This window comes from Bacillus rossius, chromosome 3, assembly GCF_032445375.1.
Source record: "Bacillus rossius redtenbacheri isolate Brsri chromosome 3, Brsri_v3, whole genome shotgun sequence".
Classification (NCBI taxonomy): Eukaryota; Metazoa; Arthropoda; class Insecta; order Phasmatodea; family Bacillidae; genus Bacillus; species Bacillus rossius.
In genome coordinates, this window is record NC_086332.1 from 104,317,434 (window position 1) to 104,446,530 (window position 129,097).

General features: G+C 38.7%; 1 protein-coding gene across 2 annotated transcripts; it reads right to left on the bottom strand.

Moving 5' to 3' along the window:
- Nucleotides 1–28,088: 28,088 nt before the first annotated feature.
- LOC134531096 (transcription factor AP-4) lies at nt 28,089–119,470 on the bottom strand. 2 transcript variants are annotated; one of them, XM_063366636.1, is made up of 7 exons: nt 118,545–118,635; nt 116,290–116,404; nt 106,782–106,947; nt 60,680–60,839; nt 57,824–58,080; nt 53,186–53,508; nt 28,089–37,833 (listed from the first exon to the last, which is right to left on the bottom strand). In XM_063366636.1, exons 3-7 carry the CDS (start codon nt 106,911–106,913, stop codon nt 37,566–37,568), a joined length of 1,140 nt encoding a protein of 379 aa, XP_063222706.1. In that variant the 5' UTR covers nt 106,914–106,947; nt 116,290–116,404; nt 118,545–118,635; the 3' UTR covers nt 28,089–37,565. The 2 variants fall into 2 exon arrangements, with proteins under 2 accessions (XP_063222706.1, XP_063222705.1); XM_063366635.1 differs by lacking the exon at nt 116,290–116,404 and having other exon boundaries at nt 118,545–119,470.
- Nucleotides 119,471–129,097: the final 9,627 nt, after the last annotated feature.

Genomic DNA, 129,097 nt, shown 5'->3' on the forward strand with positions numbered 1-129,097 from the left:
TCAAACAGTCTTCTTGTTGTATGGTACTACAATTGTGTATTACATAATCCCGTAATTTCAAGTTTTTGATCTTCTCACAGTACATGCAGTCGGGTGATAGAACACCGCTGGATGCTCCTTCATCAATGCCACTGGAACTGTTGACAACCATTGTAACACTGCTGACATGTTAACTTCTGAAGCCTTTGAGGTCTGCTCTGCGGAAGATGTTGCACGCGTCGAAATCTCCTACTGTGCTGAGAGAGCAGGTGTAGCTGTAGACGTCGTTGTCATCGTGCTCTGCACTGATGATGGTAGACCTTCGATCCAGGTTGGTATATATAGTGGTAATGATGCCATCGAGTTCTCAAGAATAGCTAGATACCGGTCTATTATGTTATACAAGTCTAACTATCCGATCCGTTCATTACCGCAGCCAGAGACGGACTGAAGTCCATATCACCAGGGTCTCACTTATATAGACTCATCAGTCGGTACAACACATGAGTCAAAACAAGAACCATGTTCATTATACTCACACTTAACTTTCTCGGAGCATTTTTTATAATGAAGATGTAAGCTATCAAGACGTGAAATTAGTTTTTTGCACTTATTGCACTGAAATTGTATTCTTTTAACATTATTAGAACAACTGCTTCTTTCATGTCTGCGAGCATTTGAGGTGATAGTAAATGATGCGTCACAGTATTTGCACTGACGCAATGTACGCTCTTCATTAGTTGAAGAATCCATTGCTGACGATGAAACTTCGGATGATGGTGGTATCACGTCTGTTGAAATCTCCTCCAATGTTGACATCGTCGGTGCACACGGGATCTGCTCCTTATCCGTCGTAGCTGTCGTCAAGGTTCCCGTAGACGATGGTACAACCTCCGAGTTCGACGTTAAAGACGGTAAAGATGCCATCGAGGTCTCAAGAACAGCTAATTGACACGACTTATGCACCAGAAGAAACAAACTAGGTGATCCTTACACCGCCGACGTCAGTAACAAACTGAGCGTCCTGCTGTCTAGGACTCGCTTATATACATGCACCGTATGGAATAATACGCTAGTCAAATCAAGAATCATTTACAATAATACTAGAGTCAAATCTACAAATTAAAAAAGAGGATCATTTGATCGAAAAAAAAAATCGATCTCTCCAATATACGCCAGGCTCCAAGAGCTACAATTCACGTCATCAGATCCATCTACATTTTGCTCCTATGCTTCAATTGACCATTAGCTGCAAGTGCTCCAACAGCTCCATCAGCTCCAACACGTAATGTACGCAATCTACGCGCAATACATAAAATTTACACGCAATAAATGTAATGATTACACAGTACACACAGGAAACGGAACGTACACACAGTACACACACACAGGAAATGGAACGTACACACAGTACACACAGGAAACTAAACGGACACACAGTACACACAGGAAACTGAACGTACACACAGTACACACAGGAAACTGAACGTACACACAGTACACACAGGAAACTGAACGTACACACAGTACACACAGGAAACTAAACGTACACACAGTACACACAGGAAACTGAACGTACACACAGTACACATAGGAAACGGAACGTACACACAGTACACACAGGAAACGGAACGTACACACAGTACACACAGGAAACGGAACGTACACACAGTACACACAGGAAACGTAATGATCACACATACAGTAGCGGAAACACACACAGGCTTAGTTGGAAATCAGAATACAAGAAATAAAAACATTAAATTTTTACTTTCAATATTTTATTACTTCTCAACATTACACAAATACAAGTAAAAGATACTAGAACTCTATCTTTGCTCAACAATGATAAGTTCACAAGCTAGCAGAATGTTTGAATTTTTTTTTTCGTTTTTATTTTTAATTTTTTATTAATTTTATTTGTATTTTAATGATATCAAAGAAAACTTGTGGCGGTTTTCTCCGTGTGCTCCTGATTATTCTTGCCAATATTATGATGGTTTTCTCCGTGTTCTCCTGATTATTCTTATCAATATTTTGATGGTTAATCTGTGTGCTTGCGATCATTCCTGCGGTTTTGGTCAAAGGTCAAGGTCACACCCATCCAAGATGGACGCCGTGACGTCGTAATCCAAGATGGCGGACCGTGAGAAATCTGAGAAGCACTAGCAGGAAGGACGAACTTTTTTCTCCTTGGATACTATCGAAGCCAACCTCCCTTTGCGATCGATAGTGAGCGTTCCGCATCCCACATTATGAAATATATATTATTTACCTGCAAGCAACACGTGGCGCCATCTGTTGACGACAGCCGGAACTACTTGCATCAATTTGCTTTGCATTAGATAACTTAACTCTCGCTGATGTAATATTTCAAAAACTCTATTTAAGAAATGGTTCCAATTGGAGAAATCTGACAGTTTGTATCTAACATTAGTCACAGAAGCTACCATGGATCGTGGTTTGTTATCTATAGCTGAATCGGAAGGAAGCCGCTGTAGATACTGTGGCAAGGATTTTGTCATGAGAAGGAATGCTAGACGTCATGAGAAGAATGATTGTGCTAGAAACCCACTACGCAACATATTAAGCTGTAATCGTTGTAGCAGGTTGTTAACACGAATTGACAGCTTAAAAAGACATGGTAGAACATGTAAAGTCAAGACTACTTACGGCATAGAGGACACCGATGGATCCACTAGACTAAAGAAGAGTGATCTGCATTATGACAATAATTTTCCTTGTCCTGAGCGAGATGGTATTAGCTCACCCGATCGTGAGGAAGAACATAAATTGAAGGATGCTAATGGCTTCGGGAAGACTGAAACTAATGGAAGTATCAACACCGTGAAAAGTGAGAATACATTCAAGCCTATATTCAGTAGATCCTCCATTCTTTGTAAAAATGATGGACTCCTAAAAAGGAAGCATGAAGACGATGAAGACACTTCGACATCATCGATAGCGAATTCATACGGTAATCTGGGTGAAGAGGATGTCTTCTACAGTGATTGTTACAGTGACTCTGAGGCTGTTGACAAAGGCATAGACTGTGATGAAGCACCTAGAGCTGACAAGATCGAAGAATGTGACGATGTCCTGAGACCGAAACGATGGAAACGTCGTGTTATAATAAATAAATCTGATAATGCTTATTATGATCACTGGGACGATTGTGATATTAAAAGTATTTATAATAAACAAGCAAGTAAGATGGTGGTAGAAGAGATTGATTACACATCATGGAAAGATCCAAACATATTGGTTGACCGGCTAAGACTTCTACATGGCTCGCTTTGTGCAGGAAACTATCCGTGCATCAAAGAAATATCCTTCATACTCAAAGAACTGAGGAAAGCTGGCTACATACAATAATGGCTTCTTTTACTTGTATTTGTGTAATGTTGAGAAGTAATAAAATATTGAAAGTAAAAATTTAATGTTTTTATTTCTTGTATTCTGATTTCCAACTAAGCCTGTGTGTGTTTCCGCTACTGTATGTGTGATCATTACGTTTCCTGTGTGTACTGTGTGTACGTTCCGTTTCCTGTGTGTACTGTGTGTACGTTCCGTTTCCTGTGTGTACTGTGTGTACGTTCCGTTTTCTGTGTGTACTGTGTGTACGTTCCGTTTCCTGTGTGTACAGTGTGTGCGTTCCGTTTCCTGTGTGTACTGTGTGTACGTTCCGTTTCCTGTTTGTACTGTGTGTACGTTCCGTTTCCTGTGTGTACTGTGTGTACGTTCAGTTTCCTGTGTGTACTGTGTGTACGTTCCGTTTCCTGTGTGTACTGTGTGTACGTTCCGTTTCCTGTGTGTACTGTGTGTACGTTCCGTTTCCTGTGTGTACTGTGTGTACGTTCCGTTTCCTGTGTGTACTGTGTGTACGTTCCGTTTCCTGTGTGTACTGTGTGTACGTTCAGTTTCCTGTGTGTACTGTGTGTACGTTCCATTTCCTGTGTGTACTGTGTGTACGTTTAGTTTCCTGTGTGTACTGTGTGTACGTTTAGTTTCCTGTGTGTACTGTGTGTACGTTCAGTTTCCTGTGTGTACTGTGTGTCCGTTTAGTTTCCTGTGTGTACTGTGTGTACGTTCCATTTCCTGTGTGTGTGTACTGTGTGTACGTTCCGTTTCCTGTGTGTACTGTGTAATCATTACATTTATTGCGTGTAAATTGCATGTATTGCGCGTAGATTGCGTACATTACGTGTTGGAGCTGATGGAGCTGTTGGAGCACTTGCAGCTAATGGTCAATTGAAGCATAGGAGCAAAATGTAGATGGATCTGATGACGTGAATTGTAGCTCTTAGAGCCTGGCGTATATTGGAGAGATCGATTTTTTTTTCCGATCAAATGATCCTCTTTTTTAATTTGTAGATTTGACTCTAGTATTATTGTAAATGATTCTTGATTTGACTAGCGTATTATTCCATACGGTGCATGTATATAAGCGAGTCCTAGACAGCAGGACGCTCAGTATGTTACTGACGTCGGCGGTGTAAGGATCACCTAGTTTGTTTCTTCTGGTGCATAAGTCGTGTCAATTAGCTGTTCTTGAGACCTCGATGGCATCTTTACCGTCTTTAACGTCGAACTCGGAGGTTGTACCATCGTCTACGGGAACCTTGACGACAGCTACGACGGAGAAGGAGCAGATCCCGTGTGCACCGACGATGTCAACATTGGAGGAGATTTCAACAGACGTGATACCACCATCATCCGAAGTTTCATCGTCAGCAATGGATTCTTCAACTAATGAAGAGCGTACATTGCGTCAGTGCAAATACTGTGACGCATCATTTACTATCACCTCAAATGCTCGCAGACATGAAAGAAGCAGTTGTTCTAATAATGTTAAAAGAATACAATTTCAGTGCAATAAGTGCAAAAAACTAATTTCACGTCTTGATAGCTTACATCTTCATTATAAAAAATGCCCCGAGAAAGTTAAGTGTGAGTATAATGAACATGGTTCTTGTTTTGACTCATGTGTTGTACCGACTGATGAGTCTATATAAGTGAGACCCTGGTGATATGGACTTCAGTCCGTCTCTGGCTGCGGTAATGAACGGATCGGATAGTTAGACTTGTATAACATAATAGACCGTTATCTAGCTATTCTTGAGAACTCGATGGCATCATTACCACTATATATACCAACCTGGATCGAAGGTCTACCATCATCAGTGCAGAGCACGATGACAACGACGTCTACAGCTACACCTGCTCTCTCAGCACAGTAGGAGATTTCGACGCGTGCAACATCTTCCGCAGAGCAGACCTCAAAGGCTTCAGAAGTTAACATGTCAGCAGTGTTACAATGGTTGTCAACAGTTCCAGTGGCATTGATGAAGGAGCATCCAGCGGTGTTCCATCACCCGACTGCATGTACTGTGAGAAGATCAAAAACTTGAAATTACGGGATTATGTAATACACAATTGTAGTACCATAAAACAAGAAGACTGTTTGAATCGAGAAATCCACAAAACTTTAGTAATTTGTCTGTGTATTTTTTTTGTACTTGTAGTAGTGTAGTATGTATGTATTAAAAGTTTTTTTAAAAGAACTTGCGGTGTTTTTATTTTCTCAAACCTGTCACTTTTGTGGTACTTTTTTAAAATATTAAAGTTGTTTTTTTTATCGGCCAGGGATCGAACCAAGAACCTTTGTCGATCTATTTAATCAGTATATTTATTGTCAATTTATTTAATGAATTTTGAACTTTTTCCCGCATCTCTAGCATAAAATTTACGAATTTCCAATATGGTGGTCTTGATGTCTGATAGGATGATGGTCATAGAGGATATAGAGACTCTTTACGAATGTTGAACATGGTATATTGAAATTATTATTTTTTACATAAAATTAAACATTATTGCATCGATCGGGTATCGAACCAAGGACAGGAGCGGATCGAATCAATATGTAAATTAATGAGCTATTTATTTAATGAATTTTGGAACTTTTCCCGAATTTCTAGCTAAATAATTATGGATTTTCAAGATGGCGTCCAAATTTCAAGATGGCGGGTGTCACAGTAATAAATGATTACTGCACTCTAGCGGATAAGAACTAAACTAACATGGCGTCAGCGCACTCTAGTCGACGATGCAATGATGATGGCTTCCAGCATCGCAGACAAGATGGCGGTCATGACGTCATACTAGATGATGTTATATATGCTTTGAAAAAAAGTGGTGGGAGTCAGTCTGCCAGCACCCACCACGGGGGGAAGGATCGGTCGTCATTTTTAATTTTTTTTTTGCACTCGTCGGGTTCGAACCGAGGACTCCGAGCTCCGTGTCGTAAATGTTTGTTTTTTAAATATTTTTTATTAAATTTTTATTAATTGAATTTTTTTATAAATTTAAAATAAATTCATTAAAATCGAATAATAAATAAAGATTTTAAAGATGGCGACCGTAACGGAAATTGCAACGGTGACGTCATCATCCAATATGGCTGTCATGGCATACTAGTTTTGAAGGTCATGACCTCGGCGGCTTAGAGCGGCTAGCTCTTAGGAGTTTTAAGCCGCTTTTAGGAATTTGGGTTCTTTCTAGGGCAAAACGACTTTTGAGGATTTTTCGAAATTCTAATTTTTGGATTGTGGAATTTTTTGAGAATTTTTGGCGGAATTTTTTTCACTGAAATGTAAATTTTGACGAATTTTGAGGAATTTTGGGTAATTTTTGCCCAATTTTGGCGAATTTTGAGGGTCAAAGGTCAAGGTCAAACTTGTCCCGTTACGCTACGTCCCGTTACACTCCTCCAAGATGGCCGCCGTGACGTTACAATCCAATATGGCGGACACCGGCTCAGGCTCCACGCGCCAGCGCCAGTCCCCGGACATACATTCGTATACTACTCACGTATTTAGTGTAATACGATATATATTATTCTGTTTATTAAAACATTACTATCGATAACTCTATTTTAGATTTATCTGTCTATGTTATATTTCAAATTGATTCTTTTTCTTCGGCTTATGACAGCAGCAAATTTTGTTTTATCGCATATGTAATGTTTTTATGTTTTGCATATTATAATTAATGAGTTAGTATTGTTGGCGGGTGAGGCTTTTTCACAAATGGACGCGTTCTTGGCAGCTAGCAGGTAGGACGCGTGTATAACGCAGGCTGGATAGGGAAGTACGACTGCGGGCGAGCTCCATGATAGAAGCAACGGGAGTAGTAGCACTCGGCTATTTGTATAGGTTGGGATAGCTGTGCGAATGGTAGAACAGACCACGGGACTATGGTGAGGAAAAAGGTCCCAAGCTCGACATCCCGACGATGAGACCGTTTACGAACTGTCGATGGATCATCAGGAAAGTTAACAACTTCTTCAGTAACTTGAGTCCCTCTTTCAAAATTCAGTTTAATACCTGGAGATGACTATATTCGGTGTTCTACCAAGCGAAGCATACTCTTAATTCATTACTAGTTGATGTTTAATATTTTGACGCAAAATAAAATTGTGAATCAGCTTACTTTGCTCATGCCAGGTTTTACAAGTTTTGTCAAAGTTAATTAAATGAATAAAAATTGTGTCCCTTTGTTGCTGGCTACCCGCAAGTAATTATCATGGTGAATAATAATAATTTTAAGTCGACATGTAATATTATGATTTTTATGGGATTGTGTTTTGGTAATGGTGTGTGTAACTGTCTTGTGTATTTTATTACATTCACTTCACGTAACGAATTGTATGAACGTAATGTTATTGTTTGTTTGTTTTAATATTTCGTTTTATTGAACAAAGATACATTGTTTGCCACTTCGAACGACTACAGAAATGACAATACAATTAGTTTACAGTGTTCCAAACATTTTAGTTTCCTCTACTGTACATGGGGCGAATATTTTTTATGTTATGTTTACTGAAACCATTTTACGCGCTAAGTGAGATGTTGCGATTGAGTAGAAGGGAAAATATGTCTTCAAACCCTGCGTAATGTTATGAATTCCATTCATTCGTTTACTCTGTGATCCGGAGGGTCTAATGTTAAGACTGAATACATGTGCACTTCCTCTATGTAGAGTGGCTTAATTGAGATGAAAGCAAAGCTCACGTTGATGAAATACTTATTAATTAAAAAATTAAAATGTTGTTTTATGCTTCAATTTCTGTTAGTGTCGTACACAGATTAAAAATGTAATTCAGAGTTCCTCAGTTTTATGTATAATGAAATTTGCTCATGTGTAGAGTAGTTATTAAAAGCATAAAAAACATATATGACGAATTGTTGTGTATTATTTCCATTAGGCGTGACCATGAAAATAGATAAGATTTTATCATTATGTGAAATCTACATTTTAAATATTGGCATTTAAATATTTATGAAAGCGTGTGATCTTAAAGCACTATTTATCTATTTAGGAAGTAGGTAGTTTCTTTGATTTTAGAAGGGTTTTTTAAACAAACAACTAAATTAATTCAAAAATTTGAACTACTGCAAGCATAAAATACTTTATTCCATTTTTATTTTAAAATTAGCCATTGTATTCTACCTTGCTTACACTCTTATTATCGAAAAATATTTTTTTTGACAGAGATGAATACCGTAAATTAATACACAAAACATACATGTTTTCGTGTGATACAATAATAGCTAGTGACAGTGACGAAACCAAAATTATTTTGATAGTTTGTATAGAAAATCCCCAACAGTAGTGGTGGTATATTTAGGGATTTCTTTGTAGATGGGTACTATTCCACAATAAAAAGGAGTTATCGTCAATTATCAAAGCAGCCATATTTCGTATCTTCTTTGACAGCCTAAATACAGCACCAAATGACGTACTTGGCTAAAAATTAATTCCAGCTGCATGCGTAGATTCCGAGAGGAGGGGAGAATCTCAGGGTGGCCCAAACCTCCCTGAAATAAAAAGGTCTGTCTGAGGGGGCCCGCTTGCATTTGCAAAATCTTCACGTTATCCCGTGGGCCTCATGGGAATTCTACAAATTTTCGCCCGTGATTCCAGCTATACATTTCACTGACACCTTGAGCACAACAGTCAGTGCACACTGAGTTCTTCCATACCACCCGCACTTGTTTTCGATAAAATCTGAACTCAGGTGGATTCAGCGTGACTGACTAAGCCTGCAGTCTGAATCCACCTGTAGGCCGCTGTTGCAACAGCTAAGAAATTTACACTGCTCGTAGTGAACAGTCTGTATGTAACTCGAAACGGGATTCCAGTTCATTCGTGTATACTTATTCATCATATTATGCAACGTTAAAGTCATTAAAAAAATATGCAAAAATAAAATAAAATGCTAAACATGTAATAAGAGCCAGAAAATAATAATATGCAGTAATATTTAGTGTAACTAAATACGACGTGAACCCTAGAATACAAAGTTGACGATGTGTCGTTGGTGGGAACACTTGTTTGTTCCTGACATTTTTTTTCTTTACAGAATTTAAAAGTAAGTTTGACATGCACTTTTTATTCAGGAAGTAAGTTAAAAATTTATTTGTCTTTATTGCGATTTAAAAAGTTGATTTGTGTCTAAGAGTAAAAATAATTAATATTATTTTCATCATTTTATTCCCAGTTTTATTACTCAATTATTAGTAGGACGTGATTTCTCGTCGCGGTGCGGAATACTTTTATGAATGAAAGCATAACTGTTCGTGCAAAACCATTCATCACACAAATGTCAGTTCGAAAGTATAATGTTGGAAAATTTTTTAATGATATAATTTTTGCATTTCCCCCCCCCCCCCCCCCCCCTGAAAACACAAGCTAACACATCGATTGTTGGTGACAGTATTTTTTGTAATGTATGTAAATCTCTTAATTATGTAGAACGTTAATTAAAAAATAAAAATACATGTTTTAAACAGAATTGACGATTGTTTGCATTTCATGGATATGGACTGGATCGCAACACTAATTTAATGTTTCAAGTTAATAAACACTGTCAGGAAGCAAGCAAGGCAATGCGAGAACATTGTCCTTTTGATTGAATGTAGCGAAAGGGAAAAACAGCCACCTTCCTTGCCACGATCTTGTTCGCAGATAACGCAGGTATAAGTAGTAAATGGACTCCACACAATGACAACCCTCCCATTTTTCCGCCCCCCTCGCTGAAACGCCCTCTCCCCCCTCCACCCCGGCGCAGGCGACAGGCTCAGGTATATCGCCCCGCCCAACCACTGGCAGTAGCACGTGGCCAGTGGCCCACCGCGCTAAAAAATTTTTACTAGGGAGGCCCCTTAAGTAGGAGTGGCAGGCTATTACTGGACCAATGTAAACATTGAAATATAAACATTGCGCCAGTACCAGTCTGGGGGCCGCCATCTTGTTTCATGGGGGCCGCCATTGTTGTTGACATTGGTTACCAGGGCGCGCCACCGTCGCCGTCACTGGGGGCCGCCATCTTGTTTACGTATGCTGGAGGCCGCCATATTAGTTCAGCCTTTAGTTACCGGAGCGTGCCACCGTCGCTCCGAAGGCAGGAATTGTATACAAAAAATCCTGGGCGGCGTGGGGATTGTATGTGGTGTTGTAATAATAAAATTAGTTTAAATAACAACTGTAGTCCAGATGTAAGAAATTTTTAATTCTTGAACTTCATGTTTGCTGTAATTAACTGGTCTAATGGGAGCCTAAAATTTGAATTGAATTGTTAATGTTGTTCATTTTCTGTGAGGAATACATGCTGTGCATTGAAGTAGCAGACACATTTAATTTTGCAGACTTTCCAGGGAATTATTTGATTACAGCCATCGTATATTCTGTGTTCGTTATGGCTGGTGTTTCATGTATCCAAGTTTATCCCTGGATTCTGAAAGCTTAATCCTAATGGCATGATCTTGTTGGAATGATCCTGTGATACATGATTCTTGCTGTTTTAATTCAGTACGTCAAAATATCCTGATGGCGTGATCCTGTTGACTTAATCCTGTGGTACATGATGCTTGCTATTTTAGTTCAGTATGTCGGATGATCCTGGACATAAAATAAATTGTGAAATAAGAAAGAATTATAATTATAGGTTAAAAAACATCTTTATTCAACTTATGATCATAATTCATTATATTGTCGCAGTTCGAAATTTTGCAGGGTTTTGAAATTAAATCTGGGGACTTTACTGATGGGACTCTGGGCTGGCTGCTCTGTTCACTCGTCAGCGCAAGTGGCGTGACCAAGTAATTGGGGCACCAGGCCGGCGCGGCGCGCTGCTGGCTGGCAGATTGCACATTTGTTTTGTTTTTTTTGTTTGTTCGGATGGCACTGGCGCAGCCACGGGCCGCAGTTACTGGGGCGCGCTGTCGTAACAGGCTGGGGTTTTCTCGGGGTATCTCCTATTTACCCTAAGGATTGTGCCGTACCTCGAAAAACCCCACAAAGCGATTTGTGTTGAGGAAGGTAGTGAGCCTCTTTTGTGGTCGGACAATACCCCCCCTCAATGTGGGCCGAAGGGTGGCAACGCTCTGAGGCAATAACCCGGCAGGTCCTTGGCATTTCTTCCTGGACCGAGGAAGCATTCCTAGCTTCGCCGCCATAAGCACCTCAGACGGCTAAGAGGGCATAGGCCGCGTGGGATACTAATCCCCCCGCCGGGAGGCGGAGGCCTAAATAAATAAAGGAGATAATTGGCACGACTGAAGGGAATCAAGAAGCTAAGATGGCGACTAGTAAGGGAATGTGGTATGAGGACCTCATAGAGGCACCCACCAACCCAATCGAAGGAGACTGGAGCGAGCGACAGGCGGCGCTCGGACGTATTCTAAACGAAAGGAGTTTGGAATTGAGCAAGATGCTCTACTAGATTGACAAATTACTTGACCCCAAGACAAACTGGGGAAGCCTGCCAGCTCCCAACCTGGCAGAAAAGAGATGGATAATGGCCATTTATCCTGTGGTTTTCGGACAGGACATGGCAATAACTAAGATGGTTATAACAGATCTCATGGCTAAAAAGGAAAAAACCCAAACAGAGAAAAATGATGGTAATGATGATGTCTCGGAAATGGTAATCTTAAGCAAGGCGGAAATCCTGCTAAGGGAAATAACCACATATACCACCGAGGACATTTCCAAAGTGAATAAATCAGCGGCAAACTTCATCCTGCTGAGAATTGTACAATTGAAGGGCCTGCTTGACAGGTGCCTTCTGGAAAATGCTGGTCTCAGAGGCCAACTCGAGACTAAAGAAAAGAAGACACCAGCTGTGACTCAATTGCAGCCCTCCTTTGCGGCTGTACTGAAAAAAGGAGCGGATGTAACCTCACAAGAACAATGGAAAACAGTTCGGCCTCGGAAACAACTGATAATTGCGTACCCTGTGGATGAGGCGCAGAACAGTGAGGAAACGAAATCCAAGCTGATGAAAAATGTAGATCCCATCAAGGACCAACTCCACGTGAAGGGACTACGGAAAATCGCAAAAGGAGGTGTTGTAATTGAGGCGGAAGATGCTGGCTCAATTGAAAAGATAAAAAATGCAGAGAGATTGAAAGCCCTGGGTCTCAGGTTTGAAACCCCGAAGGGCAGAGGACCAAAGGTAATCATATATGATGTCCCTAGAGACCTGGACAGGGACGATCTGATTGAGTCAATACACGCGCAGAACTTTAAGGAGGCCGAGATAAGTAAGGAAATGTTTATCCGTGAGTCGACCATCAGACTCAGAAAAGGGCCTAAAGATAACAAAGAAAAGGTCCACATTGTCCTAGAGGTGAATTCCAAAATAAGGAATCTACTCATGGACAAAGAAAGGATTTACATTGGATTTTCATCTTGTAGAGTGAAGGACTACATTGTGGCAACAAGGTGTTATAAATGTCAAGCATACGGCCACACAGCAGCCAAGTGCCGTGGACAATTAGTCTGCTCTGCATGTGGAAATCCTGGGCATAAATTTGCTGAGTGCAAGGAGAAGGATAAAGGAGAAATGTGCGCTAACTGCAAAAAGGCCAAAAGGGAGCATAACCATCGTGTTGACTCATTTGACTGCCCTGAGTACCAGAAAGCCCTGTCCAGGGAACTCGACAGGACCAATTATGAGTAATGTGTGCATTTTGCTCAAAGTTGGACAAATCAACCTCCAGAGGTCTGCTGTCGCCTCTACTGAACTTGTCAGGTATGCAAAAGAAAAGGAACTTGACATTGTGTTCATCCAGGAGCCTTATACGGTAAGAGGGAAAGTGCTGGAAATACCTCCAAGGCTCTATGCGGTTGGGGACTCCCCACAAGCAGCAATATGGGTAAGAAATCCAAAATTGGATATCTTACTGCTACCAAAAATAAGTAATGAACATCATATCTGCCTAAAAGTAGAAATGAAGCCATGGAATATGATACTCGTGTCCTCGTACTTTCAGTTCTCAGACGATACGGAGATACATCTGAGGCACTGGGATAACATCCTTGAATTCGCAAGTAATGAAAGGAAAATCATAGGCGCTGATGAAACGCAAAGTCAGAAATGTGGGGATCATATTTTAATGACAATAAAGGAGATCTTGTATCGCAATACATAACAGCCAAAGATCTCTGGACAGTTAATGTCCCAGGTACAATGACAACATACATCTCGCCTGCATGTAATAGCGAATCATTCCTGGATGTCACAGTAACTGATCACAAAACGAGAGATCATATTGTGAACTGGACTGTACTGGACGAAATCATGAGCGATCACAGATTAATAACATACGAGATACATGGCAGAAAAGAACCGCAAGTAATTAACATGGAAAATGTTCGTTACGGCTGCAAAAGAGTAAATTGGAAGAGGTTCGATGAAGATCTATTGACTCTGCTGGATGAATACAATGTTCAGAAAACAGGTAACCCTGAACAAGATTCAGTTAAAATAAGAGAACTGATAATTAAAATATGTGACAAACACATGGAGAAACTGAATAATAAAGTAAGGGGAGGACATGGTTGGTGGAACGGAGAGCTCGAAGGTATGAGGAAAAATATTAAAGGACTAAGGAAGAAAATGAAGGCACAGAGAGATCCTGTATCAAGAATGGAATACCTTCTCGAATACTGCCAAAAAAGTAAAATGTATACTAAAGCAGTAAAAAGAGCAAAACGTTGTTCATGGCAACGCTTAGTCAGTGAAAAAGGAAACACTGACCCATGGGGCCTGGTGTATAAAATGTGTGTGGTAAGATTAAAAGTCCGATTGAGCTACCAGGACTTATTATAAATGGCGTACAAACAGCCTCCATTCAAGAGAATTTGGAAATCATAGTCAATGGGCTACTGCCCGATGACGACCCGTTGCAAGACACCTTTGAGCAACAAAACACAAAAAAAGAGGCAGAAGAACTACCAGACACATTGGATACACCACAATTCACAATTGAAGAACTAAAGTGGATTGTTAAACAACTGAAGCCCAAAAAGGCCCCAGGCCATGATCAAATCACGACTGAGATAATTTGGCGAGTATTTGACAGATTAAAAATAGTTCTTCTTGAACTATACAATAATGCATTGGAAAGGGGCATCTTTCCAAAAGAATGGAAAACAGGAATATTGAAAATACTTTACAAAGGAAATGGCAAAGATCCAGGAGAATTGAGCTCTTACCGACCGCTGACCATGCTCCCAATTTTGGGCAAAATGTATGAAAAATTACTGTACATTAGATTGAATGATTACCTGATGACCGTCCACGGTATCAGTGAACACCAATATGGATTTAGAAAAAGAAAGAGCACGGAACTTGCAATACTGGACGTAATAAGGGAAGTCAATAGCAGTGACGCACAATATGTACTCGCAGTCACAATCGATATCGCTGGTGCGTTTGACAATGCTTGGTGGCCTCAAGTCCTGTGGCGACTTAAAGAGCTTGGTTGTCCAAGAAATATCTATAAAGCTATAAAGGCATTCTTCGCTGATCGTACCTGTCGATGTATCATCAGACAAAACAGCTATGAGAAGGTGTTAACAAAAGGGTGTCCCCAGGGATCGGTTCTAGGACCGCTACTATGGAACATCCTTTTTGATGAAATACTCAATACAAAAATGCCAGAAGGATGTCACGTTTACGGGTACGCTGACGATGGACTGCTATTAATACCAGGCAACTCAAGAAGGACTCTAGAAGAGAAGGCAGAGGAGGCATTAAGCATTGTTAGTATGTGGACAAGCAAATGTAAACTTAAAATTGCACCACATAAAATGGAGGCCATAATGTTGAAAGGCTCCCTAAGTACGGCAAGACCACCAGTCGTAAGATACCAAGGTAGACCAGTTAAAGCAGTTACGGCACTCAAATATCTTGGTGTTCACATAGATACACGTGGACGGTATACAACGCACATAAAAAAGACAAGCGACAAGGCCATGTAGCTATTCCATAAACTGCATGCTGTAGCACCTGCCAATTGGGGCCTTATATTTGAAACTCTGAGAACGATCTACGCTGGAGTATTCCTAGGAGTAGTTTGCTACGCTGCAGCTACATGGTATTATGAGGCAGAACTTGCACATAGAAGAAGGGTACTAGAAGGGGCACAAAGAGCAGCCCTACTAACAATGACCAAGGCTTATCGTACCACTTCTACGGAAGCATTGCAAGTTGTTGCAGGAATAATACCTATAGATCTCAAAGTAAAAGAAAGAGGACAACTGGCTCTACTAGCTGCAAGAGAAGTAATAACAAAAGAAGACAAATGGATAGCCAGACAACTAATGCTAGATGAATGGAAGCTACGATGGGATCGCTCTAGCAAAGGACGTTTTACATATGTCTTCTTCCCTGATGTCAGAGAAAGATTAAAGAAGAAGTGGATATCACCTGACCATTACACGGTGCAGTTCCTCACTGGACATGGGAATTTTAAGGCAAAACTCTGGGAGAGGAATCTGGTAACAAGCAACCAGTGTGTCACATGTGAAGTGCAGGATACTGCAGCTCATATATTGTATGAGTGTAGAAAAATAGATGACATCAGGGAGAGGTACAGAAGACAGGCAGAAGAACTGTCATTAAGGCTCGAAGATATGGCAGGAATGCTGCAGTGCGAGGAAGGATATAAAGTTTGGAATAACTACATACATGAAGTGTGCAAAAGTTTAGAGTACTTTGATAAATGGTTAGATGCAGAAGGTGCTCTACAAAACCAAAATGGGTAGTAAATCAAAATGGCCATGCACATGGAGGCCTATGTGCTTTGTTCGTGAAGGCAGAGAAATTGACTCCATTGATAAAATTATACGAGATCAGACAAGAAAAGCCACGCACAATTACAACAGACAGATATCAGCTCTAAATGCGAGTGTACCACAGGAAAAAGAACTTATAACTCATCTGCAGATTCAAAAGGACATTGCTGAATACGCAAATGGAACAGTACCTTCCATACAACTTGAAGAGGAGTTACCTGAGGTGCATTCGCATGTTGGAGCTGGACAAGACCCTTCCATGATCTACTCGAAGTTCGAGTATGACATGAGATTGGCCAGACTGGACGAACCAAAGATCCAACAGGCAGCAATAGCTGTGTTGGTGCGCAGTATGGATGGAGGGAGGATGATAAACTTTCCTAATATGGAAATTGTGGATCGGCATCTTCTCGCAAGGAATAACATCCCCTTGGATTTGGACGAGCTGAGATCCCTACTGCGCACCAACTTTGAAAGACTCGGAATTCCCATCGATTTCGAGGAAATTAAAAAGCAAGCTGCAATGACCTATGGTCGTTTCGTGTTCGACCACACAAAGCCTTTTCATGAATATAAATTGGTTAAAAGACAATAAGGCATGCAGCAGACCAGCTTACCACAAACACGAACATGGACGTGACCAGTATAACCAAGGAGAGACAAAGAAGAAGAAAAACAGAGGAGACGGATATTTTAAGATTGGACACCATTTTAAAAGAATTTTAGATCAAAACGAAAATATTGGATTTTTTAAGCAAAGACTTGAGATATTTTTTAGGATGCTCATCAAGATCCAGAGGATTCTTATATCTCAGACCAAAATTTTTATAATGGACAAAATTTTAACTGAACTGACAAAAGAAGAAGGAACAAGAACGAACAGAAAGGGAACAAGGAAGCAGGTGATGGAGTGGGCTGAAGAATCAGCAAGAAGGAGAAGAGTGGCAAAGGACAGCAGTCATAGAAGGCAAAGAAAGAAAACCCAGAAAGGCAGTGGGATCAGTGCCCTTGCATGTTCATTGCCCCGGGTACTGGCAACCGTCCCGGAGCAATGGCATACAAGAGATCCCACGCGGAATGACTGAAGAGTTTTAACATCAGCCGTCGTGTTTTAAAATCTGCATGGATGCATCTGACAAAGTATATTATAAAATTGACAAAGCTATATTCTGGCTGCAGGCACGGCGGCTCAAACAGAATGGATAAGTTGTTTCTGGTTGAGGCAAACGAATGGTGTTTAACCATTCAAAAACATGGCATATGAACATCTGAGGCCAAACATCCTGATGCCATTAAGACCAGGTGACATCAGGATGGAAAGAAGAAAAGTTAGTGCTCCTGGAATACCCTCACGGGTTCAGTCCTAGGAGGTTGAGGTGGTGAGGCTAGGCCGGGCTTCGGCCCGAAACAACTTGTCGTAACAGGCTGCTGGCTTAAGGGTCTTGCGTCCCACAGGGTTTCCCGTCAACCGTGTGGGATGAAGAGCGGACCTATGAAGTGTCGGAGTTGTAGTCGGCTCTAGTATCTGAGTGAAGCTCTCAGCAAGATCCAAAAATGGCGTGCGATGCGAATATATAGCCTCTCCCGCTTACGGCAACCCATAGTCTTCTCGTGGCACCAGTGTTTAAACAAATATGGGAAATGCCGGGGGTGCCCACTCCTCAGACTTCCTCGGTATGTCAGAACGGGAATTCTGGTGGATTAGTAAGCTGTGGGCAGGTGACTACGACTTGCTCCTGCAGAAAGTCCATCGGGGGGTTTTGGACCCCCAAACCCTACGTGGTGTCTCAAAGCATTGGATTCAATGTGAAGAATCCAGGATGTATATGGAATAGCGAAGGGTGGTAGTGTGGCAGGGTATCGCTCCCTGTCCGGGCACCCGGGCTCTGGCAAAGCTGTAACCTTCGGGCGGTGGATAGTCTAAGGGATGGTAATTAAGGCAATCCTTGGTTTGGTGTTACCATACCTACCCGGGCTCTGGCAAAGCTGTAACCTTCGGGCGGGGGATATGCTGATATTGATGTACCCAAGGACATCCATGTCCGGATCAGGGGGTGCTCTCTGGCTATGAGGCTGCTTGGTAAAGCACTATACCTGAAGATGAAGGGTGCCATGGGACTGATTCTTTACTGTGATATTTCCCTGCTGAGATTTCCTCTAATGGCTCAGGATCAGGATTGGAGTAGGAAACGTGGTGGTAGTGGTCCTCCTATGCTTGGAGAACACTCCGAAGGGTCCCCGCCCTGTTGACGAGTGGAAGTGTTGAGCTACTTAAGCTCGGGTACTAGCCTGCTGAGCTAGTAGAGGTTGGATAGGCCTCAGCTGGATCACGAGTAACTGGGTGACCGAGGGGTCCCAGGGATGTGAGAGGTATGGTTCCGTGTCGTTGCTACTCAGATCCCTCAGAGGGGGCTGGCTCTGTTGGAGGTTTGGGGGTGGACGGCGGAGCTGGGGGTGTTTCGGTGGGGCCGAAGTTGGGATGGGTCTCCTCAACCTCTCGACCTAGCCGGGCGCTCTCCAGTAACATGCCGCGATTGGAAATGGCGAATCTATTTCCCGGTTCTAGGAACCCATGTTAGGCTCTGGTAACAGTGTCTGGCATGTAAAAGATCCATCTTTCCAGCACCCGTGTCAACCAAAAACTGTACCTCTGTGCCCTTGTCCGAGATGAAGAGGCGGCTGCCTGAAGTCGGGGTTGGATCACTGGCCACCATCAGCGAGTCCCCTGCATGTTTCCCGAGCTGTATTCGCAGGGCTGAACACACTTTCGCGCCCCATCGCCAAAACAACGATGGTACCAGCAGATCCCCTGAAAACTCCTGCTGCGGGAGCGTTGCTGGCGTGATGTAGATGGGGAGTGGTCGCGGCGACTGTCGTGCCGGCCAAGATGAGTAGGGAATGCTACAGCTGCGATCTCCTGTCGCAGTGTTGTGGCCATCTCTCCTATTTTGGCAGTCATGAGGATTGACATTTCCTCGAACATGGATTCCAATGAGGCTGCTTCTGTCATCTGTGGTCTCGGATTTGTATCCGCGATAGCATCTGCAAACTCGGCTAATGAGTCTAACGAATAATTTGTCTGTGTCGCCAAGATCGCTTGCGTTGGTGGTGGTAAACGACCCAGCCACAATGATTTGAGGTCATCTGGGACGACTGTTCCTGCCAAACTGCGGAGGTGCCGTATAAACTGCGAAGGCCTTCGGTCACCGACTTCCTCGTGCTCCAGTAGTTGTTTCGTCTTCCGTTCCTGTGAAGCACTTTATAAGTTCTGATTTGAGTCGGCCATACTTGTCCTCAGTCAGGGGATAGACAAGTATATCGCGCACTTCGGTCGCGTACTTACAGTCCAAATTACCTGCCACATAGTTGAAATTGGTTTCGTCGGATTAGACACCTGCTAGGGCAAACTGGTTTTCCACTTGAACGAACCACATTTCCGGGTCCGTAGCCCAGAAGGGTGGAATGCGTACTACAACACGCTCGATGGTGACGATTGATGATGGGGGTTCAGCCATAACTGCGGAAGTGTTATAGAGTGATAATGACACACTAAAAAAAAACGAGGTGCTATTATGTGCTGGAGCACGATGCAACTGCCTGGACTGTGTCACCGAACATCCACATAACTCCTACTTGCGTGTCACAGCGAGTCTCGGAAGTCCGAAGTATGTGCTGGAAGTGTAACAGAACTCGTTCATTTCTTCTACTTCCGCGGCAGTGCGGATGACGAGCAGCGCGGGTGATGTGCGACGCGGATAACGTGCGGTGCGGATGACGCGTGGCGCGGACGACTTGCGGCGCGGGTGATGTGCGACACGGATGACGTGCGACGCGGATGACTTGCGGCGCGGGAGATGTGCGACGCATATGACGTGCGACGCGGATGACGTGCGACGCGGATGACGTGCGACGCGGATGACGTGCGACGTGGACGACGTGCAACGCGGATGACGTACGCCGCGAGCGATGTGCCTTGCGGGTGACGTGCGACGCGCGTAACGTGCGGTGCGAAAGGTTGCTTATATTACGCAAAACATGAATATCGCGTGACACTTATTTCGGAACGCATACTAGCCTTGCCCCTATCACGTCGGGGTCACCACTGTAGCCGTAAGGATACTGATTATTTGTGAGGGGCAGGTAGGCAATGCTTGAATAAACAATAGGTTTACTGTTGCACACTATTTATTTACGCTGTCGAGCATGCTAAACAATTTACATATTTCTACAGTGCACAACAGCCTACTCGTGATAAGAGGCAGACTGGAACTGTTCCTTCTTTCCTGCTCGCCAGCCTGCTAGCCAGCACGGAGGAGGGGTGATAATCCCCTTGGCATCCGGGCTAACGGGACTCCTGGAGGGTGCGCGCAGCCTTCTGCCGCAGGGGTGTACAAACACCGACGGGACAGCCGGTGCTGATACCCGCATGGTTGGCGCAGCGCGATAGATGTCTGCGCGATGTACTGCCACACAAATTATCTTTGTTTTACTTTTAATTATAAATTATGGTGTAATGTATTCGGAAGGATTAGGGAAGAGCTTAGTGAAGTTCTCTCTCTCTTGTAGGGTCGTTGAGTCGTCAAGTACTGAAGAGATTGTTATTGTTATAATTTTTAATCACTATATGAAAATGCTCTTTAAGACTGATTTTGCTTCTTTAAGTTAAACAAATAAAATCATTTTAATTTAGTATTAAGTTATTTTTCAAAATCTCCTTTAGTTCTTTCTCTCACCAGACATCCTGTACGGGATGACGAACCTATTCACTTCGATCCTAGGTACATTGAAGTATTTTATTAAGTTAAGAGGAATTGGGACTAATGTCTTTCGCAAATTATAAGTATTAAGCCAAGCGAGTGTGTTAAAAGAGTTAAGATTCTACCCCCCCCCCCCTCCTCATGAAGTTTAAGAAACCTCCATATAGTTTTCGATGGATTAATTTGACATTTGATTTGATTGGTTTAAATTGGAATATTTATTAAACTTTTTTTATTTTATTGTTTAAGATTTGTAAACGAACGTGACAATTTGGTGTAGTCACCGGGTAGGCGCTTGCAACAATATGATAATAGTTTATGTACACAGGGTGGCCACAGAAATGTAGAACTGAAATTCCCTGACTTTTCAAGGTTTTCCCTGACTGAAAAAAAAAAATTCCTTTACTACAATTTTTTTTAAATTTACACAACCATGATTGCGATTTTATAAATATATTTTAAAACGAGAAATATAGGATCTCTCTTGTTAGCAGTTTTGTTACGATTCTTCGGCATAAAAATTTCAACAGTAATAAAAACAATAAAAAGTTAATAAGACCATGCAGTATCTAAAAGAATTAAACATTTGAAAAGTACAAATTGTTACAACCAAGCAATGCAAATATTTAGGCCTGATATCACTCACTCATTGTCTTCTTAAAGACTGTATTTCCTCACTAGCTGCAATACCCGACGTTGCTCGGGCTGAACACAGGGTGTCAGCGTCGGACTGGCCATATAGTCGAGGTGGTATTTGCCAGCCGGGCCCCAGCCTGCGCGGGCCCCCCACGGGCCTGGCTTGCGGGGCTTGCGGCAACCGTAGGATAGGCTGGGTCCCAGCTCTTGCGACCTAAGTGTAAAACTAGATCAGTAAGTTTGTTCATACAATTAGAGAGAAATGAAATAGAAAATTTCGAAAAATGGTTGAACCTGAGCAAGCCACCCCCTGAAACTAGTTTTGAATTTTTTTCAGAACGGCAATAACTTTTGATCGAATCAACTTATTTAGACGTAGGTATGTCATTATAGCGTAATGAATTACATTTTACATTGTTTCATAGATATTTGAAAAACGAAATTTAAACTTTAGATGTTCTTAAAAACTCTATAGATTCGGTACTGCAACATTTATAAATAGGTAACAATTAACGAACGTAACGTATTTAATCACTCTCATCTCATATTTCTGATGAAACGGAACGCATTACGCAAGTAAAGAATCTTGTGGTTGGGGAATCCCCGATGCGCGCTCCTGGCTCCTGGCATCGTATTCCATTGTTTTGTCGGTTTGTATTGCCGTTATCACCGATACTCTAGTTAATGCAAGTTCATAATATTTCGTTTTTTTTTTTTAAATTTATTGATGGTTTTATGTTTTGATGTGTGATGCGTGTAGTTTGTTTTAACTCTCCTTATATTATGTTAAACACTTAATACATCAAAATACCGAATTGTCCATTACAATGGAAAAGGTAAGTTGCATTTTATTTTAATTGCCTTCTGAAAAAAAGTTACTTTGGAGCCTTTATACGTGTCTAATATTAAATATGTATTACTTATTCAAATTGATATACTTAATGGTTTCAGTCACATTCAGCGGCATATAAACACAAATCTGGTTCCGAGAAACAGAAAAATAAAAGAAAGATCGAATTACAAACAGCGGCTTCGAATCCAAAGCAATCCAGGCTTTCCTTCACGTCTACATTTCAAGAGCTTGAAGATCCTCAAAATCGGAGTGAAACGCAACCAGGTTGATAGTTGTTTTCTTTTATAATTTAATAAGTATTTACATATTTGCTAGTTTTACCTGTAGTTTCACTTTTTAATTCCTTTTTTATATTCTAAAATCTGTCAAAATTACCTGTTTCAAGCCAAAGTTACGTCATTTTATATAATTTTTCAGTTGTATGAATTTTAAGCAACAGAAGGTACGGAATATTTTAGAGAATGCTCAATTTTTAGAAATCTTAATGTATTATATACAAAAGTCTTGGCTGATTAACTCATTAATGCTCAGCCCAAACCCTCGGACCTAGATAGCTGAACTTTTGTAATGAGGCTCCCTTTACTCTTATTGTTGTAGAGGAAAAAAGGCGGATGTTTATTGATTTTCCGAAACCATGCAACTGATTTCAATGAATTTTTGTGAATGTGTATAGCTATCAAATATGTATATACAATTTTTTATAGGACCCTCATCATCATCATTAATATTTGAATCAGACGAAAAATTGGATTCAGTTTCGCATGCAAGTAGTTCAGAACAAAGCATGGCAGCGGCGGCGGCTGTACCGATACTAATCACGCAGGACATAGCATCATAAGTAACAAATGCATGCATTTCTAATCTTAAAGAGACAATTACTTCAATTTCTAGCGATACTTCAGCTAGTGCAAATATCGATAGCGTTGCGCTAAAGCCACTTACATTTACAGACAATGATTACAATGAAATTCACAAACTTTCTGAATTTGCTCCGCCAAGAAAAAATGCTACGACTGCTGAGAAATTAAGTTTCATATCTGTTCACCCTATCCAACCTTCGGGTGATAAAAACCGTTTGCCTTTTGATGGAAATCGAGTTTACTACCGAAAGTTACCAACATGAACTTTAATTCGACGAGGATCTGTCTCTTATTCCCTTGAATTAAATAAGCTATTTCTTACTGCCTGCATGTGTTTTGAATCTGACGACACAAAAAAAAAAAGGAGGAGTGTGCTGGGGATCTTTCAGGTTTCACAATGTTATTAGAAATGAACAGAAACAAGGCGTGATTCCGTCTGAATATAATTACGTCAAATTTATTATAGGAAAATTTATAACAGATATCAAAATATATAGACATACAATATCAATTACTTAATTAATTAGCTCTCAGATATATTTAAAGAGAAATATGGGCTAGCCCTAAATTAAATTATAAAAAAAGATTTCATTAAAAAAATACATAAACCAATAAAAAAAAATACAAATACGTTTAAACTATCCCAGTATTCTCAAAGTCCAGATGTGGCGTTTATCTGATGAACTTCGTCTAACGGCGTAGTTTAAGAAAGTTCAGAAAAGGTTAAAAGATACAGAAGCACCGGAGGTCGGCGCTTCGCTTCCCGGAGATCCATCGGGAAAATGATGCCAGGGCGCCTGTGTGTTGTAGAGGAAGGTTGATGAAAATGCAAATTCGGCGTCCGGCTATCAGACCCTGTCTGCGAACAGTCCAAATCAAAACTGATCAGAACTTGTACACAGACAGTATACGGGGCAGAAAATGCCCGGAAAAGTTAAGGGGAGGTTGAGGATAGTCGCGGATCGTCACTCACCAGACAGGGAAGTTGGCTTCTATTTACCGATGCATCGCCAGCCAGGAACTGGATCCCGCGAATGCGCGGCTGGGCGCAGATGTTTTCATTATTTCAAAAAAAGATATTTAAAAGAAAAATAACTATTACTCTTTGTACTAAGCAGACGGACTAAACTACTTGAAGAAGGTTATAGGGATAGCATCCCTTATTTAAGCGACTACATCGTCGGTTGAGCGCGGATGGAATTCTTGCAGTGTCTCGACGACTCGCCGATAATCGCAAATGGTCCGTCTGCAGTTGCGACGCGGAGTGTCACGCGAAGAACCGCGTCTCGTAATTAAAAGTAAATGTTCTATCAAAAGTGGGGGGAGGGACTGGGACGTCCGGACCGAAAGGTTCCGAAGTTCCCCGAGTGGGCGTCATAAAAAACTCTGACTTTGATGTCTCGAAGTTGGTAGCACTGGCCGACTTTAGCGCTAACTGTTGAGGGGTGTCTGAAATAAAAAATAATCGACTCGCTCAAGACGTCTGCTTTTACCTAGGGCTAAAGGGCGCAGTCAGGAGCTGCACTCCAGTGGCCAAGATAATAAGTTACTGTTTCTGCCGCTAGATGTCATGGGGTAGTCCATCTTGGCACACACATTTTTTATGCCAGTCGCCCTTGGAGACGGTCGCTGTCTGCTGGGGTTTATGACCGGTCATTGGTCTTAGGCAAATTCTTAGAACCGAGAGAGGAGGGGGGTGAACAAAAGTGCAACGACGCTGGGAACGAGCGTCTATGACGTGACTCTCAAGGAGTGAACCTAAGACGTTTGCGTGACGGTAAAGGCTATGGTCAGCTCGTCTCTGAGAAATGGTAACAACTCGTCCAGAGCTGTTGTGTGCAGTTTTAGTCATGAAGTGAAGTAACGTTACAGGCCTGGGACGTGCCTGTAAGCGAGGTAAATTTCAAACGGGCAGCAAACAAAGTCTTAGATCTGCAAAATATCAGATACGTCTCTGGGAAAGGTGCTTCTGTCTACTGGCACAAAGTTTAACTAAGGGGAGTACACCAGCATAACAAAGAGTAAATTGCCCTTTAGTAACCAAATTATAAAGAAAAATAAAATTTCCAAAAATAATTTAAAATAATAAAAATTTAAAAAAAAAACATGCCGAAATTCCTAATTTCCGGCACAGGAGAAAGAAGTCCATTTATTGATGGTGTTACTCCATCCAAAAAATATATTTATGAGCAACTCGTCAAACACGAGGAAAGTCACTGTCATCAGTTAGCCGTGGTCGCCTTGCTTACAGCAAAAAAGGGGAAATGTGGAACATCATCTCACGCGAAAGAATATGCAAGAGATTTCCAATAGGCGTCTGGTCCTAAAAAGAATAATTGATATAATACTTTATATCCAAATAAGGCATTGCTTATAGTGGAAAAAGTGAGGCCTTGTACTCATTAACGGATAACCACAACCACGATAACCAGAAAAATAATTACGGAAACTTGTTTAATTTAGTTGTCCTATTGTCGAAGTTGGTTCCAGTTCTTAAGGCTCACATATCCGAGGCAATTACTGAAAGTTAAAAAAGAAAAGACTCAGGAAAAGGTAAGGGTCAAGGTTGGCTTGTTACCTTTTTGTCAAAAACCACTATAAATAAATTAATAAATATATGTGCACGTCAAGTTAAACAAGAAATCGTTATAGAAATCCAGGTGGCGAAATCTTTTAGCCTCAATGTGGATTCTTGTCAGGAAGTTGGCGTTGTTGACCAGGCTGCAATTTGCGTACGCTATGTTAAGAATGGAATCCCACAAGAACGGATGCTCAGCATGGTCCCTGTCCGGAAATCAACAGGAGAAGATAACAGAGTCTTGTAAGCAATGAAGTAGCCCAGTTAGACTTAGATTTGCAAGATCTTATTAACATGTCATTTGATGTCGCCGGAAATATGGCAGGCAGGTATAGTGGTCTTCAAGCAAAACTGAAGGAAGAAGTGCCAAAATTAATTTTCACATGTTGTTATGCACATGTTTTAAACTTAGTGGTAGGAGGTACGACGTCAACCTGTACTGAAGCAAAGAATTTGTTTGGGCTCTTGGAGTCTACCAGGTATTCATTCATTAATCATTTAAGCGCACATCTCTATGGGTGGACAAAATTTCAGAATTAACAGCTGGACAAGACAAATTGAGACAATTACAGAATACTGGAAAAACAAGATGGTAGGCTAAAGACAAAGCCTTGATCACTATTATGGAGAAAACTCGATACTTCACGTTAATAAAAACTTAAGTGCCATATCTTCGAGCACGGAGTTTGAGCCAAAGGTTTTGTTCCAAGCAAAGGCATTGATGGATTCCTTTTTGAAATTTGAAACTATCCTGACAGCCTTCACATTCAAGAAAATGTTTAACATAATATAAGCATAACAGTGTACATTTTATTGCAATTTGGTTTTGTTTTCAGAAAATGCTGCCTAAGAGGAAATATGGTAATAGTTACATTAAATTTGGATTTACTTCGATAGAATAAAAATAAAACCACAATGTGTTATATGCGCAACTGTTCTTGCGAACGATGCCTTGAAGCCAGCAAAATTAAAACGTCACATAGAAACGATTCATTCAAATTTTTCTGACCGACCACTAGAGTTCTTTAAGGAAAATTGGAGAATTTAAAAAAAAAAAAATGAAACTCGGGCCTAGTGGTACAAGATATGCATCATCTGAAAAAACATTAGTAGCGTCGCTTGAGATATCGAAATTAATAGCACAATCCAAAAAGCCTCACACAATAGAAGAAACTCTTGTGAAACCTTGTTTGATCAAAGCCGTCGAAGAAGTTTTAGGGTTAGAAGCAAAAAAAAAATACAAGAGATACCTCTGTCGGACAACACGGTGAAAGTTAGAATTGAACTCATGTCAAATTATATTGAGGAGCAACTTGTTTCAAGAATTAAAATGTCGCCATTCTTCGCTTTGCAGTGCGATGAATCCACTGAGTTTTCTAATTGTGCTCAGTTACTTGTTTTTGTCCGCTTTTTAGACGACAATATAATCAAAGAACTGTTGTTTTCTCAGGAACTGGAAATGACATCAAGAGGTATCGACATCATGAATATAATAACTGGATATTTCCAGAAATATGGCATTATGTGGGAAAAGCTAGTCGGTTTCTGTACGGATGGTGCTCCTGCCATGTTAGGATCACATTCCGGTCTAGCAACGTTAATCAAAGAGAGGAATCCGTCAAGATTAACATCGCATTGTATCCTTCATCGCCAGGCTTTAGCTTCTATGACTCTTCCTAAATGCCTTAATGATACAATGAAATTGGCCATAAAAGTAGTAAGTAAATGTCATTAAAAGCAGTGCCTTAAATTCACGCCTTAAAAAACTGTGCACTGAAATGGACTCCAACCATGAGAACCTCCTCTTTCACACAGAGGTTCGTTCGTTGTCGAAAGGCAATATGCTGGAAAGATTATACGATCTGAGAGGAGGGATTGATTTGTTTCTAGGTGAGAAAAAAATTGAAAACTTACTAGTACAGTTTTCTGATTTGACATCCCAGATGCATTTGGCATATCTTGTGGATATTTTTACACACTTTAATAAGTTGAACTTGCAAATGCAAGGTTCAGGAAACAGACAATTAGAAGGCGTTGCAAATATTTTTGATTTTGAATATAAACTTCGTGCTTTTATTTGCAAACTTAAGTTATGGATTAGTCAAGTTGGCGAGGGCAATTATAGTGCGTTTGCAACATTGAAGGCACTCCTTGACGACAAAAAGTATGTCATGTTTAGGGAAAGCATACAAAAAAACAGCAAATGTCGCTTGATGAATTCCCAAAATATAACAATACAAGCTAATGTGAACCAAATACTGATACACAACCCTTTTGGCACTAACGCTAGAGAAGTTGCAGAAGAAATCCAAGAATAACTTATTGAATTACAAAATGACAGGAACTGTAAGGACACTTTAAAGCAGGGCTGCCACCACTTTGAAAACAATATCCTTGATTGAAATGTGAAATATCCTGTAATATCCTTGTTTTCAATACAAAATATCCTGTAAAATCCTGTACATTAAAAAATACAAAAAAAATATGCAATTTTTATGAAAATTACTCAACCATAATGTACGTGAATTCTGCCATATTCTTCCTAGAAGAGATATACAACAAAGCATTTAGCATTGGCAATTCAAGATATGACCTGTGCCCTGTCTTGATAAGGTTGAGCTTACTAAATATCCTTTCCACCCCTGCATTGCTGTGTGGAAGGCTAAGTATTGCTTGCCTTTGCAAGTTTACAAAGCAGTGGAAAACATGTTTTCCCATTAATTTCATACTGTGACACTTAATGCCAGGCCTGCCACCAAATTAGGTTCCTAAACCCTCTTTATAACATTTAAAAATCCTGTAAAATTTATAGCCGTAATTGACATAATTTATTTTTCGCAGTAATTTTAAATATACATTGCATTCCAAAACATAAATTAAAAAAAAAAATCAAATGAATGTAAAAAATGTTTAAGATTTGCCACTTACATTACAAAACTGGTAAATATTTACAATCGCGGTAGATGCCAAAAAAAATGCTAAAAATCCGAAAATACTTTTATTCTATGCTCTTTCACTTCCTCTTTTCAAATCAACCGGTGGAGATAAGAAATTCCAAATACTTTAGGAGATATAGATTTTTAAATTTTGAACATGTAGAGTAGCGGTATTTGCGAAAAATAATTCTAAAAATCTGAAATTACTTTTATTTTATGCTCTTTCACTTCCTCTTTACATTAAATCCGGCGGAGATAAGAAATTCCAAATACTTTAGGAGATATCAAATTTTTAGATTTTCATCACAATACCTGTGAATTCAGGCGGCCACCATTGTTTCTTGTTTACGAGACGAGTATGATTTTTTTCCGCGTAGATGAACCGACCATTGTTGCTTGTTTACGTTTATGATTTTTTATTTTCGCGACGTAGGTAGAACGACTACATCATTTTCTACTAATGTATCCGCCTCTAACGTATCTGAGTTTTTAACGTTTCAAATTTTAATGTTTTATTTGTTGCGCAAGTAATAAGTAAAAAAATTACGTGAGTTCCTACCGTTCATCCTTTGTCCCGGTTTGTTAGGTCAGCTACATTATAAATACTTTAAAACTAAACAACCATTAAAATTAATTTATATTATTTTTAATGTCTGCTTAGTTTGAAAGTATTAATAATGTAACTGACCTGACCTAATCGACCATTTTAATTAATTAGGCATTCACGAACGGTAAATCAAGACGCACATAAAGTTCTGCCATTCCCGATTACACCCGAACCATTTACCTTCGGCCAACCTCGGTTTTATTTATTAATATTTATATTTATCTGCTTATTTTAATGTAGCTATACTAACCTAACTAACCGTCCATAGTGTTTTAAAGTGTTTTAATGTAGCTAACCTAACATAACATAACTATAATAAAAGTATTTTCAGATTTTAATAGATACTCCTAAACAAGCAACAATGTAGTCGTTCACCTACGTCGCGGAAAAAAAAATCATACTCGTCTCGTAAACAAGAAACAATGGTGGCCGCCTGAATTCACAGGTATTGTGATGAAAATTTAAAAATTCGATATCTCCTAAAGTATTTGGAATTTCTTACCTCCGCCGGTTGATTTGAAAAGAGGAAGTAAAAGAGCACAGAATCAAAGTATTTTCAGATTTTTAGCATTTTTTTTGGCATCTACCGCAACTCTACATATGATGAAATTAAAAAATTCGATATCTCCTAAAGTATTTGGAATTTCTTACCTCCGCCGGTTGTTTTGAAAAGAGGAAGTGAAAGGGCACAGAATAAAAGTATTTTCAGATTTTTAGCATTTTTTTTGGCATCTACCGCGATTGTAAATATTTACCCTTTTATTTACAAACTATAAATACATCCATACAACTGCAGTTATTTACAAGTTAAAAAAACAAATGTATTTCACATCATTAACTAGCTACTTTTTCATGTTCTGTGCTCTTTTCCGCATCTCGTCAGTGGACTTGAACGCCAGACCTGCAGATGTTCTCATTGTGCAATGCAATAGCGCATTTAACATTGGTGATTCCATTTATTATCTGTGAACAGTTTTAACCATCTTGAGATTGCTGAAAACCCTTTCCACAGCAAATTTTCTCCAGTTGCAGCACCACTCAAAGCCATTACTTTGTACAGATGAGTTTCAACAATCTCAGATAGAAAGAACCTTCCTAACACTACAACCTGCCTAGTGACTGTCAGTTGATTCATCAATCATCAGTGTGAAAAATTGTTTTCATTGCATAGGTAACATAATCTGCAGCTGATGTACCCAAAGATTGAATAATTATCTGGCTAGTTTTATTGCGAGAACAATGAAAGTTTCTTGCGATTTCACTATCTGGAAACATTTGCGGGACAAGTTTCGTGAAATTATCACTGAGTTTCACAGATAAATTGTTTTCACAAACGAAGTTCGCCCATAACAGTTACGCATCAATGATTTTGTTTGGTTTGGTTACAAAACTCGTCAAAGAATAACTCTGATCAGCAGCTCGTTGGTTTTTCGCATGAACGTACGTCTTCAAGCCGCCCTTTGTCACGTTCAGTTCCGAGTTGCAAGTCGAACAAACGGCGGAAAATTCCGTTTTGCCACGCCTAAACCATTTCAATTCTTGCTCCCATTATAAAGTGACCTGTCCGGCGAAGCCTTTCACTTTTTCTCCATCACAATCAGCTAAGACCAAAACAACTACTTAAATCGTTTGTAAACAAATGCCGCACCTAAAACATTGTAATGGCAAAAAATACTAATGTTTACTGACGCCATGACACTTCTTAGCGTTTAACTCAACAAACAAAAAACATTTCCCCCGAAACCATAGATATTGTACTTCATGAAACGATATGTGGGAGTATATGTTTTTGGTTTGTGGTTAAACGATTTGAAGTTCCATGGCGCTACACCTAATGTGAATGTTTGCTTTACTGTTGGATGCTTGTATGGTTTGACAACTTAAAATAGGTAGTTGAATGTAAATATTTACACGAACGAAATTCAAATATGAAAATATCGGCGAAGCGTCGTAAATATCCGTGAATGTCGCCGTTTATCCGTTAGTCCGTTTAAAGCTTCAAATATCCGTGAAAACGGATAAAATCCGTGAAAACGGCAGGCCTGCTTTAAAGTAAGAAAGCAATTTCATATACATACTAAAATTCGAGAAATCGCTTTGCGCTATCTTATGCTTTTCTCAACAACTTACGTATGCGAACAAGGATTTTCTTCATTACTGATCATTAAAAACAAATCCAGGAATCGACTGAAAGTAAGTGATGATATGCGTGTAGCTTTGAGCAAAAATATTACCCCAAGAATTCAAGATCTTGTACAGAAGATGCAAGCTCAAAAATCTCATTGATGCAAACTGAATTGTGTACTAAAAATATATGTTTTCAATCATAACACTGTTAATTAAAGTTTATTTTGGTATTTTAGATTGCTTATGTTAAACGTTTCAATTAACATTGAACGTTTAGGCTTAAAGTTTTTTTTAGATTGATACAGATTATTTTTTTAACCTTGTGGTCCCTGCTAATAATAATGAAATTAAAGTGGTCCCAGATCAAAAAAAGGTTGGGAACCACTGTGCTAAACAAAGCGATACATGATCGCAGGTACACAATGATTGGCGGCAGCAGTGTGAAAACACAGATATTGTAATGTAAGTTTAAACTGTTATTTTTCACAAACCAGTAGGAATTAAGAAACCATGTTTTCAGAGTAAATTTAGGGACATCTCGAGTACTTGAAAAACATATTTCCTGTTTTTATTTACTTTTCGTTCCCCAAAGCCGCAATGCTGGTATAGTAATGTAAGCTATAAACTATTATTTTTCACAAACTAGTAGGAATTGAGAAACTATACCTTGGGAGTAAATTTAGGAACGTGTTTAGTGTGTGAAAACTATGTTTTTTATTGATTTCGTTTCTTTTAGTGCTAAAAAGCTGCAACATCCAATAATTACCCTTTTAAAATACAACTATGTATTTGTACAGGTTGTGAAAAAGATTTTTAGAGGGATTCCAATTCTCATTCTAATTGAATTTGATATTAATATTTGGAAATAATTTGTTATTCATATTCAATGAACTAAAAAACTGATATTCACACAGGCCTAGTCGATGGTGACAACTTGATTTCCCTGAACACCTATTTAGTGTCCTCAGCAGTTAAGATTACTATGCAAGCCAAGGAAATTACTATTAAATTACTCTGCTTAGAAATTAGGATAATGGAAGGATAAAAACACAATTTTTACCAAATTTCTAATGTATTTATTTTAATTCAAAAATCACTGATGTGTTCTTTTTACATGCAAAACAACAAATAATTATAAAATATATTGCGACCAAAATAAAAACTGTGTTGTCACCAAAATGCTACACGAGTGTCTTTTTTGTTTTGTACTAGTTGGGTTTCAAACAACTGCGAAACTAAAATAAAAAAGTCCCCAAAACTCTTACTTGCGAGGTTTCTTTTTTTAATTTTTTAAACTTAATACTCTAATTAACCTTCTTGAACAATAACAAGTACCAAACAGTGTACACAATTCATGAACCATGCACAATAAGCAGCCTTGAATGATACGGTGATCTCAAATCCAGATCTCTGAGAGACAAAATCACAAATATACATTTTGCAAACTGATAGGTAAAAGAGAAAATGTAGAACCCTAGAACTTGGTAGTATATTTCTCATAATCAAATTTACCAATTTTTTTTTTGGCAACAGCTGTACAAATATTTGAGAAACATGGTAGATACAAAAAAAAAAGTAACCCTCAATTTGAAGGTCATGTAATGAGGTTCATTTACAATTCAAATGACTAAATACATAAAAACATTTATGTTAAAAATTAAAATGAACCTGGAAATAAGACCTTTATTGTACATAAAAATTTTCTGAGGATTACCAATTGGACTGACTTGTTTCTCAAGAAAAATACAGCAGAATCTGTTTAACAGCATTGTACATAAAAACTGTCCAATACGGTATGAGCGAAGTAGAAAAAACACTATGATCTACAGAGGTTACATGCACTGCATGTACAACCAAGCATCTACTGGTCCAGGCTACAAAAACTGCAGGTGCATTGCTTTCTGCTAGAGTTCAAAATATGACCAACTTCAAGTTCTAGTAAGCAACTCAATAGAGAAGTTGAAATGCAGACATGTATCTAAATACATAAATTTACTGTGCTTTAATAAAAGTACTGAGCTTTCAAAGAGGTCATATAAAAGAATTAATTCCAATGCTAGAATGTATGCACTCATTAAATTGATAAAATACCTAGGATATTATTACTATACAAAATGTACAGTGGTAATTTAAAACATTTTTACCTGGAGCACATCTTAGATTTACCATAATTAAAAAATTAAATAAAAAATTTAAAATAATTACAATTGCCTTTTAGAAAATAATTTTGAAGAATGCCACTCCTCAATTAGTTCAACAAAAGAAAACATCATTCATAGCAGTGCCAACTTGCAAGATGTATTGCCTGCCTGAGAGAAAATAAATAAACATAACACGGAACAAAATCAACTATACAGCAAGAAAAGAACAAACAGAAAAAGGACCTGATATGGAACAGCACACACACTAGAATGTCTGTAACAGCACCACCATCATTACAGCTTGATAACCTTGATGCCACTTAAGGCATGCTGAGTAACTGTTGTTTATGTTACCTATTTTTTCCTGTTGTGGCAATTAATTTGCAACACACACACAATCACACAAACCAATCAAGCAAATTTTAAATCCAAAATATAAGATATTTTAACATGAACAAATCCTTAAAGTGCAATCAACTTACTGAAATAATCTTTGTCTATGTTAATCCCCTTCAGAAGACCAGCAATAATATTTTCAGAAAACACGAGTTATCCATACAACATAATCTGTCAAGACTTAGCATTCCCATAAATTGCATTGAAGCATTGTTTGACTGCTGCCACACATTTCTAAAAAAATTCATAAAATAAAATCACATAATATTACTACTGTAACCTCACATGTGAAGGCTAGGCAACACACATCACATTCCACGCATTGCTAACAAATGCACATGGGCCACACCATAACTTAAGACCAACACTTTACAAAAAAAAAAAAAAAAAAAAAAAAAGAAAAAAAAAAAAAAGCCTCCCAAATGCAAATAACAATGCGACATATCTTTACTTAACTTCTAGTATTAACTGTTGAATCGTATACTTCCTTACACCCTGTGGTAGAAAAGATTGCACTAATTATTATTATTATTACTAATGAATATTTCCCTTTCATTATTTTTATGCAGCAATACCTGATCACAAAGAAACTTAACATTACCAAACATTTAAAAACTTGAAAGAAAAAAAAATTAAAAAAGGCTTCAGTAATGACATGTAAATTATCCCTATGACAGAGCTTGAATCTATGACCTTACCTTTACATTATCTTAATATACATCTACATCATTAATTTTTGTTTCTTTCTGATAAGAATTTTTTTTAGTGAACTAAAAGCAATGTCTAAGTCTTTCATTTTTAAGGACATTTTATTTAATGCAAAGAATTGAAATTACCAATACATCTATGTACCAGAATGTATTTTGTTGTATAATCAACTGTATTAAAGTAAATGACTTAAGAAATCATGATTAAATGTTTTAAATATTTAAATGTAAAGTTAAGGCCATGTAACATGTCTATGAATAATGTATACTTTTGTACAGACTATTTACAAAGTGACAACAAGCTAAGCAATTCCTGTTGTATAATGCATGAAATATCAAATTTTTTCTCAGTTCTATATCTCTAAAATATGTAAAAAGTTTTTCTTCTAAATAAAAAATGATTTTAAAGAAAATCAAATACATCTCGAGTGCTAGATGCACAATGCAGATATCTATATAATTAAAAAAAAATTTGAAAATGTTTTCTGGCTAAACTCGAACATTCACAACCTGTTAATGTGATTGGGAAAACAGTCAACCTGTGCTGTAAACATTAGAATACTGTACTTACTATACTGCTTTTCGGTGACGTGTCCCAAAGGACAGGTACCTCTCTCCCAGCTCACATCAGGGCATTTAGGCCACCAGCACTTTCTCGCGTGCAGGGTAAAAAAGCAACCAGAGCAGAGCACAGGAAACTGTCGCAAGCAAAGTGTGTGTCAGCTGTCGAAAGCGGCCAAATCCCCCCCCCCCTCCTCCGCACTCCTACAGGCACTGCTGATGCACCAACACCCCAGCAGATTAAGCAACCCACAACACAAGAGCTCCAAGAGAACTACAAGCTGAAACTCCCGCCATGTCGATAGTAACCTGCTCTAAAACTACAATAATACAATGTTTACTAAGAATATATTTCTAGACCAATAGAATTGAGCAAAAACTTTTACAAACATTACAATCATAATTAGTGATAAGTTTAGCTAAGGAATAATACATCACAGCAAGTAAAAATGGGGACTCTTCTGTGTGTCGAATGTATGGAATTTAACAATACAACATGCAAGTGAAATAAGCAGTGAACGTATGGGAAACCACATTAATTTAAGTGTAGTTTTACTAGCAATGCTTGAGCACAATTCCGAAAACAACAGCAGTGGACACTGCCGTACATTTTCGTCAGTCACAGATACCTCTCTCAAACTACTCTAAAATAGCATTCTATGACAATTTTCAAGCACTATTTTAATGCACAATTATTAATGCTACATCAGTCAAATTTTGGGCTCTTTTTAGTTAAAAAAAAAATTGGCTAGATACAAACACACCCATCATGTTTCTCTAAAATGAACATGAAGAGAGATTTTCTCATTTAAGTAGAAAAATTTTAATAAAAACTTAAGATGGACCAATATTAACACCTTCAAATAAAGAATTCATTGGCACAAAGCCATGTAGCGTTTAATTTTGTCAACCAGTTAACAAGAAATCCCTTTATATGAACTTTTTTTATTTATAAAACAGTGATTATTCAAAACTTTTCAAGAAGCTTTTGAAATTTGTTGGTAAATCGACACAGAAAGAGATTGAAGTATAATGAAAAACATATGTACATGATGATTGCTGTGAACATTCAGAAAAGTCAGTGCACAACATTGATCCAATTGCAATGATGTGCACACCTCAACCAGTCAATACAGACATAATGTAACAGATACAGTTTTACTCTTGGGGTTTATAGTTATAATATATAAGCAATCAGTACTGCCCCTCACACTGTAGCTGCAACATTACATTACAAAACAATACATGATCACTTACATGCTCAAGGTTTATCACTCACTCTATACACATTTATACAAAAGCTTAATTGTTTACCATCTCGTCACATTCACAAACTAATGAAGAAAATGTCTTTGTCAAATAAACTCCAAAACACAAACAAAGTAATCATACGTATACAGTTCATGCATAGACGAAGAAGCACTCACGCACACACACAATCATTCACACATTCTTATTGAAATGCTTTCCTCCACACACATAAATAATTCAAAATGAACATGAAAATGAATTTTATGTGAAAGGAAGTCACACAATGAAGGGTTATGAACAGAACACATTACTAACAAATAATTATACAGAAAATCAATGCTTAGTCAGCAAGTCTTATAACAAAATAACAACATACTGGCATCTACCATATATTACATTCATTCGCAGTTATAATGAATATTTATGTACAAATAAAAAAATGGACAAACAATTCGAGCAAGATTATCTGTCTAACAAAAACACATGTCGGACACATTGCTTTTAATCCATAAAAAATAAATGTATAAAATTCCTCGGTTCTTGATGAACACTAACCGAACGCATGCCGTTTCGTTCAATTCAGTTCTGTCGTCCTTGCCGCACTGCAGTAAAAAGCGAAGCTGGTATACATGAGATTGGTTTAGGGACCGCGCTGCTACCACCATGCACACACAACACGTGCTGAAGAACACGATACTGACTCCCACAGCCAATATTAGGAAAATAGGAGAACACTCCAATGCACTGCTCAAAACAGAACTCCAATTAAAAATGCCAAAAAATTGTTCCGTTATAGAATCACCCAAATTACCAGTTAACCAACATTCTAACAGGGCCGGTGGTCGTCTTGTCGAACAACCAAAATTGCAGCACACGAAACGCAAAAGTTAACAAAAGTTACCACACACAGTAGGTACCTCGACGATAGTCATGAAACTAAGAGTGCGGCATAGAGCATCAACTCAGCACGGGCGGGCGGGGAGGCAAGCGTGTCGGAGTGGGGTCCCTGTCCCGAGAGCCGGACTCATCACGTGTGCTGCTTCACGACTATGACTCCGGGCCGCTGCTGCTGCAGGGCTGCCACCGCGGCAGGCGTGATCGGCTGTGAATGGAACTGAAGGAAGGGCTCCATCTCCACCTTGACGGCGGTGTTGGCACGGTGTGTGGTGGTGAGCGCCAGCGGCACCTCCTGGGTCGGAGAGGGGTCGTCGGAAAACAGATGGTCGCCCTCAAGGTGCCTGATGGCCTCCACTATCGTCTCCAAGTTCTGGCGAGACGTGCTTGGCAAATACAACCTATAACCACAAACACCAACAAATTATTTTATTAGGTAATTCAAAATCTGAATTTAAAAATTAAGTACATAATTAGTGAAACCTTTTTTTCAATCCAGTCAAAAATGTATTTTATAGGAATTCATCAAATTGACAATTAATTCAGTGCAAAAAATAAAAATTATGAAACAATAAACTTAAAATACAGTATAACCTCGATGATACGTTCCCGTTTCATACATTTTCCCGTGTCATACGCCGATTAATTTTGGTCCCGCCGAAAGTACTATATTTACAATGGTTTACTTTCCCGGAACATACACTTATAAAATAATTAATTTCCCGTTTCATACGTTTTTATGAAGCGGAAAAGTCCTAAAATTCACAATTTTTTTTTGTTATATTCATCCTGATAAACGTTTTAATGTTTTTATTTTGAAAAACGTTCATTGTTTACCTTTGCAAACGTAAGAAAATAACTTTATTGCACCATAGATATGAATAGTACCAGGAAGACTGTGCACTTCGCTAGTAGCATCTTTGGCAAACACCAAGCGAGACTAGTGGCGCAAACTAGCAATGATTATGAAAATGGTGCACGCGCTTTACCAAGGCACGGATCTCATATTTTGTGCATTCATTAATCTTTGAACTGAATATACTCGTTTGTTATTGTTTTCTTACGATCGGATTGTTTTGTATTTTACGTTTCTCAAGTTAAAATCTTATTGTAAATTGTTCTGTTGCATAAAGTTGTTTGTAAAATGAAATAAACAAGCAAAAATTCCTGATTTTCTTTTTACAATAGCCTAATTTTTTTATTTCTAATTTAGGCTTGGTGACTTTTCCCCCCCTCCAAGAAAGGACTTCATAACATTTTGTAAGGCCACTGTTTCTCATGTCAGCTTTACTTGATTATGGACTGTATTTTACATTTCTGGTGGTTTTATATATGTATATATAATGATGAATTCATATCTTTCATTAATATAATGCAATTATTTACACATTATGTATTTAAGTTTAATCTGATACTGTGCTGGTATGCTAGATTGAAAAAAAAAATTATTATTGCCATTCCCTTTTCATACACTTTCCCGCATCATACACCATTTTTGTGCCCTCCGTTGAAAAGTGTATGACAGGGGTTCTACTGTAAATGTAAATGGGATAGCACTTCCGCAGCAAAGGATCATTTCAGGATGTTTAGGGGAGCTTCTAAGCCCAACCTCTCAAATTCAAAAGTTCTAGGAGAGTAATTAATTGAGTTCCATACCAATTATAAGAGACCCCAAAAAATGTATTTGACCAAAATCCCAAAAAACTACCAAATTCAGATTTCTTAAAAATGTTTCCCAAAATTTTTACATTTAAGTGGACGAAATTATTTGGTGCAAAATCTAATTATTTTTACAAGTAGATAAGACACCATTTCTGAAAATATTATACGGTACATCATATATTTGCAACAACAGAAAAAAAAATGTCATTAATTAAGGAATTTTGAAATCTTGAAAGTACAATCATAGAATTTATGAACAGTACAAATGTATGGTCAATGTGTTGTATGTACAACATAAAAATTATTTTTATCTGTTATCTCTTTGGTTATTTCGTGAAATGTAGGATAGTTTGGTTACAAGAGAAACTATTAGTTTTAATATTTATTTGTACCTTATTTTTACATTCCTTTTCTTTTATTGTATGTGACACTAAAATTGCTGTTTTTTGTCAAGTGGAGAATTTTTTTTTATAAAATGTTCAAACTAATAAATAAAAAAGGAATCATTATGATAAATTAAATCTTACACTTTATATTTTATAAATTTTAATTTTAGACCAAGAAATAATTCTTAATTATATAAAAACGCAAAGGGTAATTTTCTAGATTAGATGCAGTGTTTTATCAATTGATCGTCACATCATTATTTTATGGCATCAAAATTTGTATATAAAAAAAAAACCTCTCACAAAAGTTGCATGATGTTTTTGGTCCCGCTGTTAACATTTTGAGCGCTTTATCTATGTGACAGGATAAAGCATGCTGCAACAGCAATCAGTTTCCAAGTTGCTGTCAGATAGTTTGGTAGTTATAATCAGATAATACAGTAATTACAATTACAGTAAAACTCAAGATGTACCTGCACAATGTGATTTCCCATCCAATATAGTCAAATATTTCGGTCCCGCCATTTTCTCAATAAGATATTTTTTTTCCATATAAGATGTAACCTATCAACTTCTTTTCCCATATAAAATGTTTTATTTTTAAGTTGAACTCTATTAATTGTTTGATTATTACCACTTACTTATTTAATTAACAGAAATACGAAGTTGTCTGATGTGTATAAATTTTTTTTAAACAAATTTTCAAACGTTATAACCTTTATTTGTCATCTTGGTCGCCACTGTGTACCAATTATAAAAATGTAGTCAATCCTAGTTGATATCACTCATGTTTGGTTATGTTGATGCCCAAATAGAGTGCATGCACGTAGTCGAATATCGATATCGATAACTATCCGATTGCATGCAACTTGCATGCTCTGTTTAGTGCTGAGTGATAGCCTGCACTCTTTTGTGGTTATTGTGTACTACAATGATAGTTCTGTGTTAGTTCCAACTCACGTTCAGGTCATGGTTTTAATTTTTCTATTTAAACTTGAACAAAATATGTTTTTGTTGAATGACTTATTAATTTAAATTGTTTGATGTGCTTTTGTATACTTTACTTTAAAACGGTACTGAAATATTAAAATAGTTTACCATTTTGAATATTTGATTAGGTTAGGTTAGCTACGTTTAAAATTTGCAAACACATAGTTAGGTTAAGCTAAAACATTTAAATACTTAACTTGGTATTTTTGGGACAAAAACACAATATTCTGAATTTTGATATTTTATTTATGAGTGCCTACTCCAAAATCATAGGTTGAAGAGATGATCACATGTAGATACTTTGGGATGGTTAGAGGAACTTAAAAATGTCCATACAAAATAAAAAATTGCTCAAGGTTTATGAATAGGCTAGAGAAGAAATTTTTCAGTGACTAAAGGATCAAAATGAATGTTTAGTACAAAATTTTAGACCTAACGTAAGTTTTCTACTCAGCTTTCGCCTTATTTTAAAAATGCTTTTATTTTGGTAGTTTTCTGGGGTCCCAACCAATCATCTAGAAAGAACACACATACATACATAAAAATAGGGTATGTAGATATTTGCTGCAAAATAGCTCTGCATGATGTATTTAAGATTTTCGTGACTATTCCCTGCAAGGTGGCTCCTTGAACTGAGGTTACATTAAAGCCTGCTTTATAGGCATTGCAGTAAAATGGCACAATACAATAATATGTATCCAGTATTTAGCTCATTCCCTAAAAGCTAATTATTATACCAGATTTGATTTGTTTGTTAGTTTGTAACTTAATGCTATTTGTGTATTTATTATCTACTAGAAATTTTCATTCAAGGTAGTGTAGTTATATTTTTCCACATGTCAAAGAACAATACCAAGTGCAATGTATAATTTCTGTGAAGTAAATGCAACATGAATTCAGGTAGACCATAACTGCAACATACATACAAACACGAACCTCGTTCTCATTAGTCAAGTTGGAATACTTGAAATGATACATTCATCTTAATGACAATCATAATTCACCACCATGCTTCACATGAACTGTATTTTTCAGGGTAAAGGAGTACCATTTATACATGTGATAATGACCAAATAAATTTTCACACATTAAAATGTATGTAAACTTCAAAACAATTTTAAAAGCCTTGCCTAAAATATACTTTAGTATCTCTTAGTCAGCTGGCCAACTGACAATGTCATGAGCCTATTGTCTTGTATGGATTAAAAACTAAAGATTTGATACCAGTTTCTTGTCAACTGCACACTGACTTACAATTTGCCATCAGAACTGTAAAAATATGACAATGTAAACATTCACACTAGTTTGTTTACAAATGCTACTTGGAACAGTTGGTTAAAATTATTGAATGTAAAGAAGTAATTTGACACAAAATACAAAACATATTGAAAAGTCCAGGTAATGAAATACCTATCAAAGAATAACTCAGTTGAAAATCAGACAAACAAAATGACACTGGATATTATAACTTCAACAACTTACCAGCTGCATTTTACATGACTAGAGATGATGAAAAATAAAATTCAATTTTTTTTTAAATATATTCACATACATTAATATATATTAATATGTATTTGAAAAAATGATATATCTTAATTTGCAGTTGGGTGAGAACCAAATGATGATGTCCAGCCCATTACGTAAAATTAAGATGTTAAAACATTCACCTGAATTCATGTTTATTTAACTGGAGGTAAAAAAATTCATTTCATTTAGGCAAGGTTGGCACAAGTGACATTTGGTGTCTAGGTGTACGGTTGTTCTATATTATTGACATGAAGAATGTTAACTTTTCAAGAAAAATGTTTTCTATAGTTAAATGATGGTAGGCCTTAACGGCTCCCCAATTTTTCAGTTCTAGATTTTATTCCTTCAAAATAACTGAACCGAAACAGACTTTTCCAATCCCGGCTTTGGTTCCGGGTATTTATTTGTACACTTCTGTTACTTCGTGAAAAATATTTTGGAGGGATAGTAACCAAAATATGCCATCTTAATTTTGACAAATTTTTTGGCTATACCGTGTTTTATCGCATAATGGTCACTCGTGCGTAATCGTCGCAACCATATTTTAGGCTGTCAAAATTGGGATAAAAAAACTTCTCGCGTAAACGTCGCATGATGTTTTTGGTCCCGCTAGTAGATGCCGAATGCTTTGTGTAGGTATCTTTTCCGTATAAAACGATGTATTTTAAAGTAGAAATCTAATATTTATTCGGTCATTACCACTTACTTAATAAATTAACGGAAAAATACAACGTCGTTTGGCGTGTAAATTTTCTTATAAAGACGTTTTTAAAAGTTATTTCCTTTATCTGATCGTCTGCAAAACCGCGGTGTAGGTGTAATCTAAAATTTAATTTCGGTCATTACCACTTATTTATTTAATAAACGGAAATACAAAGTTGTCCAATGTGTAAATTTTCTTTTAAAGACGTTTTTAACCGGTATTTCCTTTATCTGATTGTCTGCGTACCGCGGCGTACCGCTTATAAAAATGTAGCCAGCGCATCATTCATGTTTGGTTATGTTGCTTCCCGTATAGAGCGCGCGCACGTAGTCGAATATCGATATCTCGCCGATTGGATGCAACGCCCGCTCTCTGTCAGGTGCCGAGTTAACTACATTTGATAGCCCGCATTCTTTCGTGGCAAGTGTGTACTACGACACGTTAGTTCACATCAGATTCTTGTGGCTTGCGTTCGCGTTAGAGTTTTTAATGTTGAAGAAAGGTTTTTGTTTAAGGAATTATTAATACAGATTGTTATGGCGTGCTCTTATATACTCCGCCTTTTTTTAAATAAACGTATTTTCCATGAACGGGTTTTCTTTTTATGAATAACTTTACCTAACAAAAAAATTTTTTCAGCACAATGGTCGCACCCCTACTTTTGAAACTTGATTTTAGAATAAAATCTGCGACGATTATGCGAGAAAACACGGTAACTAAAACTTTGTTACCTCACGGGGAAAACGATAAATCCACCCAATATTGCAGTAATTCACAATTGTTTAAAGTTGAAAATTAAAATATTTGTTCTTGAGTAAAAATGTGAATGTTGAAGCATCTCAAAATGGCAACCTTTTATTACACAATTCATATTTGTACTTTGTGTACAATCGCGTGTTAACATTTACGGTAATTTATTTTCAGATTTTTAACGGAAATATTTGTACTAAAATATCACAGCTATTTTCAAAACAATTGTTTACGTTTACAAACAGAAAATGTTAAGAACATTTTGGATGTAATGTTTGAAAATTCACGGCTGCCAACTGTCTTTCCATGATATTTCTTTGTTGTAAAACGAACATTGCCGAACACGCACGAAGATGCCATATTACAGGAATTTGGTACGTTGCTTCAAGAGCTATTTTAATAATTTCACAGTAATCCATTCTTTATTTATGTAAAAACCTTTCAAACAACATAATTATCATATATTATTCTTTAAAATTCATAGGACAGAGACCGTCTGTCAGAGAGTAATATGGACAAATATTCGCGGTCTCGTCACCGAAGTTATTCATGGCCGTATGCTTCACCATGGCAGCTAGCCACTTGTTTTGTTCCGGCAAGCTGCATTCTTTGTTTGCTTTGTTACGTTTAACACACTACTAAATAGTAATACGTAGCTTAAGTGAAACGGAAAGATAAATGCTGTATTTTAAGAGTGATTAATAGCCATTGTAAAAATTTTAAATTCGTAGATATAGTAACGAGTAAACTGTGAAAAACGAACAATCACACATTGGTGGAACGCCAGTGAACGAGCTCTAGACAAATAAACAGCTCTGAAGATGACAATGATGCAGCTGCATTAGAGTGAACATACCAAAAAATTTCTAGTGTAATACTTAAAAATGTAAATATTTTCTAATTGTTTTCTTTTGACTTTTAGGGTAGGCCATTCAAACATTTTTAAATAAGTAATGTGATAAATATAAATTAATTGTTATACATAAATGCAAAAAGGATTTATCAACACAAAATGTATGTCTAATGAATTTTCACATTAATTTCTACCAAAATTATTTTTACATTTGTTTGGCCTCCTGAAACTGCAGGTCGCCTTATATTCGGGGTCGCCTTATATTCGGGCCAATACGGTACTTGCAAACGTGTTGATAGCTACGATTTGATTCTGTGGTACCGGTGAGAAACTGTAATATCAACTACAAATATGTGAAGACTTGGATTTAAGATCGATAAATATTTGTTTTCAGCGATGTAAAAGCATGGCTCAAGTGGTTTTAGGGCAATTGTGCGATAATTTGTGTTGCCGAAATTTGCTAGTAAGTTAGCGTTTGGGGCGTCAGTTGCGCACATGATACATATATTGTTTGTTTATATGCGAGGGATTAAGAAATAGAACAAAAGAGTATGTTGAGTTTTTTTTTAAAACAACCTCATGCCACGAGATCGGAGACCAATGACAAGTGTACATCAGCAGAAGCCCCACAATTATCAAACCTTTGTGTTTCTAGTGCTGGATCTGATACTGATAGCCAGAAGAGTGGAAGAAGGAAATTTTTGCAGAAGTGGAAGGATGAGTTTAAATGGTTGGAGTATGACATTGTGACTGGTGTAGCAAAATGTTCAGTGTGTCCACAGTTCAAAGGATTGTGCGATTTATCATCATGAGTTGTAAATGGGTTCAGAGAACCATTTCATCAAGAGACTTTCAAGTTTCATAATGTATCAGCTCCACACAAGAGATGTATGGAAGCATCAGATGTTCAAGGACACACAGAAAAATCTTCACTGGCAAAGTGTCTAAAAAGAATGGACGAAAAATGGTTTTCTCATTTGGAAATGTTGTTCAACATAAGTTATTATATTGCCAAAAACAATAAACCCTTTACAGATATCAGAGGACTTGCAGAGCTTGTTGATAAACTTAATGTGGAAGTACTGGAAGAATATACCAACAATAAACAGTGTAAGGAGTTTATTAATTACATTGCACAATGTGTGAAGGAAGATGTTGTGACTGACATTAAAGCATCAGAATTTGTTTCTATTTTATTGGATGGCTCCACAGACAGGTCTGATGTGGAGGAATGTATTATTTATGCTAGGTATATAAACGCCAGTGGTGTCAAGGAGTCATATTTAGCCATTTCTCCCTTAGCACATGGCACTGCTTCAGGCTATCTTGAAAGCATAGACTAAGTACTCCAAAATGTGAACTTGGATTGGAGAAATAACAAATGTTTAGTTGGCCTAGCTACTGATGGAGCACCTTCTATGATAGGGAGTGCCAATGGTTTGGCAAAAATAAATTGTTGATTGTGCAAATCATATCATAACTGTTCATTGTGTTGCACACAAGCTTCAGTTAAGTGTAAAGCAGTATCGTATATTGATGAAATTGACCAGTTCCTAATTTCTGTTTATAAATTCTACAACAGGTCAAGCAAAAAACAAAAGGAATTATCACAAACAGGAGAAATTTTATACAGTACGTTGGGTAGCCAGTAAACTGGGGACCATCAGAGCTATTATTTAAGACTGGAAATCTCTTGTGATTCTCCTTGAAAATGTGGGCTGCGGAAAAGACAGTGACAGCAACAAAACCAAAGGTATTCTGAAGACCCTTAAAAGGTACAGATTCATTAGAACTTTGCATTTTCTCCATGATTTTTTGTTGCCTTTGAAAAAACTTTCCTTGATTTTTCAGAAGTCTGATTTGCTGATGAATCAAGTGCAGATTCATGTCAGGAACACAATGACCACACTCAAAGAACTGAAAAGTAATCCAGGAACCATGGAGAATGAATTTCTGACTGTTACCTCAGAGACTGGGATGTACAAGAATATCCAGCTTGCTAAATTGTAACTGGACAAACCCATTTTCAGCGTGACAGAAATGCAATCATTGAAAAGGGACATAGAGGGACGATTTTCGAAAACAGCCACAGATGCAGTATTAACATCGTTGTCGATATTTGATACTTTCACATGGCCGGAAACTTCTTCAGAAAGTTTTGGTAAAAAAGAAGTGACAGTACTTGTATCTCATTACAAAGACCTTCTGTATTTACGTTAACGGTATTTACGTTTTCCCGTTATTTACCTCCTTTGTTTTTGGCCCAATTTATTTTCCATAAGGCGGTATATGTCGTTTTCACGCTTGTTACGTCGGAAAAGTTGCTTCATTCCCGTTATTAACGTCTCGTTCAGTGTTTACAAACACCGAAACATGGCCACCATAGAAGAAAGATACATCAAAAGCTGCGTATGTGCATGCGTTCGCGTCGTGAACAGTGCAAGTAACCTTGCACTATTCACAGTACTTCTATTTCCACAGCTTTCCGCTACGAGCGCTGGTAGTATCATTGGCTTTAGCGGTAAATGTATTTGACACATCTTTAACTCTTTGTCGTTATTAATATCTGTGAGAAAATGGAGAAAGTGAAACAACGAAAAACTATTACCGTTGCCGATAAAATTAAAATAATTGCCAAATTCGACGAATATGTTGGATCACGTGTGGACCTTGCGAAAGAACTTTCAATCCCTGTGAGTACTCTTAACACCATCATCAAAAGCCGAGAAACCATCACTGCAAATGCCGCGCAATGTGGGCCAAGTGCTAAAAAACGTAAATATGTGAAGGACTCGAAATTCAAACAGCTGGAAGATATTCTTCTTGAGTGGTTTTCTGGTGCACGTGCCGCAAATTTACCAATAAATGGTACAATACTGAGAAAAAGCACGTGTTATTGCCTCTAGGCTGGGAATTCAAGATTTCTCAGCTTCCAATGGATGGATTGATCAGTTTAAGCAGCGTCACAATATTGTTTACAAGGTGGTTTGTGGCGAAAGCAAAAGTGTGGATGTGGAGACTGTGGAACATTGGAAGGAAAAGCTACAGGAAAAAATTGCTGGGTTCGACCCGAAAAATGTTTTCAATGCCGACGAAACAGGGTTGTTTTTCAATGTTCTACCAGACAAAACCTTTAGTTTTAAAGGGGAAACGTGTCACGGAGGTAAGCTCAGCAAGCAACGGATTACTGTGTTATTGCTTACCAATGCAGATGGAAGTGAAAAATTCCCCCTTTATGTCATTGGCAAAGTGAGGAAACCTCGATGTTTTAAAAACATCAAGTCACTCCCAACAAAGTACGAAGCAAACACCAAAGCCTGGATGACCAATGCTTTGTTTCAGAGCCAGTTGCATGCATTTGATTCAAAAATGGCTTTGCAAAATAGGAAAGTTCTTCTTTTCATAGATCAGTGCTCTGCTCACAAAGCAACCATCCAGCTTCGCAACACTGATATTGTCTTCTTCCCAGCAAACTGCACGAGTGAGCTACAGCCCCTTGACTTGGGTATCATTCAGGCATTCAAGTTTTTGTACCGCAGATACCTAGTTTCAAGGGCAGTAACAATGCTTGATGTTGGAAAAGACCCTTCTTTGATGAAGATAAATCTGCTGACTGCATTGCATTTTAGTGCAAGAGCCTGGAAAGAAGTGAAAACATCAACAATTCAAAACTGCTTTGCAAAAGCTGGATTTGTGTTCCCAGAAAAGCCTTACACTCTCAGTGAAGAAGATTACAGTGACATTGAAGATGTTGAAGGACATGAGAGGGTGTTGCAGGAGAAAATATTTCAAGATTACGTGGATGTGGACAGTCAGGTGATCACTTCGGAAGTGCAATGTATAGAAGATATTGTAGAAAGCCATGTCAGTACTTCTCAACAGGATACTGACGAAGATGATGATGATGATGAAGAAGTGACAACACCCACGAGTAAAGATGCTCTTGCTGCTCTTCAAACTCTGCGAGACTACATTGGAGTATCTGCTGGTGAAAACTGTGATGGTGTTTTTGATAATTTTTATTCTTTAGAGAAGCAGATCATGTGCATGAACACTCAAAGATGCAAGCAAACCAAGATTTCTGATTATTTTACAAAGAAATAGACCTAAGTTAGGCATGAAAGTTTTTGCACATAGGCCTACAAAACTTTTTTATGGTAACATTTTATCATGGCACACATTGCTTCAGTGTTGTATTCACACAATTTTTATAAGTTATATGTTGTAAATTTATTTTGGTTTACATAGGCCTAATGAAGGATTTTTTTTTAAAGATATTTCGTTCACTGTGTCTTTTTTTGATGTCTCTGACTACTGAAGTAAAAGGAGTGCATTAAACCAGGTATGTTATATTTTAAAAATATGTTTCCCTCAATTTACACTTTTTGTCTCTGTTCCCCTGAAAAGTGTAAATAAGGGGTTTCACTGTACAACATGATGACAAAGAAAACATACTTAAAAAAGCCCTGGATGAATGGTATGAATTTAAGGTGTGCGCTAAAGGATTGTCATCAACAGATTTATTGGGGAAGGCAATGTCAAATGGTGATAGGTTTCCTGTACTTTTGAAGCTCCTCAAAGTCGCCTCTGTTCTACCAGTTTCAACAGCTAACTGTGAAAGAGGTTTCAGCCAGATGAATCTGGTGAAAAACAAACTCAGATCCTCTTTAGAGACAGAAAGTTTAGATGAACTTATGATGGTGAATTTTAATGGACCACCAATATCACAATTTATACCTTCTAAGGCTATAGATAAATGGTATTTCAGTGCCAAAACTACCAGTCATGTTCAAGGACACAAACGCCATGCCTCTGAGAGTCCATTTGTTAATAAGAAATAGGATAGTGTGGTACAAAAATTTTAATTAATTTCTTATTGTGTTACATTGTTACACAGAAACAAAACAGACTGGTGCAGTACTATAAATATAATACAGTCAAACCTCTATCTATCGTTTTTCAGGGGACCAACAAAAAAATTCAGTAGATGCGGACATTCAATAGATGTGGACTTCACTCTTAAGAATATTTAAAAAATAATATTTAACCTCAAAATTAGTGTCAGAAATATGTCAGTTACTTGTCATTAAAGTTAAATCAGTTGAAAAATAAATAAAAATGGAAGTATTTTACTTAATTCAATTTACACTTGCAAAAAAAAAACATAAGCACAATAAATCTACATGGAAATTAAAGTCGTTTTCAATATCCTGAAGTCTGAAATATGTTTACTCATGTCATCAAATGTAGAGCTGTCCTGAAGAAGCCAATTTTGCCAATATTTAATTGAATCGGCATTTCTGCCGACTTCCGATACGCTTGTTAATTTTCGGCCGATATTACTGAAAAACGAGAGAGACTGCCATAACCTAAAAATCCACGAGTACCCTTTTCAGTTTTCGTAGTAGTACTGCATTATTTCAGATCGCATTATTTCTTCGCAACATGTGCCAAACGTACATATAAAAATTTAACATCCTTTTTTTCAATAATGTTCTTTAATTTTAATATGTCATAAATAAATACATCACCGTCACGGTAAATAGACATCTCGGTTGTTACGGTAACTAGAGTGCAAATGTGGTAGCTTTCGTGCTTCTGTAGTAATTATGGTATCGACAAAGAATCCTTAGTTCTTTTTATGGTAATTATCTTAGGATAACAATTGGGTTTGTACTGTAATTATGGTACATCATCCATATTTCTTCGTACGTTGTTGTTCATTTGTCTTTTCTTCATATTTACGTGCTCCATTACTTGGCTGCAGATTTAAGGTGATATTTACTACTGTATACTATCATTACTGTTTTTATGACGGTTTCTTTCTAAGAAATGGTTATTTCTGCAAAATCTTTATGGTTAAACGATCATCTATTATAATTTATAGTGACGGGACCACATATTTTGAACGATCAATGAGGACAAAACGATAATTCGAACATCGGTACAAGCGGACTTTTTTAACCTTAGTTGTATGGCAATTTTGCCGGGACCGTAGAAAGTATACGATAAACACGGACAATCGATACATGCGAGTTCGATAGATAGAGGTTTGACTGTATGTAATAATATATAAATAAATGGTATTACAGTATTAGCATAATATTACGATCCATGGTGCTTCTGACTGGTGAACTTTTTGACTGACTGGTGAGCCATCCAAATATTTTTCAAGGCCTGCATATAGTGAAGGAGCCATGGGTACATCTGATTGAAAGTCAATCAAAAATGTCTCTATGGTTGCAGCAAGTGAATGGAAAAAAGTCAATTTCGCTAGCAATAATTTGTCCTTCAATGGTTCAGACACAACTGTAAAGCTACTGCACTGAGGAGATTTCATTTTGGAAATTTCATCAACATATTTTCCAATACTAGGAAATATTGCTACTGCCCTAACTGCCACTTTTGCATTTTATACCCAGCGCACCGGGCAGAACTTCAATGGAAACAAAGTGCAACCTGTCAGTGAAGTATAATCACTTCTTCATGCTGGAACATTTTTAAACAAAAAATATAAAGTCCTCAAAAATTCCACAATTTTCCATCCTGTGGTTTTTATTGCAGTTTTTAAGGCACCATGTAGAGTATGCAGCCCACAACTTCCTATGTCCAAAATCGAAACTTCTCCAGGACCCCTCACTAGTGTCTCTTTTAAATCCCTTAAGAGCTTAACATTCACATTAGGCCCGTCCACTGAAAACTGAATTATCTTATTCACGTTGATTCCAACTAATCCTGTGGTAAGAGCCTTCAACAGATCTCCTGATGTACTATGCCCTAGAAACGCAGAAGAAAAGTATCTTGTGATCACACAGCTATTTTGCTCCTCCCAAATCCTAATAACCACATCCATTTGACCCTTCTGAGTGACTTTATTAAGAGACTCGTCAAATCCAACTACTATATGTGAGGCACTAAAACATATGTTTACTATATCATGATGAAAGTATGGTGCTTAAACCAAATATTAATAGGTACAAAATTTTCGTCCTATGTAACTGTATTTTACTTGCTATGTGTGAGTCTGGGAACATTATCTTAAATACAGTCAAACCTCTATCTATCGTTTTTCAGGGGACCAACAAAAAAATTCAGTAGATGCGGACATTCAATAGATGTGGACTTCACTCTAAGAATTTTTTTAAAAAAATATTTCAACCTCAAAATTAGTGTCAGAAATATATCAGTTACTTGTCATTAAAGTTAAATTACTTGAAAAAAAATAAAAATGGAAGTATTTTACTTAATTCAATTTACACTTGCAAAAAAAAACATACGCACAATAAATCTACATGGAAATTAAAGTCGTTTTCAATATCCTGAAGTCTGAAATATGTTTACTCATGTCATCAAATGTAGAGCTATACTGAAGGAAACCGATTTTGCCAATATTTAGTTGAATCGGCATTTCTGCCGACTTCCGATACGCTTGTTAATTTTCGGCCGATATTACTGAAAAACGAGAGAGACTGCCATAACCTAAAAATCCACGAGTACCTTTTTCACTTTTCGTAGTAGTACTGCATTCTTTCAGATCGCATTATTTCTTCGCAACATGTGCCAACCGTACATATAAAAATTTAACATCCTTTTTTTCAATAATGTTCTTTAATTTTAATATGTCATAAGTAAATACATTACCGTCACGGTAAATATACATCTCGGTTGTTACGGTAACTGTAGTGCAAATGTGGTAGCTATCGTGCTTCTGTAGTAATTATGGTATCAACATGGTATTTTATGGTAATAATCTTAAGATAACAATTGGGTTTGTACTGTAGTTATGGTACATCATCCATATTTCTTCGTACGTTGTTGTTCATTTGTCTTTTCTAAATATTTACGTGCTCCATTACTTGGCTGCAGATTTAAGGTGATTTTTACTACTGTATACTATCGTTACTGTTTTTATGACGGTTTCTTTCTAAGGAATGGTTATTTCTGCAAAATCTTTATGGTTAAACGATCATTTATTATAATTTATAGTGACGGGACCACATATTTTGTACGATCAATGCGGACAAAACGATAATTCGAACATCGGTACAAGCGGACTTTTTTAACCTTAGTTGTATGGCAAATTTGCCGGGACCGTAGAAAGTATACGATAAACACGGACAATCGATACATGCGAGTTCGATAGATAGAGGTTTGACTGTAATGACTCATTTTTTTCGGCACTGCGCAAAGAGTTGTGTGACATAACTGTTGAGGCACACCAAATAATTTCTGCCCGATTGGTGTTGTCATTTAAAAGAAATTGATTCAAGCCACGTAACTCTTTGGTTGTTTCATGCATAATGTGAACTTGTGTAGGATTACTTACAGTTTCTTCAACTGTAAATGTCAAAGGCGTGCTTATGTCAGAAACTTAACTTGTTTAAAACGATTTGTTCTGACCGAAAAACACCTTCAGCGAAGTACCATTTGAAAGTGCTGCTATTACCGCTTGATGTTTTTTCCCCTTCATGTGGCTTCTAACTGCTGTTTTTCCCATATTGCTCAAAGAAAAGACACTTTTACAGACACTGCACTGTGCCGAAAACGGGTTACCAGGATCTTCTTGAAGCCATTCCTTAAATTGACCATCGAGCAGCCATTCTCGCAAAAATGAACACTTTGAATATGAGCTAATTTTAATACAAATTAACAGTGATTATTGGAGCCGCAAAATTAAACACCACGGAGAGACACTCATTACAGTTATGCAAATAATCCTAGCTTTGTCACAAAATGCCTATAGGCACCGAGGCAGCGTGGCACCAAGCAGACACCCGATTCTCGAATCAAAACAAAGCACTAACGGCGTTTTTCACTTGAAATTGGCAGTGAGGAACACAGAACATCTTCTTAGTTTAAAGTTTGATGATGGTAACACCGACCTGCCCTGAGGAGACACGTTGTCCGGAGAGGGCGCAGGGGACGGCAGCCTCTCCACCTCCACCTTGGGCTCGGCCTTGATGGCGGCCTCGAGGGCGGGCGGCAGGCGCTGGGGCTGCTGGGGCGGCGGGGAGGGGGAGCGCGGCGGCGGGGGCAGAGAGGCGGGCGAGGGGTCGGGACCGGGAGACGGGGAGCGGGAGCACGAGGGGACGGTGGTTGTCTGTGCCACGGGTGGCAGAGCTGCTGCCGACACCACCTGCAGCTGGGGTGTCTCCTGCAGCACCAGGCCTGGTGTCGCTGGCGACGGCTGTCCCAGGTGCTCCACCTGCAACAACATGCCTGCTAGTCTGGTGCCCTCTCCAAGCACAGGCTTCTCATCCTGCATGAAGCAACTACGAGTGAACATTTATTAACATGTTTTCAAGAATATGTAACACGAGTCTTACACATCAAGTTTGTTCTAAAAAGCCCTGTTTTAGACATTATAACTAGAGACCCGGAAAATTCTTGGGTGGAAGTAGTACAATTCTTGAGTGCAGATAAACGTTACGGTTCTGAAAAATTACGGGATACTGGAAATTTCTGTTTATTATTTATTATGTATGTAACACAATTACTGACACTTATTATAAACTAAAGTTAAAAAAACTGTAATGCAATGTATGATTAAAACACAACAGTTAACTTAAAACAATCGAAAAGCAATTCAGTTGTTTGCTTTATAAGCATAGGATGACAACAGTTCCAAGTTGGTTAAGCTCAAATTTGTTCTGCGGTTTGTAAGTACACACGAAAATTTTGAGAAGAATCTCTCACAGTCAACAATTGAGACTGGAACCCACAAAGCTTTTAATGCACTGTCCACAAAATACTTATGTTCGCTGTGCATTGATTTCAGTACTTCAAGCACACTCAAATCACTATTCTTTTGCAGCTGCTCCTTGAGATCCATGTATGCATGTACAACTTCATTTAGTGGCACCTTCTTCAAAGATGGCACTTGTGAAAATAACACCTTCAACCTGTCCCCTGAAACTTCTTGGGTCAGTACACTTTGCCTGTTGAAAAAGTCTGCGAGAGACTCAAAAAATTTATGAGCTGGATCCTCTGTGATCAGTTTATCCAATTTCAAAGAAATATGACTTGAAGTGTTCTTCATTACAGCAATTGCTTTGGCTTTGTGCACACACTTCAACTTTTTCAGTCCATTGTTCACATTGTCACTGAAAACCCCACTGCCATTAACGTGCAATCTTCTTTTCAAATGCTGCAGCTTAGGATACAGGTCACCTGCCAATGGTACAGAGTTGGTTTCCAGTGTCATCAATAGAGGTTTTAAACACAGCACTCAGAGACTTGACAAATTCATATTCAACATGTAGTACACTAGCTTCGTCTTCCTTCAAATTATGAAGGAATTTAGAGCCACTGTTGCTTTCATTCTCTTCTTGTGACTGCAGAAACAAAAAAAGAACTTCCCAGTTATCTGCCAACCACTCAACAGCAATTAGGCCTTTTTAACAATAAAAATATTCCGAGGTTTATAGACATTACACTGAAGAAATTTTTAGCTACATAGATTTAAACAATTGTGTGGCTTTAAAATAATTTCACAAAGGAAAACCTGTTAACAATAGGACTAATTCACTTAACAATTCAGTGCACATGCATGTTTCAAAATAAACAAGTTGATCCTACTACATCACAAATATTTACCTATTAAATCTCTAAAATAAATTAAATAGATAATAATTTTCCCAACTGCAAATTATGTAAATTTTACCTTGGCATGTTTAGCATCACTGACTGCTTCAAAAGTAGTTTTTTTGCCTTTTTCCATTGCTTGTAGCTTCAATGTGGCATCTACTTGCAATGCTTTTTAACAGCATCTGATGACTCCCAAGCAACCCTTTTATTACAAATACGGCATGGCAATACATCGCCAGATTTTACCATTCCATCATTTGAAAATTGTTTAGCTCTCTCACTGAGCGATAATTTAGGTGGCATTGTTTACAAGCACAGGATGGTACATGCGAACTTCGAGATACTATCGACGTGCTCGTGAATTTAAAGTCTAGTTGACATGGACGGTGTCCGACTGTTACAACAGGAAAAGGAAAATTTAGAGTGTGAAATTTCCGTTCAAATCGGTGGATATTTGATTGTAGTTTAAACTGTTTACTTATTTATATAACTCTTAAACTGCCAACGCTTTGCCTGTACAGAGTGCACGCACATCGTAGTCTACTATCGGTTTCGATAGCTCGCTGCGTGAGCGCTGATTGTCATGTTTGGTTACGTTAATGCTCGTATAGAGTGCGTGCCCGTCCCATTTATCGACATCGGTAGCTCAGTGAATTTTATAGCACACTGCGCTCAGAAACTTATTTTTTGGCCGATTTCCTTCCAGTTTTAAAATTAAAAAAATAAAAATCTTGGTTTCTTAAAACCAGGTCATTATAGACAGTTAGTCGTCGTAACGGTGTTACTGTATATCTGTTTCTTGCCGTGTGACTGTAGCTGTTGGCCATGCCATTCCAGTGACTTTAAAATGGCGGCAATTGTTGTGGAAAACAAAGACACATTTCATGTTTTGTTACGTTCTGAGAATAGTAAGAACGTGGTGGTGGTACTAATTGTTAGAGCTCGTACAATTGAAATAAAATGTGTGTTTTCATGACCGAAAAAAATACAGATAATTTTTAGTGTAAATTCGAAGTGTGAAAATATTGTGGTGTTAGGGCCGAGTGTTCAACTAACCGCGAAAAGTAAATAAAGCTGAACAATGTGCCAGAAAATTCGTTAGTACTTGTAAGATTTTGTGGGTTCTTTTAAAAAATCGCAAATAGGAGAAATTGTTAAATTTGCGAGTGCATTGTGAATAAAAATAGCTGAAAATGAGTTTTAAACAACAAACCAGCATTTTCCCAGCCACTGTGCACATATTTGTAGAATTTCGTGAATTTGCGAGTCGCAAAATTTCCGGGGCTCTAATTATAACCAACATAAAAACATAAACAAAAAAAAAAAATGAAAATCAGAACTATCATTCAAAGCTCAAGTTTCTAAAATGATTTTTTTTTAAATTGTGCGAATTTTGAAAACCTCCACACCATACAAGATGCGTAAATTAATTTTAAAAAAAATTTTTTTTATTGAAATAAAATTATATTTTAATATTTTCTCCCTCAAAATAACTGCCATGGGAAGACGCACACGCTGGAGACGATTCTTCCAATCCTCACAGCAGCGCTGGAACTCTGATACTGGAATAGCCTTCAGCTGGTCGGTTACAGCCGTTTGAATGTATTCAAGTGTTCCAAAATAATGCAAACATGAAGTACTAACACAATGATTAAATTAATAGTAGTGATCTCCAACTTTGAATAATGAATTTTCAATCTTCGGAAGAGGAAAAAGGCACAAGGACTCAAGTCAGGCGAATAACATGGCTGAGGAGTTACAGGAATGTTTTTACATCGCCAAAAATTTTTTCAATGGAACTGCAGTGTGTCAAGGCACATTGTCATGTTGTTTCACATGCATGACTTTTTTTTAAAGTTTTTACGAAACTCTCGGTAAAAGTGTTGACTGACTGTTTGGCCTTGAGACACTAACTGTTTGTAGAAAATTCCCTGGTTATTAAAAAAACAAATCAGCATGCATTTGATTTTCGACTTGCTCAGTATTGCTTTTTTGGGCATTGGATAAGTTGAAGTATGCCATTCCATGCTCTAGTGCTTGGTTTCCTGGTCGTACTCAAACACATTGATACGAACGGATGCAGAGGTATTAATTCTTAAAAACCACTCATGAAAACAAAGGTTGGCCTGGAGTACCACACCATAAAACATACCTGAGTAAGCTTAAGTAAGTTTAAACATAAATATTCTCAACCATTCATAGAGGGCAATAATTTAAATTCTTACTTCTAACCATGTGTCTTCAGTCACTTTTATTTAATATATTGAAATAATTGTATTTGCAAAAGAAAAAAAGTGTAAACATTGATATATAAGGTTGCAGGGTTACCAATAAACATGAAAAGAATATAGCAAATGAATGATGGTGTGTTTTTTAACTTCCTTATGGCTGTAAGTCCAAAAGCAAAGCAAGTTAAAGAACAAGTTTATATATTTTAGTACAAAAAAAGAAATATCTCTAGACATATTTATTTCTTATGTTTGTGTCCACGCATGAAATTACAAACACAAAGTTGTACACTATGCCTAACAAATAACTGTGAAGCAGCACACCAATATAAGCTCCCAGAGAAGTATGTGCAGATCTGAAAGACGTAGAAAAACTAGCTTCAAAGAGATGAAAGTGATTTAGAAGTAAAGGTGGAATAAGAAAGGTAAATTGATAATTTTTTTGGTGGAGAGAGGAAAAAAACGTAATTTTTACTGCAAAATCAGTGCAGTTTGAAAGAGTTAATATGAGATGAAAGTTGCAGCCAAACATTGACAAAGCATATAATCTGATGAAAAACTGCACGTACCTCAGGACAGACGGCAGCCCTTCTCTCGCCATCTTTATTTTGACACATATCACAAAAGCTTGAACAAGCTTTCTTCGGGAGAGATATTTTTCAAAGGTGGAAACCAAAAGTTCCACACTGAATGTTTGGCACTCACCCCCTGCTGGTACTTGATCTGCAACTGCTGCGTGAGCTCGCGCAGCCGCTCCGGGTAGAACTGCGACTCGAGGGAGCGCAGCTGCTCTTCTGCGTGCATGCGTCGCCTGCGCTCGCGGTCCAGCTGCATGCGCAGCTCGATCATCTCGTGGCCGTGGTCCGCCGCTAGTGCGGCCGCAGTCACCGGCTCCGGCGACATGCTGCCGATGCCCTCGTCCGAGGACTCGCAGGGGACGCTGGTCACCGGCACCACCACGCCTGACAACACACCAGAATGGCACCCTCACGCATCCACCCTCTGCAGCCGTGCGACCCTGGAGCCTAGGAGCGCATTACCCCACTGTGCCATCAACCGACACATCCCGTCCACATCTCCAGCTCGGTGATCAAAAACAATGAGGAGTAACAACATGAGAATATGAGTGACAGAATGAATTAGCAGCAAGAAACATGGGTATCCAAGAATTTCTACCTGCTCACAGCAAGGCCCACCACGTTTTGCATGTGCATTAAATTCGATTTTGATCTCACCAATAGTAATAGAGAGGTTAAGTGATGTGACTACTCTACCACCGTTATTCCTCCCCATCTACAATTGGTGGTTTATACACAAACTAAAAAATGCTAATGGTGAAATTATTGACACAAGTATCAAGTGCTAAATTGCCTATACCAACAAGGCAGTCAGCACTCTGTCTCACATGCCCAGTTGTTATTTATTTTCTTGTCTTTATTATTATTTGAGTACTTTTCCTCTCAATTTATCACAATAACATACATGGTTTGTAGGTTTTATCTCATATTTTTATAGTAAATATTTATTAAGTATTCATAATTATTACTTAGGTGACATTTACCAGCTCAAATATTAAATTTAGAAAATATCTTGTGAAAAAAAATTATGGACCAGCAACAAGTGCAAGAGACCTATCAAAGAGAGCTATCAACATAATTTATGTTAACATCCCTGAATTAATGTAAATGACAAGTAAATTAAATACATAACATAGCATGTCAGACTAGGCCTTATATGGCACGTACATTTTTCTTTGTGATGGGTGCTAGCTACTACAGGACTTTTTACAACATATTCTATACCAGAAATAAATTTACAGGAACATACCTTACATACCATACTACTGCAATAAATATTGTAAAAAGGTGAAAGTTTACACTTTGATGGTGTCAATGAACTGGAAAGTATGTTCCGACAAGATGTGTCAATACATACACATAAAGTAACATTGTTTTAGTACATCAAGTCCAGGTTGAATAATGGAGCCACTATCAACCTACCCTTACTGCTGCACAGATATTTTATGTAATGTAGGGCAGATGTATGAGCCTGAGGCTTGTATCACAGAATGAAGGGTAACATTCTCCCTTCCTCACACATGACCGTGCACTGTGAAACTACCACTTTACATTGCTTAGTAATGAAATTTCAGCCAACATTTGCAGATTCCATCCAGTGCTGGTACGTCCTTTTCCAATTTCATTTACACAGTGCACACTTTTCAAAACAACACTAACCTCAGACCTCAAGAGCAGCTTGCACTAACAGCACAGAGCCCACAACTTCACTCACTTGTGGCCATCAAGAACACAGTAAAATAAAATTAATCTTTCACTTCCTATATAGTTTGCTGTTGGTTTGCAGGCCTATTGACTTACACATAAAAATAATAGAAAATATGAATGGGTTATGCTACCTTAAATCCTTATTGTAATGAACTTAACTAAAAATAATAAACAGCACTCACATACACAAGATTATGGGTTTGGTACTGATTGGTGAGTATATTTATAGTCATGTGGATTGCCTTCCAATCTCAATGACGAAAAATCTATATGTATACTGTGATCCAGTGAGCAACCGAACTGAAAACCGCTATGTTGTTACCAAAGTTCCACAGTCATCATAGTTTAGGATTTCAAATTCAGTGCCATTTAAATTATATTGAAATATTATAAATAATACCACTTTCACAATTGCATAGAAAATTGACTTTTAAAATAGTACTTTTTATTTCACATAGCTGTAATTTTGAGTTGTGGAAGTAGAAGTTCAAGGTTATATGAGCACTTTTTAAACCTTGCTTAGTTCCTCCCTTCTAAGCCGGGAACACAATTTCAAATAATCAGTGCAAAAACGGTTTGCATAATGATTACATTTATATTTCTTTCAATAACTTACTGGCTTGGTAAAATTAACAATATGGTTTTAATTTTAAATTGTATAAATAATTGAGCAATAAATTCTCATTGTATGGCTGTAAAATAAAAAATGCTAAGTTGTACTGAAAGAGAAGTGATGTCTGCCATACAGCAAAATGTACATTGTCATGGAACTTGTGATTTGTACTCACATGAATTTAACAGCTGAAAAATAAAAAGTCGCAATAATGTAATTGGGTTAGGCTTGCATTAGTTTATAACTATAAAAAAATATTAAACTGATGTATTTTCATTGATGCTAATATATGGAGATACTTTTCCCAATCAACTGTCAAACTGTTTGTTGGTGTTTTAGTCAGGGGCAGATCAGAGAAGCAAACTCACCTCTGATCGCAACTTACACTGATGCCGTATGGATCCACATTGGAATTGTTGATGACATCCTTGGAAAAAAAGATCGCATTTAAAAACAATCTAGTTCCTCAGTTATACTACTCTGGGACCCCTCTGGAAAAATATATTTTCTACATCCACGGTCCCACCAATTATTTGAATAAACATTTCAAGGAGCCCTGCATACGATATTTAATCGACTGTATATTCTCCCGCCGAATACTAATACATTTGTGCTGGGGCGAGAGTAGAGGGCAGAGGGCAGAGGGCAGGGAGGGACACTCACTGGAGGGGTCGATCTTCCTCTTCTTGGAGGCGGCCGACGCTTCGTGCTGCCCCTCCTGCTGGTTCAGGAGCCTCTTCAAGTGGCAGTTCTGTGACAGCAGGCTCGTCTTCTCCTGCTCCAGCTGGTAGATGTACTCGGCCGTCTGCTGCAAGATGGCCGCCTGCAACAGGCGCGACCAGACGCTCTCCTCTCTCCTCACTCCCTAATTACCACTCAAGGTGAGGCTAAGAATAGCGCCACCTGTCCCCACCCTACACACAACACACCTCCGGCCACCACTCGCCTCTTCTTGGCAACTGGATGCGTCGCGAGCTTCAACACCCACATGCGGCAACAACACTTAACTTCAAGCCTTTTATTTACAGTCTGCAGTAACTAACAGGAATTGGAACCCCCTACTGCGACTGCATCTACATTAAAACACCAACCCTCACGTGCCCTTAGCTTCATAACACTGTCCTGTGAACCCATAAAATGTAACACAATATTTGTTGCGGTTAAAGGTTAGGGGTGAAAACATCCCACGACTTGATTCTCATTGCTGAACCTCGATTTAGTACTGAGCACATAGAAAGTAAATCTTCGTCGCCATGACGTCACGAATACACTTTGACTTTTCACAAATTATAAAAACCGTTATTTTAGTTTTTAATATTGCTGACGAAAATCATCGCAGTGTAACGCTAACACTCTGTATTTCACTACTCTGCAAAACTAAATTCATACTATTTTTACTGTAGTAGCTTGCTATCTTCCGTCAATCATTGATAGATAAGTTATATTTTTAAACGGTATGAAATAGTTTCATCTTAAAATTCATTAATATAAAAACATGTAACCGAAATAAATAAGGGGGGGGGGGGGGGGACAAAACGTGATGGCAACAAGGATGGGGAAAATTAGACAAACCTCAAAACAAGAAATTTTTTGTTACGAAATGGCCAATAATGAGCTACGGCCGACCGAAATTTCTAAACTTGTAGCTGAAGTGCATGACGTCAGGTGGCTGTGAGATGGGTCTATATAAAACATCATTCCTTTGTTGGGGATTTACATTGATAATGAAAACCGAGATATCTAGTTTCAAAACGGCGTGGTTATCGGGAAAGTTTCACCGCCGTATAAACGCACAGAAAGGTGAATGTATCACGCACGGAGGCGTCCAAGATTGGCACAGAACCCACAACCCACGATGCACAGAACCCTTAACCCTCGCCCCACTATCGTGACGTCTCAGCCATTCCCGCACCAACACGCTGGATAACTTTTAAAATACAACATAAAAAGAAAAATAAAACATTCCTTTGCCAACACGTTTTAAAATTTGTGTTATCTTCAACACGCTAAACTAGATATCGTTGCTAATGTAACTGTATTGTTTGTTTTGACCGTGAATTTAATTTTTTTTTTTCGTATTAAATGAAAAACGTAAATTAAAAACGTGTGACCAATGAAAAAAAAAATTCGCAAATACCATGAGAGACTCTATAGCCTACTCGTCTTGGTGCACGAATTCAGCTCGCGTCACTTTCATGAGATAAATTAAAAATGTTTCAACATTAACAAAAAATAATAATTGTCGAAAATGCGACTTGGGCGCGTGTGAAGATGGCCACCCCTGGCCGGGGCAGCTGCGCCCGAGCCCTGAGGAGGCGGGAGCACCTGGCGTGCCCTCGGAGCGGCCCCTTCGCCGGGCCGCGCTACATCGCTCGTGCAGATACAAGCAGGTCGTCTGCTTACTACCATCTGCCAATACTCGTGCTTGCGTTTACACAAGTTTTAGTGGACATATTAAATGTTAAGGAGTGATTTGACACACAACAGAATCAAACGCACTGGTAATGAGATAATGAACACACCATTGAACTCGTGCATTAGAAGTGCTGAAATTATATCACATGTACAACGCTGCAATAGCGTCCGTATCTGTACTGGCCAAAAAGCTTCTAACTTAATTATCGTACTTCACTCGACGATACAAATTCATGCATAAATCACGACTATGATATGTTATAAGCGCGTGCCACGTGTACGTCCAAACGATCACTCGAAATGAAAATTTCCGTGGTGACGACAATCAGAAAAGTGACGGGAATTGCTCATTTGTGAGAGCACTGTGCCTATTGAAAGAGATTTGAGATAAGTGTATGTTAATAATCCAAATCTTCCTAACAATGTTAAACAAAAAATTTATATTGATAGTGCATTTAGAAAAATTTAATTAAATATTTATTACCCCTTTGAAACTCATATTCTCTCTTGTCTCTTCGACAGCGAAATATCTCTGTTAATGGCCATGTCCAACGATTGCCTGAAGCGATTTCTAGAAACCACGGGACAGTCGGAACTATGTATGTAACGATGAGCCAATCAAACGTTGATCTTCAATTATCTTAACTTTTACATTGTCAGATTACATAATTACATATGTGGTTTTAATTGGGTGCTTTTTACCATAGAAGAAAAAAACAGCTTGTTTCCTGCACTCGAAAAAAATCAACATAAGTTCAAATAACTTTGCCCGTTCCATTTTATTTAAAGATAACAGTAAGATTATATAAATATAAAAATTACATTCCACAAACCAGTAATTTTAGTAGTAAAATTGTAAATAATTTTATATTCAGTACAGCTCCTTGATTGATACCAAGACACCAGAAAACTTTGCCTTCACGCATTTTTGTTCAGTGGTAAACTCTCTCTCTCTCTCTCTCTCTCTCTCTCTCTATATATATATATATATATAAATTTTGGCTCAGTAAAATAGTACTCAAACAATACAATAAGTAAAATTGTAACTAGCATTAATTAGAATAAACAAAGTATAGAATACAATAATAATGACTGTCGAGATACATTTAATTAGTATTCAGTGTTTCAGAACGAAATTAAGAGAATGCAACGCAATGTCCCAAGTATTATCTCTTATCTCCCGTGTTAAAAAATATACAACGAAATTAAAGATCATAGTATTTTTTTCGAACACAATTTAAATTTAAAAAAATTACACGAAACAATTACATTGGACTACATTATGGGGACGGTTTTTAGTATACTTGTTTAGAAGTTTACGTAAGAAATGTTTGAGCAAATAGAGAACCAAATGTCCCTAAAATGCCACAATGGCAATTGAGTGGCGGTAGAAACTACCAATCGTAGCTAAGATCCTATCTCACTATTCCAGGAGCTGCCTACACCTCGCCGGAGAAAACAAAGGAGAGGCGTCGAGGACGGGGCGTTGGGGATTCCGGAGGTGTGGACCGCAGAGCCCACGTGGTCCATTGTGAGTGGTCACGTGCACGGATTGTGTGAGGGGTGGGAGGGGGCCGCTGGTAGACGGAGAGATACGGAAACGCACACGAGATTTTATTCAGGTTTTACATCCATCCCGTTCAACTGACATACAGCACATAAGATATATTTTTCCTTTACAAAAATTAAAATATTTTAAATTTCTAAATGAATTATTACCAAAAAATTTATAAGTGGCTGCCAAGCCACTTAACACTTTAATAATCTACTTAACCTATAAAATATTTATGTAATAATTAACTGGAAAGATAAAAATAAACAAGTATACAATGTAGGTTAGAAATTATAACAAACATTACGACGAAAAACCTTGCGAAGAGTCTTACAGTTGTTTGACTGTACTGTATTTCGCCTCCCTTTACCCTTCTCCAGTATAAGAGCTTTGATGTGAAGTTTTATTCGAAAATAAATTTGACGCAGTAAAAAAGGAAAGAAAAAACGCAACACGAGTGTAATCTTCCGTAGGTACCGACAAAACAAAAAGACGTTAAGTGAACCCGTCCCGAAATTCACCAGCTCTTACACACATTATCATTGTTTGAAGACTCCTTACGCTAAAAAAAAAATTGCTGACTAACAGTATACAAAACTGTAAACAACGCTGAAAAAACCCACACTTTCATGATGTGAGGTAGGCAGCGCTCCTAGCAGATATGCCGGCGCCTGGCGGAGGTGCGACCCCAACACGGGCCCCCCCGACTCCCTGGATGCATCTGCCGCCAGTTCAAGGTCGCCTGCAGCGACTCGCCGCCACGCCGCCACGCCGCCACGCCGCCACGCTTTGTTTACCGCGGTGCCGGGCAGATACACCCTCCAAGGTCATGCACGGCGCTGCCAACCTCCGCTCAGCTGGACCGGACTGAGACCCATGCCAACTGTATGTGCTCCATTCCCATGTCATCGCCTCTAACGACGCTGAGCCATGAACCACTCCATCCGATCAACAAAACTCCTCTTGAGACGCCCTCTGGAAGGGTCGAAGAAAGGATGGACATGAAGCATCATGAGTCCAAGATCCGCCACGCAACAGCGGTGACGTCATCAACCGCGTGGAGCGCGGTATCGGCGGCGCGCACGTAACCCAACCACAGTCGTATATTTAGCCGTGGTGTGGTGTGGCGTGGCGTGCGGAGGTGGTGGCTGGGGAGAGGGGACGGCTAGTGAGTCCACATTCCTGCCGCCGCGGCATTCCAGCGCGCCTGCGCCATTCAGGCTGCGCGCGCACTCGGCCCCGCGGCAGGAAACAGCTGCCTGTCGACCGACCACGCCAGTAGTGTCTCACACTTAGGGATGAAACGATACTCTGGAGGTATCGATACTTTTACTCGATACCATGTCGGGCGTAAAGTATCGATAACTAATCGATATCGTATATCTGGCATTACTGATTACTGGCATCGAATATATCGGTTGTTTTTTCGAACAAAACCATAACAGATTTATATTATGTTTAATGAATTCAAAAAACTAGACTAAGGAAAAACTCTGCTTAAGACATACTCCCCAAGAATAATAATTTTTTGAGGTGTTTTCCTGTTATCGCTACTTTTGGCCCACTGCTAGTTCTTTATGGTGCAACCAAAAGTCGAAATCTCTAGTCAAAGTTTCTTCTTCAGATCCACTAGTTGAAGTTGCCTGCTGTGAATCTTCTTTAACGATGTTTCTTAATTTTTGTATTGCCCTTACACATGCATTTGCATCTGGGAAATGAGTTTTAAAGCGTGGGTAAAAAACTGTAGCTAACGACACAAGCGTATTAAATTCAATGAGACCAAATCTTTTTTTACACTCAGCCAATAGTTTGCTTTGTAAGTGACACATTCTATTTATGAGGAAAATTTATTTAGCTGCGATTTGGAAGAATTTTTTGCAGCTTGCTGTTTTATCTTTTTTTTTGTGAAGTATTGGTACACATTACTCTTTTGAGGCCCCATTTTAAGTCAGGCAATAAATATTACTCACATTAGTATAAAAATCATAATTTATTGTTTCGTAACGTAAAAATAGACAAAGCCAAACAAACAAAGCTGCCAACTGAGTAAAACTAGGAAAGGATGCGTTCATAAATTTAGAAATATACGTAACAAACCTCAGTATAGGATCGTGGATAAAGTAAACACGCTTAGAAAACCAATTGAGAAACCCGAATGTGTACGATTACACGGCAGTTGTATAAAGTATGTTCAACTTAAATATCGTTTGTCTACTGTCATCGAATGAATGCATTGTGGATCATATTTATTTGAGCAAGTGTACATCTGTTATCTAATTACTGTCAACATAAATTTCCAAACAATTAAATATTTACCTGTTGATAGTTTTTGTCGCACTTTATACTTGTCTTATGACCCGACTAAATAAATCTCAGTAGTTGTTGCTGCATACAGACTATCGATTATGTCCGATACCAGTACTTTTGACCGATACCTACTCGGTATTTGATGCCAAGGTATCGATACCTAAAGTACTTGGTATCGAATGGAAAGTATCGAGTAAGTACTCATATTTAATAGTATAGTTTCATCCCTACTCACACTGGGCGGTGTACCCATTGTTTAACTGATAACAACGTCACAATCAAACGACCACAAATCCAGCACAGTTTTCCATTTACAAATGGTACTTTCCAAACAATCACAAATCTCTTTCAAATTTTTTTACAGCCAATAATTATGTTTTTAAATTTGCAAATTACATTCCATCAACTTAGTTTCAGAAAGGTCTAAAATAAAATGCTTGAAAAATAACGGTTATTTTCTTAATAAACAACTAACACGACAAGGGAGGGAGAGGAGAAATGCATGGACAAGGGCAACTTCCGCCACGCTTTGCATAGCGAAGGTCCTGGTTTGACCCAGCCTTATTTCCTGCTCTTTACTATCATACAACGGTGGATTTCTGCCTAATGTTTCATTATAGTCAGCAAAAAAAAAACCATAAGCAACTCTTGACATCAAAAATAATTATCATCTTCACCGTAAAGCAAGCTATTGGATATTGTGATGCGCCACACAGTTGTTGACCGCTAGCCGAAGAAGTGATCGTGGATGTGCCAGGTTATACGCGCAGATGTCTGAAAACCATAATTACTTACTTCGGAATAAAGCGTGCCATCAACTCCAAAAAGGATGTCATAGGCAAGAATTTATTGTCTCGTTTACTATTTTTGAAGTAATACTTCTTTAGGCGTGTTATGAAAAAAATGATGAGTACATATTTATGATTTGCCCGATGTAACGAAATTTTTACATGATAAAAAAAACTAAATACAAGTAAATATTATATATGTGCTTTTAAATCTTATACTTTAGTGATTGCTATTGAATACTGGTTCATATCATTAAAAATATTTTATTGTGAATATTAGTGATAGAAATTATGTTTTTAAACCTTTTGAAGAGTATTTACATAAGTGAGGAACACCGACATGAAGGCACATAGAAAAGGATTAGAGCCATGCCAAGTACTAATGCCACCATCAACAAAGGGGATAACATCAAGGCTATGAAGAAACTGCTGACTGGTAATAAAGGTTCCTATTTACAGAGGACAAGTGTTCAACACATTGAGGCGGCTGCCTTTAGCAAAATAAGAGGCCAATATGATAATAACAAATATTATGAAGGGTGAGGTATTAGAGCACATCAGAAAGTCGTTGGGTATCCCACGTCATTCTGGTAGCAAAAAAAAGTCAAACTAAGGTGCTGTGTGCACTACCGGAAGCTGAATGACATCAAAAATGACAGCTAACCCCTTCAACGTATTGATAACACTTTGAACACACTTTGCTGGCACTAAGTGGTTTTAGACACTGGACTTGAATAGCTGTTACTGACAAGTAGAGCTTCACCGAGAGGAAAAATGAAGAATGCTTTCTCTACAGGAAGATTGTTACAGTTCAAAGTACTGTCATTTGGCTTATGTAATGCCCCTTAAACTTTTAAAACATTGATGGAACTTGTGTTACATGGTTTCAGTTTAAAAACATGCATCGTGTACCTAGATTACATTACTGTGGTTAGAAATGTGGTGAAGGAGCATTTACAAAATCATCACGAAGTTTTTAGAGGTTTCACTGTGCACAACTCAAGTTAAGCTCTAAGAAGTCCTGATTGTTTCAACATGTAACATTCTTAGGTTATGAGGTATCGCAGGATGGAGTTGGAACAGCCCCGCAAAAGATACAGGCTATCAAGGAGTGATCTCTGCCTAAAAATACACATTAGGCAAGAAGTTTATTAGGACTTTGTGCATACTACAGGTGCTTCAAGTCTGTACTGACAGCTACTGCCAGACAACTGCATCAGCTAACAGAAGAAAAGAAACAGTTTTTGTGGACATCCAGGTATGAGGTTGCCTTTCCGAACCATGAGGAGGCACTGTGTTCCAGGCCCAAACTCGCCTACTCCCATCAGCATGGAGAGTATATTCTTGTAACAGATGCAAGCGGAGATGGACTAGATATTGTACTTTCCCAGGTTCGGAATGGAAGCGAACAAGTCATAGGGTATTACAGCAAAGTTTTTCTTAAACCCGAACACAACTATTACGTCACTTCTAGATGTAGTTAAGACCCAGTCGCATTTTCACAAGTACTTGTTCACACCTATCATGATGCACTTAAGTGGAATTTACAGTTCAATTACCTATGGAAAGAGAAAATACAGCAGTATGATTGCCAGATCAAACACAGGAAGGGCCAAACTCACAGCAATGCTGACGACCTCTCTCGCCGACCATGCAATATAGGCTGCAACCATTGCAAAAAGCCAGAGAAACACGAAGTAATCGAAGACATCCGACATACGACTGTCATTAACAGCGAGGATAAAAGAGAAAATGCCAGTCTAAAATGGAATTAGGGCCCATTATAGGGTCGTAAAGGAAAGGGAGTTTCAGGACATCCATCGGGCATGAGATATCCAGTGACCAAAGAACTGTGAAAGATTTCTTGGGCACAATGGGATTCTTTAAGGATTGTGGATGGGTTATTAAAGGCGACATGGGAATACCCAAATGTAAAAGTGGTAACCATGCAGCTACTCCTCCCAAAAAGCCTAGTAAAATAGGGATGAAAAATGCTTAGTTGGATTTCGGGTGGCCATCCTGGAGAAAATAAAATTCTACCAAAAATTCGTTAGTACAACAACTGGTTGAGGTGCCATCAGGATGTAGAGGCTTGGGACACATGTTCAGAAGAAAAAAACAAATTTCTGTGGTTGTAGAAAAATGATATCCTACAATGTTGGTCTGACATGAGAGGATAGCAACTGACATTGTTGGGCCAATCCCTGAGACCGAGGATGGTAACCGGTATACCTTGATGGCAATTGATAATTTCAGTAAGTAGGCAGAGGCTTATGCTCTTCCAAGCCAGAAAGCTACCTCAGTGATGGCTACAATAATCAACAAACTCATTTGCAGAATCATGGTACCGATGGAGTTGAACTCAGACCAAGTCACAATTCTGAATCGACTATATTCCAGGAGTGTCGGTTACTGGGGATAAAGAAAACCACTACAGCCTTACATGCTGGGTCTGATGACAAGATGTAAAAGGTTTAACAGGATCCTAACCTTGCTAAGGTTATGGGCTGACCACAAATAAGACAGATATCTACAAATCAAATTATTCCTAATGGCATACAGAGCCGCCATTCATGACTCGACTGGACAGACACCCACGAGTATTGTGTTTAGACAGGAGTTGAGACTAACCTACCGCCCTCGTCAAGAACCAACTAGCACCACCGACTATGCCAATCATTTCGAAGAGGGTATGACACTCATACACGATCACGCTCGTAAAAATCTTTGATTAGCGACGAACTGGATGAAGACAAGATATGACCTAAAGGCTACATGGACCAGAATTAAGGAAGGCGATTTGGTGTGTCTATACAACCCGCGACGAAAGAAAGGCACATGCCTTAAGCTTCAGGCGGTGTGGGAAGGCCCATTCACCAATACAACTCTACATTACGCCCGTTAGCCGATATAACTAGTAGGGAGCTTCCGTCACCCACCGAACACCAAACGGTAACTTTATCTAGCAATACACAACATTCCAGCGCACGCAAAGGCCTATGTGCCAAATATATCCAACAGAAAACGCACCACGTCCGTTGATCCAAATGATTTGAATGAATGTGTGTTGTGCATCTGAAATAAAATGCACATTGCGAGATATATAAACTTCAGTGTCTAGCCTCGCTGACACTAAATGTCCCGGATGGCAAATAATGGATCGGCGGTGCGAGAACAGTAAAGTGAAGGGCTTCGTGTGCAAAGACTGATGCATCGGGGACAAAAGCAGCCAGGACATTGCTGTGTGCGCGTCGGGTAAGTTAGTAGCGCAAGGCAGTGTGCGATAAAGAGACGATCAGTAGAGAAAGCCACGGTCGAGCCGGATTCTAGTAGGGAAAGTAAATTGAGGACTTAATGAAAGTGTGATTAATTTGTACAGTTAAATTGTTATAACTTAATTAATATGGTAAATACTAGCCAAAAATAAAACTCTAGTTAATTAATTGGTCAATTATTTTCGAACCTATTGTCCCACTCGTTACATTACATACAGACGTTCTTACGACGTGAAGGTATTATCTATAGCTGCAATGCCACCCATGTAACCGCGACACAAAAATACGTCACTGCCTTTCGTTATCAGTGTTGCGATATCGCAGCTTTAAGTCATGACATTAAGTATTCCGGACATCCGCCCTAAAACGAAACGAAATTGGAACTAAAATGGCATAGAAAATATTAGAACACAAATATGAATATTATATTTTCAGAAACTAGATGATGTGAGGCCACTATTGGTCGAAACCAATTTGTGCGTGTTTATCTCAAAATAAATGTTGAAAATGCATTAAACAATGGGCTATAAATTTAAGTAGTAATAACATAATAACAAGTTAACAGCATAACAGTAAGTTAACAGTATTTTACGTATGGTATGTAATTTCAAATATTAAAAGATCTATAAAAGGTATAGGAAAGATTGTCCAACTTAATCCGCGGTAGTTTTATTTTCATAAAGAAATAAATATGGTCGCAGCTTTAATTTAAATACCTATTTATGGAGGTTCAAGTGACGAAGTCACGAGAAGTGCACGATTATACAAGGTTGTTGGGAAGAACAAGTCTACATTCGAGGATGACCAGCGTCAATTACATCGAGTGGGTTTACTATGTACTCGCCTGCGAGTTTATGCTGCAGAGGTCTAGTCGCGGAGCAAGCGACGAGTAGCTAGTGCGCTACACGAGGACACTCAGCCCGGCGGCCGCTGTGAATGGATCAGCTGGGCCGCGGTCCGCCCATGTGACGTCACGCGATACTCCGTCGTGGTAAGGCTCGGTCTCACGCGGATATGCTATTTCCGTCCATTTAAACACGACTGTCCTCTTGTACTTTTTCTCAGTCACAAATACGTCCAACAGATATGTGAATGTTAAAGGTCGCGCAAGTGTTCATTATTATCATCACTTGCGCGACCTAACGACCATTATACAGCATAGGGCAAAATGAGTCAATTGGTTTTGAAAGGGTATTATAAAAACGGAGCAACTTACAGAAATGTTTATTTTATTGGAATCAGTATGCATCCCCGTTTTTTTTTATCAAGTTCTGAAAATCACATCAGGAAGATGGTGGCCATCAGCAAAAATACATTGATGGTGATTTCGGAACTCTTCTATTGCTTTTCTGCACATTTCGAGGAGTGTAGAGGCAATTTCCTCCCAAATTTGCATCTTCAGTTCTTCCAAGGTATGAATACGATGTTTGAAAGCCTTTTCCTTGAGGTTACCCTACAGGAAAAATCTAAAACGCTTAAATCCGGAGCCCGCGCTGACTGGATTTAAGCGTTTGTGACTTCACGAAGTAAATATCAGTTAATATTTTTTTACCGAAAAACCAACGCTATTGTGAGGTATTTACAAAGATAGCCGTTAATAGTAATCAAGAGAATATATAAATATAAGCTGACGTGTGAATCCAAGTGCTGCCCGCGCGTCCTGACACAACGAGGATCCACTACATGTGTCGACACTCGACAGTATACATGACTCAGTGGCGATGCGCGAGAGGCACATCATCCTACTAGGGTCGCTCAACTTAGTCACAACCACAGTTACACATTATCTTACTTAAATAAATGCGAACTACATAAAACACTGCTTTAAAATTTTAAACGTATTTCAAAGCCAACTAAACGATCGCATCACTGCTCTAAGCTGATTCATGATACGCGCAAAATTAACTCTCGTATGTTAAAATAATTGTGACAACGCGTTACACACAATTATTAAAATCACGAATTTGTTACTGAACAACTAATCTCTACAGGTAGATTGTGAACCCCGCACCACATTCAAGAACTTGGATGATGGCGAGAGAAATTTCCGCCGCTTTCTTGTGCAAAGCAGGGGCGCAACAACAGGGAGGGAAGGGTATTTTGCCCCCCCCCCCCCCCCCTCTGAAACCTCGAAGTGGGGGCAAACGGGGGCAAAGAAAGTGCTGTGTAATCAATTTTTAGATAGTAAAACTGCTTAAATAGCACCATTTTCCACCTTGAAATACAAATTTTCCCGGGGGAGGACCCCCGGACCGCTTCAATAGGGGGGATCGATGATTCTTTATAAAAAGGTATATAGCCCCCCCCCCCCCCCTTTTGGAAATTTAGTTGTTGCGCCCCTGGTGCAAAGTAAGGAAAACAACTTGTTCGATAGGATTGGCGGAGCATTGAGGTGGGAATCCTTAGACGCGACTGCGACCGGATACAATAGTTCTTAATGTGACATATTCCTTTGAGACGACTGCGACCGGCGACCCGAGCGCGACCAGCGGCAATGACTGCTCCAGGAAGCAGTCGCCGGTCGCGTCAAAGGAATAGTCTTCCATAAAAACCGTATAAACCTTATAACCTATTTTTTCTTCCATCATTACATATTTCCATGTAAGTTACGGGAACATCACTAATTGTGTAATATCACAAATAAATTGGGAGTTAACTTGCACAGAAGTATTCAAACTACTGACAAATTATCTGTATTTTTTTTACATGCGGTTCAATTGTGGTATAATGTGTTACACTGATTCAGACAATTATATTGTATTGTACATTTTGTAGTCATTAACTAAATCATTGCATTGCAGTACCTTTCTGCATGTTTTAGTCCGTACTTATCCAACGTCTTAGAACCAATAAAATAAAACTGGCGGATTTTTTGTCAGTGGGTGGAAAAAAATAATTTCCAGTTTTATTTGATAGTGGACTCACCAAACAAACAGAATAAAACTCAGACTTTCACCAACCACAGTATTAATTTAATCTTTTAATCTTCTTTTAGCCACATGCGATGCCTTACTACTTACTAACTTATAGATTCTGTGCCCTTATTTTGAGAGGTGTGTTAACGAAGTTTAGGCTGGATTTTGTTATGTTGATATCTCGTTTTTAAACGTAATTGGTGCTTAAGTCATGCAGCAGGTATGCCGCGAAGTGATCATGCTAAGGGAGCGTTCAAGTATTACGTAACGTAATTTTTTGATATTTTTGACCCCCCCCCCCCCCCTATGTAACGCGCCGTAACGTTTTTCTGTACCCCCCTTCCCCCCTAGTAAAAAGTTACGTAACCCCAAGTGACCATTTTTACCTAAAAGTCACAATTATGTGGCGTAACGTACCGGAATAAGTCACTAAAATACCTTTGTTATTGTTATAATCACTTTAATGTTATTTATTAACATTTGAAATTTCTTGTTCTTAAAAGCAAGAGCTTTCTAATCTTTTTTTTTGTCCTGATAAATTTTTACTACTCAATCATACATTTAGCAATCATACATTTAATTACGTCGTTTTCCTGACTTGTCCCTGTCCTTACACACTGTTTGCTTTATCCGCCATTGTTCTTCTCATGCATTCTCCTATTTTAGCGTTTTACTAATAAAGCTATTAAAATCAAATAACAAATTTTATTTCCAATAATTTATTTTTACCTTTGGCAATGCAATTACGAACATAAAACTAACTGAAATAAAATATATTTGTCAAAATATAATCGTATTTAAGAATACGATCGAACGAAAACGAAAACATTTAAAATAAAATCAGCCATAATTAAAATAAGTAGATTGTAAAAAAAAAACAATTCAATTTGAGTTTTACTGCTCCTCTGTCCATGGGTTTGCCAGCCACTCAGATTCTTTCATTACTGGCATCCGGAGAGCAGACGAAGAGGGTTCCGGAATTGTTAACCCGCTTGCATCAACTTCGTCTTCGTCGAGCCAATCGGCATCCTCAGACGATGTTTCACAGCGACGCACAATGCAGAGAAGCTCATTTGCCCTTCTTGCAACAAGTCGCTGTGGCCGTACTCGACTTTCACGAAGGTCTTGGGCAGTCTTGCCATGCATTTAACGATTGTGCATTTGCACACTCTTGTGGGATGTAAAATAAATCCCACAGGTTGAACATACTCGGTTCTTTAGGTCGGATTGTACTGATGGGCAAAATAAATTGTAAGGCATCTGCTTAAACCCTTCTAGAGGAGGTAACAGATCAACAGACAACCTCACAAGAAGTGGCGAAAACTTGCATGATCCTTTTTTATCTGACTAGGTACCACGAGCTTGTTTGTTTTAACTACTTTACTGGAGTGACGAGAAAAACTATCACAGCTGTTGACAAATATATTTTTTTTTTGCTTTACGTTTGGAGTTAAAAAAATATTATTCAGTAATCCTGTAAAGCAAGCAGAAGCAATTTTGTGAAGGTAAAAAAAAAAAAAATCAAGTTATCATTCCATTTGAAATTTTGAGGGGAAAAAAGTTTTAAAAAATGCGTGAAAGAATCTGTCTCTACGCGACCGTTCTGAAGGGTTAAAAAAAAAAAAAACAATGTGACGTAACGCGTAGGTCAAACCCCCCTCCGAACCCTGTAACGCATCGTAACGTTTTACAAGACCCCCCCCTCCCCCCAAAATTCGTTACGTAATACTTGAACGCTCCCTAAGTTAGTGTTCCAAAGATGCTTTTCAGTCTGTGTTTGAAGGTACCCAAGTTTATCTTATTGTCTTGTCACTTGGTACTTTTCATTCCAGAGCCTGCTGCTCGTAACTAAAAGAGGTCCTGAAATTAACAGTTTTTGAATGTACGGGAACTGCTAGCATGGAGTTAGTTGCATGTTGACGATATACCATGGAATTAGTGGCGTTTAGGTAATTTACATTTCTCACAGATAATCCCGGTTGCAGATTAAATTATGCATAGTTAATTTTTGTGCGAGTTTGAACCACTTAAAATGCTGATAGTTTTTGGTTACATGGTTGCGGGATTTAAGCAGAAAATAAATATTTCACAGCAGTATTGCTAAACAATTCAAGCAAAATAGTGCGCAAGTACAGGCATACCGGGGGTTCGAGGCTCGCACGGGCCTAGGGGCGTGTCCCCCCCCCCCCCCCCCCCCCCGGGCAACACACGGGCCGACCTTTGACATTACCCACCGCCCGGGGCACACACAGCTGATCCCCGGCTGGCTTCACACACACCACACGCGACCCTTACAGACCTCTCGCGCTTCTCATCTCTTCTGCAACATTAAACACCGCTTCAATTGTACTATGCGATTATTCTTGCAGTTGCCAGAGTAATTTCATCCTCCCTATCTCTGGTGCTTACCCGCAAGAAATACACTCTACACTTAAAAATTAACGCTATCACAAAACTGAAGGACATCACGTTAAGAGCCATTGTTAATTAGTACACAACTAGCAACAATAGCAAATAGTTAAGGTGATTAAAAAAGCGACATTAACACATGCCTATTTTAAATTTAATAATTTCTTTTCCTCGAGTAACTGTGCCGAAATAAAACTAAAAACTGGTCTAATTAAGTTACGTGAAGATCCTTGCAGTTAATAACATTTCACCGCTAGCCAGGAAATAGTGAAAGTAGAGCCAAAAATCGTCTTATAATAAAACAAAACAGCATTTAAGATAAACATCAATTTCCAGTAACTCGCATATTCTCCTCGATGCAATTAAAAACAAAGAACGTCACTATTATTTGTGCATTATATTTTTATTTACATCTGCAGCAAGAGACGCTGCCATTATAAATAAGTCTGCAGATACTGTCAAAATGGATAAATTAGACGTGAATTTCTTAAAAATGAATGAGCAGTTTAATCTCGTCGGCATGGGTGATGAAAGATGAGATAAGAATGGGCGGGAGCACCCCGAGAACACCCACTGGCTCCCGAAAGGCGAGTGATCTGGCGGGTCCTGGTGGCGGTGATCACCGAGTCGTCACGCTCATGTGTCGAGGATCGTGGGTTCGATCCTAACACCCCAGCAGGACTAAGTTTGCACCCAGTTGTTCGAAGCCCACTAGTCGTGGAGGTCGTCTGCGCTAGCCGTGTGACGTAAAACCCTAACGAAGAGAACAAGCAAACAAGCGGATGAGTCACATGGGTGTAGATCCCGAGGGAATTCAAAAGCCACTGGCATTTAGTTATTCATACGCGTAGGCACCCCTGAATGAGGCCAGCCACCGTAACACACAAATTCGCCGGAAAAATAGCTCATTTAAGCGGAATACGTGTAGCCAAAGAAGGTAGTATCCCAGACATGCCGGGAGGCACTCTCAGCGGAAGCACGAAAAGCCCGCGCGCGCCAAATTTTCCCGCCAGACACGGAGTCAGATAAAAAGAAGGCAGGAAGAAGAAGAGTGAGGGGGCAGACGAGGTCGCCTGTCACGTGAGCGCGCCACGACCCTGGATCGATGTCCGCCGGCGCCCGGAGAAGCCAGCATCCACGAGCCGGCAAGCGTACGGCCGGCCAGATGGCGATCGATACAGCGCACGTCGTCATATTGGCAGCACTGTGCCCTTCCCGCCAGTCGACAAGATGGCGGCGGGCGCACGCTACCGCGCGCAAAAGCGGCTCAAGTCCCAACTTTGCCGATAGCAGGTGACTGCCGAGCTATTCGACCCTTCACATCTCCCTACCACGGGGTATTCACTCAGTGGCCTTAAAATATATATTCAAACATATATTAGTTTCTTCCTTTCATATTCGAACAAAACCATCAAAACGTTTCGAAGATAACTTATTAAAAAATGTTACTAGTTTTTATTACAAGAAGTGTGTAATTTTCTATCACTATAGAAAAAATATTTTTCTAAGTAAAATGCGTATTTAAACCAACTAAATGGTGACTATAGAAATCAATATTATCTCGTAAAAGTAGATTTCGATATTTGGCTTTAATTTTAGCTCAAAATTTAATTTCAATGAAACCCGTAAAGGTTAATTGTTATATTTTAAGAATATTAGACACGTTATAATTAAAATAGTGCGAGATTTTAACCGAGAGACTTGTTTTAATCTATTTATTAAACTAAAAACATTTAAAAATCTGCGTCGACGTGTTGCAACTAGTACGAAACAAGTAAATGATTAATGTAACGTGGTAGCAAACTACCATATCACAAAAACACGAGTTAGCTAAATTCGAACACGGAAATACCTTATTTCCTAAGCCATAAAGAAAGCATGTCGGTGTATCGGAATAAAACCCACGACTTCCGGAATGTGGCAATGAGGTATGTTACTTAACATCCCGTCACGCGGTCGTAAAATAATCTATAACATTTTAAAGTTAGTGACCACGTGCGTTATTACTACGTTGTGTTCTCTGACAACACTGAACAGGTTCAATGATAACGGAAAAAAGTTACTGATCAGAGCCTGCCCCCCCCCCCCCCCCCTTAAAACGCGCCACATTGGCGCGAAGATACTAGTTACGTCATGCGCAGGAGGGACAGCTCAGGCGTTTACGAGCTACCAGCACCTGACGTCACAGGTCACACGCCCCAATCAAACACTGTATCGGCGATAGCAATATAGGGCTCAATTGTGTCAGGGCCGGTACAAATGGGATTTCAAAACGCAAGACTTTAAATTTAAAGCGTAATTAATTTATTTATTTCATATAATCATATTATGTTGTTTAAGTTAACTCAACTGCCGACAAGGTGTTACAAATAACTGTTGAGAGTGTTGAGTTAACCCAGATACACACTAAGCGCAAATAAAATTGCTTGTTGCAGCGTTCAGAATGATTAGAAAATCTGCGACCAAAATGTTTTTAATCGTAGCAACAAGTAATTCTGAAAACAGTTTGAAGTCGCTAGCTAATGTTTTTCTTAATGTATTCTCCCGCTTTACGATTCTTCGACGTGGTATCAGAAATTTACGCATAGTAATTCTTCACTTATAACATTTTTGTTTTAAAAATATAAAGCATAGATCTCCTTAGCTAAAATAAGTATGGTTTGTGCCTGCAAGGCTGTACATAGCGCGTCCTTGACCCAAGCGCGGCGGGCGGTGACGTCACGACACGCCGAGCCTCCCTGGGCGAGGCTAGGCGCGCGCGCATTCCGCGGCGCGGAGTCACGACGCCCCAGACATTCCACTTCGCCCGCCGGCAACAGCTGTGTGCGAGTTGGCAGCCCTGCGTCAGCTGCGACTATTTCCGACCGCTCAATGGGGACTGGCTGGTCGTGGAGGGGAGGGGGAACTGCAGCGGTGTCGAGTTGCCGCTCCTGCCGCACGGCGCCAAACCAGGCCTCGCGCTACGGCGCTTTGGCGCTAGGCCTCGAAGCGCACACGTGTTGTGCTGCATTTGTATGTTCGGCGCGCTATGTCTTACACCATTTCAGTTGTTCTAGTTATGTATATAGTCCAGAGAAAGCTTTACAAAAAAATTACAGGCAAGCATATAAAATATCATTTCATTCAAATTATATTCAGACAGCACAGCTCAAGCTTACTGATGTCCCAGTGCAATATAATTACTCTTAAGAACAATGCATTAACAATTTAATCAATAACTGATCACAATGTATAGACTGCAGCAGCTATCACTACAAAAAATTTTCCTTGGGCCTGGTAAATAAACTGCATAAGAGCGCTAGACAAAACTTGTTCACAAATCACATTTTAGAGTACCAGTTAGTAAACTACACAAGGCGCAATAATGCAACTCAAGTATTGCTCAACTGCAAATTGCTTGCTCTTTCGACATCCATATTCGGAGAAGTGTTCTAAAAACTTTAAAAGACGCAGGTGTTCTTTTTATTATATAGTACATCATGTTTGTCATTATTTAACTTTCACACATGATAGATTATCAAAAAAATTTCTGTTTTCGCGATAAATATAGAGCATCAAAAGAATCCCGAGGTAAAAATACGTTTTCTACTGTTTTACTTTTCTAAATGAAAGTGTTGGTGAAGTCTTGTGACTTGCGCTGGTTGCGCACGGCAGAGGCGGGTACAAGTAACTTTTCTGATGATCTTATTCAAAAGGTTAAATATTAAATTTTAATTATGTTTGTAAGGATAAGTTTACATTCAAAAATTCTATGCTCATCACACACAAAAACACACACCATTGATGCTGGTAGGTCAAGCACACGAATCGACATGGTTTGAAACACTCGCACCGACGCAATGACACGTGTTCAGCAGAAGCACCGCTTATGGTCGACCAACTAAATATTGAGTAATTGAAACTTAATATAGTTGTGGAAAAACGGAATAATTCAATGATAAAACATGTCACAACACAAACAATAACAAAAGCCATTATAATTACTAAAACATAATTAACGGCTACCTAGTAACATTCTAGTTTCACACTAACAGTTTTTTTTATAATTGAGAAAATATTTTTGAAAAATTTGCGTTTCACCCTTAGAATTATCGGAATTTAGATTGCTAACTTATCAAAAAGTGTTTTCTAATATTTGTGTATCGGTCGATGTCCATAGGCGAGATACAGTGACTGTTGAGAATTTAGACATAATTTTAATTAATGCATAGTTATTAAAATATAACGATTTAATTCTGATCTAGTCGCAAGATTGTAACGAGCTTAAATAAGTGAATCACCTTTTTAAATATTAAGGAATTATAAAGAATTTTATGTCAAACAGTAGAGCGTGAAGTAATCTAGTTTAGTTATTTATACCAGGCAACGGACCGCGGTACACCGCGTGCAGGGAAATCTTAAAAGATAAACTGTGCTTGCTATGCCATAGAAGACACACGCCACACCTAACACAATCCACAATGGCTGCGAAAATTATTGCAGATTCAATTTTCATCTTTGGCTCCCCCCTCCCACCAATTACAGGGTGGCTTCCACAGAGCATCGGCACTTTCACATGAGGGAGATAGCCCCCCCCCCCCTTCCCCAACACCATTTCACTGATAAGACACGTTTTCAAAGCGATGAACACGAAAATTGTAGAAGCAATTGAGATGGTGTTGCTTTTTAAAACCAAATTCCATTATTTGTGAACATCTTTCACGCTTTCGACCTCCACAGCAAAAAAACTTTGCGGCCGATTAAATTTTTGATGTGTCAGTTTCTAAGGAAATATTTTTTTGGTTTTAAAAAAATCATGTAACTGAAACGTAAGAGCTTTAAGCTCTTGAGAATTTATAAACATAATAAATCTGAATTTAATAAATCTGTAGGTCAAATATTTTTATATGATACATTTTGGAATGCTTCAAAACAGATCCCAGTGAAGAATTCACGTTTTTAATTTTTTTTTTTCGCCAACACGTATGCAAAATATACATCTCTTTTGCATATTTTGATACTATACAATATACAAAAACGCTTTCCCCCAAAAAAATCTATTTTAATTAGTATGATTAGCGCAAGAAGAGACAAGGGCAGCGTTAACGGTAGTCGGCGTGTGTTAGAAAGAGAAAAAGCGCACACTACAAGGTACAAGCTAAGAGTTGGATGCTCTTTGACCGACACCAGCAAGACAGTGCGTCTTGGCTTGCGTCAGAACACGGCGCACAGCGGGGCAAATTACTGTTTTTCCTGGACACAACCTAACAAATTAAAATTGAAAAACTGATTTGCAATTGTGTATTTTGGTGCTGTGTAATGTCCAGTGCAACTAAAAAACACCTGAAACTTAGTTTTCTCCACCTGCTTACCCGTGAGAAGACTCACAAAGTGGCTCGATTATGCGGATTCAATATTTTTGCTTTCATACGGTCCCAGAAGTATGATATTCCCACGCTCGTTAGCGGTTGAAAACTACAATAAATTAATTTGGTCATTGAACAAACTGTCTATCCCGATGTACGCGAGGCAGCTAAACACTATTAATTTATACATTAATCGGGTTATCAACTTTTTTTTGTGCGAGGTCGAGTCGCACACACATCGTAATTAGATTCTTAGACGTACAAAATTTGCCCCACTAGGCCCAACTTTATATTTGGTACTGACATATTCAGAAGAAAAACTTCTACATAACATACTCAGAAATTACGTGGCCAGGAATCGAGCGAACACGAGGGGTTGGACAAGTTTTAGAAAGACTAATGCTAATAACAGGAAGTGGGAGTTATTCAACGTAAGATACCTTGAATATTTTCGCAGATACGTCGGTCACATTCACTTATCGTGAGATACACAATCTTCTCATTGAGAAGAATAATGATATTTGGAGCCTTCGACACTTGTATGTGTGTGATCAGGTCAAAAATAAATTTGGCATGAGCGGTAAGAATAAAGTTATCATGCTTTCCTTTACGAGAAAATGATCGCGATTAGAAAATAACAGGAACAGCATAACAAAGCCCTTGCAAATAATGGCTGGACAAAACTGTGCAAAAATTGTGCTAAATTGGTGAGCTGCATTTTTACACATTACCGTGCATCTTAGACTGAACACTTCAAATAAAAATATTTAACTTTATATAACAATTTTAACTCCACTGAATGTCTGAGCCGAATCGCTAACGAAAAAAACTCAAAACTGTATTTTGTCCCTTTAGCATTGACAGCCTATACAGATGAACAGTTTTAAAAACATACCTCAATGTATATATATTTCCCTACACAGAAGTTCTCCCAACGAATGATTTTGAGAGTAACTGTGGGCCCAGCAAAAGAAGAAAATCGTAAGAAATTACAACTTCTGCTTCAACGGGAATCCTCACCTACTCTGCTCGTATCCATGATATTTCCTCGATAAAAACTATTTCACAAAAAAAAAAAAATGAAGCCACGAGTGCTTTCTTCATTTGAAACTCCTTCCATCTATAACTTTTCTGTTTTTAGTGGCAGGACGATTATGATAAGGATAAGATTATTTGAAGACTAACATTAAGTAATGACAGCGAATGTATTTGTTCTTAACATACTATTTTATTTTATTTTTAACTGAACATAATTCACCTACAGTTTAACTTTAGTATTGCTCATATGATTGAAATATATAAGTCATTAAATTAGAAATTTCTCCGTACTGAATTTTTTTGTTCATTTAGTTAACAGCGACATGGTAAAAAATACAATAAATTTAATTGTCCGATGACAGAGGTTTTGTGCAAGAAAATCGGTCACTTGCCCCACTGTGGGTCGTGTACAGAACGACAATAAGGTTTGGCCCACTAACAGCTTCTTAGACGTCGACAAAAGGCTCGCGGCTTAATCCACAAGCGTCACTGGCTACCATCAATAATGTTTGAAAGGTCTAGAAGTTGTGCCGTAATCCAACGTAGGCAAGGTCTTCATTATCGACAGAAATGTCAACTTATTGCCGATTCTAGTCTCTTCACACACTCTGATCATAAAATATGAATAACGTAAATTTTTTTTTTTTTAATTTTCCGAAAGAAAAACGGTATTAAAGAAATAACGTAGAAATATCTAAGTCTTAAGGGGGGGAAAAAACACACCCTTCAGAGTGTTCTTCTAATTAAACTTTGAGCAATATTTAATGCTGTCACTTAGACGAAGCTATCAATAACCAATTAATAGTAAACCATAAACATAACGCAACTGTCTAAAGCACGCAGGCGCAGGCTGGCCGACCCCGGGGGTGGCTGGACGGGGCGACAGTTCGCGCTGCCCTCTGACCTGTTGCGAGGAACCAGAACCGACGCCGGCCAAGATGGTCAACGGAGATTCCTTTATTTCCGAACACTTCCGACAACGGGGCACAGAAAATTTCCACACCTGTTGAACGAGCATCCAAATAACTTGATATATTGAGTAATATCATTTTTATTAACAAAAATTTATTTTATTCCATGACTGTTTGTTTTTCTCTCTATGATTTACTGTGTATAGTTTCAGGCCACTAATTTTTTTGGCAATCTTTTGTGACAAAAATCGTTATTATAAAACAAAATTGCGTTTGTAAAAAAGTTTCATATTGATACATTTCAGAATAATTCGAGTACGTTTTCGACAATCATCTGAAACAGATGTGATTATTAATCCTTCTATAAATGAAAGTAAAACTATCGTCGCCGATAGTGCGCATTAAATAAAAAATTATTATTTAGACCAACGTCTTGAATTGGTTTCAATTGTGATATTTATCAGTGTTGAATCGACAAGAACTATGGACTATTTTAAATATATTGTCGCGGGTTGAAATTTTGCAGGGTTGTTGAAATCAAATTTAGGGACTTTACTGACGGGACTCTGGGCTGGCTGCTCTGTTCACTCGTCAGCGCAAGTGGCGTGACCAAGTAATTGGGGCACGGGGCCGGCGCGGCGCGCTGCGGGCTTGCAGAATTTTGTTTGTTTGTTTGGCCGCACGCTGGCGCAGCCACGGGCCGCAGTTACTGGGGCGCGCTGTCGTAACAAGCCGCGCGGTGTGGCCTGCACATTGGGGTAGAGGGGGGGTAGTCTTCCCAGATGTTCTAGTTAGTTGTTTAGTAAATTTGACTTCAATAACGAGCTTTTGTTATGGTAGGCGCGGCAGGGCGCGCGAATTTAAGCGCAAGTGATTGGTGACTCGGGGCTCACTCAGGCGGAGGCTATGCGTCTCACCTGTGGTCACGAGTTGTTAGTTCGTTCGTGATGTAGGAATTCAAGCTTTCGGGCGGAAGCTATGGTCGACGCCAGAGGCCACGAGTCGTTTAATTTAAGTTAGGTCATAATGTAGTCGTCAAGCTTTCGGGCGGAGGCTATGGCCCTCGTCAGGGGTCACGCGTCATAGTTTTTAAAATGTAATGTTCGTTCGGGATTTCAAGGGCAGGAGAGGCCCCTACGTTATTTTTTTAAAGTAATCGATCAAGAAAGGCTTTTCGGAAAATGTGAGTATGGACTTATCTTTGTTTTAATTTTAAGTATTAATTATGATTTGAGGTATTCGGAAGGACTAGGGAAGTGTTTAGTGAAGTTCTCTCATTCTCTCTCTTGTAAGGTCGTTCAATCGTTAAGGAAGTAAAGAGATTATTGTTTTAAATTGTAATCCCGCTATTTAAATGTTCTTTAAAATGATGTTGAGTATTTGACTTTAAGAATAAAATAATTTTAATTAAGTATTATGTTATTTTGCAAAATCTCCTTAGTTCAGCTCTCACCAGACATCCTGTACGGGATGACGAACCTATGATCCTAGGTACAGTAAAGTATTTTATGAAGTTAAGACTAGTTGATGCCAAGCGAGTTGTTTCTATGTAAAGAGCTACGATTCTCGCCCCCCCCTCTGAAGGTGGATCGTGACAATATAGAGGAAAGTTATACCAAGAGCCACTAAAAAACTCCATGAACTTAAGTTTTATTGTGGAAGATAGAATATTGGTGATAATTGTACTGTGACTATTCGTCACGTCGGGTCAGAAAACTACTATTACTACTACACGAATCACTGTTTCCGGAACCATCGTCCAGAGAACAATTATAAATAAAGTTCACATTTGTATAGTAAACAGATGAACACTGACTACTAAAAGTATTTGAAGGTTTAATATCTATAAACCAAAAGGTATGTATGAAAATGTGCATGTATTTGTCAATTATTAGTATCCTGACTTCAAATTCTCATAGTAAATATGATAATTCTGATAATTACATTTGAATTATTGTTTGTTAAATATTTTTTTTATTTCGCCACTATCTTACACAGTAACTTTATGTAAATACCTAGGGGATACTATGCTTTGCTCTTTAATCCGACCTAGCTGAGATATTTTTGACTTCACTAACTCCAGAAAATTCATATATTGTAAATATTGTGCTGTAATCTATATAATATATGTATATGTTATGTATATGTTTAGTAAAGACGGGTACTAAAAAAATTAGGATGCTGGTATTGATTTTGTTGGTAAACTTAAATATAAATATCATTGTACAGAATACTGTCATTTTGTTTTGAAGTTGACCAGTTACGTGTTTAGTATTCAGGTCACTTTCTGTGTTCCTAGCTGTTAAACCTAATTTAGAGATAATTATATAATTTCAGAATCATTTAGTTTCGGCAATAGTATTTCAAACTAAGCATAATTTGTACCTTGTATCAACATACTCAAGAGTTTAGTGCTGGCGGTCACGAAGACTTTAAAAGAACAAAATATGTATTTTTTTGTCAGTTCAAAAAAAATATAAAGTTTATTTATAACAGTTTTTAATACTACCTAAAACATCCATAGAAAAAATTGTTTATATAACTGCCGTCGACACACATTAAATCATAGTGCGTCCAGAGCTAATGGTAACGTGGAGTACAAATCGTTAGAATTTAAGGAACTCACCAGCTGGACACGCCATAGACAATTTTTGCATCCATTCCCGCATTTCAACAGGCATGTTACCGCTAAAAATCCTCAGTGGCAACACTAGAAATAAATGTGTGCATCGGCGAAACCACGCGCCGTCTAGTGGCGCCCGGTGACGGCTGCCGGCTGCCAGCGTAGTTACCATGACAGTTACGTCTCGCAAGCACCCGCATCTAGCTAAATCTGCACGACGGCACAGCACGAATAAGAACTGCGTAACTTTCATTAGCTACATGTGTCCGCGTAATGCGTTTCTGCTGATTCGCTAAACCTTATTTGTGCAATAACATGTACCTAATGAAATATTATATAGGAAAGGATAAACATATGGAATATTGCTTTAATATGGAATGTCACGATATCTCATGAAGTAGGTGGTAGTCTCTCGGTGGCGCTGTGAATCACGACGGCCGCACCAGCGCTGCTCGGATAAGGAAGCACAGCCATTCTCCTAGTTACGTTTGTGTTGTAAGGTGCCATTTGTATTTTTAAAGACATTTTTGCAGGTATGTAGGCTACGCATAATTTAATTACAACATTATTTTAAGTTATTAGGGTATGTGTAATAATGGATCGTAAAGTACATGGATAAGTCTTAATAAACATGTCATTATAGTTTTATACAAGCACAGTTGTGCCTCTTTTGTGATTACAAGTATTTCAAAATGGCTAGGTGTCTAATATGGAATACTAGGAGGGTTCAAAAATGGAATATTATTCCATATTAATTTGTGACCTAATGTTTCATATTATGTTTGTGCAGATATGCCGTGGGGAAATAGAAAAAAAGAGGAGAAAAGAAGGCATTGAAACGCAGCATACATGAAAATGGCTGTATTGCATTTGAGAAAAAATATAAAATTGGCTCCCTTAAGGCTGCAAAGGTTTTCAGTGTTCCACGTACTACATTGTTTAGGCTTTCCCGGTCTGCTATTTCTCCTGAGATCGCGGTTCAAACAAAGCTCGTTTGGAAAAAGGTCCTATCCGCGGAATGTGAAAAGCAGCTCGTAGAATATCTGTTGTTGATGGAGAATAAATTCTTTGGCCTAACAAGGGTAGATGTTCGAAACATGGCTTACCATGTTAACGACATTAGTAATCCTTTTGCATCAGGAAGAGCAGGCAAGGGATGGTTAAGGCTGTTCTTATAGCGGCACACGGATATCTTATCATTTCGTAAACCAACTGCAACTTCGTTCCACAGAGCTGTGGGATTTAGCAGAGAAAACGTGCAGCAGTTTTTTACCCTTTTGGAGTCAGAAATGAATAAGCAAAAATACCCCGCTGACAGGGTCTACAATGTAGACGAAACAGGTCTGACTATTGTTCAAAGTAAAATCCCAAAGGTTCTCACACTGAAAGGAAAACAGGCAAGTAACATCCATCAGTTCAGCTGAGCGTGGCTATCTCTCTTGTAACTGTGGTTACGTGCATGAGTGCAGGCGGAGATTATGTACGTACCGCCAATGTTAGTATTTTCTAGAAATAATATGAGCCACACCTGAGGAGAGCTCCTCCGGGCGCCATTTGTGTTTTTCATCCGTCTGGCTGGATACAGTCCGATTTGTTTACACAGTGGTTATGTCATTTCTTCGAATACGTGAAGCCTACTGCCGAATCACCTGTTTTATTTGTCCTTGATGGCCACTACAACCATTCCAGAAACTTAGATGTCCTCAACAAGGCAAGAACAAATATTGTTTGCACTTTGTCTTCAGCCTCATTCGTTCCACAAGTTGCAGCCATTGGACAAGTCGTTCATGAGCCCTCTTAAACAATATTACAGTGAACAAGTGCGGCTGTGGATGCGATCAAACACCCGTCCTGTAACCAACTTCGATGTAGCTGAGTTATTTGGCAAAGCATGCCTCATCAAATTGCAAACGGGTGAAATCGCAGTAAATGGATTCAGATGCACTGGTATTTATCCAGTAAATCCCCACATATTTCCTGACAATTAATTCTTAGCATCAGGTCCATCAAACTCTTCAGCTGCTTCGCCAATGGCTCCTGGTACACCAAACTCTTCAGCTGCTTTACCAATCGCTGCTGGGCCGTCAAACTCTTCAGCTACTTCGCCAAAGATCCTGGTACACTAACTCTTCAGCTGCTTCACCAATCGTCGCTGGTCCATCAAACTCTTCAGCTGCTTCAGCAATGACTGCTAGCACATCCAGTTCTTCAGCTTGTTCGCAAATAACTTTTGTAGCCCCATGGGATATTTCTCCAATTACTGCTTTTCAAACATATCGAATTACCTATAAGATTACTGTAAAACGTAATTATTACAAGTAACTAGTTAATTGTAATGCGGTACCGCGCCTACATAAAGTTTACTTTAGTGTATTAGTTTATTTCTTTTAAATCTCACCTGATTATGTAATTTACCATTCCCCTCTTTGCAGTTCATTTCATCAATGCTTCCATCACGTTTAATTTCTGTAATAATAGTTTAATTTTGAGAAAAAAAATTAAAATGAAAATGTAAAAAAAAAAACTTCTAGCAGGCATCGAACCCGAGCCCGCAGATTATCAATCCATGCATTTACCACTACACCACACCGCTAACAAAACAATTGAAGAAAAAATATCAGTTACATACTATATTTGTTAGATTAAAACTTTAACTGACAATTGCGACAAGTCATTGCTTTGTATTCAAACCCCACAAATCTTCCAAATAAATAATATTAAAAAAACTTTAGCCGAAGTTTAAAACGAGTTTTTTTAATATACGTAATTTTATATGAAAAACCTATTTAATCCAATGTTAATAAAGGGGACATCTACAACTAGCGTCGTTAGTTCGCGAGCCGCCGCGAGCTTCACTCAGCCGACGAGACACGCCAAGGCAAAGGATAGGAAGTTGCCAGGCCGATCTATATGACCGTGATCAAATTTAAGACTATAACAACATTCACGTGAATCATTTATTTACTTAATTATGCAGTTATGGAATATTAATTAAACTAGCGAGCAACCCAGTAAGACATACGATGACATTTAATGCATCTTTCTATTTGCAGGGACGAATGCATTATTAGGTATTCTCACACACTTTTATGGTGAATTCATGTAACTCCAGAATGCGCTAGAGTTCCGATTCTTCATCGTCTGGACAACTGGTTGATTCTTAAGATGATAAGATAGAAAGCTATCGAAGAATTGGTAAAGTACAGCTACAACTCAGGTTCTGAAACCGAAGCTGGATACTGTTGATCTTCCAGATAGCTTACCAAGTCTGTCTGCATGCAGCAGCACAACTATGAAGACATCTTTCCGCACTGAAATTCTGTTTCCACCGTCGCGGAAAGAAGATAAGGTTGCTTCGACTCCGTAAGTCTGATGCATGAAAAATCAGTCATCCTGATGATGTATTTAGAAGAACATATCTATACAAGCGGATATCGTGATTCTTCTAGTCCCCAGCGCGGGATCCAAAACGGAATTTGGATCGCCCCACACACTGGAGACCTCTTCCACGATGTAATGTCTGACATCAAATACTTCTTATTGAGTGGAAAATTATATTAATCCGCCTGTTGCTAGGAGGAAATATTAATTATATTTCTAACACTTTATAAACTATGGAAAAGTGAAATTAATATAAGCGTCTGTCTTTGGTGTAAGCATAGTTAAAAAGTATGTATATGAAAAAAAAAAATTAAATCACAACATTTAGATAAAATTATATGGATGAAGTTCGGGTTGCTCACTGTATAAATACTCCAATGTTAATTTACAACATTTAAAATTTCAATATAAATATGTTTAAAAATTAATAATAAAAAATTATTTGTAATCAAGCTCAAGGTTTATACTATATATTTAACATCAGCCGATCTTGGTTAGTTTTCTGTGTGTATTTTAATCATTTTGGTCCGTTCTTGAGGTTTCTATACAACATACAGTGCACACCAGCAATGGCGTATGTCCACAATGCTTTAAATCAATGTTCACCACTGTAAGAATTATTGGAAGAACGTGTATCCAGACCCGTGTTTCTAAAACAGTGTTTCGCACGCGGTCACTATTGTCTGTGTAACAATATCGCAACACATAGACGTGCTGTATGTAAATGGCGCGCCAACTAGGGTGAAGAAGAAGGGCGAGCTGTCGTCTCAAGGCCAACAGTACTGTAATCATAACACAGAAGGGAGGGGTGTTATCACAAGGCAAGTAGCAGGGGCGAGCTGCAGTGTCGCCATTCAGCTCCGGGCAAGAACTGCTATTTACGGCGCAGCCCGCCGGACGGGGCATATAGGCCTGATACACACTTGCTGCAAAAGGACGCTGAGAGAAACTAAGAAACTGCTGTTCGATTCACACGTGACGCCATTACCTATATAACGCCAGCGTCACTCTGATAGCTATGAAGATAGACGCGAGTTCCTGTGGTACGCGTGTCTTAATATCCAAAGAAATGCGATCCTCGACAACCTTACAGCTCAGCTTGAATTCTAATCAACTACACCTGATTTCAGCATATATATTTAATTCTTAAGAAGTTTATTTCAAGCCAAGAAGATGACGTATGAAACTGCTGGTCAGTATATTTCGTCAGTTAGAACTAGTGTTATGTTGACGGGAATGACTGTCGGAAATTGCGATATGCGCCTCCTGAAATGAAAGCTTTGACGCTGAAGTAACTGATGTTTCACATAGTTATAGTTATAGTTATAGTACGCGCGAACTCGAGCGACAAGGGCGGGGTCGAAGCCAAGGGTTGGGGAGCGTGGCGTCGGTCCAGACAGCGGCGGCGGGGCAGCATTGATCGCCGGCCGGCGGGGGTCCATGACATCTCCCGTTTCCCCGGCAACCCCCAGACTCGTCGCCATGGCGACCAGCCGAGCGGGACCGTGGGCGACCTGGCGTCGCGCGACTCAAGGTCGGCGTCCAGGGGCGTCGCCGCCGGAACTACCACGTCCGCAGTACCAACACCCCCTCTGACATCACTGGCGCCCTTTAAATTTACCAAAAGCCCATTTATCACGGTTGTTCCCTTAGATGTGTGTGTGTGTGTGTGTGTACAATATGTAAATGCTGTACATATGGGTAAATTTAAATACGACTGCACTGTACATTTCCGCGGCACGGTGAAAATATTGTACCATTCACGTTTTCCCTTAGCATGTCACGTTGTAATTTGTTTAACGTTTGCAAGAGAGAAATTCTGGGAGACTCGCACGGAAATAGTCGAGTACTCGATTATATCGACCGCACAGAGCGCGATTTATTCTGGGTTCAAATCCCGGGGGTTAGCAAAATTAGGACGAGAGAAGGAAACAATTAAAATAAACAGGACAAGTGCGAGTAGTCATATACACTGCTCCTCTTGGCTTGTACAACTATTTCAGACAGAAGACGTTATCCACACGAACAAACGCAAACACGCCAATGTTGGCGAGGAAGAGCAGGTGTACCCATGGGCAGCGGCCGACGAGCGGTCAAGCCCGCATAATTTCGGCGACGCCTATATTAAGAGGCGGGGTGAGGGGGTGAGGGGAAGGCAGACAGCCACGCCCCGCTGGCCCGACGGTCGATAGTCTGGCGCAGCTCTGGAAGGCGGCCAGGCCGGCCGACCTTGGCAGCGAGGGTCGCGCACCGCCTCTCCGGACCACGGGCGGGTGGCTCGCCGGCCACGAGGTCGTCACACCCAGACAAGATTGCACGGAGCATCACGCACTCCACGCGCATTCCAGAGAAACATGGTTGCAATCCACATCGAGCCATCCTTACTTCTGCTTTCTCCAATGAACACTGTCGACTAGATGTTGGGCCCAAATTAAATAACGGATCATCTACAAATGACGAATAAAGACTACAGTAAGCACACTTTCTTGAGGAAATTCTTTATATTCCACGAAAGAACATACGAAACCATTCTGACCGCCCATGACATGCCTGAATTTCAGTAAGAGATCTGCAACTGCATTGGTAACAAGAATGAGCGAAAGTACGACACGTCGGCGATACTAAATGCTTCAGCCAGTGTTATGAAGAAAACTATTTAACTAGATGTCAAATAAAACTGAAATAAACCACAGGACAAGAAATTGTTTAAATGAACGAAGTTTTGAATTTTTTTTTAACCAAACTGATGCTAATTAACAGACCCTAGATTTGTTTTCAAATGTTTCTGGGGTTTATTAAATTATGTTCAATACAACTCAGCAATAACAATATTTTTATAAACTCACTTGTTCATTTGTCTAATTCTCAGGGGGGAAACATAGTAAATACATAGGATGATGCACGATGCACACTACTCCACTACTCTCACGATAAGTGTCACCTGAGCCAGAGATTAACTAACGCGATGTACACAATGCGAGTACTGAGATAATAGCTATCGCGATAACATCTCTAGAGTAACTGATTGCAGTGGCATGCCGTATCTGAGAGGAAAAACTCTTCAGGTTACGTTTCGCAGATGGCTCCGGTTCTGGTGGCCGCTTGACCACGCGGAAGACGTGCCGAGTGTGTTGTAATTAGAGGTGTAAAAGTAACGAAAAAATGTGTACCCGTATGTATTCGTTACTAAAACAATTAGTACTCGTTACTTTCGTATCGTTACTCGTTACTTCTGATACCGCATGACATGGCACATGCTATGTTATGTAACAGCATCGAATCGAGTCGTATTTCGTACGCGTACAGTATGACGTCGCGTAAATAAAAATAAATCGAATATAAACAATTAAAAATATTTGATAATTAACAGCTTTTGTTAACCAAGAAACAATTAACTCTCATTAGAGCGGCTTTATTATAATATATCTTTTAAGATAAGAACATAAAACGTGAAAATACGCGATTATAAAAAACAAAAACATAGATATTTATAATTTGTAAAAAATACTTTCTTACGTTGTTTCTGTTCGAATCTAAAACTTTGTCTACACACACAATACCTTTAATAAACAGTAAAAAACTTGGACGACGAATTTCCAAATTATACTTTTATTAATAAACAAACATCGTTCTTTGTAACGAATACGCGCGCGCATGCGTGAAACATACGAAAGATGCGAGTAACGAAATGCATTCGTGTGTAACGTTTCGTTACTCGTTACTAGATGCCGCACCCGTTACTCAGTAACGAATACATACGGTTTGCTACAGCTCTAGTTGTAATGCGACACATATGAGTCCTGGAGTTTTTGGGCATGAAACTATACACAGATATCCACTATGACAAACCATCTGTCTATTTGTCATGCTCTTGCGAATCTCATTAACTAAAAGTATACGGAGTGATTAAAATTCAATGAGGGAAAACCCTATCAAACTGTAAATAACGAAGCAGTCTAGATTATCCCCCCCCCCCCAAGGGAAACCTACTGCGGCTAAACATGGGTAACTTTTTCCCTGATGGCCGACTACTGGACGAGGATGTAATAAATGTCGTGTTCTGCAAAAAAAAAAAAAAAAAAGTCCAGAGCTCTTTCACTAACAGTTTTCAGCGAGACTTTCATAGAAACGAATGAAACATAAATTAAAGTCAATTCGTACCAAGAAAATAATTTTGAAAATAATGCAATTTTTTTTTTGCAAAAACCGTAAATTCGATGACAACCACAAACAGTGCACCTCGGTGGTGGCTGCGCGGGGCCGGCAGTCACGTGACGGCGCGCGTACGCGGCTCCTGCGCGACCCAGTTGCGGCGGGACACGATCGATGGCCGTAGTGGCGTAGTAGCGCCGGCCCGACGCGCGTCGCCATGACGACGGCGAATCGAAGCCGTCTGGGCGGCCCGGCCAGACGCCCCGCCGGCTGCCGGCTGCCGGCGAGCCTGTGCCCGCCCCGCTAGCTCTGACGAGCACCCGGACACGAGGCCTGCAGAGCCACCAGCTCGTCACTCGGCGGCTTGCAGTTTGCACGCCATCACAAACAAAACATCTGCATGACAGACCGTCGCTGGGGAAAAGTGAAACTTGCTTTACCATGTTACAGTACTATAGTAAAAACGGAGAGTAAGTTTGAAATTTTACTATTAGGTCACGGCGAACTCATTGCCCAACATCTCTGGAGGTGTCCAACCGTCGAGTGACATCTCTGTCTACGGCCCATTACTGCCCAACTGTGGCGCGGTTTATATCACTTTATATTTATCGCTATTACTTGACTAGCCTACCTATCTCGGAAAGTCACGATTCTTGTAGGAATTCATAGTAACTGGAGCAAGAAGAGATTTTAGACAGTAGGAGCGTTAGATATAGACATTGTAATGTTACGAAGACGCTGGGGAAAACTACTATAGCACAATTTTAAGTTCAATATGGTAAATTCTTTACAGCCTCACAGAACAGAAATATGCAATCAAAAGTGTTTAATGTGTAACCATAACAGCTCTCTGTGTATGGCATATGGCAGGAGTAATTTCATGAATGGTAAGGAAATTGATTGCAACAGAAATTTGTCCATGAATACGGTGCTGCCATCTGTGGATGTCTCAGAAATCTCTAAAAGATGGCGGACCAGTGCGATTCATTGTAGAAACACAAGAAATTGTTAGCTAACATATTTTCAAAGCCATTTTTAATAAATGAATTTCGTGATGAGATTTCTCAACGTTAAATTTTAAATGTTGAATCACCTCAATAATGTTAAGGTTTTTTTGAGGGGAATATTTACAGACTGATTTCTATCGTTTAATCAAAAACAAATATACATACACATACTTAGTGTTATTTGTATCTTAAAATGTTTTAGATTAATTTTGTTTTAATGCATCTATTGGACTGCAACTTTTAGATGGTAAATATATCAAAGATGGCACCCGCGTTCGCAATGCTTTAGAGAACCAACAAAATATTAAAAATCTTTGACGCCATGTTTGTTCCAATATAATTTCTCTGGCTAAAAAATTATGGGTATTTTAAAAGTTCCTATTATATCTTTTAAAGGTTATTTAAGTTTGTGCTTCTGTAGATCGGATAGCTCTAAGAAATCAAAAGCAATATTTTGTTAAAACAATTATAGTTAGGTTTTATAAAAAGGAAATTTTTTTACAGTTATTCACTTTTTATTCATTATCAGACAAAGCGTTTATTCACAAATTAATAAACATTTAATAAAAATTTTACCTTGTAGTAATCATAACATACATAAAGTCGCATTTTCTTTTAATGATTCGTGCAAATGGAGATTCCAAAGTATTGTTTTAAGTCATAACGTCACATGATACATTTACACGTGTTTAGTATCTGCCGAACGCCGTTCAATTTATGAATAACGAAAAAAGCAAATAATGTTGAAAAAAAAAAGCGTTACAAAGTTTCAGTGAGTTTTGTCAATTCTAATTTATATTTATATTTGTACGTGTTTGTTTCGTGATTTCTTTAAAAAGGAAAGACAAAGAAATTGCTACAGTAAAATAAAATCATTATTTTTAAAGTTATCACTGTGGTAAAATTCATTATAACCGCAGACGTATTTTCATTAGGTGAGGTGATATTCCGGACCCCCCCCCCCCCCCCAAATCTTACATGCGTTTTTTTCATAATGCGTATTTTTAGTGTAAATACGTTAATCTGCGCTTGATTATGTTGGATTTATTAAAAATCATAAATTGCCTAATAATTTTTATTTAAGACATAACGTAGTCTAGAATCACAGTGAGAAAAGTGAGAAAATTGAACAAAAAATACTTAAATTAGAACTACTAAAATTCGTAAAAGAATAGTAATTCTAATTCAGTACACGGGGACTCATGTGTGGTTTCAAGAGTGACTTTGTGGCATTCGCATAACCGCGCTAAATATTATTGTGTAGGATTAAGCCATATTTTAGCGGAGAAACATGTTTTACTTAATTTAACCCAGTTTTCTCGCAATGTTACACTGTTTCTTGGGGGGGGGGGGGGGGGGGAAGACGTGATATTTGCCGAACCCCCTCCCCCCAAACAACACACGTAATTTATGGACGCCCCCTTATGCATCCACATATACCAACCAATATGTGTATGTCGATTATTCTCGTCTTTTCATGGAATGCATGTGTAATGTATGTCTTAACATAATGGTGTGACACTCACCCAGACCACTGTGGACTGCAGGCCAACTGCGCACAGGCTCAAGGGCCTAAACTCAACATAAACGGTCCGCCTCCACTGCCGGGCCAAAGAATTGAAAAAAACAAAGCGTAAGGGCAAGTTCACACGAGACCACTGACGGCCTCTCCGAGGGCACAATACACGTGTTGCTAGAACTTTGAGCCTGAGAAGGAAATGCCTATGAAGACTCGCAGTGGGCTACTCGTACACGAGTGAAAGTTTTGTTGAAAGTCAGCGAAAGCCTCATACAAAGAGGCAGAAAACTGCGTTTTTTCCTAATATTCTTCCACTATTCTATTAATTACTATGTTGAAAAATACAAATATCTGGATTTTATTTTACAAGTTCGCCTTTTAACTCTCATGCAATAGATCCTGAGAGAAGAATCGGAATAGCTAAATTTTAAACCGTTAAAAAAAAAAACCCTACTTAAAAAAATGGAAATAAAATTAGCAACTGTATTCCACTGATTGAACATGATTTTATTACTGACCAACGGAAAGTTTACATCACATATAGTGGTTTCTCCATTCATTCCATTATTTTTAACTGTGGCAGTTTTGAAGGAATAAATTTCTGGGTGATAAACTATACTAAATAAAATTACTAATACTATATTTCTGGTTCAAGATGAGTATTCCTGCGTAAGATTTTAAGGTGTTTAAAGAGCCCGTGTCACAAGTCTTGTGAGTTGTCTACGCGGGGGTGAGTATCTTGAGAGTAAGCGATACAAAAGGGTAAGTATGGCCAGAGAATGCGTATCATTGGGTCATATCAAAATTTTGACCATGTAGATAAACGTACACCAGCGTCCTTACGATGATTGATGGTTTTTAGAACAGGTGATGAAAAATCCTTCAGAGCGACATTTTTCCGTCTATGGAGCCCAGCCACTCCAAACTAGAACCGCACTAATTCAACATACTAAATTACTTATTATCGTTTACACTACCACTTACAGAGCGAAATTGATGAGGTTTGGGTTGAAAAACACTGAATCAATTGAGTATTAATAGATCGGCGGAGGCAAGCAAGTACTATCCCCCTATCTATCTTTCTCCTCTCTAGTACTGTAGAATGTGAGAGATAATGCGCGAGCAAAACGATATTACTTACGGTTACACACAGTTACACTTAGAAATTCATGATTAAATGGCATGCCACTAAACTACACAAAACCAACTAGGTAATGTATATTAGTACCTAGTGATTTATAAAGTGCTGCTTTAGACGTTAGTCATCTGCTTCTTTTATCGCTCTTCCAGGACGAATTACTGGCGAATAGTCTCCCTAGCGTTGAACCGTTAAACAGTTCTACTAAAATGAAAGAGGATGCCAGATTTTGGGAAGAAGTTCTGTGGGGACAGTAGTTCCGAGTAAGAATGGAAGCTTAGTAGTATGAGCCACAGTGTGCACTGTGCTAGAGCTCTTACAGTTCCAATTCGGGATTCTGTGATATAACAGATAAGAAAAATGATAGTATGGGTACGGAAATATACCTTCTGGCGGCATTTCGAATTAATAAACGAGGAACAATATTTGCTCGTATTTGGCTGACGTTTCGCACAAGTACACAGTACTAATCACCTACCGCTGTAACAAAACACTTCTCGTGTAATTCCTAATGACATCAACCCACCAATGCTTGAAGCCGTGTCAGTATTGCAGCCATAGTACACACAATTTGGGTACACTCACCTCTACAATCTGGAACTTTCGTGCACAATAAGTTTTCAGTTCTGGCGTCATTCAGGTACATAAACAAAAAGGTATGAAAACAAAATATTGCTGTCTTCTTTAATATAAATTTCATTAACACTGTTCTGTTAAATCAAATAATAGCGTGACAACGTAAAATTTAATAGTTTAAATGCAATATTGGCTCTACTGCTAAGGTCGGTTCGTAGAATTTTAAAATGTGTCATTGGATGGATTTGTGAGAAGGGGGGGGGGGGTAAACAATGTAAAATTTTAATATTTAAGCTACTTGTGACAAATGGTATTTTCAGGTTAAAGTTTGGTGTGATCCTGATACCGCAGCTCTACTATTTACTTGATACTAGCTTTAACTTGATCCTGTGGTTCTTAGGCGAGGCTGTTTCTTCCAAAAAGGCAGGTATGTTTAATGTCAGTACATCTTGGCCAAGGAAAATATGTTTTCCACCCTAATTGGGTTTTTCATTCTAAGAGAAAATTGTTAAATATTTTTGACTATTATTTTTAGAATGCAAGTACATGTGCATTCACGAGCGGATCTTCTCGGGTACCGAGTACACACATAGTAATTTGGGTACGTGTACCCCTTTTCAGGTATGTCTGGTAAAACTGAGCCTGTCCACACTTGTATCAGATCGCCGTATTATCAAGCGAGCGTATAAAAAATGATACAATGATCACATCGTACATGATCCCGCAGTCTGTCTTTTACCCACAAATCGAAAAGTTACGTCAAACTGATACAGCCAGTGTGGACGAGGTGTTTATCGTCGCCACGCGAGCTGCGCAACCGCAGAACCATACTATTAGTTTCCGTTCGCACTTGCCATTTTTACATAGTTCATTCTGATACAGAAACAGTTCTACATATTAAGTGTTTTGAAACGTCCAAGAGCTTCTTAACTTTCTTTTCAACTTGAACCCCTATGAATTTCTGTTGGGAAAAAAATTTCCATCCACCATCTTCGAAATCTTCTCATCTTAAATATTAACCCTTTGACGCACACAGAAATATATTAAAAATAAATTAGAATCTATTGTGTAACTTTTAGCAGACGTGGCGGAAGGAAAAATTTAAGCAGCCAATGTTACTTGTTCTTGCTAGGATCGCCAGATAGCAGCACAAGGCTTACTCACGCGAGGTATTTCGGCAATACCACTGAAACATTGCGAATAGTAACATTTTTTCAAAGTGGTATCATAGAAATACCACCACAAGACATAGGGTTAATGCTTGATATGCAAAAATATAGCTGGTGACAGCTATACTGTAGCTAGTACTCAAAAATGATACAAAACAAGTGGATGGTAACTTGAAGACACGCTTGGATGATACAGATAGAACTACTTATTGAGCGGCTGTATTACGATCGCGTATCCAATTCTGCTACAGAGCGGCGCGTCTGCCTGTGTTAGGTAGGGGGGGGGGAGGAGGGGAGGTCACGTGAGCGGATATAGAGCGTGGCGGAGCGCGCGCGGGTATATATATAGTGGCGGCGAGACGTGACGTCATGGGGGAGCCGCCACCAAAAAGAGCGCGCGCCCAGGAGCCCGCCCCGCCGGCGTCCCGTTACCCGCGCCCAGGCCCCAAGGCCGGGCTGCAGGCAGTGCTGACTGCCACAGCTGGAACCCTCACGACCTACCCTCACAAGCATCACAGGCAGGTTGAAGGGCAGTTCAGGTGCTAAACATTCATTTCTTAAAATCATTTTTATTATAATTATTTTTTTTCGTATTAGTCTAGTTTTTTTAAGTATGGAATCAAACCCTACTTTAAGAGCATTCATTGATTTTTTAATCATAATTTTTTAGTTTAATATGACCTATTCTCGGAATTCAGCCTTTCTTCAAACAATTTTTAATTGGAAGTAAGAAATTGTATTCTCCTGAGGTTACATGCAAGACAAGGCGGTCAGCGTCCTAACTTCGCCACATGTTAAGCGTACAGCTTCAACAAAATTTGCGTAAGCATTTTAAAAAATCAAAAGAACAAATTTAACAAGAACAGCAGCGTTTACGAAACTCTTGGTAAAACATTACGGACCCTGTAATGAAATGCACAGAAACAATAAGTACCTATAATTAACACAACGCATGCAATGCAAACTCTGCACCTACCACATTCTCAAGCGTGTCAAAACAATAATGTAACTAATTACAATTATATATAATCATATATTTGTTAGTTACAAATAAATATAACACATTAATTAGTTAACCTATTTGACGCGAAAAACCTTAAAGTGCCATGTTTTACTCTCATCATCAACTGCTGACATCCTGGTGTACGGAGTTCTCGTACCGAATTATTACACATCCCATAATGGCGAAGATTTCTTATCGACTCTTTCACACATGTCGCCATGCAGCAGCTCGGCGACATGACAGCGAGTGCAGGGTGCGGCACAACTCTCAAGAGTACACTCGCGCGAGAAAATGTCCTCGCATGGACACGGTCCTGCCAGTTAGAGCCATTTCACACGGGCAAATGAGTTGTCCGCGATCGATCGCTCAAGAGTTGCCGAGACCTGGCAGCTGCAGTTGCCCGACTGATGAGGAGCTCCCAGTCAGTATCACCCCGTGTTCAACTGTTAGCTGAAGTGCGCGCCGTGCTATTGTGCTGTGGGCGCTAAATACATTTTAACTGAGTTGATAATGGGCGAATATGTCCACAGGAAAAAAAATGTGAGCGAGGCTTTCGGTACTATCAGAGATGTATAACATCTAACCCCTGTGAAAAGTAAATTAACGCCAGACGTAGTTTCCGTTAGTATTTGTTGCCGGAGCAACTAAGTCGACTACAGAATTAATCGATTTGAAGAGTGAAATGTTAAACTATATAATAAAACGGCTCCGATTAAGGTGTGAAAGACCTGGAAAACAATTAAACCCGTTGTTAGACCTGATTTTCTACAAGGAATTTGGTAAAATACTGTTCATCTTGTAAATTGCACTAAATAGTTAATATATTAAGTTTCCCTTTGTCTGTATGAACTTTGGTTCGCGCCATCCGCCACAGATTGCAGCACCGTGAGTACAAATTCTCGATTCATGCGACTTCCGTTACATTCACGAATTTCTCCAACCAAATGTCGAATACTAAGCGCTAAGATGTTACGCATCAAAAAGTAATCAATAAAAATGAATGGACGCATCCTATCAGTGTTGCTAGATTAAATAAAGGAGCCTTCTCTTACATATTTCAGTTTTTAATGAATTTTTAACTAAAGTTTTATCACCACATTATAATGAAACTAATAAACGTTCAATGAAGTGAGCCAAATTGTGAAACTGGTGTTGAAGCAGTGTTGATGTATACCTGTTGAGAAACGAGTTACAGTCACAATCAGATTTTAATTGTATGAATGACAATAAAATTACTAGGGAAATGTGCAAAGCATAATGAATAGATCTTTATAAAAATATTGTTACAGACACAGACAGGAGCGCGACGCGCGCCAGGTGCCCCGCACAGGCACTGATGCCACGCGCCGTACACTGACGTAAGGCATGCCACGCATGCCTGGCCGGATTACAAGGGTCCTCACTTATCTCCCTCTCCCCTCTCCCCTCGGTTGTACACCACTCGCACCGTCCCGCCTCAGGCCATTGTCAATGATCCATTTCGCGGTCTGGGAATTCTGCGGGTTTCCCTAGGCCGCCGCGCGGAGTGGCACGAATACACACCGCCTTTCTGGACTTTTCGGATGTCGCGTCGGCCCAAGGTTACGCGACACTTTCAACCACCCAGTCGGTTCCAGAAAGTCTTCCAAGAGTATAAAAACAGCGACACCGGCCTTCACGAGAGTTCCGAGCGAAGAGCGGAGCAGCGGAGAGAGTCTTCCCCTCAGGAAGTGATACTGAAGATACCCGTGCGATCAGCTAGAGGTGAAGAGGACAAGTGGTCCTTGGTGAGCGAACCGGACCTATCGGGAGGCGATACCTGCGAGTGAAGGCCTGGCGAGCCAGTCGGGTGCGACGAGCGATAGTTGGTGACTACTGCGGCGCGGTGTGCGAAGGAAGCGGGCAGAGGCAGACAGAAGAGCGAGCCACTGTCGATAAATATATTACGAATAACTTATGATGATTTTAGCTATAACTAATTTTATGTAGATGATATTGTACTAGGTTCGTAAATTTCGTACCACATAATTTTTCCACGAGTTTATTAGCGTAATCAATCAACATTAGAGATTTCCCACAGGGTTGGCAACTAATGACCAACGAATGTCTTGGTATCAAACGTAGAACACGTGTTTTGCAGTAAAAAATAAGGAATTTCGACGCGACACAGTAACCCCTGTGTAAGCTCTTATTTAACTGAAAAGAACAGTGGTTGAAGGGGGTGGCGATCGCCCCGGCCCGCCATCGGCAATTCGTGAGCAACCGAGCGCCGGCAACTCAGTTGCCCGTGTGAAAGGGCTCTTACTCTCGGAGAACTGTCAACTCTCCAGTGTTATCTCTCACAGTGGTCACCTAGCTTCACACCGAAAAAAATACCTTTTTCTGCAAATACTCTGGGTAAAGCTTATGAATCCGCTAGAGGCAACCCAACTCGTAACACCGATAGGACAAATTTCTCAAACAAAGAATATCCCTTACCCACAGGCAACAGTAGTCCCAAATGCCGGGCAATGAAAATATGGTTCGGAATTGAGGTAGACACGAAGTGACACGGCATTACTTACAAGGAAAGTTGATAGAAAATATAACATTGCATTTTTGAGACTACGAATTTCAATCGGCGAAATACAACTAAATAAAAGTCATATTGCTGCCAACTACCTACTTCCAGTAGAGAATAAGACGTAGCATTTACAGATCAGTCTTTAAAAATGTTCATTATGGTTTCCCACTCATTAAAATTCCGCTCTTCCATTACTTCAAATTGAAAATAGACGAGAGTCGAGCCTCGACGTAATCCAACATGCAGGGAAGATCTAATTCCTTACTAGATTTTGACGATTTAGGTCCTGACATTATTAATTTAACGCAAATTATTTATAATATAGTAAATGTAATCCAATTTACTTGTATAAAAAATTAGTACCTGTCACTCCCCATGTATAACACGCAAAAAATAAAAAAATCCGGGCAAACAAAGCCTTCTCGAAAGTGGCGCACCGCATAGTTTATTGAGGTTCCTTTTAACCCTCGAGTTTTGCTAACTGGGCTTCTTCCTTGGACTGACATTACATTATTAGTGGCCGTGGGTGTAATTTACAGAATCACAAACACGTACTTATTAAACAAATTGGATACTAAAATAAGAATATCACATGTATTTGCTAGGATTCTCATTTTACTGGATACTACAAATTACAATAATTAGCACAAAACGAAAAAAACACAACCATAAGAGTATATAAGTAACCTATATTTGTATGTATGTGTATATACACACACACACATACATGAAAAAAGTTTAAAAGTTTAAGTCTATATTTACTCTCTTCGCACGAAAAGTGCCCAAATTTAAATTAATTTTCGTTTTTCTTTTAGTTCCAAACATAGTGGTACGGTATTTTCCAATCTTGCTACAAACCTCTGATTTTATTGCCACGGAGACTAGCAAAATTCGATAAATTCGCCCATACAAATGCTTCTTACATGGGGTTGTGATTAAGTGTCATTTTATGGAAAACAAATTAATACTGGGATGCTTTTATTACCCGTGCCTTTACGTCTCGTCATGGGTCAGATCGCCGGAAACCGAGTCCTGCAACAGTACACAGCAAGGAACTTGGCAAGTGACAGCAGAGACAACTGGCGAAGAACAGAAATATGGATGGCTGGCCAGGCTTCCAGTCCGAAGTTTTACACCGCACCACCTCGCCTGGTTTAGCTTGTGAAATAATCCCATACTTCCTCCCAACGGTAAAATTCTGGACCCTTTTACACAACGTAAAAAGAAAAAAAAAACTTGGAAATAAAACCTTTGAATATATATACTGTACAGAAGTCGCCAGCCCAGGTTAAAATTTCTAATACGGTTTTGAGGTAGTTGGTTAATTCACCGCCGCAATCGCTACCATCTCTAGGGCATCGACTTGTGGTGGTCCCTAGCGCACAAGTGTCGAACTCTTCAAACACCCCTTCCCGCTCCCGTTGAACGACCTTGAGCTGCAGTGAATGATAGGAGGGGGGTGCGGGGAATGACAGCGGGGGACAGAGCTGCGCTCTAACGTGTAAATAACAACTAAGACGATACAGGGCGTTACGGCAGCGCACTGCAGCGGTGAAGTTCCCAAGCTGCTCCTCATACGCTCCTGAAAAACGTAGAGTAAATCCTATCCACTCGCGACTTCTATACAGTATATATATTCAAAGATAAAACCTATTAGCGCGACGCCACAGTATGTGACAGTAGTGTGTTCCAGCTAGGCCGGTGGGGCGACGCAGGGCGGCAGGAGGGAGCGGTGAAAGCGCTCGGGTGAGGTCGGCAGACAGCCTTGCACCGCCCTCCGCCCGCGGGCCACAAGGCCGGGCGACGTCACGGCGCTCACGCAGCCTCCCACTGCCGGCCGCCGGCCACGTGGTCCCGGCGCTTACACGTCAGCCTTGCATGTCCGAGCCTCACTGCTGTGCATTTATGTATGTTCTGTGTAACATCGTGTGTGTATTGGATTACCATTGGGCACTGTTTTCATCACGTTCAAGTTGGCGAATCGTAAACCAATGTTGGGCCTCCTACGCAAGAGACGAAAATATAGGTTTATATCCGTCATTATATTAAAAACAAAAATAAGTCAATACCGTGATCACAATAGATAATAATGCGTTATTGATTAGCCAATTCCTCACTAAAAAATTTAAATACGTTATCCTGGTTACCTACAACATTCATGAATGAGAACGTAATCGTTGGTAAGGCGATTATGTTATAAATTAATCCCAAAAAAAGTCTTGTAAAATATTAAATCTCACGTGCGGAGTATAATTTGTAAATAATGTACATGTTGCAATTTTCTGAAGTAAAATAAATTATACAGAAAATTCAGCCGGACTAGTTCTTTATAAACACTTTATTTCAAACACAATTTTGCATACGCCATTTTATAATGTGTGTCAATACACCAAAACACCATCTGTAAAATAAACACGCTTTCTCAGTCAGTCTGGCAGCCTGGATTATGACAATTTTTTTTCATCAAATTATTATAAATATGAAATTTCAATAACTTTCCAGATTCAAGTAAAAACCCTGACCAATTAAAACTTTCACGACCTTCCAGAATGTGGACACCCTGTCAAACCTCCAGTACGCCAAAGGCGACAAAGGATGCACATCCGACAAGGAACTGGAGTGCAAGCGTCTCCAAGAACATTATGCTTATCTGGGGTACTTGCACACGCATAACGACATGCCGCAGCTTCAGTTAACAGAACAGACCACACCGTGACAAAGCCTTCATTCCTGCACGAGCCAATGACGTAGACTTCCACGAAGCCGCGCCTACGTTGATTCAGGTAGACACGACCCGCTTCTTTTGTTCTCTATCCGGAGTTAGCCTGGGTATCAAAGACTGTTTCTCCTTCACTCCTCAGATCTTCGTTTATACAATGTTTGCGCTACCACTTCATCGCTTGCATCCAACCCTTCCAGTATATTTACTACTAAACTATCGTACCGATGTATATTGTTAAGTTCTCTCTTCTTAATACTCATTTGCTTCACCTTCTGCAGTTCTAGGAATATTTCAATAGTAATTCAGCATTACATTTCAAATGATTCTGGTCTGGGTTCCCTTTCGAACTATTTATTTATTCGTATCTGAGCCATACAAAACCACAGGTACCAATATCATCCCAATTACAAGAACGCCGACAAATATTTTAATGCTGTTAAGTTTACTTGTTTATTGGTGGTTTTTGCTTAAGTTTAATAAATAATCCATTAAATATAAATAACCCTTATTCCAAGGAATTTTACCGGTAATAGGTAAAAGCTGCAAAACATAATTAACTGTCATAAATTTTTACTTCATAGCTAAAGGAACAATTTTAATAGTGTGCACAACTATTCCCTAACGCAAAATTTATCAACTTTTGCTGCTAAACATTGCATTTCACCTTAGGTTATGATACATGAAAAACTATTAACTAAAATATCCAGCCCGGCAAGTTAGATACGCTTTAAATTCACACATTGACCACATTACACAACATATTCCCGTCGTATTATGATGATTCGGGAAATACACTTAAAGATGGTGGAGCATTATAGTTTTGAAACTGCTATTGCTAAAGAAAAACCAAGGTCATACACAACATACACAACTTGTACATGTGACTGGTCTCACCACGATGACTTTCAAGGCAGCAGAGCTCACGACGCACGTAACAGTGCTTCCTAGGACACTTCGGGTGACAGCAGTTGGCAGTTTTGCGGAGGGGTCAGGAAAATAGACGTGGTATTCGTGTGCCGTCGGGGATAAAGAAAATTCATACACAGATGTGGTAATCATGTGTCGCCAGAGAAAACCACGGTTTAGTCATTGGTGAGTTTAGCTATCAGTTCCGCGAAAAAGTTGCACATCAAGGCAAAAATAAAACGACACACACAGACTGTACATCTAAAAAGTGGATTACTCCATCCGAGCTCATTGGGTTCTTCAACTAACCGTAATAATCCTAATCTATAATTTTTACTACTAAATCAAATGTTTAGAATAATAGATTGTATAAATATAAACCAATTCTAAAGCTCAGACAAAGGAATATGGCTGCAAACCATCAGTAACCCTGAAAATATTGTAACAGCTTAATCTTGCTTATAAATATTATTAATTATTAAAATTCAACAACACTAGCGAAATGTGTACTTGGTGCTCTTTGTAAATCATTTCTCAATATATAGATGCAGCAATATGCACTATAATACGCAAGGTGGTAACTCAAAGGGAACACTGAAACTGCAGTGGATAGCATTATGTCCAGAGTTTGTCCAAATGAGTCGCATTTATGAAATACATCCTAGATAACAAAAAAAAAAAAACCACTAATATGAACATTCAACAAGCATTATTTTAACTCATATAATAACATTGTTGAATAGACAAAACACATTCTGAAAGAAAAATTATCACTTTCAAATTAAAGGTACTTCCCTCAAAATAGTACTAAAACCTTCCGGAAGGTGCACTGTAACTGACAGGAACATTGCCAAAAGGCCCGCACTAGCATAATCTGAACATTAAGTTACTATGATCAAAGAGCATTATTTAAAAAGCGCTTAGGATAGCGTGTTGTGTTGTGTTACGCATTCTCAAAGAGGTATTATTTTCGCTCAAACGGACCAAACAGAACTCTCCTGGACTAGCTGCGGCTAAAGGGGCTCCAGAAAGCACAGTTTGAACCAAGGGCGCAGATGGCTGCCAGACTCACCTTGCTCAGCTTCTCGCCCTCGTGATGGGGCAGCAGGGTGCGCAGCGACTGGAAGCCGGCGTTGATGCTCTGCATGCGCCGCCTCTCGTTGGAGTTGGCGATCTCGCGCCGTATGCGCTTCTCCTGCTCCATGTGGTTGCTGGGGGAGGCGGCCCGCTCACTCGGCCTGCGGGGAACAAGCCCGTCAACACCCCTGCGCTACTTGCCGAAACCCGAGCCAGCACGTTCTTGCGGGCATTTTATACACAGTTGTGTTTCATATTTACTTTATAATGCATTTAAATATATTCTGCAACAAATTAGCACATAACATTAAATAACTTTAGCAAACGCGCATGTCTGTTGGGAAAAATTTTGTAAAAAAAAATGTTTGAATATATTTAAACTATTCTGTTGCCAAATCGTTTGCAGATGTTAGTTAATGCGCACGTAGCCCCAGTCGGTAAGTGTCCGTCATTATTTAAATACATAGCGCACAGCACACACTAAATCAATTAAAATATTTTTTCCCCAATATCAAATTTGACCCTAAAAACACAAAAAAGTAAAATTTCACTTTCGGCCCACTGTGTTCGTCTGTGCAGTTATTGTTTTTATTTTTTGCTAATTCTTTCCACGGAATTCTCTGCGCTGTCTATTCATTCATGTTTGTCAGCCCAGCCAAGGTTCACAATCTAGTGTACTAATTTCCTTCCCGTCGTGTATCAAACATAACAGCGCTGACATGTTCCTAGTGACTCGTATCAATTAATTCAAGATGTTTCTTGCAATGGAACTTCAGTATTTTTGTGAAAAGTTATGGACAGACGCCCTAACAGCATTTGTTCGTCACAGAGAAACAGAAGCTATCTTATTTTTAATATAATTTTATTTATTTATAATTGATCTATTATTTAACACTTCTATAAACAGTCCATAAATATCAACTTCTTAGTAATAGTTTACTTTATAAATTTTCCTTTAACGAATAGTGTTACGTCAAACCTTCAACAATCTAACTTATCTATCTGAATAGTTAGGTACATTGTGCGCAAGGCTTGGGATAAAGCGAGGTCTTGGTCGACCAAGCCTGGGTCCAAAGTGGCGTGAGCTAGTCACAACCGGCAAGGTGGCCCCACGCCTCCACTACGTGTTAAGTTAGTTATACGAGGGGCGGAACTTTACATCATGTTCGCGATAGAGATTATTTATAGTGTTACGAATGTGTAAGGCAAGACCGTGACGCGCACCAGGTACCTGAGCGGCCAGGCAATCCCGCACTTATACCTTTGGGGATTAGGGCGGCCTGGCCTAGCCACACCCCTGCCCACCTCCACGGCGCTGTCATATATCCCATAGCTACCTGGTGATTCCGCGGGGCCTACCGATGCCGGGAAACTGCACGTATCTCAGCTAAGGGTAAGTTGGTTTGCATGGGCTGTGAGAGTGGTTCTGGGAAGCAGACGGCGGCAGCTGACCGTGAGTCAGCTGACCGGCATGAATGACTCAGTCGCCGCTCTCGGCGCCACATCAGCTGACTGGATGGCGCATGCGCGAGGGGGCCCCCGAGGGGGGAGCCCACCGCGCCCGGCACACGCCCACACACCTGGCGAGGCGCCGCGTGATCCAGCATCTGCTGTACACCTCCCAATGGGCTTTGGCGGGACTTAGTAACGCTTCTAAAGTACCGAACCTAAATTACTAACTTTCGGTCAAATTAAGAAATTATTTGGGCAAAGCAGATTGTCAGGCAGACAAAACTGACGTGCATGGGGCTGCCGGCCGGTTGGACGTGAGTTCCCCCCGTGGCGCCTGTGACGAGGATGGTCGATCCGCCGGCCGGGTCTACACGCCGTTTACACACGTGGTAAGCAAACCATTGTGTTCTACACGCTCTTCATATCGCAATGACGACATGGCCAAAACATTTCCTAGTGTAGTTTTTCAGGGGGCTTGATTGCCTCTCTTTTACACGTATCACTTTTCATTATTTTAGGAGATACCATATATTTAAAATCTTCAAGTTTCTCCATCTGTGCGTAAGTAATTGTGCCAGTCATTCGGATACACTTGCATTTCATCAAATGGCATTTTCCCACAAAAACTTTATACTCACATACACTCAACCAGATCGCAAGGTGGACCGATTATTGGAACTGTAGGTGTGGGGAGAAGCCAGAAGCATTCAACCTGTCGGTCATAACTGAATGCAAAACTTTACACACATGTAGCCCCTATGTTACCCCAATACATGTTCCTTGCTCGATTTAGCATGTAAAGCTACTCGGGATACCTTTACCAAGCAAGTGATCCGAAAGGCACTTTCAAATTTACAAAAATCAACATTTCCTGGCCTTCACTTCTTTAAAAAATATATAAAAACCCATTTAACCAAACTCCATTACAAAATACTTTACGCAAGTTCAACTATCGGTAAAATAAAAACCTACACTAGACACGAAAAAACAAAACTTGAAATCTATTATAAACCACGCATGAGCAGTGTTGATTCTTCAGCTTGTTTTATTCTTAACAGCTTCTTTAAAAACATTAGACTGAATTAGTGTAAAATTCGCCTTCGACTCACATTACAAGAACAAATGATATTACAAATGATCCACATAGCAATTTTTCCTCCCGGGTTTAATCATAAAAATCAATACGTATATTACTTAGGGAAAATGTCTAAAATGAGAAACAAAGTAAAATGGGCGTTAAAATGGTTTAGAATGTTATGCCCTTCTCTAGGACATGTAATCGGCAATTTATCATTAGAATAAATATAATTTGCTGCTGCCTTACCTGGGGCGCTGTTTGCCAACATATGCATCCTAACTTAATTAATACCACCATCCATTTTTTTTTGTATTTATCCTTCATTTTTCATCTCAACTCTCATCTTTTACTTGCCTACCCAACTTAACCCTTCATTGCCGTCTCACGGGGTTGACGAAGTATAAATGCGTCTTCATTACTTGGAATACACCTAGCGTTGCTGCCATTGTGGAGGGAGGAGCCGGACAAGCTGATTCACACACTCTACTGCTCAGAACTTGCACGACCCTGAATGGGCCTTCCACCTCCCCAGCGCTACCTCAACACAGCTGATGCGATTACACAGTGCGTCTTCGAGTCGCTAGACGTATCCGTCATACAAAATCAGTCTAATAAACTACTTCTGGTTGGCTTGTTTACCAAAAACCATTAAATTCAATGGAGCCCAGCATCGAAATTGAAGACTTGTGCAAAAACGAAAAATATTATACATGCTCGACCGAGAAATTTTCATGACTGCAATTGATCATGCTGTTTTAAAATAAGTGAAAATCCTTGATGCTGTTTAGCAAATAGCTGTACAGCGTGACTGCATTTGATTCATTTCATGAAATGATGACACTACAGTATGTCACAACCTAACATAAACGCTGATATTTCAAGTATATTTTTTAAAAGGTATATCCGAACAAACTGTAAGCAAAGAAACTTGTTAAACTCAAATAATTGCAGTTGAAGGCGTCTTAAGAGTCGGCGGCATAAAGCAGCATCAAAAATTCAACATAAATGTATATTTACAATTAACGGTTAGCCACAATTAACATGTACTCTTGGAGTTATTGTAGTCTTTATAGGCTTCAGCATTTGTGCATAACTGCAAGAATTAAAACCCTACAATTTAATGTTATAACTTTACACAAATGTATGTGTATTTACATTAAATTTTTTAAATTGAAAATTTAACAGTACCTTTTTATATTTCGCAGATTTTGCCATAGCTGCTCGTGTTTTTTCACTCTGTAGTGAGTAAATTTTCATATGTACAATGCATGCATAATTGACCACAAATGCCAGTTAATTTGACAACAGTATTAAGGTAATCAATTTTCATACAAACTATGAAATACAAACTATAAATAAATAAATTTCTTCTTCTAAATTTTTTTCTTCTGTATTTAAAAGCTATTTTTATTGAAATTTAAATCTAAATAACCTTATTTTATAATCGATATGATTAAACGAAATGAAATAGCATATTGACGAAAATAAAACCAGAAAATCACATAATTTGCGGAAAGGTTCGCAGCTTGCGGCCAGTAAATCAACTGCCGGTGAAGTGTTGTGATGCAACGACCCGACTGCGCGGCGCGGGACAACGCGATCTGCGCAGTACACGTGGCCCGACTTCCAGCAGGTCTGTCAAACCAACTGTTCGCACACTACTGAGCTTGTAAAATGTTTTAGAATGTACTTGGTAAGTACATGTTTCAATGCAGTAAGTTGTTAGTATTTCGAAACCTGTGGTTATGTTAGCAAACATTTGTATTACCATACAATTTGTAATCAAACACACGTGCCCATTTCTTACATCCACAACGGTTGACAGTTATATTCGCGAATTCCAAGCCAATGTTGGAGCCACGTGCGGGAGACGACATAAGACCCTACCAGGTCAAACCTGCGTCCAAAAAGTGAACTATTTTTAACACCGCCTATTAGAACTGGAATCGCAGCGTTACAATAGAAATTTCTCGCATTGGGACAGAGTACCCGGCGAGTGATTAATATAATATTACAAGAACCAAAAATTTACCTTATATGCGATCTACTTTATAGGCCTATTCGTAATTTCAACACTAACGAAACAGCAAACACATTTTATCCGATGGGTTTGGTTGGCGGAAAATGAGGATTACACACAGGCCGACACGTTTCCACATTGATCGGTTGATTGGCTGCCGACTGATAGGCGTCATTTCGTCTGTCACCGATCTGGTAACCCCAGCCGCTGGTCATTGCCGAAGCCGTAACACCCTCTCGATCAAACAAAAGAGGCGATCGCTAACAGTTCTGTTTTAAATAAGCTCTGGAATGTATATAAAACGAACTGGAATGCTACTCCCACCCTACCCTATTAAGACGGATATGTGGGAGGGGAACATGAGAATGCCGGCTGTAAGGTCGGAATAATCTTTCACCGAAACCGGCGGGAGTGTGCCTGACCCTGTCTCCTGAGGTGTCGGAGCTGTTGCCGGCTCTAGTATCCGAGACATGATCCAACAGGTTCACGGAATGGGTGCAAGGATGCGATTATATAGCCACTCCGCACCAAGTGGCAATCCTCTGCCTCCACGTGGGCACCGCTGTTAGGGACGAATCGTGGTGACCATGTTGGGATGGGCAGCATCAACCTCTGGTCATAGCATCGCCTTATCTAAAGAGGATAATGCCGGGCGTAACCCTGCCGCAGTGCATCCTCAATTCCATGTATGGGACCAGAAATGGTGAATTGGTGGAATCTGAGGGCAACAGCATTAATGGCTGTTGAAGTTTAAAAGTATGTACTCAAAGGACACGCCACACTTGGCGTGTTACAAAACTGTTTTTAATAACCAGAAACATACTATCAAGTTCTTATATCAAACAAACTAAACAAAAATTGTATGCACTTATCTTACAGCATTTTCAACAAGAAAAATTAACCCGCGTAATTGTTCCATTTTCTTGGTTCTCTGATTTTTGAACGAATTCTCTCTATATCACTTCAGTGTTTCTGCACCTTACTAAGGTAGTGACTAGTACATATTCAAATTTTAAGTTGAGCATTAAATAATAAAATCTCGTACATGAAAATTTTGACTGGCCGTAAACTTGGTATATTAATAACGTTATAGACCAAAGGTGTTACAAGATAAAAATCTTTACAAGGTAATATAGAGGGGAAAAAAACAATACACATATATAACTATATACATGCTTATATATAGTTTCAAATAAGAGGTACAAAATTTTTGAAGACTTCTTAAGATCAACTTTCATTCCGGCTTACAATTCCAGTCAAAAATAGTGATTACCCTGCAAGTACCTTCACACACAGAAATAACTGAAGTTATTTGCTATGGGATGACGGCATGGCATGGCTTTTTAACTAAAATATCCAGGAAATAACAGTCCCCAAGCATTAAACTCTAATCCAAGCTGGTACTTGGTAATTGACGAGTACGTGGCTGAAAACTGAATGACGAACGAAAGAAACTACGCCTTGCACCAATTCATTTAACACTGCAGCCTACAACAATATTTTTTCTTATTGAAATTGCTCCAAAGCATAAATTCATTTAAAAAAACAAGGTCCTGTTAAAATCCAAACGTGACTATGACACTAACAAATGTTAAAAATTCTCAGGCGCACTTTGTAACATAAAATCTAGCCATAAGTATTTACTGATGTTGATAAGTTGGTGCGGTGGCGAGACAGGTTGGCAGCCCTGAGGCCGGCAACTGGGCCAGGTAAACACACCAGGTGGCGGGCGGGTGGCCAGCTGCCTCTTCGCGCCGGGTCGAGGGAACAAATGTCCCGTCCAACTGCCCCCCATCCTCTCCCACCCGCCCGTTTCGAACGCCAAGACAACTGGTCGAGCACTGCACTCGATTACATCGGGCGAGTCTACCAGCTGCTCGTCTGCTTATTCTTGTAGAGCGCGCAGTCGCTAAGCCATCAGTAACTTATGTTGAGCGAAGTTTGGTTAATATAGATAACTACACTATGTTCAGCTTGAGAATGTGTTCACTTACGATTATAAAGAATCGCATTTAAATAAATGCTTAATTGGAGTGTACTGGGTCCTGCCTATTTTCTTCCTGGAGCCTGGCAACAACACATCATGTGTGGAAGCTTTAGTACTACGCAAAACATTCTTATAAACTTCTATATGCTCAAGTATCTTGTCAGTGGTCACTAAATTCAATATTATGCCTTAAAAAGGCCACAATCAACATCTTTTCCTGATCCGAAGCTAACGTGTTTTAAGTGTATATCAGACATCGTGCAAGTAAAATTATACAAAAGTTTCACGTTCAAGTGCAATGGAAACATGTCCTGTATTGAACCCTTCTGAGAAATATTTTAAAGAACCTTTTCACATCGCTCTGTATTCGTTCGCCAAATGTAAACAATGTATGTACCTACAATGACTCGACACCAATTACGTTAGACTGAAACATCACATAAACGCTGTGATATGTTAGTTTTGACCGCAGGAGCTGGTGAGCAGCACGAAACCAACACAAACAAAAGCGCTAGCCGCTAACTTCTCGTGACGTGGTGGGATGCGTTGGTGGAGGCACGCGGTAGGTCAGTGCCATGTGATGCAACCTCCTGCAGCCACGCTGTCGCACGCCAGTTCCAGTGCACACCAAACAGGACCATGTTTGACATCACATCCTACAGCCATTCCAGTTAAAAAAGGCGTGAAATGTATAGCCAATCTTACACCTCAAACCATTTCCGGCAAAGACAGTATTTCATGGCATTTTAACTGAAAGCATTCAGATAAAATTGGTATGCACTAAGCAGCTGCAGACAATGGCGTCTCCTGAACCCGAGCAAATGCTTGCGGAGATGTTTATTAACTAAGGTGGCATTATATTTAGATAAATTTGCTTAGCCTAATCTCGCTCACACCCAGACACTACTTGGGAAATTATTAGCACAACACAAAAACAAAACATGTACGGCCATTTTAAAAGTAGGCCCAAGTCTTAATTTTCTTCAGTTAAAACTGCTATCACTCAGTGTCGAATACTACGCAAAATTTGGGAGCACTCTGTACATTTTATAAGAGACTAAAACAAACTAAAATTTCATGACTTCGAATATGGGCGCCATTATTGACAGACGATTTAAATGTGAAAATTCCTCTCTATTCAAAACTAACTTTCTTTGGAACATACCCAACCTCGTATTTCAGTGCTGTGTCAAGAGCGTAGGGTCTTATAGTTCGCACTCCAGGGTCTCCATAAATATTTATTACTAAAATTGTAGATTGTTCGTGATAAATTCCAGACTATTTCCGGCCTCTTAATGCGCATACATGCTACAACTGGCGTAATTCAATCGACGCGTAGACACAGGCACGTGCGAAAACCTATAGGATTCTCAAGACGGGGCCCGCGGAGTAACGTTTACCAATCCAGTTTCACAGTTACGATTTTGTACGCGCAAGCACATTGAGAAGTTGTGGAGACGAAAGACAACGCTACTGACACGGGCCAGGACACACGACAGGAAAAACTAAGCTACTGGGAAGATCCAATTAACCATTTATTAGAGGTACGTCTAATTAATGTGTGTGTTAAAAACACTATTTTAACCTTTAATGATGCAGATAGTTTTTTTTGTTGTACTGGTTTTAAACAACGCTTGAATAAATGAGTCATCAGTGGTGGATCCAGGATTTTGGTTTGGGAGGGGCTTGACCCAGCTGAGGCTTAGCTTTATCAAGGCAAACACTAAAACAATAGTGGACCCAGATGCTTTTGGAGGGGGCTTGAGCCCCTTAGCCCCCTCTGGATCCGCTACTGTGAGTCATGGAAATTCTTTTCAACGTGGAATTTACGTTTACAAAGTAAAATGACAGCAAATACGCAAACATACGGTATTCTATAGAATCTGTACTGGCTTGTGGCCGAGGCGAGCTGCCAGGTTCCAGGTTCCCACGGTATTGGCAGGCGCAGGCGAGGCCCAGGAGTCGTACTTCCCTTCCCGCGCAACCCACGGTCCAGGGCAACAACCACCTAACTCACACGCTCTGCATTCACTTCCATCATGTACTGCTGCTCAGCAAGTATAACGTGAGTTCAATGCAAAAGTGGAGTAATAATTACAATAAAACACCCTAATTGCCGAATAAATAGTTTATCTTGTCATAAACATTTTACAGTGTAGTCTTTAAAAATCAAATTCGAATCTCCGCAACCATATATGGCTATATAAAATTTTAGTTGAGTCAACCATAGTCAAATTAAATATTGACCCTTTTTTTAACGCTGCAGTTATACTTGAACGTTCCAACATTTTCGCGCCCCCAAAGCGCAGGAACGGCATCACGTACCGGCATCGCCTTTCCACGCAAAGCAATAACAAACCGTAGGGCCTGTCGGCTCACTTCTAATGTACAGTTGAATGGGGAAAACCATCCTGCCAGGAGCAGCTCTTAATCCCAACTATTCAGTCTTTAAAAATAAAGTTATTAAGAGATACGCTGGAAATATCTGCATTATGCTGGGATCGCGATGGACGCGAATATCTTAAAAACCAATTAATTTCAAAACATCTGTATGTCAGCGCGACAAAACTGGCGGATGCGACAGACATCCATTTTGAAAAGTTTCCTCTATTTTCATCGGGGCCTAGGCACGAAATTACAGAAATGAGCGTGCGAATTTCGTTTTCGAATGTTGTTTGAACTGGTGAATTAATAATAAAATTATTATTCGTGTATTCTTGATATATTATTTACTAAATATAGCCAAGTATAACTTTCTGGAATAAATATCAATTTTGAACTTAACTAATTATTCTAAAATAGGTCAGTTTAAACAAACTAGTACACACATATGGCAGCCGTATAAGGCTTGTGCATGTAACAGCCAGAAACATTTTACATAAAGTGGTTTGTTTTCATTTGTCACGTAAATAACGTAATGTTCACAAAACTTTAATGCTATTGTGATTCCAGCCTTAGGTTCTCACCAACACAGACGAGGTCTTGGGCGGTTGCTTCACAGAGGTCGAGGGGTCGCACAATGGAAGGGAGCGCACGAGAACCCTCTCGGCCATTCATCCAGCCAGGCCCTGCCACCAAGATCTGCTGTCACAAAAAAAAAAGGGGGGGGGGGGTGGAAATCCGTCAGCTCATCTGTGCGCCAGCAGCCTGCTTGATGCTTGCTTCCTGGCAGTCTCAGCATGAAAGCGCAGCCTGTTTGGTAGTTTCTTCCTTGTAGTCTCATGTGTGCGAGCGCAACCTGCAGCTGTGACATTCAATCGCAAGATAACACGTTTGACGCAACTCCTGCCCCCTCCACCCCCAATCAAGCTACGACACTATCCGTGAGGCGGTCAATTTCCAGCTCCGAAACATGCCTCCAGTATTTCCGGTATACCGCGTTAAAACACTGCGGAATTCACAAAATTGCATTGTTTACTAACATACAAAGACAATAACTCAGACCCTTCCCAGCAGCACCCAGATACACCACCTGAGGTTACCAATTATGCCACCAAATAATCGCGGAAAAGCCAAGAGATTATATGCTCAATCAATTGGCGTAACCCACCTATGCGCAATGTAAGGACTTCCACACGAACGCAATTTGGATTGACGAAAACATATGGGGAGTGGAGCTCTAAACATCAGTATGAGCAATACTAATAAGGATTGATTCTAATATTCTAAGGGAAAATTAATGGCGGTAGGTGCGAAATCGGATTACTTATGCACCTATGACGGAAGATGCTACTAGCGATATGTTTATATTAAAAAAAACTATATTGATTAAAATATAAAAATATTAAAAAAAATTATAATGCTGAATAGTTAATAAGTTTCGAAATAAACTCACTGGAGGATACAATCATAATAAGGAAAGTTGCAGGGCTTTAAGGGGCTTAAGTGAATTCGTACTGCAGGTTTGGAGCAGGAAAAAATACCAAGGACTCAACGAAGCAGCCACATTCTCAGACGAAGCCAATCAAGAGTCTATTGTTGGCTGACCCATTTAGTGGTTCTCTCCTCGCGCACACAGGATCAATGTAGAAGGATACGATGGCAACCCCTACGGCGCGCAGCTGTCGCTACTCACTCCCCATTGATGGTAGAAGCCCCTTCGTAGCGCCCCCCCCCCCCCCCCCCGGGTCAATAATGGGCCATGACCACCCTCACTTCTCGGACACTTTTATCTGGTGCACGCCAATAAAAACGCACAACACCTCTACTGAGCGCCGCGTTATCGGAAAACGTAATCCATTAATGTTAGTTCGAATATCTGCAGCGTAAGCTGTCAAAGAGATAAAAAAAAATTAATGCTTCATTTTCTCACTCAATTCAGGTCTTCAAACTATAACATTTAGTGCACGTCGTTATAAATATTCGCAAACACTTTATCTAAAACATATGTATCATTTGAACTACCTACCTTCAATAAAAATGGACGAGTAGCATACAGGATTAAGCGGTTGCGGTTGCGATAGCACAATTGCAAAGAAAACTCGCATTATCGAAACAAAAACATATAAATTACAAGGGTAGACTTACATAATTTAACTATAGTTCATTATATCTACCAGCAGAAATAATTATGTATCGCAACACACATAATTTCGCAGTAAAATACACGTTCAAACTATAAAAGCAGGAAATAAATTTAATTTACTCAAATGGAATGCCGTGACCAATGACATAACTCCAAAAAAAACAACTAAATATGACATTACTATTTAAGTAGAACGTAAGACTCAATAATTTAGGATTGTCTTATTTTAAACAAGAACGTGTAATTCAAAAGGTAAATATAGTAGAAAATGTCAATGACACTGCTACCTCCATGCCCATTCTAATACTCGATATATAAATTGCTTGTTTCAACTGTTTTCTACATGCAGAAATAAAAGGGAAAAAAATTGCACTTCCAAACACAAAAGAAATTCCATGCGATTATTACGAGGAAAATATGGCGAAAGTACAATCAGCTGAGTTGATTTTGCCGGCAACCACGCCACAAGTATGGACAATCTTATTTAGATAAAAAGGTTATATTTACTTATCACACAATGCTACGACAGTGCTAATCTCAATGCTATGGCGACGCTGCCTATTTATCTAACACATCATCACATGATAACCGGACAAGACAAGCAAAAATTAATAAAATGTACAAGATTCTTGCACCGCCCACTCACGGCATGGCGGCGCGTCTAGAAAGCAAAGGCGGGCGGGTCGTTTTGCTTACCTGCTCAAACCGCCGACTTCCTCCTGTTGGCGTCTCAGTCCTTCCAGGCGACGGTGTTGCTCTCCCCGATGAAAAACTGACATATCTCAACCAACCACACGTAAAAATAATTATTTATTGTCCTCTCGAAAATAAATATTAAGACACACTTCTATCAACACAAATTCGAAAAGCAAACCACGCACACAACAGCTCACAACGTTTTGTAATGGCGATCTTTGGCGGGAAACAGCTGAAGTATTTCACAACGAGCGTAATATCATTGCGCACTATATATAACACCGGTATTAGCTAGTCATAAATTGTTTTAAGAACTTGCACTGCTAAAAAAAAATTAAAAATAAAACGATAACAGTGTTTAGCAAGCAACAATACTTATAGGTAGTAACTTTTAAACATCACGTTCTTACATCGTACACCGAACTACGTTTTCACGGCGGAAGAACATTTGCGTAGAGTGAACCGGCTGCCGGGCGGGAAGCAACCGATAAACATCTGCCAGCTGTTAGCCTCGACCACGGGTCCACAAAAATAAACACACGCTTGTCTAGCTTTAACTCAAAATGTAGTGAGGCGTTTATTAAAAAAACAAATTATTAAGAGATACAGTTCAATTAAAAAATATAATAATAATTGCAGTCTCTAAGTCTTAAATGTTACCCTTTTTCACGCTTTCCTTGCCAATGTTGTCAAGAATGGGTTTTAAATGCTTCTTTCCTGCCATCTAACGGTAGTTCATCACAACGCCCGGCAAGATAGACACGAACGTTTCTGCCACCTAACCATCAAACAAGAATTATTATTATTTTTTGTTTCAGCTGTAACGTGATCGGTAAGCAACCAAAAAAAAATCGATAAGCTTACCTTCTGCATCCATAAATTATCAAACCAATTCTTCAAATAAATACTAAAACGTATAGAGGAAAAAAAGATGTGATGGATTATACTTTCCCAATTTTCCCCTCTATTTCTTAGAGAAAGCTAATTCAAAATAAGACGATAATAAAAAAATACCTTGCCTTCATAGCATAATTAACACCAAAAATGTGCTTAACCTTTTATTACTTACATATTTTATTCTGGAACGTGTAGCCTATAGAGCATGAGAAATAGGGGGAGGAAGGCCTTCGGTAGATGTTAGATTGGAATAATGTTGAGCTAAAATTACATTTCCTGGAATTTTTTTGGATCTGCCATTGTACAGAATGCAAACATGATTAAGCTAGCAGCTGTAGAAAGAAGACGTTTAACATATACTACAAAAACTATGTGACTACTACTTTCAGCACATAACTATTCATATGTATTTTTAAATCCTATTATTAATGTTATAAAACACAAGAAATATATCATATAAAGCATTGTAATTTTTTTTTTAAACCTAGCTTTCACAATGCTTATGGTGACACATTTAAAAGTCACAAATTTTAAAATTATTGCTATTAAGTTAAATACTTAGTTCCATAAAAGCATAGTAGAATTTTAAAATACCTAAGTTTCGTAATTTTATTTAAACTGATTTAATGCCTACTTTTTAATGTCGATTTCATTTTCCACATTTACTTCTCTACGTAACTTAACATTTTGATTTTTAAATTTAATTGAGTTGTCCACTTGTTAAACCTGTTAAGTGAAAACTAAAATTTAAATAAAAAATAACCATTAGGTGAGATTATGAATATTTTACCAGTCAAATAAAAACTTTTTTCCAGCCAGTTTACCCAAGCTGTGCAATAGAAATGTTTTAATCCTCATTTGCAGAAAAAATACCTCTCAAAATCATGACTCCTGGTGAACAGCTGTAGCTTAATAAGTTTATAAAATCTTGTTTCGCTTGTTTGTCCCAGTTTCAATGCAGTAAGATTTTGAAACGTCATTACTGGTATATTGCAGTATGTTCTGCTTCAAAAAGTACTTTCTATTCAATAATATCTGTAAATAAACGCACATGTCAATATTTAGAACATCCTACGAGGGTTATTCAATAAGACAAAACAAATCAATGTAGCTCAAAAACTGTTTATTTAATAAATGTGAAACTTGCAATGACTTGTGATCAGTGATCAGCTGTTCGAAAAAGATTTTGTAAACATAACCTATAAATCAGTCAGTTCAACATTGATTGAGTTCAGCTCTGATTGAGAATTGCACCGTGGAAGAACGTGCTGTGTAGGCTATAGATTTTTAGTTGCAGGTGGTGTTAAAGGTAGTGATATCCACGCAAGGATGTTGAAGTGTATGGAAACAATTGTTTAAACCATTCTAACATTTACAAGTGGGTAGAACAATTTAAAAGTGGTAGCAAAAGTATCTGTGATGAACAGCGAAGTGACCGACCAGTCAAAATTGCCACTTCCTCCTTTGAATTTAGCATCAACGTGATAATCCGATACAACAGAAGACTCACTGTTGAATTACAGCTGCAAAAGTGTCTGCAAGTGTTGAAACTATCCATAACATCATTCAAAATAAACTGCAATACAAGAAAATCTGCATGAGATGGGTGCCGAGACAACTAATGAACACCCACAAAGAAACGGGGCTTCAAATCAGTAAACAGTTAAAAGCTCGTTGTTTCACTGAGAAAAAAAGCTTTTTTTTTTTTAAAGAATTATAACAGACGATGAGACAAGGATTCACTATTACGAGCCTGAGTCGAAGAGACAAAGCCTTGATTGGAAACACACAAGTTCTCCAACGTGGAAACAATTCAAGACCCAGCTATCTGCTGGTAAAGTGATGCTTACACTTTTCTGGGACTCACAAGGCCCTATTTTATGTGGTTTTCTTGAAGACCAACAGACAATCAACAGACAATATTACACAGATATGCTGGAAAACAAATTTGCACTAAACGTCATGGAATTTTGAAAAAAGGTGTGGTTTGCTTGCATGACAATGCACGGCCACATACAGTACAGATAACGCAAGAATAAATTCAAAAACTGGGCTGGGAGATTTTTTCACACCCTCCTTACAGTCTAGATCTCGCCCCATCAGACTTTCATATGTTTGTTCCCATTATGGAAGCTCTATGCAGCAAAAAATCCGGCTCCAACAAAGAAGTCATTATTCAGGTGAAAATGTGGTTACGAAAGCAGCCAAAATAATTATGCCAGGGGCATATGCAACTTAAGGGAATGATGAAACAAGTGTATAAGTGTTGGGGTGAAGGGGAGATTATGTTGAAAAATAGGCAAAATTTTATTTTATACATTGATTTGTCTCATTACTTATTGAATGACACTCATATTTCAAGAATTCTGATAGATAAATTGTAAGCCTATGTTCTGTGCAGAAGACACGAATCAATCAGTCCATGTGTTGGAGGTTGGCAGAGGGGTTAAGGGGAAGCTAACATTACTCTTGGTGCAAAAGCCTCTCAAAATATAAGTCAGCAAGTTTAATGGTTTGCATATTGTTTGTATGTGGTGCTGAACTTAAATATATATTTTTCATAATGCCAAACACATCAATAGGTTATCAGGGCTAAACTGAAACAGGGTATGTAAAACTTTTGTAAACAAGAGAAATGCTTCACCAAATTTTAATATTTAGCCAATGCGATGAAAAAAATCGCCACAAATGTAATTTGGGCTAGAACATTTTGCAACATAAACATAAAAATAGTAATACTCACAATGCTCAACGTTTAACCGAGCTATCCTTACCTCAACAAGTTCATGAGTACTTCTCTCACGTTGCCACTTTCTGCAATATGTAACTGGCCCTGTAAAATACTTTATCATGATCATAGTCTGTTATAAGAAACTAAACAGTGCACAATATTTTTGTCCCACAATATATATAATATTATTTACATATTTATATTATTTTATATATATTAGATCTATTATTTATTAATTTTATATAAAAGAAACAAACACATTGCTATAATTTAACCAAACACTGAAAGGACACGGACATTTCAGCAGGGGAATCTAAAATTATGTAACCTGGCGAATGGATATTCATTTTTTTCTTCTATACCTTATTTGCCAAAAATGTAACAAAGGAGGTTTAATATACTGCATACAAAAAATTATTGTGTGAAATTTTTAACTTAATAAAAATTGAATTTTCCTGCTATGATATTGTGAAAATCCAGTAATGTTAAGCAAAAAAGAATATAATGGAAATGGGGTCTGATTTAATGTAGGTTTTTTTTATATAACTATTAACATTACATGCTATTAGTCACAGCAATAATTTGCTCATTTAACTTCTCAAGTTTAAAATGCCACTACATTTATTTATTTTTAAATTTGATTAATTATTAAAATAGTTTCAAAAATTGTAAAAAAATTATCTTACCAAATGAGACAAAGGAACACCAAATTTTAACATTATAGGATTCCCATTATTCTTAAATTTGTAGTGAAATTAAACCAGCTCACTTTTACATTTAACAGGGGTGCAGTACCTATAAATAATTTGTTTATCCATAAATCAGATATGGAAACTTATTTACTAACAAATATAGGTGTTTTCAATTATAATTAACTCTTTTTGTTCAAGGTAATTGTGCTTATTGCATTTATTTTTACTATGTGTTATAAATAAAGGCTACGTAGTATGAAATAACTGAACCAACATACTTAGTTATGTATTAAAAGTTATTACAGCAATTAGACACAGAAAAAAATTAAATAATCATTTTTGCTTAGAGTACAATTTGTATAATTTAACATCCATATACATAAAATCATTTTTTCCCAGTGATGGGATTTGAACTCAATCAAAATTAACTTCAATTGGTTCAGGCACATGCTTTGCCAATGCACTATCAAAACACAACATAAATTGAAAAGAAATTGTTGGTAATCAATAAAGTAATGCCAATTTTCTATCATATTTTTAAAGTTGCTGTGACTTTGTAAGTTTACAATTTGTACTTGAGAATAGTTTTGCTACTAAAAACTTTCATTTGACACACCAGTACAATTGGTGCACACCCCAATATTTACGAATTGAAATATATATATTTTAAGCTGCAACACGTGGGTTTGGCGGTAGCAATGAAGGGTTCTCTCGTCTGTAGGCCTCATCGTGGTATTCTCAAATACTAACAGTCCACGGGTGGGAGTTCGACCGCAGTTCGTCACAGTTCGTCAATTTCCAAGCTCCTGTGCACGAGGCTAAAATCACTGACTGGCCACATGAATGAACTAGTCAGACTGCAAGCACCGTCAATAGGAATAGTCTCACAACTGGTGAGCTTGTAAAATGACACACTGGTTGTAGAGAGCGCCCGTGACTTATTGTTAGTATTAGAGAATACCAACGACATGCCCCGCAGGCGGGAAAACTGACAAAAATCACGCCTACTGACTACTTGCAGTGTGCATTTTAGAATCAAGCCCATGAGCACCTAAATAAGTACGAATTCCTCGTATTTACTAATTTAAAAAATAATAATAATAAAGTAATTGAAAGAAAATATTCTATACCAATCACACATTACAAAACTACTTCAAAGAAGTAAAAATGTTTTAAATGTCAAATGTAAAATACAAAACCTTTTGTGAGCAACCAAAATGTCTCTATTATCAAGAATAACATAAGCACACACATTAACTAATTTCCATTTGCTGTAACCAGCACTGACACTTGAGCAGAGCTGAAATCTTAAAACTTAGAACATATTCAGTTTTCATGTAGTTGGTGGGACAGGTAAGGGGCAAGGTACAAATTAATATTGTAGAGTTTTTTCCCCAATTATACTACACATAAAACACTTTCCTAATGAAAATCACAAATTTCTCAAAAAAATTTACATTTTGAAAAAGTAAATTTACAAATTAAACAAACTGATGTAAACAAGTTTTAAAACATAAAATAGATAACATAACATTTCCTGTCCACACGTGTATATTTTATACAATTAAGATTGGTTAAATACCTAAGCAATGTGTAAAAATGTAATGGTGTTCAAACAAATAACGGGTTATCAATGTCAATGGTAGTTATAATTCCAAGCCCACTGCAAACAGGTTACTGGCCGTTACAATCAGCGACATCTAGTTGTACACGCACACACCAGCTGCACGTGAGCTGCGGTAAGTTAGCACCGTCTCTGCCATCACTGTGTCCTGCTAGTTGGAAGTCCACCAAGCTTGTAGGCGGTGACGTCGAGTGGGATGATTCTGTGAGGAACTGGCACAAGCTCCTGGTAGGGTGCGCACATCAGCAACACGAACAGAAAAAAAAACAGCCACATGATTTTACAACTTCAGTCCTTACTGCTGACTTCCAGCAATGTTGCAGTACTACTATGTTCAAAACTATTACAGGATGTTCACACAAATCTGCAATATATATTTCCCTGACCTTGTAGCATTGTAGAAACCTGCCCTCCCCAGTTTGCAGAGTAAATTTTTGCCATTATGTTTTTATGTAATGCAGAATTATCAGCTGATAAGATGATCCCAGGTCATAGTTACCTAGTTTCTCATACTTGTATATTATCACTATTCTCTCATAATTTATTTAGTTATTTAGTTTTTTATCCAGGAAAATCATTTAACTATTGTTTTTACTGGTTCTCACTTTGTTTGCAAGGTTTTAGTTTGAGTAAATGTATTTTTTCAGGGTTTTATTAATTTTAAATATGTTTTTATACTGGTATTTTACATTTGTATTTAATTGAAAGATATATTTATATTTCTGAAACATTGTGTATTTTGTTGGTAAAAAGGATGAGGGACAAATGCTCGGCTCAGCGGCACCTTTTTTTTTTGTGCTTAGACATTTTGATGTCTTTTGTAATTCTTATCGTCGCCTGATTGGCAAAAGAGTGAATGTTACATTTTTTACAATTTTTAGTTTTTATGTTGGTAAAATTCTTTAAAATTCAATACACATCCTGGCAAAGGGACTATTCTATGTGTATGTTAGGCACTGTGCTATGTATAAAAAAAATATCTCACTTGGGGCGAAAGTTACACTTACATCCTGGCAAGAGGGCCAACGTCCATAAGATTCTAGGTTATTATTACGCATGCATTTGTACACGTACATGTTTTTGTGTGTAAACAAATTCATTAATGTTATTTATTGTTTCTATCACTGTTTTATAACATAAAAAATATATAACAAAAATCATTACCATAAAAAGGAAAAACTGACACTAGTATTCATGGAAATTTACCTTCTCCTAAAGGTTTTGAAAAACAGAAAGAAATGTTGTTTTATTGAATTGGCATCATTTATAAACAGAAATGTATTTACATTTGTTTACAAACTATTACTGTAGTATAATCAGCAGATAATGTATACATTAAAGAAAGTTGTTTATTTATACATATGCCAAAGTGTAACCAGAGTTTGGGTATGTTAGGACTTGTCTATGAAGCTATTATTTTACAGATTTCTGCAATTTACAGTTCAAATAAAATGTAACAACTGTATGATACAAAGAGGATGCATATTTTAACCTCACATTAGCATAGGACTATGAATCTGTTGTGTGTTATGGTACCGGTATTTAGAAGAAAACAATTCTTTATGGCTTCAATTCAAGATGTCAAGTGGAATGAAACTTGTCAAGCTTGCTCTGGAAATGCAGACTATGCAGGAAGAAGGAATACCCAGAAAATCAAATAAACAAAGGAAGGAGATTACGTTAAACAGTAGTGCTGAAAATCTAGAAGTGCGCGTAGTAGCTAGCAATGAAGGAGGAAGTGTTGTAATCCACGATCCAGACGTGCTGAAATTATTTACTGAAAATGAAAATGATTTTGTCTGTACAGGGCTAGATGTGAATAACAAATATTTAGAGTCCAGTATTTCAGTTAGTTCTAGTAGTCACAGCAATATAAAAGTTTAAAATATTGATGATAGTAGAATAAGTTTATGTGACAAGTGTGTTGAGACTGAAAATGTGGAAGACATAGGCCTAGTTGAAGTGTGGAATAAGTTATGAATTACGTGGACAGAGAAGTTGGACAAAGATCTGGAGATGGTGTGGATGTGTTGATGGCACCTGCATTAGTTCTAAGAGAGGATAAAGAACAACCACGACAAAATGATGTCCTTACTGATGACAGTGAAGATGAATTAGAAATAAGTGACAGGAAAAGAAGAAAATCAGCAACCTTGAAAGGGCAAGCAGCTCGGCTAGAAAACAAGAGACTTTGCCAATGTGGAAAGGAACATGTTACAAGAAAGGGCATAACAAAATAAGCTGTTCAATGTGGGGTTAATCCATGCAGGGGGAATAAGTGTGTGAAAACATCAGAGTGCTTAACATTTTCAGAGGATGACAGGAAGAAATTATTTGACTCTTACTGGGAAATAGGTGACTCTAAACAACAGCGAGATTTCTTACTTTATAACATTCTATCCTATTAAAAGGCGACGGTCCATAGAAAAAAGAAAGTCTGATACCAAACAGATTACGAGACATTATTTCTTGCCTTGTGGACAGAGAAAAGTAAGGGTTTGTCGTCTTTTTTTTATAGCAACACTAGGTGTTTCAGATAAAGTTCTACAATACACTGAAAGCCAAAAAACTTGCATAAACACGTCGAAACCCGACCAACGAGGAGCACATGCACCAAAAAATAAAACATCTGTGAAACTAGTATCAGAGGCCGAAAAATTCATAAGTGGTTTACCAGCTGTACCTTCTCACTATTGTTGCAGCACGATTACAAGAAAGTATTTACCGCAAGATATGCTAAATCTTTCATTTCTTTACCGTTTGTATAAGTCTAAGTTTCAGGAAGATGGGCATCCACACTAAGTCTCAAGGTTTTTCGAAATATTTTTAACACCAGTTTTAACCTAGGATTCCACACACCACAAAAAGATAAGTGTTCAACTTGTGTTAAATATAACAATAAGGAAGAAAAAACCACAGAAGATGCAGAGGAATATCAGTTACATGCAGCAGAAAAAGAAGCTTCTTTATCTGCATTTCAAGCTGACCAGTCATTATCACAAACAGATACAGAGTACGAATGCACAAGTTTTGATCTGCAGAAAATACTGAGTACTCCTCACGGTAAAAGTATGCTTCTTTACTATTCAAGAAAGTATAACATCTGCAACCTGACGTTTTATGAAAGTGGGTCAAAGCGTGTTGTTTGTTACGTATGGGTTGAAGCAGATGGTAAACGTGGTGCCAATGAAATGTGCTCTATATTAACATTGTATTTCGCAGAAGTTGACAAGAGGAATGTAAAACATTTAATTCTGTATTGTGACTCTTGTCCAGGCCAGAACAGAAACCTTCAAGTACATGTTGCCGTAAATACGTTCCTAGAAACTTCAACTTCCCTGGAAAGCATTCAGATAAACTATTTACAACCTGGGTACTCCTTTATGCCTGCAGATTCTATTCATGCGAACATTGAGTATGCATACAGAAAATAAATTGTGTGGGCCCCATCTCAATGGCCAACGATAATTGTGAATGCCAGACACACACATGGACCATACGAAGTGACCACTTTGACGCACAAACGTTTTTATTACTGGAAGTTGTATGCTAGTACAAAACAAATGAAAACATTGGATGGAAATCAAGTCCGCATATCCAGCCTAAGGAGAGCAACGTTTAAAAAAAAAAAGTGAATGTTATTCAAGTAAAATTCTCAGCTCGGTGCAGTGAAGAACTGGAAGCGCGTATCTTCGAACGTAATACTAGGGGACGAGCTTCTAAATTTATACATCACCCTCTACCTCTTTACAAACATAGATCGCCCATAACACCAGCTAAATTTAATGACTTGAGGTTGTTATGTACGTCAGGTGTAATACCACAACGTTATCACCACGAATATTTACAGCTTTTGGCTATGCCAAACGTCCCTGACCTTCTTGCAGAAACAGATGAAGAGGATGAAATTTCTGCTAACAAGTGAATTTTAGTTTTTGACTTTACATGGCATAACATTTCTAATTCGTGACGTAATATCTTACTTAAACTTCTTAGTATAATTTTTTTGCTTGAAATGTTGCTGTACTGTATTTGAAATGGTTAAAAATGACAATTTTTTAAATGTAAATACTTCATTGAAAGTTATTAGTCTTCTTGATTTCCTAGTTCATTATGTTGCCATGTTTAACATTAATACTGCAGAGCTTGCAAGTGTAAAAATTTAATTAAAATTTTGAAATGACTGAACTTAATTTTTAGTGAATATTCAGTGTTATATTCCAAATCTATAACTGATGTTCCATTACATTAGAACAAACTTTGCAAATTAAAAGATAATAAGGTAGCAGACAAAATAGGTGGGAAAATGTATTTTAATGCCTGGCAAAGAGGCGAATGCATTTTCTATTGACTGACAAAAGGACTTATGTTACAAACAAAGATGGCAGACAATCTGGCATAAGTCCAATGTCCCACATCTTATATTTAACAAATAATATAAATTAACACAATTATTGTATTTTGATGCAATTATGACATACATAAAAAGTAAACTGGTGTTTTTATTCTGATGTCTCTTTTCTTGTCTATATTGTATTTGTTAATATTTTAAGTTTTTTGTTCCTCCTGTAAAATTACGATTTTGTAACATTCATCCTTTTGCCAATCA

Coding starts and splice junctions, on each gene's coding strand:
- LOC134531096 (XM_063366635.1), bottom strand. CDS start 118,627: ATGTCAGTTTTTCATCGGGGAGAGCAACACCGTCGCCTGGAAGGACTG. Junction 53,509..57,823: donor AGATCAAGTACCAGCAGGGG/GTGAGTGCCAAA, acceptor ATGTTGTTGCAG/GTGGAGCACCTGGGACAGCC. Junction 37,834..53,185: donor AACGTGTCTCCTCAGGGCAG/GTCGGTGTTACC, acceptor TTGTGGTTATAG/GTTGTATTTGCCAAGCACGT.